General features: G+C 50.8%; 1 protein-coding gene and 1 long non-coding RNA gene across 3 annotated transcripts; one reads left to right on the top strand and one right to left on the bottom strand.

Moving 5' to 3' along the window:
• Positions 1 to 52,842: 52,842 nt before the first annotated feature.
• Positions 52,843 to 57,844, top strand: LOC132340002 (uncharacterized). Its single transcript, XR_009489786.1, has 3 exons — positions 52,843 to 53,455; positions 56,503 to 56,632; positions 57,027 to 57,844. It is a non-coding gene; the product is annotated as an uncharacterized LOC132340002 (long non-coding RNA).
• Positions 57,845 to 59,480: 1,636 nt separating this feature from the next.
• UNC5D (unc-5 netrin receptor D) lies at positions 59,481 to 122,509 on the bottom strand. Of its 2 annotated transcripts, none has more exons than XM_059870401.1 (14): positions 122,356 to 122,509; positions 121,066 to 121,169; positions 101,939 to 102,119; positions 101,166 to 101,333; positions 99,897 to 100,061; positions 86,068 to 86,253; positions 82,435 to 82,812; positions 79,286 to 79,370; positions 76,877 to 77,045; positions 75,783 to 76,010; positions 71,365 to 71,514; positions 68,405 to 68,569; positions 66,520 to 66,698; positions 59,481 to 64,500 (listed from the first exon to the last, which is right to left on the bottom strand). In XM_059870401.1, exons 1-14 carry the CDS (start codon positions 122,417 to 122,419, stop codon positions 64,299 to 64,301), a joined length of 2,424 nt encoding a protein of 807 aa, XP_059726384.1. In that variant the 5' UTR covers positions 122,420 to 122,509; the 3' UTR covers positions 59,481 to 64,298. The 2 variants fall into 2 exon arrangements, with proteins under 2 accessions (XP_059726384.1, XP_059726385.1); XM_059870402.1 differs by having other exon boundaries at positions 86,149 to 86,253.
• Positions 122,510 to 141,964: the final 19,455 nt, after the last annotated feature.

Below are 141,964 nucleotides of genomic sequence, written 5' to 3'. Positions count from 1 at the left end.
GGAGCTGTGATGCAGAAGGGGGAATTCATCAGTGCTGGGTTTGGGGCTTCACATGTGCAAACCTGTGTGGGGAATTGCTCCTGACATGAGCACAGATATTCCATGGACAAAGAGCAGGTGGAGAGCAAAGTCTGGTTCTCCAAAAAGCCTGTTCTGGTGTGTTGGGCTGAATTTGTAGAATCCCCCTTGAGCATTTCAGCTGCTCTAACAGCACTGATCGTGGTAAATTTATTGGGAACGGCTGAGCCTTGTGGAAGAGATGAAATGTGTGGAAATGCAGCTCAGCATTTCACACCCTGCCCTGGCCGGGGCAGGCCAGGGGAATCCTGGGCTCTTTACAGGGGTGTCTGGCCCTGGAACATCCACGTTGATGAGTTTCAGTGAGAATCCTGAGATTTCATTCTGCCTCCCCCATCTCCTTCCCAGTGGAAGCTAAGCATAGCTAATGCTGGAACATGGGGACATAATAAGAGGTTTTAATCCAATTTTCAACCACCCTGGGTGCAAAAGAAATTTGTGAAGCATATCTAAAGTAACAAATGCCTGAGCTGGAGACTGTTTGCTGTTTTGAAAGTGAAAATTTATTAGGAAGCCCCAAAGAGCCACTTTTCAGGACAAGGGGAGAGTGGGGAAGCCTGAGAATTCAGCCCTGCTTTATCCCCTGCTGGATCCCAGGGCAGATTCCCCTTCCAGGCCTGCTTTACTGCACAAACTGAGCCCTTCTCTCCTTTGGTTCTTCATCTCTCTGATCCATAATCAAAAATGAGATAATTAAACACAAAACCTCCAGTGACGAGTCAGTCCAACGTGGCAGGACACAGGGATGTCTCTGGAGCTCCAGCAAGGTCAGGAGGGCCCTTTGGGGCCCTCTTTGTGCACTCAGTCTAGCCCTGCCTTCTCCTTTTCCACCTCTGCCCCCCCTCCAGAGCAGGAGGAGTTTTGTTTCACCAGGCAGGTGATGACCCACTTTAAACTGCAGCATTGGAGGGGAGCTGGGCTTTAATTCCAGCCTCTCCAGGGTGGCTTCAGGGAGCTGAGCCGGCTCTGATGGGGCAGTGCCCCGCAGGTTTGGGTTTCTTTACTCATTTTGGAGGTCACAGGTCCGGGAGGCTCCGTTTGGAGCAGAGAAACTCCCTCCTGCCTCCCTCGGGAATGCACTGCCCCGTCCTGGCTGAGCAGCAATCCACATCACTTAATGGCTGACTGGTGCCTCTAATTAGCCCAGCTAATTGGGGGAGGCAGGGTTCAGTGATCCTCTGACAGATGATCCCATTCTCAGGTGTGACATTGCAGGTTCTGAGGTGTCACCGTCCCTGGCGGGGCCAGAAGTGAAGGAGCTCTTAGGAAAATCCCACAGCTGGGGATTTGCAGGACTTGGATTTCATTTCCCCACCCTTCAGCTTCATCATCTGCAGCGTGCCAACAATTCACTGCCCCTCAGGCTCCCCAAGACAAAGAGAATCCATTCCAGTGGATGGTGACTGAATGAGAAGGTGAAGAATGGATCTTGCATTCCCAGCTCTCCCAGCCCAGGTGTGACTTGATTTAGATGCAGGACAGGTGCCCCAGGGGCTGCAGGGGGGCTGAGAGCTCAGTTCCCAGCTCTGTGCCATCCCTGGCCCTCTGAGCCCTGGGACCCAGCTGTCCAGCAGGCTGAGGGACTGCCATGCATAGAATTGTCCCCAGCATTTCACAGAATTGTCCCCAGCATTTCACAGAATTGTCCCCAGCATTTCACTGGCCAGCCTTGCTTTGGCTTCCCTTTGTGCATTAACATTTTAAAGACTGAAAAATGAGCCCCCAAAAAACGTCCTCAGTCAGCAACTTGCAATCTATTACAGCAATTAATCAAGGACACACTTTGTCAGCTTCCCCTTGTTCTCTTCTGCTTTATGGCTGCGTTGTTATTTCATCCCTGCAGTAAAAAGGGATTTCTCTTCATTGCTGGGGAAATTCTGCTCAGGGCTGAGGGTGGCAGCCCTGGCTGTGCTCCTGATCCTGGGCCCTGGGAGCAGGACTCATTTCTGGGCATTCACTGAGCCCTCCTGTTGCAGTGCTGTTGTGAGGCTCAGCCTTCTGAGAGCTTGGAGCCAACTCTCATCTCTCACCTCCTCCTGGGGACCTCACAAACACCACCAGCTCCTGTTCTGCAAAACTGCCCAGCAGCCAGGGCTTTCAGCAGCTCACTGCTCACCGCCTGAGTGACAAACACCTGACCTGCAGGGCTGTGCAGGATGAGGCTTCCTCTGGATGCCTGCAGGAAGCAGCACAAGGGCACCACAGTTGCAGCTCTGGACACTCAGGGAGCTCCAAGGCTCAGGCTGCAGCCCCAGCCTTGTCCAGTATGGATCTGAGACACTGAAATTGGGAATTCCCTCAGCCCAACAGCTGTAATCACCTCCCACAACATCCAGCCCCTTCAGCCCTCAGAGTTTCTGTCAACTTTTCCAACAGCTCATGGATTAGAAAAGCCATGCCCTGAGCTATAACTCCTCTGTATTAAAGTGATCATAATAGATTAGTGATAAATACAAAGTAATTGATTTTTTTTTTCATCTCCTCCCTCCCCCAAACAAGCTTGAACTAATAACAATAATTACATGAAAGTGTTGCCATCGGGAAGTCTGTGAATTTCTGGCAGTGAAATCAATTGTTCCCAGGACGAATTTTATCTGAGGAATTAATCATTGCTGCCTCCAATGACTGCACCACCAACGTTCTCCAGGATGCAGAACATGCAGGGGAGCATCTTCATTAGGAAATGAGGCTGTTAGGAAAATTAATCCACAAACACCAGAGGTTTGTGTCCAAAAGGAGACAGAGGAGCCCTTTGGCTTTATTCCAGCCAAGGCAGAGGCCATGGGGCATCCCCTGGGGTCTCTCCAAGGTTTGGAGGATGCAGCCTCCCTTTTATCCCAATTTCCAGCCACATTTCCCTTCTCTCTTTCCCCATTTCTGAGGGACTTGAGAGGTTCAGACTCCCCAGAACACCTGATCCCAAAGATTCCCCTCTAATGTACAACCCTCCCTTTTCATTTTTAATTCTTATGGAATTTAAGGGGTTTTTCTTCCCCATTGTTTCTTTCATCTCTCAATGTCCAGTTTAATTGATCAGCAACCCTAAAGTTTATTTGTAAAAGCAAATCTCTTTTTCCATTCACCAATCAGTGGAATCCTTCCCATGGTTCCTTTTCTCTCCCAGTGCTGGTTTTATCTCCCAGCAGCCCCACAGCTGGGTTGGGAACACAAATCCACCATTCCTCTCAGTCTGGATTCCCACTGCTGCTTTTGGACACCCTGTGGCTTCAGCACAACAATTTCTCTTCTCTTCTCCTTCTCTCCTTCTCCTTCTCTCCTTCTCCTTCTCTCCTTCTCCTTCTCTCCTTCTCCTCTCCTTCTCCTTCTCTCCTTCTCCTTCTCTCCTTCTCCTCTCCTCTCCTCTCCTCTCCTCTCCTTCTCCTCTCCTCTCCTCTCCTCTCCTCTCCTTCTCCTCTCCTCTCCTTCTCCTCTCCTCTCCTTCTCCCTTCTCCTTCTCCCTTCTCCTTCTCCTTCTCCTTCTCCTTCTCCTTCTCCTTCTCCTTCTCCTTCTCCTTCTCCTTCTCCTCTCCTCCTCCTCTCCTCTCCCTCTCCCTCTCCCTCTCCCTCTCCCTCTCCCTCTCCCTCTCCCTCTCCCTCTCCCTCTCCCTCTCCCTCTCCCTCTCCCTCTCCTCTCCTCTCCTCTCCTCTCCTCTCTCTCCAGACTCCCCAGTGCCAGTCCCCAGTCCCTGCAATTCCTGGCGTGCTCCTGGAGAACATTGCAGGGCCCTCCATGGAAGGGCTCCCTGCAGAAGCTCACACAGCCAGTGACCAACTCTGTGCATAAAAGGCACCTGGAGCAGGCAGGAGCTGAAAATAGGAGAAGGAACAAACAGGATGTGGAGGAGCAGCAGGATGGTTGGCAGGTCAGGAACAGAGCCAGGCTGAATTCTCAGGGTAATTAATTAGTCTTCATTATCAAACTGCAGTAAATTGGGTTGTAGTGCAGGGTGTTTAACGTGCTGGATGGACACTTTGGGTTTGGGGTTTTTAAATGTGGTGCTGTCCAATTAGGAATTACACAAGTCTTGGGTTTGAGTGGGTCAGATCACGACCAACCCAGCTCACAAACCAGGGGAACGCCCCAGGACAAGGCAGGTAAATACTGGGGGAGCTGAAAGCCCTTGGGCACTGCACAAAGGATCTGCCACGAGCTGCAGCAAACCAGAAAAATCCAGGGAAATTCCATTTTCCAGACCCATGAACAGGTGAGAGGAACAGAGGACAAACTGCAGGGGTTCCTGCAGGTCTGCACCTTGCACACCTGGGTGCACAGTCTCAGCTGGAGCTTTGCACTCTCTGTTCTCTGCAGCACCCACTCCTCCCCTGCAATTCCTGCTGAAAAGCCTCTCTGCCTTCTCCCTCTTGCCTGGCACTGTGACAGGCCCAGAGCTGTGAAAGGGTTAATGAGCCCGGCAAAGTTAACAAGGGATGGGCAATAAATGGCTCCAGCTGTGTATAATTAACTGTAATACTGTGAAGTAAATGACTTTTATTGGCAAGCATGTCATAACTTCATTAAAAGTCATATTTACAGCCCTCTCACATGGAATGAGTACTTGTGTAGTCTGCAATTTAATGAGCACTCATTTTCACCTTGTTTCAATTATTTTCCACCCACCCTTTGTCTCAGTGTGGGGAGCAGGAAGATAAAATACAATGGGAGTGTAATTAAAGCTGGCACAGATTCTTTCAGGAAATGTTTTTCTATTCCAGAACAATCCCTTCTACTGCTTACTACTAATAATACTTTAATGTTTAAAATACATACTTTTCCTTGGTCCCTAAAGGATTCTTTAAATAAGGTTATTAAAGAATGGCTGTGGGAAGGCTTTTTGCCAGCCCAGCACCCCCAGTTGCACACAAAAGCAAATTTGTATCACTTAGAAGTGGAAACTTGCAATTTAGCTTGGGATAAGCTATATTAACAGCTGACAAATAAAGGATGTTGGCTCTGGAAGGAGGGGGCTGCAGGGATGCTCAGAGGGTCCCCTGGGACCTGCCCCAAGCTCCAGGGTGGCAGGAGGGCCACGGGACACGAGCTGTGGGAGGGACATGGCCAGAAGCACAGCACAAACATCATTTCTGTCATTTCTCTGTGGGCCCAAGAAACACTTCCAGCAGCTCCAGGGAGCCTTGGCCTGGCTGTGTTGGTGTCCCTGGGCTCCAGCAGGGAACTTTTCCCACCCATTTCCCCTCCTGAGGCTCTGTGGCTCTGCATAGACTGAGAGGAATGGTGGATTTGTGTTCCCAACCCAGCTGTGGGGCTGCTGGGAGATAAAATCAGCACTGGGAGAGAAAAGAAACCATGGGAAGGATTCCACTGATTGGTGAGTGGAAAAAGAGATTTGCTTTTACAAATAAACTTTAGGGTTGATGATAAATGAAATTAGACATTGAGAGATGAAAGAAGCAATGGGGAAACCCCCTAAATTCCATAAGAATTAAAAATGAAAAGGGAGGGTTGTGCATTAGAGGGGAATCTTTGGGATCAGGTGTTCTGGGAGGTCTGAACCTCTCAAGTGCCTCAGAAATGGGGAAAGAGAGAAGGGAAATGTGTCTGGAAATTGGAATAAAAAGGGAGGCTGCATCCTCCAAACCTTGGAGAGACCCCAGGGGATGCCCCATGGCCTCTGCCTTGGTTGGAATAAAGTCAAAGGGCTCCTCTGTCTCCTGTTTGGACACAAACCTCTGGTGTTTGGGGGTTAATTTTCTAAGAAGACCTTTGGGGTTCTGTGGTGGTGCTGTTCCTCCAGCTGGGACAAGGGAGGTGCAGGCTGGCAAGGGGGAGAGGGAAAGGGAGGGCACAGGGAACACACAGGGAGGAAGAAAGGAAGGAGAAAAGCATCAGATAAAACTTCCAGGGCTTGGGAAGAGCACCTGGTGAGATCAGTGACCTGAGCAGGCCATCGAGCCTTGCACAGCCCCAGTTTAGAGCAGAGAATGAATTACTTTTAATCCAAGGGAAGCAGGCAGATCCATGGGTTGTGTGGGAGCCAGGGAAGAACTGCCAGGGCATTGCCTTCCCCTTGGGGGAAGAATTTTCACAGAATCCCAGAATAATGAGGTGGGAAGAGACCTCTAAGATCAGGGAGTCCAAGCTGTTAATTCTGCTGTCAGAACCCTGTCCTGGCACCACCAAGGCTGTGCTGCAGTGCAGAAGGACAGGAAGGACAAAGGGAGCAAAGCCAGGCGTCCCTCCCCTCAGTTACCAGAGAAACCACCAGGCAGGAGCTGCAGTTGCAGCCCCTCTCCTGCTCCAGGCTGAGGAACCACTGGTGAAATATTAATTGGAGAAGGAGCTGAAACTTGTAAAGATAAAAACTGGAGGAATTGTGCTCTAATGGCTGGGGTAGTTAAAAAGCAGAATACAATATCCAGCAAGCAGTGCTTAATCTGTTGGATCTCTGTCCCACTGGAGATTTTTAAGGAGAGATTAGAGGAACACGAGAGGAGTGCCAAGTCTGGCTGATGCTGCCTTTGAACACACGACCTCCAGAGATTCCCTCCAGCTCTGTTTTTCTGTAATTGCATGTTGTGGAAGGCTCTGAAATTCAGCCTTTATTGGAAGACAAATGTAAAGCTTGAGAGAGTGCCTGAATACAAACCAGCATCTGGCTCCCCCCCGAACCTGGGGAAGTGATTAGGAGCTCTCAGGAGCACGGGCAGGCCTTGCTGGCTCCCCACAAACCCTCAGCACTGCTGAAATTCCTTCTTTTCAAGCAGACTGAAGCAGGGGCTCCTCAGGAAATGGCATTTTATGGAATGCTCAAGCAGGGAGCTGCCAGCAAAGGCTCTGCTCTCAGGCACTCGGAATATTCCTGGTGTGAAAAATGCCATCGCTGGTTTTTTTAAAACTTTAAAAATTTAATAGTAATGAAATGGTTATTAAAATAGTAATATAATTAGAGAAATAAAACTTTTGGACAATTTGTGTTAGGACAATATGAGACAATAAAAACAAAGAGTTACAGACAGTCCAGGTACCTTTTCTGGGCAAAATAAGCCCAAAAGGGAGCCATGTTAACAGAGGATTAACCCTTTACAGCAACAGCCTGTTGCACATTCATACACCTCATGCATGATGCATCAATTCCATTCCAGCACAGGATTCTGTCTGGGCAGGGTCAGCTTCTGCCTCTGGATCCTGACAGTGTCTGCAGGGCTGAGTGAGGCAGGAAGAAGTTCATTTCTTCTGATAATGGAGCAGTAAATTCCTTTTCTCTGAAAGATTCAGGTGTCCTGTGGCTGCTGTCTGGTGTGAGTACCTCAATCCTGTCTTCAAAAAAATATCTCACATACACAGTTTCTATTTTAACATTATGTTATAACCTAAACTCTATTTAACACACTACTTAAGAAAATTAATACAGCATCACTTTCTAACACAATACATCTAATATCCATTTGAATATTTGCAAAAAGCCAATCATAAAATAATCATTTTTCACACCTGGGCTGGACAGAGAGGGGAGAAGAAGCAGAGAGAAAATAACCCCCCTGAATTCCAGGGAAATCAAAGCTGGAGCTGGAGCAGAACCTGGAGATTTTAGCTCTGCTCTCCAGGACAAAGAGGGGTGGCAGATTGACAGCACCAAGGTGGCCGAGCATTTCTGCCTCTCTCTCATTGCAGTAGGGAACAGCAGGCTGTGCAGAACAAACCTTTTCCCAAGGAGTTCACTCTGAAATGCTCAGCCAGGGCCAGGGAGGGTCAGGGGAGAGCAGGGGCTGTGTCCAGGCTGGGACTGTGATTGCCTCAGTTAATGAAACAATTCCTTCACTAAATAAAGATTTGTGTTTTCACCTGTTTGTCTGGCAGGACTCGTGTTTGAGTGGCTCTGTTTCCAGTCCAGCACCTTCCCTCTCTGTGCAGGGTCCTGCTGGGAAGGTGACACAGCTCCTGCTCTCCTGGGCCTGGCCCTTGGCCACCTTTGGGATCTGTGGTGGCCATGGGAAGGTGACACAGCTCCTGCCCTCCTGGGCCTGGCCCTTGCCAGGGTTGGGGTTTGTGGTGGTCACGGGAAGGTGACACAGCTCCTGCTCTGCTGGGCCTGGCCCTTGGCCACTTTTGGGATCTGTGGTGGCCATGGGAAGGTGACACAGCTCCTGCTCTCCTGGACCTGGCCCTTGGCCACCTTTGGGATCTGTGGTGGCCATGGGAAGGTGACACAGCTCCTGCTCTCCTGGGCCTGGCCATTGCCAGGGTTGGGATCTGTGGTGGCCATGGGAAGGTGACACAGCTCCTGCTCTCCTGGACCTGGCCCTTGCCAGCTCTGGGATCTGTGGTGGCCATGGGAAGGTGACACAGCTCCTGCTCTCCTGGGCCTGGCCCTTGGCCACATTTGGGATCTGTGGTGGCCATGGGAAGGTGACACAGCTCCTGCTCTCCTGGGCCTGGCCCTTGGCCACCTTTGGGATCCATGGTGGTCATGGGAAGGTGACACAGCTCCTGCTCTCCTGGGCCTGGCCCTTGCCAGGGTTGGGATCTGTGGTGGCCATGGGAAGGTGACACAGCTCCTGCTCTGCTGGGCCTGGCCCTTGCTACCTTTGGGATCTGTGGTGTTCACGGGAAGGTGACACAGCTCCTGCTCTCCTGGGCCTGGCCCTTGCTACCTTTGGGATCCGTGGTGGTCACAGGAAGGTGACACAGCTCCTGCTCTCCTGGGCCTGGCCATTGCCAGCTCTGGGATCTGTGGTGGTCACGGGAAGGTGACACAGCTCCTGCTCTCCTGGGCCTGGCCCTTGCCACCTTTGGGATCTGTGGTGGCCATGGGAAGGTGACACAGCTCCTGCTCCCTGCTCTCCTGGGCCTGGCCCTTGGCCACCTTTGGGATCTGTGGTGGCCATGGGAAGGTGACACAGCTCCTGCTCTCCTGGGCCTGGCCCTTGGCCACTTTTGGGATCTGTGGTGGCCATGGGAAGGTGACACAGCTCCTGCTCTCCTGGGCCTGGCCCTTGCCAGGGTTGGGATCTGTGGTGGTCACGGGAAGGTGACACAGCTCCTGCTCCTGCTCTCCTGGGCCTGGCCCTTGGCCACCTTTGGGATCCATGGTGGTCACAGGAAGGTGACACAGCTCCTGCTCTCCTGGGCCTGGCCCTTGCCAGGTCTGGGATCTGTGGTGGCCATGGGAAGGTGACACAGCTCCTGCTCTGCTGGGCCTGGCCCTTGCCAGCTCTGGGATCCGTGGTGGCCATGGGAAGGTGACACAGCTCCTGCTCTGCTGGGCCTGGCCCTTGCCAGCTCTGGGATCTGTGGTGCTCACGGGAAGGTGACACAGCTCCTGCTCTGCTGGGCCTGGCCCTTGCCAGCTCTGGGATCTGTGGTGCTCACGGGTTTATTTTGCACTGAGTTCCCTCAGGCTGATGGATCCTGAGTGCTGGTGGCAGGGGCCAATCCTCCCATCCCCTCTGGCAGGCTGGAATGGGGGAAGCTGAGCAGAGAACAAAAGGAAAGGGAAAGATCTGCTTCTATTTTAGTGAGTTTGTGTGGGTGAGTGTGGGCAGAGAGGGTACTGGAGAACCACAAACTCTGTTAAAAGGAGATTTAATGAGTTTCCTCTTCCAACCAGGTGTGTCAGCATCACATCACCGATTCTCTGTGAAGAAAAGCTTCAGATACTCCCCAAAAAGGTACCTACAGTCCCTCTTTGCTTAAAAAATTTACTCTTCACCTATTCTGTGAGCTCTCACCCACTTTAATTTTCATTATTATGGTTGTAACCACAGGATTCTTTGGGGCCACACGAAGAAGGAAGGAGAAATAAGATTTTGTGGTTCCTGACACTGAATGTCTCTGACTCCTAAGCCCTGTGCAGATTGTGTTATTTCAGATGCTGGGTCTGATCTAATCCTCCTCCAGAGGAGCAGGGAGGGAATTCAAAGGGAGGAATAAGGGGGAAATATGGATTACCAGGAAAAGGCTGATCCAAATCCCAGCTCAGTGTGGGCATCCAGAGGAGCCAGGAGCAAACCAGACCCCAGAGACTGATTTGGGGGTGCTGGGTTTAGTTTGGCTGCCAGCAGGCCCAGCCTCAGAGCAGGGGCTGTGCAGGGAGGGCAGGACTCTGGGGAAAGGGAAGGTAGAGGGAGCAGCAGGAGAGCCTTAACTCAGATTACAGCTCACAGGGTTTCAGCCCCTTCCATTTCAGGATGGTTTTGGTTTTGGAGTGTGGACTCCCCACTCAGATGCACGGGGAAGGAACTGACACTCCTTGTTTGGACTAAAACATGAAACCTCTCCCCTCCTGCACCAGAAGGGAGTTCAGCCCAGCCTGCTCCTCCTCAGAGAGCAGCAGCCATTCTTTATTCTTTATTCTTTATTCTTCATTCTTCATTCTTCATTCTTCATTCTGCCTCACCTTTATCACTTCAGACAGAGCTGTGCAGTGAGTGATCAGAGGAATCCTGACTCAGAGGGCCCCAGAGTGAACCTGGAGCACGCCCCAGCTCTGCTGCTTTCCCAGGGATTGCTCAGCTGAGGCTGGCAGCAGCTGTGAGAAGAGATTCCTGTTTACAGCAGCAGCCCATCACCTGCTCTTCTTTAATGGCACCTGTTCCACCCCACTCTGGGAGCCTGGCACAGCCAGGGACTAGAAATTACTGCCACAGCAGCTCCTCAGCACCTGCAGCCTCTCTGTGACCCAGAAATCCCCCTGACATGGTTCTTTTAATCTCTTCCCTTTCTTCCCTCTCTCCCTCTCTGCCCCTCTTTGCTCTGAAGAGCCTGGCAGTTCCAGCAGGGGGGAAGGAGCAGCAGGAGGCAGAAATAATCAGGTTTTGTGGGGAAAGCTGGAGAGGAGGATTCAGACTCCAGAGCCAGAGTTCTGCTCCTCTCAGTGCTTGGCAGTGACAGGGAGCTCCTCCAGGAGAGCAGCAGGCTGGGCCTGGGATGGGCTGATCCCAGATTGCTCTGCAGACATCTCAGGGCTCTGAGTCACCTCCAGGAGCCACCTCAGCCTTTTGGATGTGAACATGGGCTGTGGCACCTTGTGAGGTCCCTGTGCAGGGTCCCAGGGATTCCCACAGGGACAGTGAGAACTCGCTCAGTGTTGTGTGTGTGGGGTGTCCCGTGGCAGGAGGAATGATGAATCTGACTCCATGCTCTCAGAAGGCTGATTTATTATTTTATGATCTATAATATAGTAAAGAATGTTGTATTAACTATACTAAAGAATACTGAAAGGATACAGACAGAAGGCTAAAAAGATAATAATGAAAAACTTGTCACTCTTTCCAGAGTCCTGATTTGCCAAAGAGTGAAAACAACTCACAGCAGAATGCAATGGAACAGTTGGATAAACAATCCCCAAACACGTTCCACATGTGAGCACAGCACAGGAGAAGCAAATGGGATAAGAATTTGTTTTCCTTTTTCTCTGAGGCTTCCCAGGAGAAGATCCTGGCTGAAGGGATTTTTCAGAGAATGTGAATGGCACAGCTCAGAGCCTTTGGATTTCACCAGCAGGCTGGGCCAGGGATGGGCTGATCCCAGATTGTTCTGCAGACATCTCAGGGCCCTGAGTCACCTCCAGGAGCCACCTCAGCCTTTTGGATGTGAGCATGGGCTGTGGCACCTTGTGAGGTCCCTGTGCAGGGTCCCAGGGACTGACACAGGGACAGTGAGAACTCACTCAGTGTTGTGTGTGTGGGGTGTCCCGTGGCAGGAGGAATGATGAATCTGACTCCATGCTCTCAGAAGGCTGATTTATTATTTTATGATCTATAATATAGTAAAGAATGCTGTACTAATTTATACTAAAAAATGGAGAAAGGATACAGACAGAAGACTAAAAAGATAATAATGAAAAACTTGTCACTCTTTCCAGAGTCCTGATTTGCCAAAGAGTGAAAACAACTCACAGCAGAATGCAATGGAACCGTTGGATAAACAATCCCCAAACACGTTCCACATGTGAGCACAGCACAGGAGAAGCAAATGGGATAAGAATTTGTTTTCATTTTTCTCTGAGGCTTCCCAGCTTCCCAGGAGAAGATCCTGGCTGAAGGGATTTTTCAGAGAATGTGAATGGCACAGCTCAGAGCCTTTGGATTTCACCAGCAGGCTGGGCCTGGGGTTCAGCTGATCCCAGATTGCTCTGCAGACATCTCAGGGCCCTGAGTCACCTCCAGGAGCCACCTCAGCCTTTTGGATGTGAGCATGGGCTGTGGCACCTTGTGAGGTCCCTGTGCAGGGTCCCAGGGATTCCCACAGGGACACAGGGACAGTGAGAACTCGCTCAGAGCCTTTGGATTTCACAGCCTCTCACCAAACTGCAAATTCTCCTGGCAGGGGAATCACTTAAGTGATTTCTGTGATAATAATTTCCCCTCACACCTCCTCATTGGCTCACTGGACACTGACCAGAGCACAGAGATCTGCTGCTGCTTTTCCTTATTTCATGACTCATTTTGCTTTTTGCTCAGTTACATTTATTTGATTGAGACAATAACATCTCTGTCGAGTGCAGTTTAATTGGTATCTAAGGCCTAGTCTGCATTTACATTTTACTGGAATAATAATGGTGCTAAGGGGGAGGATATTTTTTAGAAAAGACTTATGCTGCTCTGAACTCCTTGGTGGCTGCAATGAGGTTGGAATAAAAGTGATTTACTCTGGTTTGAATAAAAGTGATTTACTCGGGTTTGCTTCTTCCCCTACTCCGTGGTAATAGCAATCTAATTATAAAGTATGTTTATGCTGACACAATCGTATCCACAATCGGGGTTTATTCTTTCACTCTTCTTTTGTCTTCATGTAAATTCTGCCGGAGGAAAATGCCACATGCACGAACAGACAGCAGCAGCAGGATCATCGCAGTCCCCAGAACCCATTTGGGTGAATTCATCAGCAGATAATTCTGTCCCCGGGGCTTTAATCTCCGGGAGATCGTTTGTGGGGACCGTAACTGCTCCATTTGCATTACAGCAGTAATAAAAGACTCCCACAGTGCTGAAAAAACCGATTTACGGGACTCCCTTTTAGGAAATAGGATCAGCAGCAGTGAGGGGCTAAACTGCTTTTACTTACAGTGGGCACCAGATTCCTTTAACCCTTACAGCTCTGCACACAGCCCATCAATAAAACGAAATAAAATAAAATAATAAATATAATTATATCATATAAATATAATAAATGAAGTTTAAAATAGAAATAAATAAAACGAACTAAAAAAGAAGAGAATGCCAGAGTTTCTGCCACACAATTCCCCAGTGGAACAGGCAAACAGAGCAGCTGCAAACAGCACAGCAGGGGCTGGGCTGCTGGGACTGAGAGAAAGGTAAAATGTACTTAATTCCTGGGGGGAAAACACAAATGACTGCTGTTAAAAGGAGAAATGAAATGGCCCTTGTGGGAGGATCAGCTGGGGAATGCACAATTAGGGGCAAGAGGGAGCAATTGCTTTAATTGGTGCTCACTCTTGTCTCCTTGGAGAGCCAGGACTGCACTTTCCCACGGGTTGGCTTTGGCACTTTGTTTGTTTTTGGTGTTTGGTTTGTTTGTAGTGCTTTGTTTTTGGTGTTTGGTTTGGCTTTGGTACTTTGCATTTCCTGCTTTGTTTGTTTTGGGTGCTTTGTTTGGTTATAGTGCTTTATTTTTGGTGTTTGGTTTGTTTTTAGTGCTTTGTTTGGTTTTGTTGTTTGGTTTTTATAGTGCTTTGTTTGGCTTTGGTGTTTGGCTTGTTTTTGGTGTTTGGTTTGTTTGGTTTTGGTGTTTGGTTTGTTTTTAGTGCCTTGTTTTTGGTGTTTGGTTTGTTTTTAGTGCTTTGTTTGGTTGTTTGTTTTTTAGTTCTTTGTTTGGCTTTGGTGTTTAGTTTGGCTTTGGTGTTTGGTTTGTTTTTGGTGATTGGGTTTTTTAAGTGCTTTATTTGTTTTTTGTTTGTTTGGGTTTTTTTAGTGCTTTGTTTGGCTTTGGTGCTTTTTTTGGCTTTGCTTTGTTTTTGGTGTTTGGTTTGTTTTTAGTGCTTTGTTTGGTTGTTTGTTTTTTAGTTCTTTGTTTGGCTTTGGTGTTTAGTTTGGCTTTGGTGTTTGGTTTGTTTTTGGTGATTGGGTTTTTTAAGTGCTTTATTTGTTTTTTGTTTGTTTGGGTTTTTTTAGTGCTTTGTTTGGCTTTGGTTTTTTTTTTGGCTTTGCTTTGTTTTTGGTGTTCGGTTTGTTTTTAGTGCTTTGTTTGCTTTTGGTGATTGTTTCCGGGCTCTGTTTTAACTGCTCCTGCTGGCTGTGCCCATCTGTGAGGTTGGATGCGACCCTGAGCACTCAGATAATCCTATTTCTGTTTGCTTTAATCTGATTAAGTTCCTCAGTACGAGTAGAGATTAAAACCCATGACCAACAAATGCTTGAATAAAGAGAAAATGCAAATGCTGTTTTCTGCACATCACAATCAGAGGGTTTCTAACAATTCCCAATTAATTAATGTGCAGCCAGGTATTAGGGCTGAAGAAGGTGAGCTGCAGGCATGAAGAGCTGGGGTGACTTTTCATCCCCCAGAAAAAAGACAAAATGAAAGGATTCCAGCACGAGTTGCTCGAGGTGCCCTTAGGCCATCCAGCAGGAGGCAATTCTGGGATCACCACAGGAGCATCCTCCTGGAGGCAGCCCCGCAGGGCAGGAGGGGCCGGGGCTGGGCGATCCTCCTGCTCCAGCTGCTGAGGGTGGCAGAGATGAATCGAGAGGAGGCCAGGCTGTGACTTATGAGTAAAAAAAAGGGTTACCCACTTTTTTAAAAGGTTGCAGAGTTCTTTGTTAGCTTCAGATTGTAATCACCTGTTCAGAGTCGGTCGTGGCCTCTCAACTGTTGAGAATTTCCCTTTTTGTCAGCACCGCCCTGCCTGCTGCCGGGGGATGGCATCCCCCCCTGGGACGGTGAAAGGAGGGGACATCGGAGTTGCCATGCAAGTGACCTCGGAGCCAGCATGCCACGGGAAAGCCACCCCTTCAAACTTAGCAAAAAGACCCCTAAAACAACGAGCCAACACAGAATGAAGAGATCAAAGTGATGTCTGGACGTGAGGAACAAAATCCAGAGCCTGTGGAGACGCTGAGACCCTTTTTGCCCCTCGCCCTAGCCAGGAGGATGTTGGCTGGAGGCAGGACCCTGAAGGTCAATCCAAATAAGTAAACAAGGGGTATTTCTGATGCTCTCATGAGGATGGAGCCTCCACCTTTGCCTACTAGTGGACAAAACTGCATTTTTGTACTTCATGCCATTCCTGGGAGCAGCAGCAGCGTGACCACGGACCTGTTGGTTCCTCCCACCTGAGCTGATCACTTTTAACAAAGGCATTAAAAAGGAGAAAGATCTCCTGCCCTATTTATTTCAGTGACACATAATGACAGGAAATGACAAAAAATGGCATTTCCCTGGTAATGCTGCAGTCAGAACCCTCCCAGGGTGCCTCGGTGGTCTCTGGGCTGGACCTGCCCGGGCTGAGGGCTCTGGGCTGCAGAGCAGGGGCAGCTCTGGGAGGAGGGTGAAGCTTCCAAGCAGGATTTTAATTTGGTTTCAGAGTGAAGTTGCTTTGGCTGCTGTGCTTTTGTTAAATCCTTGTTGCTGATGACATTTGTGGGCTGTTTCCCCAGGACTGGGTGTGCAGGGCAGAAAATGAACTCTGTGTGCTGCGGGCTGTTTGAGATGCTGAAATGGTCACTGCTCTGTTCAGGGGGACACACAATGGCAAACTGCTCACAGCATTCAAATAATCCTGTGCATTTCTGGAATGTTCCCTTTTTCAATCACTCTAAATAGATTCTACAAGATCTGAAGGGGCCTCGCACTGCCAGGCCTGGCTCTGGGCACTGTGCAAACACGGAGAGCTGCAGCTCCCTTTGCAGTTTCAAACACCACACTCCCACTTTGATCTCTGAAAACACGCCCTGAACGAGCCAGCATGGGTTTCAGTGCAAAAGGAACAACCCAGCAGTGGGGGAAGTCCATCATTTGCAGGCTCCTGCTGCTCCCCTTGGCCTGTAATGACCCAGGGCTGTCAGAATGTCATAACTCCGACAGGGAGTGAAGTTACAGCCATAACACTGCGTGTGCAGGCATCAAACATTCATGACCATATCTGAGGCTTTCTAGTCCATAAACCTTCTCTGAACTCAAGTAATGGAGTTATCAAAAAGACAGAGCAGCTGTTCATGGGGCCTGTGTGACATTCACGGGCTCCACCAGAATGTTCTGGGCTCTGCGCTACCTTGGGATAATCAGGGCTGTTGTATAAAATATGAGCCAGACCTCAACTTCTGCCTTTTTCCAATTTTCCCCACAATTTCAAGCATAAGCACATTATTTGCTGCAAACTTTATTTTTTTTCCCCCTTATTTGTGATCCTTCTGGAATAGGTGGAAAGTTTTAGCCTCGTTTCTTTGCTGTTTTACTTGCAAACCAAACCAAGCCCGTTCCTGTGCTCCCTCTCATTTCCAGAGCCTTCTGAGCAACTCCTGTGCCTGAGCTAAGATTTAGTCAGTCCCTCGTGGGAGCTGCATGCAAAGGGAACTTTCCAAGGCCTGGAGCAGTGTGTGGGGATCTGAATAAAGTGTGGAGTGCCACCCCGGCCCCAGCTGAATGCTTTTCACAGGTAAATCTTTTCAGGGGTAAATTAACTCCCCATCCCAGGGCTTTTTCTGTCCCTTCAGAGGACAGTTTGTCACCCCTGGTAAGGACAGGGGACAGCGCTGGCTTTGGTGTGCTCAGCACCAGACCAGTGAAGGTGCTGGGACTGGTGACCCTGGCACTGTCCTGGTGCCCCTGGTCCTGTCCTAGTGACCCTGGCACTGTTCTGGTGACCCTGGCACTGTCCTGGTGTGGCACAGTCCTGGTGCCCCTGGTCCTGTCCTAGTGACCCTGGCACTGTTCTGGTGACCCTGGCACTGTCCTGGTGTGGCACTGTCCTGGTGCCCCTGGTCCTGTCCTAGTGACCCTGGCACTGTTCTGGTGACCCTGCTGGTGTCCCAGTGACCCCGGCCCTGTCCTGGTGACCTGGTCCTGTCCTGGTGCCCCTGGTGCTGTCCTGGTGCCCCTGGTCCTGTCCTGGTGCCCTGGTATTGTCCTGGTGCCCCTGGTCCTCTCCTAATATAATATAATATAATATAATATAATATAATATAATATAATATAATATAATATAATATAATATAATATAATATAATATAATATAATATAATATAATATAATATAATATAATATAATATAATATAATATAATATAATATAATATAATATCAGCCTTCTGAGGACTTGGAGTCAGATTCTCATCTCTCAAACCTCACAAACACCACACTTTGGCACTGCCTTCATCTGGGAATGCTGCTCCTGCTCCACAGGGCTGGGATAAATTAACTTCCCCTGAATTGGTTCTGGTGGATTTCAGGAGAAGGCAGAAGTAGCTGTTACTCATGGAAATATGCAAAACTTTGCTGGTAACAAACTGGGAGAAAAAAAAAAAGGCTAATTAGTGTAATTACTGTCATTATAATTCTAATTTAACGGCATAGACTTGTATTGCAGCAACATCAGAGCTGTCACATTTGCAAACTGCGTAATTACATGTATTAAGTGCTGTCTCTGTTGCACCCAATGTATGAAATGGGCTGTTACCTTGGAGTGCTCCAAAAAAGAAGTCAAGATGTCACTAAAGGGCTGACTTCCCCTTGATTTTTCTGATTACCAGTGAAGGGTGAAACAAAAAGCTTGTCTAAATAAACGTCTTTTCAAAGTTTCCTTGATAAAATTCATAAATAGATGGGGAGCTGGAAATGCTGAATGAAATCATTCCAGCTCGCCACAGAACTCCAAGACCTGGCAGAGCAGCCAGCAGCATGGAAATGTGGTTTGTTGTGAATTTCACCCTGGACCTGCTGGGTGCAGTTTGGGCCAGGTGAGAAGTTAGAAATGTCTGGAATTGGCTGCTCACTGGGAGTTTGTTCCTCCAGCAGCATTGAATTCTTTCCAGTCAGTGTTTGAAACTTGGGCTTGTGGCTGTCCCTGGCAGGGATGCTGACACTTCTCCTGCCCTGTGGGATTCCCTGCCCTGGCTGGGAGCTGCCACAACCTCAGAGCAAAACCTGAAAACCCCAGGCTTCAGCTGTCATGAGGAGGAGCAGGAAACCCAAACAGGAGCAGAGTTTTGACGTGACCCAGATGAAATTTCCAGCCTGACTCTTTGAACTGGGTTTTTTTCCCTCAGACCATGACATGTTGCACACCCTCCCGAGCCCCCAGCCCTCCTCCAGCAGGCTGGGGAAGAGCATCCTGTGAGATTTCCTTCGTTAGTATGGATTTATGCTTCTGGAGCACTCTTGATGGTTTGTTTTCTCCCCCTTTCTACATAAAAAATGAGTTGCTTTTGTAGCGCTCAGCATTGTGTTATGAATATTAATCCAGAGGGTTTATTTTTGTTATTCTAAATCTGCCTGTATCCTTTGTAAGGAGAAAAATGGGACATAATTAATCTCTCTGTTAATCTTGATATTTGCATGGAACAAGTGAAACAAGCTCTTCAAACCACTTGGTTGACTCTTAAGAAGTATTTACTCTGCAGTTCAGAGGGAAACTCGAGGGCTTCTTTATTTATTTATTTCCATCAACTTCGATTCAATACACACAGTGGGAGGCAAATCTTTCCAATTCCCAGTGAGTTTTATCTGGTTCAGTGCAGCAGGGGGAGGGTGAATCCAGGAGTTCCTAGACTGGGAAGGGCTCAGTCCAGAATCCAGGAGATTCTAGACTGGGAAGGGCTCAGTCCAGAATCCAGGAGTTCCTAGACTGGGAAGGGCTCAGTCCAGAATCCAGGAGTTCCTAGACTGGGAAGGGCTCAGTCCAGAATCCAGGAGTGCCCAAAGTTCCAGAATCCAGGAGTGCCCAAAGTTCCAGAATCCAGGAGTTCCCAAACTGGGAAGGGCTCAGTCCAGAATCCAGGAGTTCCCAGACTGGGAAGGGCTCAGTCCAGAATCCAGGAGTTCCTAAACTGGGAAGGGCTCAGTCCAGAATCCAGGAGTTCCCAGATGGGGAAGGGCTCAGTCCAGAATCCAGGAGTTCCCAAACTGGGAAGGGCTCAGTCCAGAATCCAGGAGTTCCCAGACTGGGAAGGGCTCAGTCCAGAATCCAGGAGTTCCTAAACTGGGAAGGGCTCAGTCCAGAATCCAGGAGTTCCCAGATGGGGAAGGGCTCAGTCCAGAATCCAGGAGTTCCCAAACTGGGAAGGGCTCAGTCCAGAATCCAGGAGTTCCCAGACTGGGAAGGGCTCAGTCCAGAATCCAGGAGTTCCCAGATGGGGAAGGGCTCAGTCCAGAATCCAGGGGTGCCCAAAGTTCCAGAATCCAGGAGTTCCAAACTGGGAAGGGCTCAGTCCAGAATCCAGGAGTTCCCAGATGGGGAAGGGCTCATTCCAGAATCCAGGAGTGCCCAAAGTTCCAGAATCCAGGAGTTCCAAACTGGGAAGGGCTCATTCCACAGCCCTGGGGCTCTCTCCAGGCTGACCTGGCTCTGGTGTTTGGGGAGCTGCTGCAGGATCAGACTCAGGGCTGCCCTGGGTGTCCCTGGGAATGCTGTTCCCTGTGCCTTTCCCTGCCTCAGGGAAGGGTGGGGTGCAGGGTAAATCCCATAAACCCCGAGCAGCAGGGCCTGGCAGCAGCAGGGCTGGGTCAGGGACAGTTGTTTCCAGGGCCAGCTCCTTGTGTGAAAGCTTCAGAACCCATCTCTGGTCCCTCCCTGTGATGGGGGTGTGAGGCAGAAGGAAAACAGAGTTTTATTCCCCCTCTCACCAGCCAGGTGTGAACGAACACCTTCAGCATCTCCCTTAAAATTCATTTCTCCACGGCATCTCTGCCAAATTGCTGAGGTGTTTCTTCTGCTTTTGCCAAATATCCCTTAAGTGGGCAGGGAATGGCAGCAGCCTGGATGGCTCTGGGGTTTATTTAGTGAGGAATTTGGGTTCCTCTGGTTGCCAAAATGACTTTTAGGGGTGTGTGAATGCAGAGGTTTGTGGAGGCCCCTCTCACTCCCTGTAAAACGCTTTTGGGGTGTTGCTCTGTGTAACTTCCCATCCCTCAGAGCGTTTTTAATGTGGTTTAAATCCTTTCAGAGACTTCTCTATAGACTGAAGAACATGGAAAATAATAACATATAGTGGACCCCTTGCCTGGGATTGCAGCTTCTCCCAGCTCTCTGAAGTGTAATTGAGTTAATAACTGGTTAACTGCTTGCTAATGTATAATTTTCTCATTTAGGCAAGTAAGTTGTAATTAACACACATGGCCTACGGATACATGCAGGGGTGGGAGGGGAGGGCAGGGAGGATGTGTCTCATTTTCCTCCCTCTTTTTCCAAGTATGGATAGATTAAAATGCCTTGTTCTGTGGGAATTACATTTTAATGAACTCTAATATGTACAGATCCCGTTAAGGAAGGGTTTTTATCAGTTCTTTTAATTACAAGGACCAGCTTGAAGCAAAAGGGCTTGAGAAGCTTTGTGTTTAGGAGGAAAGTGGAGTGGGGGGAATCTCCATGACAAAGGAGCTGTCCTTCCACTGTGATGTGGGATCCACTCTCAGAAATTCACTCTGGGGAGTCTTGAATTTGTGGGGTGCCCAGAGGAAGGGAGGAATGATGACTCTGACTCCATGTTCTCAGAAGGCTGATTTATTATTTTATGATCTATATTGTATTAAAGAATGCTTTACTATACTAAAGAATACAGAAAGGATACAGACAGAAGGCTAAAAGATAATAAAAACTTGTGACTCCTTCCAGAGTCTGACACTGCTTGGCCCTGACTGGCCAAAGAGTTAAAACAATTTACATGAAACCAATGAAACAACCACCTGTGGGTAAACAGTGTCCAAGCACATTCCACATGTGAGCACAACGCAGGAGAAGCAAATGGGATAAGAATTTGTTTTCCTTTTTCTCTGAGGCTTCTCAGCTTCCCAGGAGAAAATCCTGGGCAAAGAGATTTTTCAGAAAATGTGACGGTGACAGGGGAGCTCTCCAAATCCCCTGGTGCCCTTGGAGACCCCATTCTTTCCTTCTTTCCCCCCAGACCTCCCCAGGGCTGACTCTGATCTCTGCAGATCCTTTTCCTGCCGGCAGCTCCCGCTGTTTCCTGGCGGGCAGGATCCCCAATTCCCCAGGTGCTGCTGCTCCTGGCACTGTCACAGGTGTGCTGTGGTCACCAGTTGTGGTGCTGGTGAGGGTTCCCAGGACGAGGTGAGAGATGAGAATTGACTCCAAGTTCTCAGAAGGCTGATTTATTATTTTATGATATTATAGTATATTAAAAGAAAATGCTATACTAAAACTATACTAAAGAAAGAGAAAGGAGACATCAGAAAGACAAACAGGAATAAATAATAAAAACCTGTGACTGACCAGAGAGTCCAACACAGCTGGAGTGAGATTGATCATTAAGTTAAAACAATTCCCATGCTGGGTAAACAATTCTCCAAATCACATTCCAAAGGAGCAAAACATGGAGAAGCTGAAGCTTCCCAGCTTCCCAGGAGAAGAAATCCTGGTGAAGGGATTTTTCAGAAAATGTGACAGTGACCTTGTGGCATCCTGGGAGCCTCTCCGAGCAGCAGTCGGTGCTGTAATGTCACCCTCTGTCAGCAGGTGTCCCTTCAAGCTCGCCAATGCTCTGCATTTACAGTTACATTTTCTTATCTATGCGAGGGAGATCGCAGAGATGATCCTGAATGAATGCCCCAGATTTTATCTTCATTTTTTAATGCTGTAGTCTGAGGAGTTGACTGGGGGGTTTTGTTAATAATATTCTGTAAAAATATTAAAAAAAAAAACACCCAGAAAGAAGCTGTTGATGCCCCACGTCCCACAGATCTGAAATAATGACTGGTGTGTTTTTTGGGAGGGTGGATGAAGGGATTCCTGTTTGTTCTGGAGGAATGTCTGAGCAGAGTCAGGGTGTGAGGGCTTGGTTTAAAAATCCCTCGTGTGTGTCCTTGTTCCCAGAGCAAGGCTTCCAGGCCTCAGGGCTCAGATTTGTTCTCACCAGCACAAATTATTCTCATTTTGGAAAAATGGAAGTGCCTTTGGAAAGAGAACCTGGGTTTCTCTGTGTAAAATGTGGGCTGGGGATTTCTGGTGCCTCCAAACATCCCCGACTCTGGGTCAGGGGAGCTGCAGGTTTCCTTCAGCTCTCTCCTAGGCTGGATCTAGGGAGGTTAAAGTTTGGTGCCAAAGGAACAAAGGGATTGTCCTGGCCAGGTTCTGCAGAGCAGATCAGCCCTGCCCTGACCAGCTGGAGCCCTCCAGGGCAGCATCTGGGCTGAGTTTTCCTCCTCCAGCAGGGATCCCTGCAACGTTCCCCATCCTCACTTCAATGGTCACTGCAATGTTCTCCACCCTCACTGCAATGTTCTCCACCCCTCACTGCAATGTTCCACCCCTCACTGCAATGTTCCCATCCTCACTGCAGTGTTCTCCACCCCTCACTGCAATGTTCCCATCCTCACTGCAGTGTTCTCCACCCCTCACTGCAATGTTCCCATCCTCATGTCAATGTTCTCCACTCCTCACTGCAATGTTCCCTAACCTCACTGCAATGTTCCACCCCTCACTGCAATGTTCCCTACCCTCACTGCAATGTTCTCCACCCCTCACTGCAATGTTCCCCATCCTCACTGCAATGTTCTCCACCCCTCACTGCAATGTTCCACCCCTCACTGCAATGTTCCCATCCTCACTGCAGTGTTCTCCACCCCTCACTGCAATGTTCCCTACCCTCACTGCAATGTTCCACCCCTCACTGCAATGTTCCCTACCCTCACTTCAATGTTCCCTACCCTCACTGCAATGTTCCCATCCTCACTGCAATGTTCCACCCCTCACTGCAATGTTCCCATCCTCACTGCAATGTTCCCCATCCTCACTGCAATGTTCCCCACCCTCACTGCAATGTTCTCCACTCCTCATGTCAATGTTCCCCACCCTCACTGCAATGTTCCACCCCTCACTGCAATGTTCCCTACCCTCACTGCAATGTTCCCATCCTCACTGCAGTGTTCTCCACCCCTCACTGCAATGTTCCCTACCCTCACTGCAATGTTCCACCCCTCACTGCAATGTTCCCTACCCTCACTGCAATGTTCCCTACCCTCACTGCAATGTTCCCATCCTCATGTCAATGTTCTCCACCCCTCACTGCAATGTCCCCATCCTCATGTCAATGTTCCCCTCTCCTCACACCTGCTGGAGCCCGAGGAGCTCACTCCTAATTAACTGCGGATGGTTTCCAGCGCTCAGCAATATCGATAACAGCCACCCACGGTGGGTGGGGAGCGCTGATGAATCCTCAGACTCTCCTGGGTGATGCTCTGCCTTCCTGAGCTTCCCCTCCTGGAGCTCCTCCTGTGGGCAGCCATTTCCCAGAGCCTTCCTGTCCCTGGCAGCATCCCGGTGCCATCCTGAGCTCCCAGAGCTGTAAATCAGTGCCTGGTTGCCAGGGTGACGGGCATTTGATGATAGTCAGGCGAATAAATAAATAAATATTCTGGGAAATGAAACCCCCTGGGTTTGCCAGTCCCCACAGTCCCTGTGAGCACTGCTGCTCTGAGCTGCTGTGGGGGGAGGCTGGGACCCTCCTCTGGACAGATGGATCTCAAATTCCCTGGCTGCTTCTCTGGACAGACAGACACAGGAATCTCAAATCCCCTGGCTGCTTCTGTGGACAGACAGACACAGGAACCTCAAATTCCCTGGCTGCTTCTGTGGACAGACAGACACAGGAACCTCAAATTCCCTGGCTGCTTCTGTGGACAGACAGACACAGGAACCTCAAATCCCCTGGCTGCTTCTGTGGACAGACAGACACAGGAACCTCAAATCCCCTGGCTGCTTCTGTGGACAGACAGACACAGGAACCTCAAATCCCCTGGCTGCTTCTGTGGACAGACAGACACAGGAACCTCAAATCCCCTGGCTGCTTCTGTGGACAGACAGACACAGGAATCTCAAATCCCCTGGCTGCTTCTGTGGACAGACAGACACAGGAACCTCAGATCCTCCCTGGCTGCCCCTCTGCTCTGGACAGACAGACACAGAAACCTCAGACCCCCCTGGCTGCCCCTCTTCTCTGGACAGACAGACACAGAAACCTCAGACCCCCCTGGCTGCCCCTCTTCTCTGGACAGAGGGACACAGAAATCCAGCCCTGAGCAGAATTCCACCCTGGAGCTCCACACTTTGCCCCCGCAGAGCCCCTGAGCAGGCAGCAGCCAGGTCTGTGCCAGCCCCGAGGGCTTTGGGCAGAGAATGCAGAAATCCCTGTGGAAATGGGATCAAATTGTTCTGCATGGCTTTGTCAGAGGGCTCTGAGTGTCTGAACTGCCCAGGCCCTGCTGCCTGCCCATCCCTGGTCCTGCAGGTCAAATCCCACCTCTGGCACTCCGGCAGTTCCCAGCTGTTCTCCTTCCTGCAGTGCAGGGTCCTCCTGTTAATTTGTTCCTGCAACTGGGGATGAAAATCAACAGGATTTGAGCACAGAGTCAGCTCAGGAGCACCTCAGGGATGAGACTCCTTGGTGTTTGTTCTGTTGGGGCTCAAGGCTCACTGTGATATTTTGGTTGGTTTGCCTGGCTCGGGGTGCTCCATTTCTGCTCTGCAGTGTTTGTGCTCCCCGGAGTCCCACCCTGACCCTTCATCAGCAGACTTCTGATAATCCCTGCCCAGGCTCTGCTGCTTCCCTCGGAGCCAGGAGCTGCTGGAAACTTCCCCTGTGTTTGCAGCATCCTGCACAGAAAGCAAGCCCCAAAAACATATGAGGAGCTGCTGCCCTTGCAGACAGCCCGAGCCCGCTGCTGTCACCAGAGCAGTCTGGGCATCTCCTCATCTTGCATTAACAGTTGGTGTTTTCATTCCTAATTCCTTATTTTAGCTTCAATCTTGACTGCAGAAAACAGAGCAAGGGGTTATCTGAAATAATTTGTTAGGAGGTTGTTTTTTTTTTAAGGTTAATTAACTGCAAAGTTGATGTTTTAAAAAAATGACCCAATAAAAACCCAACCACAGAAAGGAAAAGTCATGTTAACTCACTGCTACTCAAACCCCAGATCTCCCACAGCATTCATGGCATGGAAAAAACACCCAGAACTTCAAATTGTGCTGCAAAAAACCCCAGGTTAGGTCTCTCCTCTGTCTTCTTGGGGGATGGAGAGGAAAAGACAAGGACAGGCTGCACAAACCCAAGTTTTTGTGGCAAGGGGGGAGTTTGCCAGGGGATGTGCAGAGTGCATGGTGTGAGGTGAGGTTGTGCAACTCACAAAGCACCTCTGTGGCAGCTGCTTTACACATCCCAGCCCCCTCCCACCTCCAGGTATTTCTCAGTTTGCTGCTTCCTTGCTGTGTCAAAAATAATTGGAATTTCCTGCTTGATTGTGTGAGCAAGTTCTTGAATGGTTTCTGTGAAAATTCAACAAGAAAACAGATTAGACTGAGGAGAGGGAAGAGCACAGGAGCTAAAAAACCCCAAATAAATTACCAGAATCATTGCCACAGGTGTTTGTATGGGAAAGAAAAACATCTGAGCAGAATTCCTTCTGAAATAACCAGGCAAGAGCAGCTCCTCTGGCTGTGCTGAGCGTTCAGCAGCTGCAGCTCAGGAGCTCTGGGATCTCTCAGTAGGCTCAGTCAGCAGGGCTGCAACCAGAGGGGCTCAGACTGCACAGCCAAGGGCCCCCAGATCCCAGAATTACCTGGGGCAAGGGAAAAGGAGCAAAAACAAAGGCAGAAGTGCTAAGGGGAGTGTCCATAGGCATTGCTGATGGCAGCATCAACACAAAGCCACCCCAGCTGCACTGAGAGCCCAGGACCCCCTCCAGAACCACATCAGCCCAGTGCCAGCAGCAGGCAGGGCCCTTCCACTCACCCTTCACTTGAAATGGCTCCCCCAGCCCTGGAAGTGTTCATGAATTCAGGTTTCCTCGCTGCCCAGTCCTGTTGTCAGCTCAGAATTGCCAATTAATTAACCCCTGACCCCAGGCAGGAATCAATAGCCCGGCTGCCCTGGCTGGAGGGGATCTGCAGCTGGGGGGGATGTGCAGCTGGGGGGGATGTGCAGCTGGGGGGGATGTGCAGACCATGGGGATGTGCAGGCCATGGGGATCTGCAGCTGGGGGGGATGTGCAGCTGGGGGGGATGTGCAGCTGGGGGGGATGTGCAGACCATGGGGATGTGCAGCTCATGGGGATCTGCAGCTGGGGGGGATGTGCAGGCCACGGGGATGTGCAGCTCATGGGGATGTGCAGCTGGTGGGGATGTGCAGCTGGGGGGCATGTGCAGCTCATGGGGATGTGCAGCTGAGGGGGATGTGCAGCTCATGGGGATGTGCAGCTCATGGGGATGTGCAGCTGGTGGGGATGTGCAGGCCATGGGGATGTGCAGGCCACGGGGATGTGCAGCTGATGGGGATCTGCAGCTGGAGGGGATCTGCACCTGGTGGGGATGTGCAGGTGGAGGAGATCTGCAGCCCATGGGGATATGCAGCTCATGGGATCTGCAGCTGGTGGGGATCTGCAGCTGGTGGGGATGTGCAGCTCATGGGGATGTGCAGGCCATGGGGATGTGCAGCTCATGAGAACTACAGCTGGTGGGGATGTGCAGCTCATGGGGTGTGCAGCTGGAGGGGACCTGCTGCTGGTGGGGATGCGCACCTGGTGGGGATGTGCAGGGAGAGGAGATCTGCAGCCCATGGGGATGTGCAGCTGCCCTGACTGATGGGGATTTGCATCTGGCAGGGATGTGCAGCTGGAGGGGATGTGCAGTTCATAGGGATCTGCAGCTGCCCTGGCTGGTGGGGATCTGCAGCTCATGGGGATGTGCACTGGTGGGGATCTGCAGCTCATGGGGATGTGCACTGGTGGGGATCTGCAGCCAGGCTCTCCTGCTGCAAACTGGGAGTGAAGGTGCCTGCAGGGGAGCAGCAAACTGCCTGTGAGCTGCAAGGATGGATTCCTCACATGGGAAATCCATTCCTTGGGGAGACAGGGAGAAGCAGCCTGAGGATCTTTGTGCTCCTGGAGCCCCAGAAACATCCTTGGAGCAGCCCTGCCAGATCAGAGCAAGCTGGAATTCTGTGCATTTGCAGGTGGGAATGGAGCCTTGTGTAATTTCTCCTTCCCTGCTGTCACCCCACAGGGCTGGGATGTGGTTTTGGTGCTCCTGGGTGTGCAAATCACAGTCTGCTCCTGCTAAAAGAGGCACCAGGGGCTCCTGGAGACTGCACAGCAAGAATTTATCTCTATTTTCCCTGGGGCTGGGCAGAAGTGCTGCTCCCTGACCTGACACCAGCAGAGCAGAGGTTGGCACTGCCACAGACAGAACCAATTTTTCACTTCTCGTTTTGTCAGTCTATTAATTCCTATTCAGAATTAATGACATGAAGAGCAAAAGAATGGGGTTCCTGTGTTTTTTAAGCTTCAAGAAGAATTTCCACATAGTTCTGAAACTCCCCCCCTCTTTGTTGATTTAGTGTCAGAGGTTTTGTTTTTTTCCCCAATTATTTTGCTGAAGACAAACTAAAAAAAATCCCAACACTGTGAGCATCAAATCCTCCTTGATCTGTTGTTAAAGCCTGAGTACCCCCTGAAATAATAATGGGTAATAATGGCATAAATAATTAATAATCACGAGCTTTAATGAGCTGATGAGGAGGTAGAATGAGGTTGTTTAGTGAGATGTGATTTTTGTGAGTACCTGCTCCAGTCAGGGCTCTGTGTGGGAAGAATCCCAACGTGTGAGTGCTCCTGCAGAGCCCTGGGGTGCCCAGCTTGGGCACAAAATCCTCAATTTTGAGCCCTTGGAGTGCTGGAACTGCAGCCCTCAGTTCACCCTGGGGTTGGGGTTCCTTCACCATGGGGTGAAGTCCTGCTCAGGGAGGTGCTGAACCCCGTGGGTGCAGCCCAGCACTTCTCAGATCTCCTGGGGCTTGAGGACCTTCAGGTGAATTTCCATCCTCAGTTCTGTGCCTGAAGGGGGACTGGGGGCTGGAACAAAAGGGGGGGCAGAAAGATTCCACCCTCCACAGGGTGCCCAGGTGGCTTTTCCTCAGAACTGGGCATCCTGAAGGCTCACAGCTGTCTCTGGTTACATCCAACCCAGAGGACTTCAGGAGGATTCCAGGGCCTGGAAGGCAGAGCTGAGTGTCTGTGACCAGGTAAATCAGGAATCAGAGGGAAACCCTCTCGAATGAATTCTCTGAGTTGAGGTTATTGGGAATCTGAGACAAACGTGGAACCTCCAGTGCCCCAGGAGCCTGCTCAGGAGCAGCAGCACCATGAACCTCCCATGCTGCCCTCGTTCCTCAGGGCAATCATGACAATAATGACAATAATGACAATAATGACAATAATTGCCCCGTGTCCTTTGGAGCCCCTCCCCACAGGCAGGGAGGTTCCTCCCTATCCCCCCTCTTTTCTGCAGCCAGCTCACGTTCAGCAGAATCCTGCCTGCAGTTCTGAGCATTCCTGAAGAGACTGGGCAGGATTTTCTCCTTTAAATCAAGGTTCTGCTGCTCTGCCCAGGCCAGGAGCTGCTCAATTTTCACTTCAAACCCTGCTAGAATCAATCTAGTACTGCTGGATTTGTCCTGCAGGAAGCAAATCTGCTTGGAAGCTCCTGGATCTTTTAATGAGCATCCCCTTCTCGGGGCCTGCAGGGTCCTGGCAGGGTCCTGGCAGGCTCAGCTCTCTGTGCTGCTGGTCCAGGGCTCCACAAGGAGCAGCAGCTGGGCTTTGCTTCCTCTGCCAGGGCTCCTGGTGTGGAATTGTCTCTTTTGGAAGCTGGGTGTGCTCAGGTGTTGGCTGTTTGCTGCTCACACCAGCAGGGTTTCTTTGTCCCTGCTGAGGATTTTGTTGTTTTTCTGATTTTCTGGCTGGAGTGTGGGAAAGCCTCCTGTTGTTTCCAGAGCAGCCCTAAAAGTCTCTGATTTCTTGATTTGTGCAAGGGGGGGGGGGGCATTTTGATTATCTTTGAAGATTAAAAAAAAATCTGATGGCAGGGAAAAGAAAACCCGGGGCTGACCAACTGAGTTGCACATTTTTATTTCGTACACAGACTACTCTAATCCCTTCAAATCCCAAAAGAAAGGAAAAGCAATGAAGATCTACTCAGGAAAAACTCTCAGAATGGGCTTGAATAGGAGGAGAGCTCTCTGTGCTTGTAAATGGAGCTTTATTTGGCAGGGTTTAGGTGTTTAGGCTTGCCCAGGTGTGGGCTCAGGACAGGTTTTTGGGGTCTCTCAGGGCTCCCTGGAGTGCAGCTGAGGAGCTGCACACACCGAGAGTCGCTGCAGGCTCCATTTCCCCCTGTCACATCCCATCTGCACACTGGGGCTGCGCTGGCATGGCAGCAGCCACCGAGCGGGGAAGGCCTCAGAAAATAAATAGAGATGAGGAAGTCAGAGATCATTAGAGCTGACACCACCTCACACGTTCATTAATTATGGATCCCCGTGGAAGAGGCTCGTTAGACTGCTGCAGCCTGTGGAGCACTGACGACTCCTGGAAGGTGGGAAGAGAGAAGCCAGGAAAGAGAGAAGCCAGCACTAAAGCCAAGCTCAGGCTCTGTAATTAAACCCAAGCCCAGCAGCTGGGCTTGCTCCAGGCTGCAATTGTGGCCAGGAGGGCTTTTTGTGTAGCCTGAGCTCTGAGGTGTTTTCCCCATGGCCAGGGGATTCTGTGGGGGGAAGAAGTTGTTTTCCCCTGTGGGCTGTTGTCCTGGTTTAGGGCAAATTTGGGAGAAAACCTCCAAAGGAGCCCCTCCAGAAAGCAAACCCACACGGCCCCTCCCCACAACCAGTTTGCTGAGAGAAGTGGAAAGAACCTGTTTATTTAACAGGCACAGCACCCCCCAGCACACAAAATGAACAATATTGGATGACAGCACTCTGTCACTGCTCTGAAAAAGATGACAAATTCAGAAAGTCTCTCTGGGAATGGTTGTTCTGTTGTCAGTCCCTCGGCTGCTGCCCAGAGCAGGCCCCGCTAGGCCGCAAAGGGGCCCAGGCCGGAGCAGGCTCCAGTGGTTCCAAGGAAGGGAAAGAAAAACAGTCCAGGGACAATTCAGGCTGCCTGGCTAAACTAACAAACGAGCAGGAGCAAAAGCAAGAGCAAAGCAGGAGCAAGAGCAAAGCAAAACCCAGAGCAAAGCAAAAGCTGCACTCTGCACTGCCCCGCCTGTGTCCCGCTGACTGAGGAGTGAGCACACTGATAACTGATAACAAAACAAAACTTTTCTCTTCACAGCCAGTCTTGAAGGCACAGAACATAATATCCAGCATAAACAGAACAACGACTGGGGATACAAGCATCCTAACGTCAGCCCAGGACAGCTGTGTCACCACAGACACACTGGGACGTCCCCAGGGAAAGCCCAGCTGTCCCCAGGGCTGCCCCAGGACACAAACCAGAGCTTTGGCTCTCACTTACAGGAATGATTGTGTTAAAATTGAGAGCAGGCTCCCGGTGCTAAAGTGATTCCAGCATTTATTCTAATAAAAGAAAGGCCCAAAGCAGGGCCCGGGCCGAGCAGGAGCGTTCCTGTCGAGGATGGAGCAGCGCCGGCGCTGGGGCTGCTCAGCAGCCATGGCCCCGATGGAGCAGCACCATTCAGTGGGTCAGGAGCCCCTTTTTATCCTGCTTTTTGTCCCTTTGGGTTGGTTTCTGTTTGGATCCTTCATTTGCATGAAGGTTTAAGGCCTTGATTGGCCATGACAGCTCTGTCCAGGCTGGCTCGTGGTGCACTTCACTGAGGTGTGTTATGGTACCTTGAGCTCCAGATTTCTTACAACCACCCTCCTAACCCCTTTTACAATAGAATAACCAAACTAACAGCACATGCTCAGCGATCTATCAACCATTTTACAACAGTTTCTAACCTATTTTTAACAACTGCACCTCATTTTCAGTTCCCAGGTAAATCCCTGTCTGAGGAGCACTTCCAGGTCATTAATGGAGGAGGAGAAGGAGCTGGAGGTGATCCCTGCCTGGGCTCCTGCAAACTGGAGCTGCTGGTGGGACTGGGGAGCCCCGGCGCTGTCCTGCCCCAATTAAAGCCCAGAACTAACCAAGTCTGGGTGTCCTGCCCCAATTAAAGCCCAGAACTAACCAAGTCTGCGTGTCCTGCCCCAATTAAAGCCCAGAACTAACCAAGTCTGGGTGTCCTGCCCCAATTAAAGCCCAGAACTAACCAAGTCTGCGTGTCCTGCCCCAATTAAAGCCCAGAACTAACCAAGTCTGGGTGTCCTGCCCCAATTAAAGCCCAGAACTAACCAAGTCTGGGTGTCCTGCCCCAATTAAAGCCCAGAACTAACCAAGTCTGCGTGTCCTGCCCCAATTAAAGCCCAGAACTAACCAAGTCTGCGTGTCCTGCCCCAATTAAAGCCCAGAACTAACCAAGTCTGGGTGTCCTGCCACAATTAAAGCCCAGAACTAACCAAGTCTGGGTGTCCTGCCCCAATTAAAGTCCAGAACTAACAACGTTTGGGTGTTCCAAAGGTGGCCCAGGGGCTGTGCTGGGGCTCTGAGCTGGCTTTGCCCTGGGCTGGCACCTGCAGTGACACTTTCAGCTCCTCAGTTTTTTGGGCAGCTCTGCAGCTCAGAAGGAGAAGCAGAGGAAGAAACCCAGAGGGTGTCACTGGAAATTCCTGCAGTCCTTTAATGATCCCACGAGGAGCTGTGGTGCCTGAACTGGAGGGCTCAGCTCACTGAATGAATCTGGATTTAGTTTAATTTATTCCCAACACTGTACTGCGTGTTTGTAAGTGTTACAAACCAAACTCAAACGGGAAATATTCCTCTGCTCAAACATTCTCACACGTAATTGCATTTTCCCTGTAATAACATTATCAGAGCATCTTTCAAGCTCCAATTAATGCAAACCTAATTCTCCTTTAATACCAGTACCAGGAGGATTTGAACTTAAGAGCACACAGATTTATCTTGGAGCTCCAGGATGATTTTGAAATGCCTTTTGTACAAGTTTTACCCTGTGTGGAGCTCATGGAGAGATCTGCCTCAATCTGAGCTCCTGCCTTTGGTGGTTCTGGTACTTGCACTGCAGTCTTTGTGCAGAACAGAATTGTGGCCTGCAGAGGCCATTCTGGTTATGCCAAATAAAAAAAGACAGACTCTGGGAATTAACCAAACTTCTATTCTTAGCTGTTTCTGTTATATCAATAAATATATAGAATTATTGCACTTCTGGTCTCAGAACGGGCAGCAATAACTTTTCATTTAGTTTTGATTGCAGTTAATGATGGAATGTTATTTGTATTTTTTTTGCAGCAGACTTTTACCCCTGAGCTATTTTAATCCACCTTTCCAGAGAATATCCAATGTAAATGTGCAGCACAGCACACCTCAGTCATGTCTGAAGTTGCATTAACATCACAGAAGGAGTTTGTTTTTTTTATGGGCACACATGAAATGAAAACAGGTGTAAAATTTGTGTCTGGCTTAAAAATTTATAAGTGAAGTCCCACCAAACGTTAAGTGGGTCGTTTGCTGATATATATTATACATATATTTCTATTATACATATAAATATGTTATGTTTAAAGCTCAGGCACAGGAGAGGGGAGGAGAGCAGAGCTCTGAGCTGCATGTGCAGAGCTGGGAGATCACTGGGGTCGGCTGAGGGAGCCCTGAGCACTCCTCACACTCTGGATTTGAGCCCAAGCTCACCCCCAGTCACACAAATTCCATATTTAGAGCCCCAGCTCGTTAATTCCAGCCGGGACCAAGCACAGGGGAGTGGGGACCAACAGGAAAACCCCAGGTCTGTGCTCTGGTGTGGGCCCTGATGGTTAAAATTAATGGGAAAATCAGGAGGCTCCTGTTTGTAAAACCCAGAGGAGGGATGGGGAGCTGTTCAAGGGTCTCAGATATGGAGCTGATGCTCCCAAAGCATTTCCAGGCTGCAATCTGTGCTCTGGGGGCTGAGGAGGGCTGCAGAGAACCCCTGGGCACCAGAAATCCTGCAAGGAGCCCTGCCCAGGGCATGTCCCAGCTGTGCCTCAGCACCCAAACCCAGGGAAGGGCCAGCAAAAGGGAAGCTGAAACCTAAAGCTGCTGAAAGCAAATTTATCTCATGAAAATCCTGCATTTGCTGCTTTCCAGGGGATCTGCAAAAGCCTGGAATAGGATTAAGGAGAGGGCAGGGGGATGAGCTGGATCAGGGCTCAGCCAGGGGCTGCAGATGGCATCGAGGGGCTGCAGATGGCATCGCTGCCTCCGGGGGATTTCCTGCTGGGAATGGGCTGTGGGCAGCTGGGGATGGGATCCTGCCCTCGGGGAGGGAAAGGGGAACGGGATGGGGATCCTGCACCCGGGAATGGGATGGGAGATGGGATGGCATGGGATATGGGATGGGATATGGGATGGGATGGGATGGGATGGGATATGGGATGGGATGGGATGGGATATGGGATGGGATATGGGATGGGATATGGGATGGGATATGGGATGGGATGGGATGGGATGGGATATGGGATGGGATGGGATATGGGATGGGATGGGATGGGATATGGGATGGGATGGGATATGGGATGGGATAGGATGGGATATGGGATGGGATGGGATATGGGATGGGATGGGATGGGATATGGGATGGGATATGGGATGGGATGGGATGGGATGGGATGGGATGGGATATGGGATGGGATATGGTATGGGATATGGTATGGGATATGGGATGGGATATGGGATGGGATGGGATGGGATAGGATATGGGATGGGATGGGATGGGATGGGATGGGATGGGATATGGGATGGGATGGGATATGGGATGGAATGGGATATGGGATGGGATGGGATGGGATGGGATGGGATGGGATGGGATGGGATGGGATGGGATATGGGATGGGATGGGATATGGGATGGGATGGGATGGGATGGGATGGGATGGGATGGGATGGGATGGGATGGGATGGGATGGGATGGGATGGGATGGGATGGGATGGGATGGGATGGGATGGGATGGGATGGGGATCCTGCCCTTGGGAATAGGATGGGATGGGGATCCTGCCCTTGGGGAGGGGAAGGGGAGCGGGATGGGAATCCTGCCCTTGGGGAGGGGAACGTGCAGGAGAGCAGCACTGGAGGCCCAGCTAAAGGCAGAGGGGGGATCCCTGGGGCTGGAAGGGTTTTGCAGCTCCCTGGCAGGGCAGCAGCCTCCTCCAGCAGCCCCGCTGGCACTTATGGGGCTGCCTCCTCTTCTTCTGGGCTCCCACCAGGGGTGATACTCCATGCAGAAAACCTCTGTCCTTGCAGCCTTCAAAGCAGAATTAAAGCGTTTCAGAGAGGAGGGACGGGTTGATTTCTTTGTTGAACACAAGAACAGCACCACTGCTGGACAGGGATCAGCCCAGCAGGTGAAAAAGGTTTCCTTCCTGTACTGGGAAACATTTAAACTGCAATAATTTCCTGTTCTGTCAGGAAATAAATGTGTTCAGAGCTTCAAAGAGCAAAACTGAAGAAAACTCTTGGGAGCTGTTGAAGGACCTGATTAGAGTTGCTGTTTGAATGTGTGTTCCTCTGGCAAATTATAAAAATAAACCCCTCCAAACACGTTTCTAGGTGGCACCAGGCAGAGCTTTGGTGTCAGATCAATATTTCCAGGGCCAGCAGCCCCCTGCCCCACAAGAGGAAGGTTCATTCCCCCTCCCCCTTTACTTCACCCACCAGGAGATCCTTAGTACAGCTCACAACCAAATGGTATTTCTGTTCCTCCTCCATCCAGACTCTGCTAATGAAGGCTTTTGTAGCAGGACTCTGAACTAATTAGGGTTAATTGAGCCTGCTTGTGTGTTAGCAACTGCAGCACTTGTCCTGATGATTGGAACATTTTTGTGATTAGCCAGCCTAAACTCGGGTTCTTTTTGTGGCTCTGTCCATCCCAGTCCTTGTTCATCCCAGCTCCTGTCCATCCTGGGCTCTGTCCATCCCAGTCCCTGTTCATCCCAGCTCCTGTCCATCCTGGGCTCTGTCCATCTCAGTCCCAGTCCATCACTGTCCCAGTCCACCCAGTCCCAGTCTATCTCAGTCCATCCCAGTTCCTGTTCATCCCAGTCCCAGTCCATCCCAGTCCATCCCAGTCCCAGTCCATCCCAGTCCATCCCAGTCCCAGTCCATCCCAGTCCATCCCAGTCTCTGTCCATCCCAGTCCCTGTCTATCCCAGTCCCTGTCCATCCCAGTCTCTGTCCATCCCAGTCCCTGTTCATCCCAGTCCCTGTCCATCCCAGTCCATCCCAGTCCCAGTCAATCCCAGTCCCTGTTTATCCCAGTCCCAGTCCATCCCAGTCCATCACTGTCCCAGTCCACCCAGTCCCAGTCTATCTCAGTCCATCCCAGTCCCTGTTCATCCCAGTCCCAGTCCATCTCAGTCCATCCCAGTCCATCCCAGTCCCAGTCCATCCCAGTCCATCCCAGTCCATCCCAGTCCCAGTCCATCCCAGTCCATCCCAGTCCATCCCAGTCCCTGTCCATCCCAGTCCATCCCAGTCCATCCCAGTCCCAGTCCATCCCAGTCCATCCCAATCCATCCCAGTCCCAGTCCATCCCAGACCCAGTCCATCCCAGTCCCAGTCCATCCTAGTCTATCCCAGTCCATCCCAGTCCCAGTCCATCCCAGTCCCTCCCAGTCCCTGTCCCCCCCTGCCCCTCTCGGATCCCTCGGAGCTGGCTCAGGGCGGAATTCCCGGAACAGAAGGCAGGAGCCCATTAAGCAGCACGTGGTACATGAATATTCATTTTCTTGCCTTTGTTATTTACATAAATTCAGCGCGAGGCAAGGCTTTTTACAGTCGCTTTAGCTTTTTTGGTTTTTTTTAATAGAAATGTTGATCCAGCTGCACACATTCCTTTGTATTACAGCAATACCTTTTCTTTTTCTCTGCCTTTTTTGCTGTTGGAAGTGAGAATAAATTTTCTTTTTGAATGCTCAGTCTGGCAATGGGTGGTGAGGTAAAAGGACTGCAGATGTGTCAGACTTTGTGGGACCTGGGGAAAGGCAGATCCTGATGTTCAGAAACAGGGAATGGCTCAAGAGGAGCGACTGCAGCAGTGGATTTGGAGCCAGGTCAATTAAAAGTCGTGCTTAATAAAATCTGATGGAACAACAGCAAAATATCCTGGTTACAAACTGAATCCAGGGACACAAAGCGAGGGGAGGGGACAGAGCTGGCGCTGGATGGGCTGTGGTGGTTCTTGGACCTGGGAATGCCAGGGCTGCCCTGGCTGAGCCTGGCACCAAAGGGGTGCAGCAAAGGTGTTTGCCATGGCCAGCAGCAGAGCCAGCACCTGGCCGTGCCCAGTGCTTGAGGGAAAAGTCCTCAAAAGTCCTCACTGCTTCCAAAATCCTCTCATTGCCTCCAAAATCCTCTGATTGCTTCCAAAATCCTCTGATTGCCTCCAAAATCTTCTGATTGCTTCCAAAAGCCTGTGAATGCGTTCAGAATCCTGTGATTGCTTCCAAAATCCTCTCATTGCCTTCAAAATCCTGTGATTCCTTCCAAAATCCTCTGATTGCTTCCAAAAGCCTCTGATTGCTTCCAAAATCCTCTGATTGCCTTCAAAATCCTGTGATTGCCTTTAAAATCCTGTGATTCCTTCCAAAATCCTCTGATTCCTTCCAAGATCCTGTGATTGCTTCCAAGATCCTGTGATTGCCTCCAAAATCCTGTGATTGCTTCCAAAATCCTCTGATTGCCTCCAAAATCCTCTGCCTGCCTTCAGAATCCTGTGACTGCTTCCTTGCCATTCTGGACCCACCCTGTAAACATTTTCATTTTCAGTTTGTGTGTCTTTACACTGGAAAACAGAAAATGGGGCCCAGAGCTCAGCGTGGTGCAGGTGGGTTTGTCTCCTCAGCCTGGCCTTGCTCCTTTGAAGGGAATTTTCTCCCTAAGCACCAGGAGAAGTATCAGAAGGAAGAGCTGTCTGGAAATGAGTAATTCTGAGCAGCCCTGAGAGGTGCTCCTGGTTTAATTGATGTGGGGAGTGGAGAGCCAGCCCCAGAGGAAGGAATCTGACCTGGCAGAGCAGCCCAGCTTTTCCCAGGATGGGATCTCTCCTCCTGAAACCAGAGCAGAAGGAGCAGAGCAGCAGCTCAAACCAGCCATTATTGCTCATTTTACACCCCTTTGCCTTACAAAACTGGTTTTGATCCATTCCCACCTGCCTGTTCTCATCAGAAACTTTCCTGGGCTAAACCTCTCTCCAGTTATGCTTTGCTGGTTGGCAACTATTCCCTTTTTTAATCCAGAAAAAAGGAAAATGTTGTCCCTAGGAGGTTTTAGACAGTGAAGGCAGCCAAAAGTGATTTCCACAGGGGACAGAAGCTGGGAGAGCTCTGCAATGACCAAGAGCCCTCCAAAAGCTGATTTGTCTGGAGGTGAAGGGGATGGAGAGGGAGCAGCCATCCCCCCTCATCTGCAACCTTCACTTGAGCTCTGAAGGTGTTGAGATAAACCACTCTGGGTTTGGCCTAAAATCCACTTCCATCCTGCCCCAGTGGGAGTGAAATCAAATCATTATCAGTTATCACACAGAGATTTAAATTAAGGGTTTGGATTTATTTTTTTTTTTCCCCTTCATGAAACAGAACTTCTGAAACAAAGTCTCAGAGAAGAGGAATTAATTGCTGGCTCTGCACTGAATCACCAAGAGACCTGGTTTTATTTCTGTGGTGCAGCAGAAAGTGCTTCATCAGGAGGAATTCACGTGGAGGAAAACCAGGCATGTCCCACTTATCGAACACAAGTATGTCCGGGATGTTTAATTATCTCCTGATTAATTAATTTAACATCAGGGCAGGCAAGGACTGCGGCGTGTTCGGTGCCTGCGTGCACCCCCAGCTCTGCTGAGTTAAAGGCACCTTGTGGCTGTCACCTGCAGCTGCTGTAAATGAATTATTTCTTTCCTGAGCTCCTCCATTACCCCGAGGAGATGCACAGAACACGCCCGAGCTCAGGTGATTTGCAGCATCTGTGCTGAGGATTTAATGCCGTGTTCTCCGTGTTTGCAGGGATGAAACACGGGGGCAAAACAAGTGTGAGGCATGAGCTGAAGTGCTTGGGAAGAGATGAAGTGCTTGGGAAGCTCTCAGTGCACTGAGGGTGAGCAGGGAGGATGTTTTCCTTGGGTTGAGAAAAACGCCAGTCACTTGTTTTTAAATTTTTTTAATTTTAATAGTAGTAAAATGGTTATAAAAATAGTAATATAATTGGAGTAATAGTAATTTGGACAATATGAGACAATAAAAACAAATAGTTACAGACAGTCCAGGTACTTTTTCTGGGTAAAATAAGCCCAAAAAGGAGCCACGTTAACAGAGGATTAACCCTTTACAGCAACAGCCTGTTGCACATTCATACACCTCATCCATGGGGCATCAATTCCATTCCAGCACAGGATTCTGTCTGGGCAGGGTCAGCTTCTGCCTCTGGATCCTGACGGTGTCTGCAGGGATGAGAGAGGCAGGAAGAAGTTTGTTTCTTCTGATAAGGGAGCAATAAATTCCTTTTCTCTGAAAGATTCAGGTGTCCTGTGACTGATATCTCAGAGTCCTTTCTTTAAAAAAAAGTATCTTAGCACAGTTTCTATTTTAACATTTTGTTATAACCTAAAACTCTATTTACCACATTACTTAAGAGAATTAACACAGCATCACTTTCTAACAGAACACATCTAATATTCATTTGAGTATTTGTGAAAGGCCAATCACAAAATACACATTTTTCACAGGGTGATCCTGGATGTCTGATGGAAATCTCATGGAGATGAAGAAGCAGAGCACAGACACTGCCTGGCAGAGGTCACCACACGTGTGGCTGTGTCCCCTTGCCTCAAGTGACAGCCTCTGGTCCCCCCAAAAGTTCCTCGGGGTTAGAAGAGGAAATGTGTCATGTGACCAGACAGATTGATTGCAGTGCCTAATTAGTCACTGGAGCCAAACTGCACTTGGCAAACGTGGCACCGTTGCATCACAGTGGGAACACAAAGGGGATTCTGCTGTGGTTACCCGTGGTGGGAGGGGGTCTTTGGGAATCCAGGGGGTTCCTTTGGGAATCAAGGGGGTTCCTTTGGGAATCACAAGGGGTTCTTTGGGATTGACAAGGGGTTCTTTGGGAATCACAAGTCTTCCTTTGGGAATCACAAGGGTTCCTTTGGTAATCACCAGGGTTTCTTTGGGAATCACAAGGATTTCTTTGGGAATGACAAGGGTTCCTTTGGGAATCACAAGGGTTCCTCTGGGAATGACAAGGGTTCCTTTGGGAATCACAAGGGTTCCTCTGGGAATGACAAGGGTTCCTTTGGGAATCACAAGGCTTCCTTTGGGAATCGCAAGGGTTCCTTTGGGAATCACAAGGGTTTCTTTTGGCAAGATGAAGGTTTCTTTGGGAATGACAAGAGTTTCTTTGGAAAGCATGTGTGTTCCTTTGGGAATCACAAGGGTTCCTTTGGGAATCATGAGGGTTTCTTTGGGAATCACAAGGGTTTCTCTGGGAAACACAAGGATTTCTTTGGGAAACACAAGGGTTTCTTTGGGAAACACGAGGGTTTCTTTGGGAATCACGAGGGTTTCTCTGGGAAACACAAGGATTTCTTTGGAAAACACAAAGATTTCTTTTGGAAACATGAGGGTTTCTTTGGGAAACATGAGGGTTCCTTTGGGAATCACGAGGGTTTCTTTGGAAAGCATGAGGATTTCTTTGGGAAACACAAGTGTTTCTTTGGAAAACAAGAGGGTTTTTTGGAAATCCTGAGGATTTCTTTGGGGATCACAAAGATTTCTCTGGGAAACACGAGGGTTTTTTTGGGAAATGTGAGGTGGGACCTCTCAGACCAGTCCTGGCCCTGGCTGCTCTAGTGAGCAGAAGTCTGGGGCTGTGAAGTTTGGTCTGCCTGGCTCTCCCCAGCTGTGATGGTGGATAATCAGCCAGTGATTAATGCTCCCTGTGTTAATTGATGTCCTGCTCAGCTGTCCCGGGCCTGGGGAACCCCTGAAGTACAAAGAGAGCTCCAGGAAGTTTTGCTTCAGGTGAGCACTGAGCCAGGGCAGGCTCTCTGCTGACTTCCCCAAACTCCTCCTGTGGGAATGGGAATTCTGAGGGCACTGCAGGGACACTGGAGGCTTTTCTTTCACTGTCTCCTTCCAAACGCTGCCACACAGGATCTGTAATTAAATTTACATCCTTTGGAGGTGGAAAGATGGATTTACTGGTGTGGGAGGTGCAGATATCAGAGGGACAAACCACTTCATTCATCATCTTCTTCTGTGGAAGTGGAGTTTGGTTTCTGTCTAAATGCAGCAGCCTGGTAATAAAACTTAATTCATAAATTATAGATGGGTTTGGGGTTTTGGCTGTAGGTTTTTCTGTTTTGTTTTGTTTTGTTTTGCTGCTCCTCCCTCCCTTGCTGCCCAGGTAAATGCTGAAGTATTTCAAACCCTCCCGGTGCAGGTTGGGCACTCAGAGAATGAATCAGCCTGTCAGGCTCAGACCAGAGGCTGCAGACAATGCACAGTGGTGTGTCACGGTTACTTAGCAACTCCAGCTGAAGAGGTTCAGGTAGAAATCGCTGTCATTTCCACGGGTGAGATCTCTCCCCCCTCCTCTGTATACACAGCGTTTTTTTCCCCCAACAGATAAAGTCTTTTGTAGGTTTTAATAATCTTTCAAATTGAGTTTTCAAAGAGCCTGCTATTTCTGCAGGGCAATCAGAATTAAATGATGAATTTGGAGGATCTGAGTGTGGCTCACAACGAGAGCAGGAGGCATTAACCAGGATGGATAAAAACATCCCTCTGCCCACATGGGGAGCTGGGCAACCCTGCTGGCATTTTCCTCCCTAGAAGTTGATATTGGCAGGTCTGTGCTGGTCAGCAGGGAGCCAAAACTCTGCTCTGGTGGCACTGGAGGTGGAACTGGTTTGCTCTTTCCTGGAACCAAAGCTGTGCCCTGGTGGCACTGGAGGTGGAACTGGTTTGCACTTTCCTGGAGCCAAAGCTGTGCCCTGGTGGCACTGGGATGAGGAACTGGTTTGCTCTTTCCTGGAGCCAAAGCTCTGCCCTGGTGACACTGGGAGGTGGAACTGGTTTGCACTTTAGTGTGCTGGTCACCACAGAGCAAAGCTGTGCCCTGGGAGGTGGAACTGGTTTGCACTTTCCTGTGCTGGTCACCACAGAGCCAAAGCTCTGCTCTGGTGGCACTGGGAGGTGGAACTGGTTTGCACTTTCCTGGAGCCAAATCTGTGCCCTGGTGGCACTGGGAGGTGGAACTGGTTTGCACTTTCCTGGAGCCAAAGTTCTGCCCTGGTGGCACTGGAGGTGGAATTGGTTTGCACTTTCCTGTCCTGGTCAGCACGGAGCCAAAGCTCTGGTCTGGTGGCACTTTCCTGGTGGAACTGGTTTGCTCTTTCCTGGAGCCAAATCTGTGCCCTGGTGGCACTGGGATGAGGAACTGGTTTGCTCTTTCCTGGAGCCAAAGCTCTGCCCTGGTGGCACTGGGATGAGGAACTGGTTTGCACTTTCCTGGAGCCAAAGCTCTGCTCTGGTGGCACTGGGAGGGGGGGGGGAACTGGTTTGCACTTTCCTGGAGCCAAAGCTCTGCCCTGGTGACACTGGAGGTGGAACTGGTTTGCTCTTTCCTGGAGCCAAAGCTCTGCCCTGGTGGCACTGGGATGAGGAACTGGTTTGCACTTTCCTGGCCCTGCTGAGGACACCAGCTCTGCTTGCCAGGAGGAACCTGGCAGCTCCCTGAGCTGCCTCCTCCTGGAAGATTTGCCTCTGGCAGCAGGTTAAAAATAATAGCAGCTCTGAAAGTTTTATGACAGCTTCGGGGTAAGTGTTACCTGAACATCAGCAGCTGCAACACAAACACGCCTTGGACCCTGCAGTTCATGAAAGGATAATGAGCACAGGCTCCAGGAGCTCTGAGGGATTCAGGGGGTGAGAGGGGCAGAGGAGCAGCCCCTGGCACTGAGCTTCAGCCCTTCAGCTTTGAACTGGGCTAAATATTTGCTGGTTCAGGCCTTGGGATTCTCCTGTGGGGACGGGGCCGTGCAGCCACTGCCACCTCGGTGTCACTGCAGGCTGGGGGGGCTGGAGCAGAACCATCAGCCCTCTCCTCCTTGGGCAACATCCCAGAGGCTTCTGGACCTGGAAAAGCTGTCTGTGGGACAGTAACAAGGGGCTGGTGTGGTTTTAATCTGAGCTGGGAATTCCTCAGGAACCCTGAACCTCCCACCAGCCATTCTCTGTGGGATGGGGAGAGGCTCTGAGCAGAACACCCCAAAATCCTCCCAGATCTCCTGCAGGAAGCTCATGGCCTCTTCAGGAGCCTGACAGGGACTGAGAGAAGTTGTCCCACCCCAATCAGTGGCACCACAGAGCTGCTCAGAAAGTTCTGGAGGAGGCTCCAAGTGATCAGTGAGGAGGAAATTGAGCCCCTTAAGGACATGGGGCTGATTTGAGTTTCCAGAAAGAGCAGGAATAAATAGTGCAATCAATGCCTGCTATAAATACACATTAATTTCCCAGCACTTCTCTTTCTCTTGCTTTGTGTCTCAGTTTGAAAGACAGGGATCTGCTAAGGAAGGCAGGGCCTCCCTTGGAGTGGAAATGTGAACCCCTTCCCTCTGATTTATTATTATAATCTGGAATTAAGGGGCTCTCAGGCAAAGATAGGAGAGGCAGCCCAGCTCTGAGGAGGGCAGGGAGAGGCCAGATCAGGATCCCAGCACCTGAGGTGGGTGATGATGAGGTCCCACTTCAGGCTGCTCTCACAAGCAGAGTCCCCCCCCCAGTTCTCAGGTATCTCTGTCCCTCCAAGAGAAACTCTGATGTGATGTTTTCAGGGTCCCCAGCAGGAAGGAGGAATTGAGACCCTGACTCCGTGTTCTTAGAAGGCTAATTTATTATTTTATGATATTATGTTATACTAAAGAATACTAAACTAGACTAAAGGATAGAGAAAGGATCCTTCCAGAAGGCTTAACAAGATACTAACTAAAAACTCGTGACTGACTCCTCAGAGTCCCAACACAGCCTGATGGTGATTGGTCATGAAGTAAAAACAATTCCCCCCACATTCCAAAGCAGCAAAACAGGGAGAAGCAAATGAGATAATTAATGTTTTCCTTTTTCTCTGAGGCTTCTCAGCTTCCCAGGAGAAGAAATCCTGGCAAAGGGATTTTTCAGAAAATGTGACAGTGACACTCCCAGAGAAGAGAAGCACAACCCAATGCCCTCCTCCCCTGAGCTTGAACACTTTTGTTTTTCATAGTACCCAGTTTGCCCTCCTCCCCTGAGCTGGGCCACTTCTTTCCTGTTTCTTAAGCACCCACTCATTAGTGTTTCCTGGCAACTTCTGGAAAAAACCCCTGTGAGTGGCTGGGGAACACTGACAGCTGGAACTGGGAGGCTCAAGGTGGGAAGGTGGAGAAGGAGCTGCTGGAGTGGGACCTCCAGGGGCTGCTGGGGTCTCTGGGAAGGAGGGGAAGAAAGTGTCACAAAATGGACAACGGGTCACGGGGTCTGTCACTTTGATCAGTTCTGCTCCATTTGCATATTGGAGTTAATTGTCCAATTACAGCTTTAGGTTTTCAAGTCCCATCCTTTTTGTTTTTCCCTCTTCAGCCCACGTTGTTTGTGCTCCTGGAGCTGAGATTTGGACGGTTTGTCCTCGGTGCCCAGCTGGAGCAGGAATTGTTTTGTCTCCCCCTCTGTGCACAGAGCTCACCATCCCCTGATGTGAACCCAGACCCACCCACCAAAGCAGCACAGAACCTGAAAAATAGAAAAGCTCAAACCTGAGGCATCAGAACCTCTGGTATGTGTGCCCAGGAAGGAAAGGACAGCCAGGGCTAGAGGGGCCCTGCCTCCAGCCAGGGAGAGGCACAGGAAAAATGGGATTTTTGGGCAGTGTGGATCCTGCACTGAGATTCCCTTCCCTAACTGGTGGATTTCCTCTTTAACTAAAAATCAAGCTTTAACTAAAGCTTGGATTTTCTAAAGATTTTTAACTAAAGCTTGGATTTTTTCTTTAACTAAAGACCAAGGTTAAACCACAGCACTTTGTCTTGAGAAGGAACTAGGAGCAAAGAAAAAGCAGGACTTCAAACGTGAACTCTGAGGTGTTGGAGGTGTCACACCTGAAGTGGGGGCAGCATTTGTGATGGGCTGTGAGGGCTCTGCACTCCCTGCAGCAGTGATCCCGAGGGAATTGGTTGTTACCCTGAGGAAGGGGAGCAAGGGGATGGTGCTGCAGCCAGGAACTCCGAGGTGTGTGAAGGAAACTGCTGTGAATGTGAGGATATTTAAGGGAAAATGGGGATGTGGGCAGCTGCACTGTGGGCTCTCATTTTTGGGTAGTGACGTGCTCAGCTGTGAGCAATGTGCCCCAGCCCTGCTCAGATAAATCACGAGGCAGTCCCTGAACGTGGCTCTGCTTTATTTATTGTTTGCAGGATTTTTATGTCCCGCTGTTACATCCTGTGCTGCCGTCGAGTTCCAGGGGCTGTGGGATTTAACTGTGCATTGATTCATTGGCTTCCCAGAGCCCTGCATCTGCTCCTGGAGTCACCTGGCTTTGGGTGGGATAACTCCAGGATCTGGGGCTGCTCTTGCCAGGTTTGTTCTTCCCTCCTCCCCCTCTCTGGTTTCTGCATTTGTTTTGTTTTTAATGATGATTCTTTATGTACCCTGGGAGTGACATCCCAGCTCGGGGTTCCCTCGGGGGCTGACACCTGTGTGACAGGTGATTAACGTGCTTTACAAAAGACTGACTCCAGGAAAAACTGAAAATATGCTTTGAACATTAAGAATGTGCTGGAAATGCTTTCTTCCCCCTGCCTAGGACAAGGCACATCATGGTTACATCATTTTATTACTGTGCTTCCACAGTTATTTCACTGTTATTTTATTACTGCACTTCCACAATGATTTGTCCGTCCAGGGGTGTAAATAATGCATCAGGATTTCACTGGAAACAATTAGATGGTATCACCTAAATACCAGCTTAGCATTACCTGTAGGAAATCTGGGGGCCTCTCAGAAGTTTGGAAAAAATTGTGATGTAAAGGTCATCAGCTGTCAGCTGCCATTAACTGGGAATTCACTCCTGTGGAGTAATTAAGTGGGGTAAAGTGTAAGCCTGAAGAATAAATTGCATCCCACTGTGGGCCTGTCTTTTTTTAATGATTTGTTGGGGGATTGTCATTTAAAAAATAAAAAAATAAAAAAGAAAGCATTGCTTGTACTCAATTTACAAAAGGAGCTCGTGGAATGTTTATTTCCTCTGAAGGGCTGCTGACAAGAGGAGGGGAGGGCAAACAAAAATCATTGATTAAGCTTTTCCCAACTGTTCAGTGGTTTGGAGTGGTTATTGTTGGTGGGATTTTTATTGGAGCTCTTCTCCCAAACAGGTTCTCAGTGGCTCTCAGGAGGAGAGCAGATAATTCATCAGAACAGGTGGAGTTTGGGTTAAATTCATTCAGAAGCTGGTGTGCAACAGGGTGAGCCCTCACAGGGGTTTTTGGCACTGGTCACAGGATCCTTCCCACCGCTGCTTTTGTTCCACCCGAGGGGAGACAATCTCTGCAGAGCTGTTCACTGCCTTTGCTGCAAATCCCTTCACAGAACCTCTTTAAACCCGCAGATGATGCTGTGCATATCATCCTGTACTAAATCAAAGTGTGGGATCAAGTGTGAGGTTCACAGCGAGGTTCAGATTCAAAGGCTGCTGCTCCAAGGGCGGTGCTGTTGATGTAGATCAGCATCTACCTCTCAGCACTGAGCTTTGAGTTTCCCCAGCCTTGGCTTTTCATAAAAAACCGGAGCTGAAATAGAGATGGAAGAGGGATAATCCTGACACTGCTTGTGATCTCAGCTGCCTCTGTGACCTTTTCCTGTGGCATTAGCTGGATACTCTGTGGCTTTGTACTTCCTTCTCCAAATTTCCTGCTGGAAGATGAAAGCTGCTCATGCTTCAGGGAGTAATTGTCCCAAAAATTGTGTGCAGGGAACGCCTCTGACCAGAGTGGCCGTGACCTGTGCTGGTGGCAGTGGCAGACCCCTGGTGTGGGTGGTCTGAGCCCTGCCCGGGCTGCTCAGGCTGTGAGGAGGAGCAGGTGGGCCCTGCGGCACGCCCCGTGCTGGCCTGGGGGGAACAAGGAGTTAATCGGGGCTTTGGGGAGGGTGGGAGGAGGAGCAAGGTGAGAGCTTAGCGCTGGTTCCTGCTCTGACCCCCTGTGAGGTGAGCCCGGGAGGAGATGGAGAGGGGGTGCAGAGCTGGGGGCTGCCGGGTGTGTCCCGTGCCAGGTGTGTCCCGTGCCGGGTGTGTCCCGATGGATCCCTGGTGCTGGGTGTGTCCTGTCCTGGACCTGTTCCACACTGGGTGTGTCCTGTGCCAGGCATGTCCCCTGCTGGGTGCATCCTGATGGATCCCTGGTGCTGGGTGTGTCCCATGCCAGGTGTGTCCCGTGCCAGGTGTGTCCTGATGGATCCCTGGTGCCGGGTGTGTCCCATGCCAGGTGTATCCCATGCCAGCCATGTCCCATGTTGGGCATGTCCCCTGCTGGGTGCATCCTGATGGATCCCTGGTGCTGGGTGTGTCCTGTCCTGGACCTGTTCCACACTGGGTGTGTCCTGTGCCAGGCATGTCCCCTGCTGGGTGCATCCTGATGGATCCCTGGTGCTGGGTGTGTCCCATGCCAGCCATGTCCCTGTTGGGCATGTCCCCTGCTGGGTGCATCCTGATGGATCCCTGGTGCCGGGTGTGTCCCATGCCAGGTGTATCCCATGCCAGCCATGTCCCATGTTGGGCATGTCCCCTGCTGGGTGCATCCTGATGGATCCCTGGTGCTGGGTGTGTCCCCTACTGGGCGAGTCCTGTTTCAGGTGTGTCCGATGCCAGGCATGTGCCCTGCTGGGTGTGTCCTGTTGGATCCCTGGTGCTGGGTGTGTCCCCTGCTGGGTGTGTCCTGTTGGATCCTTGGTGCCAGCATGTTCCACACTGGGTGTGTCCAGTGCTGGGCGTGTCCCCGTTGGGCATGTCCTGTTGGATCCTTGTCCTGGGCATGTCCCCTGCTGGGTGTGTGCTGTCCTGGGCATGTCCTGTTGGATCCCTGGTGCTGGGCGTGTCCCCTGCTGGGCGTGTCCCCTGCTGGGTGTGTCCTGTTGGATCCCTGGTGCTTGGCATGTCCTGTCCTGGGCGTGTCCTCTGCTGGGTGTGTGCTGTCCTGGGCGTGTCCCCTGCTAGGCGTGTCCTGTCCTGGGCGTGTCCTCTGCTGGGTGTGTCCTGTTGGATCCCTGGTGCTGGGCGTGTCCCCTGCTGGGCGTGTCCCCTGTTGGGTGTGTCCTGTTGGATCCCTGGTGCTGGGCGTGTCCTGTGCTGGGTGTGTCCTCTGCTGGGTGTGTGCTGTCCTGGGCGTGTCCTGTTGGATCCCTGGTGCTGGGCGTGTCCTGTGCTGGGTGTGTCCTCTGCTGGGTGTGTGCTGTCCTGGGCGTGTCCTGTTGGATCCCTGGTGCTGGGCGTGTCCCCTGCTTGGCGTGTCCTGTCCTGGGCGTGTCCTGTCCTGGGCGTGTCCTGTTGGATCCCTGGTGCTGGGCATGTCCCCTGCTGGGTGTGTGCTGTCCTGGGCATGTCCCCTGCTAGGCGTGTCCTCTGCTGGGCGTGTCCTGTGCTGGGCGTGTCCTGTGCTGGGCGTGTCCTGTGCTGGGCGTGTCCTGTGCTGGGTGTGTCCTCTGCTGGGCGTGTCCTGTCCTGGGCGTGTCCTGTTGGATCCCTGGTGCTGGGCATGTCCCCTGCTGGGTGTGTCCTGTCCTGGGCGTGTCCCCTGCTAGGCGTGTCCTGTCCTGGGCGTGTCCTCTGCTGGGTGTGTGCTGTCCTGGGCGTGTCCCCTGCTAGGCGTGTCCTGTTGGATCCCTGGTGCTGGGCGTGTCCCCTGCTTGGCGTGTCCTGTCCTGGGCGTGTCTCCTGCTGGGCGTGTCCTGTCCTGGGCGTGTCCCGTGTTGGATCCCTGCTGTTGGGTGGCTCTGCAGCAAACCCAACCAAACTCCCACCCCCAGAGGGCCCTGCACCCCTCATTCCAGGTCTGTCCAATCCCAGGGGTGCCCAGCTCTGGGCACAGCACGGGGATGGATGGGCGGGGCAGTCACCAGGGGTTTGTCCTCAGGTTTCTCCAGAGCCACCAGGAGTGTGACCACAGGAGCTGTGGCTGTGTGGAGCCGATCCCTGGTGGCCTGGGGTGGCCAAACCCAGTCAGCAGTGCTCTAATTTAACAACTCCCCAGCAGTGGCTCCCACTCACAGCGATGTTGCAAAGTGATTTTGTGCGCTGCTTAATTAAGAGCTGCTTGCAGGAGAAATCCTAATCCATTAGAGGTCGATTTATGCCTTGGAGCAAGGTCAATTTTTCTTTTCCTCTCTTAAATCCGTGCAAAGTTGGAACTTTTTCAGTGTGTGAGCTTGATTTTGCTTTTTTATCTGTTTAGAATTTTGCAGTCTGATTGCTGCTGCTGAGCAAATGGCACAGAGCATGTCCTGGGCTTTGTGAGTTTTGTTTCTGGTCCACTGCTCTGCCTCGCTCTTGAGTAATGAGAACTGGAGAGGGAAGTGTCTGATTTGCCACTTTTGCACCTGTTTTAACCCAGTGTCTCTTTGACACTTGCATTTACACATAGGAATAGCTATAAAACATACATGGAAACATCCTGCACCTTTTCACCGGCGATTCCAGTGCAGTCAAGTGGAGATAAGGAGGAATCTCATATAATTTAATGAAGAAATTGCAAAGCCTGAATTAGCAGAAACAACTGCACACCACGGTGCCCCCCCCCCCCAGCTTTGCTGTGCCTGTAACTGGTTAAACTGGGATGAAGAGCGCAGGCTGTGCTTTGCAGGAGGATGTTTTTGGAATTCCTCAGCACTGCTGCCTGGCCCTTGGAGATGTCCAGTCATGTCTGATGTGCTTGAGCAGAGCTTGCTGCTAAACCAACCTTGATAATCCCAGCCCCCAGAGGCTGCTGCTCTGCCAGGGATTCATTCCTGCCAGCCTCGGCCTCCACAAACCCTGCCAAGGCAAAAATCACATCCACTTACCACCACTTTGTCAGTACAGGGCTGAGGAGCAAGAAAAAAAAAATACTTTGAAAGATGGAGCCTCGATAGACTGCAGAAAATTCTGGATGTGTTCTACACCCAGCCTCAGTGTGGTACAGCCCACTCAGGACACCTGGAGCTGCTGGGCCAGTTTCTCCCTGGAAAAGCTGTTGTTCATGGTTCAGCTGGAGGAGTTTGGGGTTTCTGTCCTTGCAGGCTCTCGTCTGAGGGGGCCTTGCACAAATGGGGCAGTGGGCAGGATCCCCTCAGGGTGGGAGAGCATCAGCAGGGAGCCTGGGGAAAGCACATCCCTGAGCCTGGGCTGCAGTAAAGCCTTGAGTGGCACCTCTGCTCTTGGGTGACACCTCTGCTCTTGAGTGGCACCTCTGCTGTTGGGTGGCAGAAATTCCTGGGAATTTCTTGAGCTCGAATTTGCAGTAAACCCTGGGAATTTCTTGAGCTTGAATTTGCAGTAAACCCCAGGAATTTCTTGAGCTTGAATTTGCAGTAATCCCTGGGAATTTCTTGAGCTTTAATTTGCAGTAAACCCTGGGAATTTCTTGAGCTTGAATTTGCAGTAAACCCCAGGAATTTCTTGAGCTTGAATTTGCAGTAAACCCTGGGAATTTCTTGAGCTTGAATTTGCAGTAAACCCTGGGAATTTCTGCAGTTCTCTGTTGTAAACCCAGCAAGTTGGATGGGCACAGGAAAACAAACAGAGAATGAAAAGCACGGTAAAATCATTTCCTAAAGAGTGAGAGCCTTTGAACTGGGCTAATCCCAGCCCTGGGAGGACAAGAGGGGTGCAGAAATCCGGGCAGGAACTCGTGGTGGAAGGTTCCTGGTGAAGAGCAGAGCAGAATTCGTTCAGGCTTTGAGCGGGCACCATTCCCTGCCAGGCTGGAGATGCCAGCTCTGAAGAGTTAACTCTGCATCCTTTGGGGAGCTGGGGCACAGCTGGTGGGGGCTCTGCTGAAAGGAAAAGCCTCTGGCAAGTTCCTGCTCTGCAGGGAGAGGAGCAGGGCTCTGCACAGACAGATGAAGCTGTTGCTCAGGATGGAGCTGCTGTTTTCTGTCCAGCTGCTGCTCACAGAACAATTTGTATTCTCTGAGGGGGCTGCTTTTTCTCTGCCTTTGCTCTCCAAAGTTCAAGCTCCTCTTCTGGAAGTTGCATTTAACCTTTAAGAAACAAGCTGAAGTCGCTGTCCGTGACCTTGGAGGATGGGGGCAGAGAGGGGAAGAAATATCACAGTGTCTCACCAGAGACACCTTTAGAAGTACCTAACAAGGCATTTAATTTCAAACGGGAGAAAAGGACACTTAACTCGAGTGACAGGAGCTGGAGAGGGGCAGAGGAACATCCTGCCACAGCCACGCTCAGGACAGGGGATGACAGGCGCAGGAGCTGGAGTGGCAGTGTCCCTTTTGTCACACAGCCCTGGAAAAGGTGCCAGAGGAACGGAGATAAGAGCAGAGCAGGTGCGGGGAGAACGAGCCCGTCCACGCGGCAGGTGACTTTTCACAATGGATGGAAAGGTTATCACCGCGCAGATCGCAGGTGATAACGCTGCGAGGAAATGTCATTTCTCCCCTTTTTCCCTGCCTTTCCCGTGCTGTTGATCGCTCCGTGACACAAAGAGGGGTCACAGCCGCTGCTTTTGAGCTGTCTGGAGGCAAAGGCTGATTGTGATGCAGATGGCTTGTCTGATGTGGTGCAGGGAAGGAGCTCGGTCTTTGTGAGAATTGCAACTCCTGCGGTATCGATCTCTGATCTGACAGCAACTCCAGCCAGACCTTCCCCGTCGGGAGCTGGGGCAGCTGAGGGCAACTCTGGCGCCTGAGCTGGTCAGCAGTCAGGAGGGGTGTTGGCTGGGTTTTTAATATTATTTCCTGTGCTGTGCCATCCCTCGGGGGGAATCGGGATAGTTGGAGGTGCTGGGGGTCAGCTCCTGACAGAGAACCCCGGTGCTCTGCTTTCCTTGGGATCCACTCCCCTTTCTGTAGAACCTGCTCCCATTTCCACAGGATCCTCTCCCGTTTCTGTGGGATCTGCTCCCTTTTCCTTGGGATCCTCTCCTGTTTCTGCACAATCCACTCCCATTTCCATGGGATCCTTTCCCATTTCTGCAGGACCCATTCCCCTTTCCATGGGATCCGCTCCCCATTCCTTGGGACCCACTCCCATTTCCATGGGATCCTTTCCCGTTTCTGCAGGACCCACTCCCCTTTCCTTGGGACCCACTCCCATTTCCATGGGATCCTTTCCCGTTTCTGCAGGACCCACTCCCCTTTCCTTGGGACCCACTCCCATTTCCATGGGATCCACTCCCATTTCCATGGGATCCTTTCCCATTTCTGCAGGATCCACTCCCATTTCCATGGGATCCTTTCCCATTTCTGCAGGACCCATTCCCCTTTCCATGGGATCTGCTCCCATTTCCATGGGATCCTCTCCCCATTTCTTGGGACCCACTCCCCTTTCCATGGGATCCACTCCCCTTTCTGTAGAACCTGCTCCCATTTCCACAGGATCCTCTCCCGTTTCTGTGGGAGCTGCTCCCTTTTCCTTGGGATCCTTTCCCGTTTCTGCACAATCCACTCCCATTTCCATGGGATCCTTTCCCGTTTCTGCAGGATCCACTCCCCTTTCCACGGGATCTGCTCCCATTTCCATGGGATCCTTTCCCATTCCATGGGACCCACTCCCCTTTCCATGGGATCCTCTCCCCATTTCTTGGGACCCACTCCCCTTTCCATGGGATCCTTTCCCATTCCTTGGGACCCACTCCCCTTTCCATGGGATCCACTCCCCTTTCCTTGGGACCCACTCCCATTTCATTTCTGCAGGACCCACTCCCCTTTCCATGGGATCCTCTCCCCTTTCCACGGGATCTGCTCCCACTGCAGGCCCAGCACGAGGCACCTGCTCTGTCACGGGCACACTCACCTCTCTGCAGAGCTGTAATTGAGTTAGGGAGGTTACCATGGCAACCCCTGCAATTAATTAAAGTGCCTGGGCATGGGAAGTTTATAGATGCAGAAAACATTTTCATATATAAATAGTGCAATCTGTTTGTGCTCCGAGGATTTGCCCCTTCCCTGTTCTCCTCTAATCTCAGCTGAAGAATTGGGTTGTTTTGCTTTTTTGGTTTTTTTCCCTGTTTTTTTCCCCGCTCTGGGGATTGATAAATAACTGAGTTATTGCCCATAAAGTGGGTAAATAAAGTCCCTGCAGCCCGTGTCCACCTGCTGAATGCTGAGTGAAGGGATGAGCCTCCCCAGGGCAGCCCAGGCCACTGTCCCCAGGCTCTCCTGTCCCCAGGGGTGCCCTGCTGGCTGGAGCTCTGCTCTGCCAGCACAAGGCACTCCCAGCCCAGCCGTGCCACAGGTGAAGTGCCACCTGTGCCACCTGACGGTCTCAGCACTTCCCAGGTTTGGTTCTTCCCTTTTCGATGCCAACTTTGCTCCTCTTGTTTTTATTCTGGGCTGGGGAGCGCTCCCGGAGCTCGCTGGGGTCTCCGGGAGGCTGAGGCGGTCCCAGAGCTGGCTCTGCCTCCTGCAGGGAGGGTGGTGGCAGGACTTGGGTGTGCTCTGTCCCTGCAGCACCTCCCACCCTCCGAGGGGAGGGCAGGGAACATTTCCCTGCAGGACTTTAATGGAACCTGCGGGGTCACTGCAGCTGTGCCTCTGCCACCCGCGCGCAAATCAAAGGCACAAAATCAGGATTAGCGCTGGAAGGGCGAGATTTGAGCACTGAGCTGATCTTCAAAAGCCATCAGCGCCTGAGCTGGCTCATCAGAGCCCTTACCAAAGCACACACGAGCTCCTGCTGCTGGGACAAATGGCCCAGGATCGCCCCTGCAGATGGTCCCGGGCAGCCTCGGAGCTCCAGGAGGGGCTGCAGGTGTGGGGGGAGAGGTTGGGAATGGCCCTGCACACCTGAGCACTCCCACAGCAGCTTTTCCAAGGCTCTTCTGCTCAGGGCTGCCTTGTTGGGCTGCAGGAACTCCGTGTGGAGCCTCAGGATGGAGCAGCTGATCCCTGTGAAGTCCGGGGGCATTTGTGGGGTTCTGATGCACTGAAAGCCCCGGGCAGAGCTGAGGAGGGACAGCTCAGCTCCATCAGGGGCTCAGTGCCAGGTGGGACAGGCAGAAAAGAGGCAAAAATAATCCCCAAGAGGACAAGAACTCCAGATGCAAAAGGAGAAGAAAAGATGGATGGTGCTTTGTGGCAGAGGAAGGGATTCAGGCTGGCAAATACAGCCTGGGGGTGAGTCTGGGCCGAGGGAATTCAAACTCTGCCACCTGTTCTTTGTGCTGGCACCTTCAGGAAGGCTGGGTGAAGGGCTGGGGACAGCCCCAGCAGTGCCCTGAGAGAAGTCCCTGAATTAAAGCTGCTGCCACGAAAGGGACCCGTGCTCGGGGTGATCTCCTGCCCTTGCCTGCATTCCCACCCCGGGGAAGGTGCAGATTCCACTGCCCACGTTATTCCCTTCCTCCCCACGATTCCATCCTTTTATCCTCGTGCACTGGGGGTTTCTAAATGGTGTGTTAAATGAACATCTGCCACCGGCAGGGCTGGCACATCTGGAGCTTTAATTTTTCATTATTTCCCCGTGCTGGGGGTCAGATGTTCACGATGTGGAAACGCAAGAGATTCCACTGGTGGATTTCATGTCTCTGAAGCAGATAATTCTATTTACAGAAGTGGTTTAAACCCCCAAACTGTGAGAGCTAACTGCTAGAAAGGTTTCATTTTCTAATTATGTATTTTTTTAAATCAAGAATCCTGCAGAACTTACCCAAGCACCAACCCATTTATGACTTATAAAAGTTTGGAAGGTGGATTATTCTTCTCTCTGTTGTTTCCTGGATTTGCTCCATCACTTGTTCTTTTTACCTCTTTCCTGTTTCAAGCAGGAGGAATCACTTATTGGCATTAAGAATTTGGAAGCAAACAGAGGTTAAATATATTAAATATACAAAGCTCTAAGGTAATTTTTTTGGCCCATTGTCACTTTTCTTTGGTGCCACCAGGGAGGTGCCCTGATCCCAGGGGCTCTGGAGCTCTGCCAGGTGGGAACTGTGCTCATGTGGTCAAAAATGATCAGTGAAACCTGGAGCTGTGCCCTGGCTGTGATTTCAGTTTCCTCTCTTCAGCCCAGCCCAGCCCTTCCCTCCCTGCCCGGGGCTGGGCTCGTCCCTCCTGCTGCTCCCAGCAAAGCAAATGTCACCCAAAGGTCACCCAGCAGCACAGAGCTCCGCTCGAGTGGATGCTGAATTTCAATGGGGAGGGGAAAAAAAGGAAAAAATTAAGGAAGAAAGTTTTAATTTTCTTGGCATTTGCTGCGTGAGGAGCAGCATCGCCTCGGGCCGGGCTCGGGCTGGCTGGGAGCAGCTCTGCAAAGCTCAGCCTCTCTCAGGCTCCTCACTTCCACCTGCAAGGACAAGCTCAAGGGCAGGGAGGGGACAAGGATGGAAGGGACCCGGCTGAGCCTCTGCAGGGACACGCCTTCCCCTGAATTTCGGGAGCACCCCTGAATCCTTGCTCCCCTCCAGGACCTGTGACCTGCCCAGCCTGGCTGGGATATTGAAAATCATCTCCTGGTTATTCCCCAGCCCAACGGAGCTCTCCAGCCACCAACCCTTCTGTTCCCTGCTCTGCCCGGGCACCACCCCCTCCCTTTTTTTATTAATGCCAGAAGACGTTTCTAGCCCTGCAGGGCACAGGCAGCATTTCCCAGCTGGGCTCGTTATTAATTCAGCCCCAAAATTTCAATTCCAGCCAGCCCGAGGTGAAGCTCCTGCTCCAGCAGGGCCCCCAGTAACAACCTCTGCTGCCTCATTTCCTCTTTTTATCTGTAATAAACAGAATAAAATAATAAAAATTAAAATAATCCCAGGTACTGGCATTTTAAAAAGGGTGGAACAAACGGGCTCTGTTTGTCGGGGATATTTCCTAAAGGAGCTGAGAGCTGTTAGGAAAATGAGCCGGGGTGTAAATCATCCTTCAAGGAGAGTCGGGGGAAATGCACTTTATAAAGAGCAGCATCCTTTTCTGGGTGTGAAGCTTGTGCTGTAATCTCTGTAAACTCTGGAGCAGGGCTTTAATGAGCCCCGTGTTTGCAGAGAGCTCCCGGTGCCCTCCGCAGCAGGAGAAGGAAACAGAAATAACAGTGAAGGGCAGGGGGCGGGGAGGGGAATCACAGCACCTTTCCCTCAGCCAGGATGTTAACTGACTTTCTGCTGTCGGGAAATTAACCCCCAAACACCAGAGGTTTGTGTCCAAACAGGACACAGAGGAGCCCTTTGGCTTTATTCCAACCCAGGCAGAGGCCATGGGGCAATTTCTCTTTCCCCATTCCTGAGGTACTTGAGAGGTTCAGACTCCCCAGAACACCTGATCCCAAAGATTCCCCTCTAATGTACAACCCTCCCTTTGAATTTTTAATTCTGATTGAATTTAGGGGTTTTTCTTCCCCATTAATGTCTAATTTCATTTCTCAGCAAACCTAAAATTAGGAAAACTAACCCCCAAACAGCAGAGGTTTGTGCCCAAACAGGAGACAGAGGAGCCCTTTGGCTTTATTCCAACCAAGGCAGAGGCCATGGGGCATCCCCTGGGGTCTCTCCAAGGTTTGGAGGACACAGCCTCCCTTTTTATCCCAATTTCCAGCCACATTTCCCTTCTCCCTTTCCCCATTTCTGAGGTACTTGAGAGGTTCAGACTTCCCAGAACACCTGATCCCAAAGATTCCCCTCTAATGTACAACCATCCCTTTGAATTTTTAATTCTTATGGAATTTAGGGGTTTTTCTCCATTTCTGAGGGACTTGAGAGGTTCAGAGAACACCTGATCCCAGAGATTCTCCTCTAATGTAGAACCCTCCCTTTTCACTTTTAATTCTTATGGAATTTAGGGGTTTCCCCCATTGTTTCTTCCATCTTTCAATGTCTAATTTCATTTCTCAGCAACCCTAAAGTTTATTTATGAAAGCAAATCTGTTTTTCCATTCGCCAATCAGTGGAATCCTTCCCATGGTTTCTTTTCTCTCCCAGTGCTGGTTCTATCCCCCAGCAGCCCCACAGCTGGGTTGGGAACACCAATCCCCCGTTCCTCTCCCTGCCAGGCCAGCCGGTGAAGTTCTCTCGCCAGGCATGTGGAGTGCAGAGGTTTCAGCGCTGTCACTGTCCCTTAAATGGCTCTGATGGTGACAAATCCTTTCAGGAACGCTTGTCACTCCTCGGTTTGTAAATCGAGTCGGAGCTCCAGGTACTTTTTCTCGCCGTGCATTTTAATGTTGTTGGTGTTTCCAGGAGCCCGGATCTCCGTTCCTGGTTTCCTGCTCAGTCCCAGCTCCCTGAAGCTGACAGGAGCCCGTGATAATGAGCAGTAAATAATTGCTAGCCCTGGGCAAGAGTCTGAGCAGGATCCCGAACATTCCAGGTAATGAGGGGGAAAATTTATCTGCACATCCACCAAGTGGGGCTGGGGAGGTGCAGGGTCCTGCTCTGCCAGGTGTTTGTCACCCACAAACGGGTGACACTTCTCAGAAGGGCTCGGCTGCTAATTAGCTCCTTTAAAAATCGGGTTTTTTAGCCCCCCCAGCAGCCCTTGGGAGTGACAGCAGTGCTGGGTCTCGGGGGGAATTCTTGGATCTGGGTTTGGGAAGGGCTTTTAGGTCAGGTTGTGCTCCAGGTGAGGCTTCAGCACCTGCCCAGAGCTTGAGGACACGATGGGCTCAACCACAGGGGAGCTGTGGCTGCTCCGAGGGGAAAATGCTCACGTGGGGAAGGCACCATCTCTATTTTTCTTCTTTTAATTTATTTTTTTCCCCCAGATTTTACTTCACTGGTGTTGATTTCGGGCTCTGCACTGGAACTTGCAATCAGCACGGAGCTCTTTGCCACCAACGTGCACCAGGTTTGATGGGAATATTTGATTTTATTCCACTCAGAGCTAAATTAGCTGCAAAGCCTCTCCTCCCCCCACTCCAGAGCGTGGTCCTGGAGCTGAGCTCAGCTCGCTGAGCAGAGCAGAACAGAGGAATTCTTTTTGCTCTGGGAATTTTGTCCCGGCCCTGCCGCTCTCCCCACGTTCCTGGAAAGTCTTGAATAATCAAATGGGTCATTTCTGCTCAGCTGCTGTGATTTATTGTCCCACGGAACCCAGATCTTCTGAATGCTAATGAAAAAAATCCCCATCAGCCGGGCTGATGCCATTCTGCTTTATGACCTTATTAAATCTTACACTTTCCTATCATGTGGTGACAATTACGGGAGGACAGGCCAGGGCTCCTGCCACCACCACTCAGCGCTGTCAGCGCCGGGCCCGGGAGATTTACACCCCTGAGCAGTCCTGAGAGACATTTTTACACTGCTGACAGGATTATATAACACGAGAAAAGGCCATTAACAAATACAAAGGAACGGGCGGCAGCGAGAGGGCAGCTGGAGAATGGGGCAGTAAATCCCGGCTCTGGCAGCCGGCAATAAAATCACCTTGTGGGGAGAGGTGATGAGCTGAGAGGGGCAGAGCTGGCAGCCCGGGGCTCGGGGGGGGGGCACTGGGCACTGCCCGGCCCTGGCTGGGCGGGTCTGTGCCAGGGAATGTCCCTGGGATGGCCTGGAATATCCTGGGATGTCCCCAGGTGTGGGCACAGCCGGCTCTGGAATGTCCTGGGAATGTTCTGGAATGTCCTGGGATGTTCCTGGGATGTCCCCAAGTGTGGGCACAGCCAGCCCTGGGATGTCCTGGGATGTCCCTGGGATGTCCCTGGGATGTCCCAGGATGTCCCTGGGATGTCCTGGGATATCCCTGAGTGTGGGCACAGCCCAGCCCTATCTGGGGCTGTCTGTGCCCTGGGATGTCCCAGGATGTCCCTGGGATGTCCCTGAGTGTGGGCACAGCCCAGCCCTGGCTGGTGATGTCTGTGCCAAGGAATGTTCTGGGATGTTCCTGGAATGCCCTGGGATGTCCCTGGAATATCCTGGGATGCCCCCAAGTGTGGGCACAGCCCGGCCCTGGAATGTCCTGGGATGTTCCTGGGATGTCCCCAAGTGCAGGCACAGCTAGCCCTGGAATATCCTGGGATGTCCCCGAGTGTGGGCACAGCCAGCCCTGGAATGTCCTGGGATGTCCCTGCAATGTCCTGGGATGTCCCCAAGTGTGGGCACAGCCCGGCCCTGGCTGGGGCTGTCTGCGCCCTGGGATGTCCCAGGATGTCCCTGGAATGTCCTCAAAATGTCATCTCAGGGATGTCCTGAGATGTCCCCAAGCCCAGGCACAGCCCAGCTCTGGCTGGGCATGTCTGTGCCAGGGAATGTCCCTGGAATGTCGTGGGATGTCCCTGAGGGATGTCCCTGAGGGATGTCCCTGGGATGTCCCTGGGATGTCCCTGAGTGTGGGCACAGCCCAGCCCTGGCTGGGGCTGTCTGTACCAAGGAATGTTCTGGGATGTTCCTGGAATGCCCTGGAATGTCCTGGAATATCCTGGGATGTCCCCAAGTGTGGGCACAGCCGGCTCTGGAATGTCCTGGGATGTTCCTGGGATGTCCCCAAGTGCAGGCACAGCCCAGCCCTGGAATGTCCTGGGATGTCCCTGGAATATCCTGGGATGTCCCCAAGTGTGGGCACAGCCCAGCCCTGGAATGTCCTGGGATGTCCCTGGAATATCCTGGGATGTCCCCAAGTGTGGGCACAGCCCAGCCCTGGAATGTCCTGGGATGTCCCTGGAATATCCTGGGATGTCCCCAAATGTGGGCACAGCCAGCCCTGGGATGTCCCAGGATGTCCCTGGAATATCCTGGGATGTCCCTGAGTGTGGGCACAGCCCAGCCCTGGCTGGTGATGTCTGTGCCAAGGAATGTTCTGGGATGTTCCTGGAATGCCCTGGAATGTCCTGGAATATCCTGGGATGTCCCCAGGTGTGGGCACAGCCGGTTCTGGAATGTCCTGGGATGTCCCTGGAATAACCTGGGATGTCCCCAGGTGTGGGCACAGCCAGCCTGGAATGTCCTGGGATGTCCCTGGAATATCCTGGGATGTCCCCAGGTGTGGGCACAGCCAGCCTGGAATGTCCTGGGATGTCCCTGGAATATCCTGGGATGTCCCCAAGCTCAGGCACAGTCTGGCCCTGCCTGGTGATGTCTGTGCCAAGGAATGATTAAATGAATTAATTAATTAAATCCAAAAAATTAATGGAATGATTAAAACCAAGAAGCCACCCCCAAAGGTGCGTGGGAGCCACCCTTCCCAGGGCCTGGCCTGCCCCAGCAGTGAAAGGACAGCAGGGTCAGGATCAGTAAAAGCCTCTTTATTCATAAATAGCTGATATCCAGGATTCCCCCCTGTACACCTCTCTCCAAAGGCCGTGGCCACACAGCTCTGAAACTCCACAGAAAACACCCCAAGTGTCCACTTTGACTTCTCCAGGACAACAGAACGCAGCTGGTTGGCATTACCAAATATATATATATATGTATATATATTTATATATGTACATGTGCTGAAAAAAGAAGCCAGTGCAGCCTTTCCCAAGGAGTCTCTCCCAAGTATTTTCACTGTACAACATTCAGAATTTACATTGATAGAACAAGGCACAGAAAGTGTGGTATGAAGCCAAGGCCATGCTTTTGATTCCATCTTCTGTCTCCCTTCCCCACTCCTTCAGCTTCACCCTAGGAAGGGCTCAGAGCTCTGCCCTCCTTCACCCCCAACACGCCGGGGCAGGGAGGGATGCTCAGGCAGAGCAGCCAAGAACCTTTTCACAACCTCTTCACTGCAAAAATAAAGGAGCAGAAGAGAAAACAGATCTCTCTAGAGGAATACTTGTGGGTTGTTTTTTTTTTTTTTTCTCTGTTTAGGAATTATTTATATTTTGTGTTGGGCTGGGTCGAAGTTCCTCCTCCCGTTTTCACCTAAGAGCTGGCTTAAAGTTCTGGAAGTTGAGGATGCAATGGGAATTTTGTTATCTCTTGTCTGACACTGCCCAGAGTCTCACCAGACTGACCAGCACCACATTTTTTCTTATCCAGACCAGCAGAAGGAGCACATTTAACGTTTTTGTAACTGTTTATCAGCTGGGCAATCTGTGTTTTACAGGCAGAAACAGACTGAAAAAAGAAGATTCAGGTGGTGAGCAGAAGCCCAGCCCGGTCCCTCCCTTGTTTAGCTCACCATGGACCTGGGCTGTGTCTCCCTTTTGTGGAAGATTGGGATTGATCAGTTATTGAATGCTTTAAAACTCTCACAGCACTGCCTTGCAGGTGGAAAAGAAGGGACTTGCAGTGTGATGTGAATATCCTGGAGCCTGCAAGATCCCTTTCTGCTGATTTATGCTGAATAAGATTCTCTGAAAGGCAGCAGTGCCCAGGCCAGAGAGGGGGAGAGCAGCTGTGGCCAGAGATAAAAACAAGGACAAAAGCAGTTTGCAGGATTTTAAGAGAATTGTTTGCTATCTCTTCATCTATTACAAAAATCCCAATAAAATTTCTGTGGGAGTGCAGGGCGGTACGAAATGGAAATGAGCTTTATGGAGCTGGCGGAGCTGGGAGTCATTTTTAAAATGCAGCCATTAGTCTGCAATGAGTCATGGCACAGAAATACCTGGGCAAAGTGCTCAGGAAGATGAAATCTATTAAAGCAGAGTCTTTGGTGATGGAAAATCAGAATGGCTCTTTCCCCTGCACAGAGCCAGGGCAGCCACGTGGAATCTACAGGGGGGAAATTCACAGAAATTCACATTTCTCCTTCTTTCGCTTTCTCGTTCAGGAAAATTGTTTTTCAATTATCATAATTTATACAACAGAAGAAAGGAATGAATTTTTAATTTCTGGCCTCTAATCCTTTTCCAGGTGCTCCTCCACATCTGTGTTTTGGGTCAAATCGTATGAGTACGTGCACAGATTTCCAAAAGGTCTTTTTGAGAGAAAGGGAGAAAGGAAATAAATATTTGGGGCATTTCTGGTTCATTTGAAGAACACAAGAGCATCAAAGCAGTCAGGAATAGGAAGGAAAGCTTGAGAGTTGTTGATTCAGGTTCTCAAAGAGTGAGATCAGCTACAAAGAACTGCTTTAGTCAGAGAGAAGAAAAACCAGGGAACAAAACCTAAAGGGCAACATCCAACTGAGCCCTGGGCACGGGGGAACAGCTTCCCTCTGGAATTGTCCAGGTTGGACATTTATTCCCTTTCAGGACATGACCTCCGTGGGACTGGGGGTGGAACTGGGATTCTGGTGCAGGCTGGGTCCCTCTGAGAGGGGTGTCCTGCCCTGGGAGGGTCTGCAGAGCTCCAGGGCTGAGGAAAGGCAGCAGGGGCTGAGCCCACGCAGCTCCCGGGGTTCCCCTGGGCTGTGGGGGCAGCTCCCGTGGAGCACAGCAGGAGGATGCAGCTCCTTTTTATCCCAATTTCCCAAAGCCTCCCTTTTTATCCCAATTTCCCAAAGCCTCCCTTTTTTTCCCAATTTCCAGTCACATTTCCATTCTCTCTCTCCTGTTGGGAAGGATGAAAGTTTGACCAGAAAGTCTCACAGATGTTTGAGCTTGGCAGAAAGACTTTGGAAGGTAGAATCTGAAGAAGGAATAGAGATGGAAGCAAGTTTTGATAGAGAAGAAAAGAATTGCTGAGCGAGTCTGACTGGCTAACCAAGGAGGCAAAGGGTGTGTTAGTGAGAAGGGGTTTTATGGCTCAGAGCAAAGGATAAACCCACCTCAAACAAGAAAATGTTTGTACCAAGCACAAAGAGAGCACGGGCAAACAAGGCAGCAAATGTGGCAAGTAGAAAAAAGGTCTCAGAATTTTAACTGAAAAACAACTTCTGGCTTAAACTGTGATGTACTGACTTTAGTGATTGGGGAACAGTGACATGAATGTGGTAATTACAGGAGTTATGGTAGGCTAGAGATAATAGTTCAGGTATAGATTGGTTCTGCTGCATTAAGATGCTCAGCAAAGAAAAGTAAATAATGCACTGTAACCAAACCCAAAGGGTGTCCAGGCCTGCCTGCAGCTGGAGCTGACAGCTGTGGGCACAGCTCTGTCACCCACGGCCCTGGGCTGCTGTGACCCCTTGGATGGAATAAACTGCATTTTGTATACAATAAACTGCATTTTGGATACAACAAACTGCATTTTGGATACAACAAACTGCATTTTGGAGAGCCCCTGGAGTGCCCCATCTCTCATTCAGGCTCTTACGCTTTCCCCATTCCTGAGGCACTTGCCAGGTTCAGACTGCCCAGAACACCTGATCCCAAAGCTTTCCCCCTCGTGTCTAACCCAGGCTTGCCCTGCAGCACCTGGGGCACACAAATCCAGCCTGCCCCAGAGCAGAGCAGCTCTGGGCTCTGAGAACAAATCCCTGCTGCAGGCAGAGCGGGGCTGGTTTCCCCGACAACGGCAGCTCGCAGACTCTGCTTGTTCCCCGGGTGCCATCATCCCTTGTTTTGTTTTTTTCTAATGCCTGACATTTTGTCCAACCAAGAACAGGTTTCTGGAGGAGGACTGGCAGTCAGAGGAGATGGAACTGGAGGAGCATGTGCTGCTGAAAGCAGTGACAGCTTGCAGCCGGTATTTCTGTCTGCCCCGAAACCTGTGCCAGGAGCCTCCTGCCAGGCTGCAGGAGATGCTGAGCTGCAGGAAAGGTTTGCACTGGTCTCAGGATTTCCAAGTCTCAGGATTTCCAAGTCTCAGCCTATTCCTGAGCTGGGCAGGCAGTGACATTGGTGATTCCAGAGCAGCAGGAGCAAGGACAGAGCTGCTGCTGCTGTTGTTGATCTCATTGTTGTTGTTCAGATTTTCACACTGCAGTCCTGGGTGAAGGAACAGTTCCAGACCTGCCCTGCTCTCAGCCAAACACGAGGCTAAAACAGCCCCAAACCCTTGGTTTGGGTTTCCTGCATTTGCACAAAGCTCCCAAAGCCTCGTTTCTGTTCCTGTTTCTCCTGACCGTGCCCGGGCAGCCCCACGGGCTGAGGAGCACCTCGGCTGTGGTGAAGGATGGGAGTGAAAAGAATGGTCAGAAATAACAGTGACATTTGGCTCAGAACCAGCTCCACCAGGCCCTTGCTCACAGTGACAGCTCTTTTTGGTTTGGTTGAAGTCATAAATCATATTTGCATGGAATGGGTAAAAAACGAGGCGAATTCTCTGCTTAGATCCTGAATTTTGGGGCAAATGTAATTTGTAACTAAACCAAGGGAACACAGCCAGCTCTGGACCCTGTGAAATTCCCAAATTGTGCAACAAAATCCAGGGCAGAGTTGGCAGTGCTGTGTGGGTTTGTGGTTTCAGTCTGAAACCAGACCAAAATGAAGCTGTGCTGATTGCCTTCACCTTCAGCTCAGCCACAGAGAATGAAGTAACAAAAATAAATGTCTCAACTTGCTAAAATAGGGCTGGAAATTTCCCGTGTGTTATTTGGTTATTTAAATCCACCCCCAAAGACAGTTTTTTGACTAAGAAAGTTTGCAGACGTAGGAAATTAGAAAATTCCTCTGGTGTGTGCACACCCCCAAGTCTCAGAGAGAAGGGGTTTGTTCTGGAATTTTGGTCACAGAGCAGGCAGCAAAGCTCTGCAGCAAATGTACATTCATTAAGGGGCTGAATTTTTAAAACAAATTATTTGGAATACACACGATATGAAATAATGATGAGATCTTCTAATTCCTCAAACATCTGAACAGGATAAGGCCAAATTTTCAGTTTTCCTGTAGCAGACATAAAGTGACAACGTGATGAGATTTTAAACCACTCTCGAAGCGAGAAACCTTTTAACCAGGACCAACCTCCAGTGGCTCGAAATATCCAACGTTATTTGTTGATTTTCACCAGGCAGTACACGAACATGACTGTTCCTAAATACAGAATAACATTTCCCTCTTATGGCTCTGTGTCTCTCTCCCTCCTGCCCCGGCACTGACACAAGTGCAAGCTTGTTTGGGGCACCAAAAGGTGGATTTTAAGTGGAGGAGGACAGGGAGGAGCTCGTTTTCCTCATCACCAGAAGGTTTTTAGCTTCTGCTCCTCCCTCTGCCACCGATGTGGGGGCGAGTTCCATCCCCACAACCCCTGCTGGGCTCAGGGCCGTGTGTCCTGGCAGGACAGAGGGACTAAAGCCCCTTCCTGCTGCAGGGGAACTCGGGCTCCTCCAGCTCGGGCTCTGGCACCTCGGAGAGCTTGGAGTGTGTCCTGCCAATCTCCTCCAGGGCACAGGCCAGCGAGTCCAGGTCCCCGTCGTGCTGGTGCCGCGCCTCCCACAGGTCCAGGATGACGGCGGAGGGGCTGCTCTGGGTGGCAAAGAAGGAGAGATTCCTGCAGGGAAAAAGGGAAAAAGGGGTGAGGAATAAGGAGAGATTCCTGCAGGGAAAAAGGGAAATGGGTGAGGGAGAAGGAGAGATTCCTGCAGGGAAAAAGGGAAAAAGGGGTGAGGAATAAGGAGAGATTCCTGCAGGGAAAAAGGGGAAATGGGTGAGGGAGAAGGAGAGATTCCTGCAGGGAAAAAGGGAAAAAGGGGTGAGGGAGAAGGAGAAATTCCTGCAGGGAAAAAGGGGAAATGGGTGAGGGAGAAGGAGAAATTCCTGCAGGGAAAAAGAGAAAAAGGGGTGAGGGAGAAGGAGAGATTCCTGCAGGGAAAAAAGGGAAATGGGTGAGGAAGAAGGAGAGATTCCTGCAGGGAAAAAGGGAAAAAGGGGTGAGGGAGAAGGAGAAATTCCTGCAGGGAAAAAGGGGAAATGGGTGAGGAAGAAGGAGAGATTCCTGCAGGGAAAAAAGGGAAATGGGTGAGGGAGAAGGAGAGATTCCTGCAGGGAAGGGAGGGAAAAAGGGGTGAGGAGCAGCCTGGGCTGCAGCTGTGCCCTATGCCCAGCATGATACACCCCCCTCTCCTGGAGAGGTTTTATTTGGAAAATAGGAGGAGGAGGAGCCCCCGGGGATGGTGGTTCCTCACGTGGCACCTGCCCAGCCTGGCACAGGGACAGTGACCACGAGCCCAGGGTGTCCCCAGGCCCAGCCTGGCACAGGGACAGTGACCACGAGCCCAGGGTGTGGCACCTGCCCAGCCTGGCACAGGGACAGTGACCACGAGCCCAGGGTGTCCCCAGGCCCAGCCTGGCACGGGGACAGTGACCACGAGCCCGGGGTGTGGCACCTGCCCAGCCTGGCACAGGGACAGTGACCACGAGCTCAGGGTGTCCCCAGGCCCAGCCTGGCACGGGGACAGTGACCACGAGCCCGGGGTGTCCCCAGACCCAGCCTGGCACAGGGACAATGACCACAAGCCCAGGGTGTCCCCAGACCCAGCCTGGCACAGGGACAGTGACCACAAGCTCAGGGTGTCCCCAGGCCCAGCCTGGCACAGGGACAATGACCACGAGCCCAGGGTGTCCCCAGACCCAGCCTGGCATGGGGACAGTGACCACGAGCCCAGGGTGTCCCCAGGCCCAGCCTGGCACGGGGACAGTGACCACGAGCCCAGGGTGTCCCCAGGCCCAGCAGTGCTGCCCCTGGGATGGGCAAACAAATTCCTTCTGGGAAGCATCACTGGGAAATTCAGCAAGGATGTGACAGGGAGAGGAATTTACAGCAGCTGATGCTTGGGTTGTGCAAAGACACAACACCTTTTATCTGTGATTTTCTATTTTGCCAACGTGCTGTTTTTAGGACCCTGCAGGGGTGATTTGCACAGAATTTGGTAAAACAAAGTGTTTATCCAAAACTCTTTTTCCTTTGGCTCAGATGGGGTTTATTGAGGCTCCCACACAAAGCAGGAAGCCAATGGAAAGTTACTTTGCTTGATTTAAGTATTCCTCTGCTCTCCTGGGAACGCATTTATAGAGTTTGTGACAATCAGAAAATATTTTTGTGAGGAAGCTGCCTCCGCCAATTTAATTTAGCCAAGCAGAAAAAGCAAAGTAAGAGGTAAATTGGTTTTTACAGCATCTTTCAGTTTTAATAATCATAATATTATTACTCCTAACAGTAGAGCATGACTGTCTCTTTTAAAGATGTCTTTCCCTTAAAAAAAAGAATCTGCAGGATTCATTTTGGAATAGGAAAGAGAGAGAGAGAGAGTGAAGGGGATTTTTCTGGGGGAATGTGCAGCCTCCTAAGGGCTTTGAACAACTCTTCAGTGATGGACAAAATCCTTCTGCAGCCTCGGACTCCTGAGGGTGGACAGAAGGACGAGGAGCCTAAACCAGGGGCGAGCCCCACTCAGCCCCTCCTTCCCACCCACAGCGCTGACACCAGCAGCAAACCAACCAACCAACACCCCTGAAGGGCCCAAAACCCCCGCTCCAGGTGCCAACCACCATGCCAGGGTGCTGCCATCACCTGCTGATGCTGTTCTTCTGGGCCAGCAGCTGCCAGTCCTTGCCCTTGGCGCCGGGCGCGTCGAAGGTGGCGCAGATGCGCTGCCGGATGGAGCGCGGGATCTTGAAGGCCTTGGGGCCCAGCTGGGCGGGGAAGGCACTGTCCTCCTGGCCAAAGAAGGGGATGTTTTCTCTCTCAGCCTGCAGGGAAAGTAGAATCAACCCTCAGGTTGCTTGAATTGACAACAGAAAATGGCTGAGAGGTGATTTTGTGAGTTGTGAAAGAACACCCAGAAGGTGTTGCTGCACCATCACAAGGACTCGTGCACAAAAACCTTTAAAAGGGTGGGTTTTCCCTCCACGAGTTTTCTTTTTTGGTTATTTTTGTGTTGCAGAGCAGTGCTGGGTTTCTAAATCTTTAATTGCTTAAACCCAAAACGTGGGGCCACAAATTCGTGTTTGTTCGTTTCTTTCTTTGGGTTTTCTTAAACACCTGAATTCCTTTTCTTAAACACCTGAATTCCTTTTCTTAAACACCTGAATTCCACCTCAGCTCTCCCAGACTCTCTGGAATCCAGAGAGGATCTGGCCCCTCTTTTCCCGTGGAATCACACCAGCCTTGCATAACAGAGTCAAACTTCAGTGCATTACTCATCCGAGAGTGACACAGCATCAATATTAACCAGCAGCGGCGGTGCAGCCTCCATCCACCATTTGTGACAGGTCCCCAGGGCCAGCCAGGCTCAGCACCCGGTGCTGCAGCTCTGCCCTGGGCTCTGCTCAAGATGCAGAGCAGGAGAAGCTCCTGCCCTGCACGTGTGAGATAAGCACAGCGACCCGGGCGCTGCGGGGATTGTCGCGCACCGAGCGGCTCCGGGGGGGAGTTGTCGCTCACAGATTTATTTTGCAGTCAAATTATCCTCCCTCTTCAATCACTGCTGGAGAGAGGCATGAGAAAGCCTTCCACAGCAGTAAATCTGCTTGAAGCAGAACGGGAACATGCTCTGGGGACTTGTGTACAGACAGGGCCCTTAAAAACACAGCAGAGAGGGAGAGCAAGGCGGCAGCAGCACGGGCTGGAGGCACGGAGAGTGACAGAGGGGTTTTATGACATAACAATAAAGGAGCAGAAAACAGCCAGTTCTGAGGAGTTTTTACACAGGACGGTGTTTGTGTGCTCTTGCCCAGCTGCTGCACTCCCTGCTCAGAGCTTTTATGGGTGTAGGGTTTTAATCCAGGAGAATTAATCTGGATTAATCAACAAAGATGCTCAATAATCTAAAAAAATGCAGCTGCTGAAGTTCTCCTGCTATGGGACAGATCAGCATCTTGCTCAGCTGTAGGTCTGATTTCTCTTAGCCATGAGCAGAGCTCAGTCCCCACAAGGCACTGTTTGTACCCCTGTCCCCAGCCCTCAGTGCTCTGCAAGGGCTTCTCAATAGGAAATGCAACCACCAACCCAAACAAGAAATTATCAAATTATTGATAAATTATTGTTGGTGCTGCAGAGTCTCTGTGCCTTGATTTCTGCTGGAAGGCTGTAAAGACTGCTTCCAGCTTCGAGCAAAAACTCCAGGAAGAAAGGACAAAGCTGGGGAGGGAACCGGTGCGCAGAGAGGTGGTGCCCCCTCCCTGGAAGGGTCCAAGGGGTGGGATGGTGGAAGGTGGCTCTGCCCATGGCAGGGGTGGCACTGCATGGGCTTTAAGGCCCTTCCAACCCAACCCAACTCAACTCAACCCAACTCAACTCAACCCAACCCAACCCAACCCAACCCAACCCAACCCACCCCACCCCAACCCAACCCAACCCAACCCAACCCAACCCAACCCAACCCAACCCAGCCCGCCCCAGGATTCTGTTCCGTGCCCATCCCGCCCTACAGACCAGGGGCTGCTGGTGGCTGTACCTCGAGGACAGAGGTCTGGACGTGCAGCAGCTGCTCGTGGCCCTGCAGCTGCCTGACACAGACGGTGCAGCACAGGTGGGTGGTGGCGGGGCTGAAGCGCTCCAGGGAGAAGGCGCCGAGCAGGGGCCGGGGGCTGCCGCGCCACACGCGGGAGAACGGCACCTCCTGTGGGACAGGGACACGTCAGGGACGGGGGACACGGCTGGGGGGACACCCCAGTGCTGCTCTGCTGGGGTGGGCTCGGTGATGGCCCCTCCAGCTCCGAGCAAAAGCCAGAAAATGAGGATTGAGTTGATGGAACTGAGGTGTGGCAGTGACTGAGAGCTCAGAGGAACAAGTAACTGGAGACTCCTAAAAGAGGTGCTTAAAGAGACTTAAAAAAGATGCATTTCACTTCCTCCCTCTTGCCAGGATCAGGATTCCTCTCTGTGTCTCCTTGGAATCACTTTGTAACCAGAATGCAAGGACAGAAACTTCACACTGAGAACTGCCAGCCTTTCCTCCTCCACCCCGAAGGAGCTTCCCACCAGGATCTGCCCTGGCCCTGCCAGCCTTCCTTCCTCCACCCCAAAGGAACTTCCCACTGAGAGCTGCCCTGGCCCTGCCAGCCTTCCCTTCTCCATCCAAAAGGAACTTCCCACCAGGATCTGCCCTGGCCCTGCCAGCCTTCCCTTCTCCACCCCAAAGGAACTTCCCACCAGGATCTGCCCTGGCACTGCCAGCTTTCCCTTCTCCATCCCAAAGGAACTTCCCACCAGGATCTGTCCTGGCCCTGCCAGCCTTTCCTCCTCCACCCCAAAGGAACTTCCCACCAGGATCTGTCCTGGCCCTTCCCTCCTGCCCCCAGGTCCCTGCCTGTCCCCAGCCCCAGGCTGGATCCCCAGCTGGGAGCAGCAGCAGTGGTAAGATGCTCCCCATGATAAGGGAAACAGCAAAATGTTAGAAGTGGAGCAGCTGTAATTAGATTTTTTTCAGGGTGATGATCTCTGCTTTCACTCGGAGTGGAAGAATCACTCAGCTGAAAGGAGTTGTGTGAAACAAAGCAGAGCAGCAAGGAGTGCTGGAACAATGAGGGGTTGGAGTATTCCAGAGATGCTTTCAGCTCCACTCTGCGTTTATAATTAAGCTCCTCGCAGACAGAGGGGCTGTAAATCATCTCATGGCCCCAGGCAGAGCTGGATCCTCCAGGAGATGCAGGAAGGGAGGCAGATTTGAGCAGGCAGAGGTGCCTGCCCAGCTCCTGCCGTGCCCATCCCTGCTCTGCCTGCACCACCCACAGCTCGCAGGGATCCCCGGCGGGAAGGGAGCCAAGCCCCGGGCAGCTGCTCGTGCCAGGCCAGGACAAACCCAGGCTCTGAGCAGGATCTGCAGGAATCCTGGTGCCACCTGCCACCAGCTGCCTTCCAGCAGCTCCTCGCTGTGATTTATTCATCTGCTCGGCCTCTCTGAGACATCATTTCCATAAATCCTCCTCCCCCCACTGCCCGGGGAGGCTCTGCTGCTGGACCAGAGACATTCCTGGAACAGGCTGCCTTCAGTTGTTCCTGCCAGGCAGCACAAGCAGCTGCTCTCACAGGGTGGGACGTAGGAGAGGAGCCCAGGGAACACTGGAAGAAACTCCACGTGCAAAAATAGATCCTTTTCTCTATAAAGAGGCTGGAAGCAAACCAGAGCTGTCACCAGACTTTTCACTGCGAGGGAAGCACCGAGCCAGGGGAGGTTCTGCAGCTCCTCTGAGGAGCAGTGATTGTGTTTCTGAGCTGCCCAGGGCATCCCAGCTACACCAGTTATAAAATGTGAATTTTCCTCTGGGTCAGGGCAGCCCTGGGTCAGCCCCTTCTGGCAGCAGAGGTTTGGCACAGGCTTTCTTCCAGCCCTGAGCCCCTGCTCTGATCAGGCTCTAAGTGGCACTTGGAGGTTGAATTCCAGACATTTATTCTTCATGTTTGGAGAAGGGATTAGGAGACAATAAAATAATCAAAGTGTGCAGCTCTGTAATCTGCTGAGGGCAGAAGTGAATTTGCTGCATTAAGAGGAAACTCCTCTGATTTGATTTTCTTTTGGGCACACACTGGCAGGACTGGGACATCCTAACCTTCCTTGGTTTGGCTTTTAAAATACAGGTGAGTGGGAAGAACAATCAAAACACCAAAAAGCTCTTCTTCCTGAGAAGCTGAAAGGGATTAATTTATTTAATTTCTTCAGCTGTAGCCTGAATTATCCCCACGAGGGATAATTGGGGATTGCTCTGGCTCTGGGTCTGTGTTTATAACTTTCAGAGCCCATTACCCTCTTATGTTTTATGTTTTGGGGAATGTGGCAACACATTTAAAACAGGGTTTTTGCCAGAATTCTGGAGGATGCAAAACTGTGTCTCTGCTTCTGGGAGAAGGGAGATTGTACATTCTAATTGAGTGCTGTGTTTTAAAACCAGCCCACTCCATGTGCCAGCACATTCCTTAGGATTTCCAGTCATCAAAATCCTTGGAAATTCTTCTTTTGTTTTGATTTTTCCTTTTCAGTTTTCAACAGCCTCTCTAATTAATGGAGAAGAGAAAAACCAATTTGCTGCTCTTCAGTTCTAATGCTTGCTCTCTGCGTGCTGTGATTTGAACTCCTGGTTACATTTAAATGTCATTTTTAGCCATATTTCCATAGTTGTATCAAAACTGCAATGACAGATATTAGAAACATCTTGAGGGGTGGTTAAGTTTGAGCAGGAATATTTGCCTTCTGTTGGAGGCAACTGAAATGGGGGAAGGCACAAGCATTTCTGTAAAATGACAAATTTACAGCGTTCGGGTGTAAACGAAATCTGTGTTTGTCAGAACCAAAAGGCAACGTGTTTTTGTTAAATGCTCGTGGGGTTTAGAGCTTTTTAAACAAAAGGAGCCTTGGTTCATTTGGGTTTCATTTGGCTTCTCCCCCAGCGCAGAGGGGAGCGGTGGAATGCCAGGTACCTGACAGGCAGTGAAGGGTTTGATTCTCCACAGGAAGGGAGGCACGTCCAGCACTGAGATCTGGAGGCTGCAGGTGTTGCCTTTAAAATGCAGAAGTTTGGGTTCCTCCAGCAATTGTCCCCCTTGGAGCCTTTCATCCGAAACCACTTCCTGCAAGGGAGGAGGAGAGAATATTTCCAGCATCAAACCCCAAATCCAGTGAGAATCCGTCTCTGTGGGGGTCCCAGGTGCCCCCACAGTGTCGAATGCACGGAGGAGTCTCTCTCGTGGGCAGCTGGTGGTGTTTGTAATAGAAATATTTATATTTATACATATTTGATATTTCCCAGCAGGCTGGGTTTGGGCACTGCCAGCCCCATTTCTGGAAGGTAATGCTGGTTGGACGCTGAATTTTTGGCTGTCTGCACTCTCCAACACCCCCAGTGCAGCCCAGCACAGCTGGACTCCAGAGCAGCTTTGCTGGGGAACTTCTCTCAGGGCTTTTCAGAGCCCTCCAACGCTTCAGGTGAAATCATTCACTCCCATCTCCCACCTCTGGGGCACTTCCAGAATCACTGCACAAGACCCTGAGCACTGTGAAGGGCAGACTCTGGGCAGGGGTTTGCACTACAGCCCTCCAGAGCTCTGTTCCAAGAGAAATTTTTATGTAATTCGCTGAATTTAAAACATAATGGCAAAAAAAATAATCACCCCTGCTGGTACTTAAGCAATGTTTATTCCTGTGCTGCTGCAGTAAAAACACCAGTGAGGGAGGAAAGGTTGCAGAAGTCTTTAAAAATCAGCAGGCAAGCAGTGCTTCCAAATTACCTTTCTCAATCCACATAAATTATATCAAATGTGTGTCCAGCGAAGGGGTTTAGTGCTTGTCAGGACCCAAGTTGTGGTTAGAGGAGCTCCAGGAATCACTGTGACCTTCTGCAAATTCAATGCTCCAGCTCTCTGAAACTGCACTAATGGATTTCTATTATAAACCAATTTTTTCCAGGCATTTAGGTTGGTTTAACCCCTGATGGGCTGTCCCAGACTGCAAGGCAAGGTGTATTTGTTCTGTTCACCACCTGCATGGCAGTTGGCTTCTGTTCAGGGGGCAGTTTTCCTGATCTCTGCCACACCCACTCCTCCCTCCGGGGGACACCTGCTGATAAGAGGCCATTGGATGTCCCTGCATGGCTGATAAGAACTGCAGCATCCCATTGGGAGATGTGAGCCCAGGGGGAGGAGCCAAGCATTCCTACCCGGATATAATCTGGAGATTCTGGAACACCAGCACGGCTTCTCCACCGGATTTCCCAGAGGAGCAGCAGCTGCCTCTTCCCCTGGATCTCCAGAGGCAGACTGCACCCTTCTCCAGGATCCCTGCTCCAGCAGAACCAGCCCTGGCACTGCAGGAGGGCTGAGCCACAATTCCAGTGGGACTGCTGCCAGCCCCCTGACCCACAGGGTGTCAGGCTGTGCTCTGGCTCTGCCAGGGTTGGTTTGGTTCACTGCAGTGTTTATTTTATCCTTTTATTTTCTTCCCTAATAAGGAACTGTTATTTCCTGCTCCCATATTTGTTGCCTCAGAGCCCTTAATTTAAAATTTATAACAATTCAGAGGGGGTGTGTCCACATTCTCCATTTCAGGGGAGGCTCCTGCCTTCCTTAGCAGACACCTGGCTTTCCAAACCAAGACAGGTGGTTGGGTTCATCTGAAGGAAAAAATTGGGAGACTTCAGTTTTTTGGTTTCCAGCCACAGAAGGAGCAGATTATTTCTTAACCATTCTCAAAATTCCTGGAGAATGCTGGATGTTGTGAGTGCTGTGTGAGTGCTGCTCTGCCTGCAGTGACACATGTGGGGCTCCCCCACAGCAGCAGCATTTGGGGCAAAACACAAAGGATCTGGGTGTCTCCAGTTCTGAGAGCCAGGAGTTTCCCAGAACTTCCCAAAGGCCCAAGGCAGCTGCTGCAGGAGCAAGGAGAGTTTTCAGCCAGGGAAAAAGTCAAAACCAAGAGAATTGTGTCTCTTACTTAAACCTGCACTGTGCAGGATTGACTGCCAAACACCACTTGGCAACCCCAGTTCCGATATTTTATCCAAAAAACCTCTGAATTTCCCCATATTTCATCCAAAACCAAAATTTTATCCAAAAATCTCTGAAATTCCCCATATTTTATCCAAAACTCTCCAAAATTCCCCATATTTTATCCAAGACTGAAATTCCCCATATTTTTATCCAAAAACCTCTGAAATTCCCCATATTTTATCCAAAACCAAAATTCCCCATATTTTATCCAAAAATCTTTGAATTTCCCCATATTTTATGCAAAAATCTTTGAAATTCCCTATATTTTATCCAAAAACCCCTGTAATTTTCTATATTTTATCCAAAAACCTCTGCAATTCCCCATATTTTGTCCAAAAACCTCTGAAATTCCCCACATTTCATCCCAAACCAAAATTCCCCATATTTTATCCAAAAATCTCTGAAATTCCCCATATTTTATCCAAAAATCTTTGAATTTCCCCATATTTTATGCAAAAATCTTTGACATTCCCTATATTTTATCCAAAAACCTCTATAATTTTCTGTATCTTATCCAAAAACCTCTGAAATTCCCCATATTTCATCCCAAACCGAAATTCCCCATATTTCATCCAAAAATCTCTGTAATTTTCTATATTTTATCCCAAAACCTCTGAAAATCCCCATATTTTATCCCCAAAAACCCCTGAAATTCCCCGTGCTCCTCATGTCGCCGTGCTTTCAGGGCTGCATCCCTCCACGAATGCAGGATTGCCTCACTCTCCACACACCCCCTGCTCACTCCTGGCAAGGCAGAGAACTGGTAATTATTCTTCTGATCACTTCCTCCAGACTCATCAGGAAGACACCAGTACCCACTAATTGTCTAAGTGTAATAAAGAGGATAATTAGGCAGCCATTGTGAGCCTCTAACAATCCTGTTGGTGCCTTGGCTGTTATGAGCAGCATGGAGGCAGCAGCTCCACTCCGAGCCCTGCTCCCATTCCTGTGCCACAGCCAGGGGAAGGAAAACATTCCAGCTCACAACTGTTTGCATTGCAGTTCCCCAAAGAACAGCATTTCATCCAAAAACCTCTGAAACTTCCCATATTTTATCCAAAAACCTCTGAAATTTGCCATATTTTATCCAAAAACCTCTGAAACTTCCCATATTTTATCCAAAATTGCCATATTTTATCCAAAAACCTCTGAAATTCCCCATATTTTTTCCAAAAACCTCTGAAATTCCCCATATTTTTTCCAAAAACCTCTGAAATTCCCCATATTTTGTCCAAAAACCTCTGAATTTCCCCGTATTTTATCCAAAACCTAACTTCCCTATATTTTATCCAAAAATCTTCTGAAATTCTCCTTATTTTATCCAAAAACCTCTGAAATTCACCATATTTTATTCAAAAGTGAAATTCCCCATATTTTGTCCAAAAACCTCTGAAATTCCCCATATTTTATCCAAAACCGAACTTCCCTATATTTTATCCAAAAATCTTCTGAAATTCTCCTTATTTTATCCAAAAACCTCTGCAATTCCCCATATTTCATCCAAAACTGAAATTCCCCATATTTTATCCAAAAATCTCTGCAATTTGCCATATTCTATCCAAAAGCCTCTGTAATTTGCCCTATTTTATCCAGAAACCTCTGTAATTCACCATATTTTATCCCAAAACCTCTGAAATTCCCCATATTTTGTCCAAAAAACTCTGAAATTCTCCATATTTCATCCAAAACTGAACTTCCCTATGTTTTATCCAAAAACCCTCTGAAATTCTCCTTATTTTATTCAAAAACCTCTGAAATTCCCCATATTTTATCCAAAAATCTCTGCAATTTGCCATATTCTATCCAAAAACCTCTGTAATTTGCCCTATTTTATCCCAAAACCTCTGAAATTCCCCATATTTTATCCAAAAACCTCTGTAATTTGCCCTATTTTATCCAGAAACCCCTGTAATTCGCCATATTTCATCCCAAAACCTCTGAAATTCCCCATATTTTGAGCTCCTGAGCTTACCAAAAGCCAGAGAATGTCATTGTTGTGTCCTGGTGCAGGAAAATCATTCTGATCCCGAGTGCCACGTGGAGATTTGGCTTTTTTTTTCTTTTTTTTAAGAGGAAATGCAGGATAATTGAATTTTTGTGAACCAGGGCTGGGTGAGTTTGGCTAGCTGAGAATGTGGCAGAAAAAGGAGAGAGCAAACAAGAGAGTTTGGCTGCCCTGGAGCTCTCAGTGTAAATCCACAACTGCAGGGAATTGAAGGGATTTATTCAAACGCTGCAGCGAGTGCTTAAAAAAAATCCAATATTCCCATTGGGTTAAGGCTGGGGATACAAGGAGCAAAAGGGTTTAATGGGGAAATCAAGGAAGCCCAGAGGAGCAAAGGGAAGGCATTTACCTGGAATGCACAAGGGGTGTTATCCACACAATAAACCCTCAGATTGTAATCCAGAGAATTGCAAGACAGGCAGCCAAAAACGGCGACTTTCAGCTGTCGAACGGCGCAGTCTGAGATGGGTTCCCCAATTAGGGCATAAGTTCCAAAGCTGTTTAAGAGAATGTGACAGGCATAAGGATCCAACAGGCAGTAGCAAGAAGTAGTTTCCTCTTCCACAGACATCACTTCCTGCAAAATGAAATTCAGGTTTAAAGAGAATAAAGCCAAGCGGGATCAATAGGCCTCGACAATAGGAGTCATGGCATGAATTCTTTGTTTTTATTCAACTGGAATGCAGAGGGTTGCTGGGAGCCACTCGGGGGGAAGGGGAGAAGGGGGACTGCTTCCCTGAGTAAATATTCCCAGTTTAGCCCTGAGTCAGCAGGAGGATTTATGGCCATGCCCTGCACAGAGCTCGCTGTGTACATACAATAACAATGATGATGCCTAAGCAATTTTAGCAGCTCTTTTCAAGTGCTCTTGACTTTCTGGCTAATTTTTCCCCCCAGTGTCAAGTTAAAAAATTACCTTGAAGGTTAAAGTCAATACGCAAACCTTGAACAATGGCTGGGCTTTGACTTCCCTCCAGAACACCCATTACAGCCACGTTTCCCTTCCTCAAAAACTCCCTCTGCTCTGCCTCTGCTGCTCAGTCCTGCCCTGTGTCCCTCTGTCCATCTGTCCCTCTGTCCCTGTCCTCAGTGACCCAGGCTGTCTGAGGCCAGCCCTGCTGGAGCCGCCCAAGGCCTGAGTCAATCTGAATCAGGAAAACGGGGCTGGGAATGGTTGGAAGCACAGCAAAACCCAGGCAGGGGCTCAGAGAGGGACAGGACAGAAGGACAGGCAGCAGCCAGGGCATCATGGCTGGGCCTTTTAGCCATAAAATTCTGCACATCTTTGGGTGAAACGCCCAAAACAAATCCTGCTGCTTCTCCACAAAACACAAAATCCTTTTTGCTGTGATTGTTTCTCCCGGGTGCCTCTCTGTGTCTATCCCTGCACAACCAAGGCTTGACTCCATTCCCACCGTGGGCACGGGCTGGGGCTGGGCTTACCTCCCACTTGCCCTGCTGGGTTCTCCTTTTGAGGTGGATGCTCCAGTGCTGGGGGTCGGCGTGGGCGCAGTGCGGGATGCTCAGGGCGCAGGGGGTGCTCACGGCCAGCTCGGGGGGCCCGCAGCTCACCTCGGGCCCCAGCAGCACCTCGGGGCCCTCCGGCTCCAGGCTTGGGGCAGCAAAGACAAGAGTGGCTGTCAGGAGTGAGAATCCACTGGAAATATTTCAGTTCAAATCCAAGCACCTCCCTCATCTGTCTCTGAGTGTCTCTGTGCTCAGGATGACCCCGAGATGTGTCAGAGTCTCTTTTCTCAGCCCAGCAGCCAAAGAAGGAGTCAGGATTCCTTGGCTTTCATTCTCAAGGTTGTTTAATATTTCTTATCCATTCCATTCTCTCTCTGCCCTTCTGAGCTCTGCCCAGCAGGTCGGGTTGGGGCACAGGCCCTGCCCTTGGGCTGCTGTTGGCTTTTTATACCAAGAACTACCTGTGTTTATTTACAATAATTTCCCAATCCCTGTCACCTGTGTTAGACAGTCTGTCTGTGCTCTAAACCAATCCAGAAGGGTCACCATCCCAGCAGGAGATGGAGGAGAAGGAGAAGGAGAAGGAGAAGGAGAAGGAGAAGGAGAAGGAGAAGGAGAAGGAGAAGGAGAAGGAGAAGGAGAAGGAGAAGGAGAAGGAGAAGGAGAAGGAGAAGGAGAAGGAGAAGGAGAAGGAGGACAGGACATGCCCAGATTCCTCCATCTTGCCTCTTGAACCCCCATTCTAAACCCCCAAATTCTACTTTTTCACCCTGTGACAAATTCACTGTCATCCTGCTCAAACTCTTGTGGCTTGTAACTCCTCACACAAAGCTGGGAATTGTTTCCATGGCTAAAATCAAAGGCACAGGTGTGTTTGACCCCATGCCAAGGTCTCTGAGCCCCTGCCAGGGTCTGGAGTCCTCTGGGGCAGCCAGAGGAATGTCCTGGGTTTGTTTCTGCACATTTCTGCTCATTTCACGTGGAAGCAGCAGCTGGAGATGAACCAAACCCATTAGACCCCATCTAACTGCAATCAGAGGCCGGTCAGTTTAGGACTCTGGTATTTAAAATACATTTCAATTTGTTTAACCCAAATCCAGCCCTGAAATTGCTCTGTGCCAGCCAGGCAGCTCCGAGCACCAGCTGGTCCCGTCCCCACCGTGCTCTGCCTTCAAACGCTGCCATCAACAATATTTTCACAGGAGTGAAGATAAAACAAATTATGGCTTAAAAAACACAGGCTCATAAATTCTTCCAGATTGAGTGTGATCTCCCTGCTTTGAAAACCCATTTGTATTCTGCAGGAGGAGGGAGCTCAGTGACTTCTACAGACTCAGGGACAGGGCTGAGCTTGGAATTGGGGCTGGGCCAGGTGGAGCTGTGGCTGTGGCTCTGGGACAGGCAGGGGAGATCCCACCTGAGCTCCAGGGATTCACCTGGGCTCAGTTAAGGGCTGCATCCTCTGCCTGCTGCCTTCCAGAGATGTGTCATCATCTTCTCTTCTCTCCCTCTCCTACAAACTGGAGCCACCCCCACGCCCACGTGTTTTCTGCATCTCTTGGAATAAATCCCCGGGCAGGAGCGGTGCCAGAGTGGAGGAGAATCCCTTGGACACTGAACCAGCAATTGAAACCTCTTGCCCTGCTGGTTTTGCTGCTGTTTGGTTGTGCTTTAATCCGTTTGGGTGGTGTGATCCCCATGATTGGCTTCTAAATCACTGGGCGTGCAGTTCCCTCTTCAAATGAAAGCAAGTGGTGTTTCCAAGATAAAAAATGAGAGGAGGAACCTCAACCAAGGTAAAAAAATAGGGAAAGGACCTCTACCAAAATAAAAAATAGAAGATACAAGAATAAAACCAGGATATGGAAAAGGGAAAAGCCCAGGGTGACGTGGGTACCCCACCCAGTGCCTGTGCTGACACCCTGACATGGAGCTGTAGCTGTGGGTGCCCAAAATGCCCTTTCCAACCAGCATTCCTGCTAAAGAGGGGCTGGAATGTTCCAGCCTCCCCTTGGTCTGTGTGTGCAAGTGTTGGTGAGAGGGAGACTGCAGGGGAGGGAAAAAAAGCCACAACAGGGTAACAAAGAAAGGCCAATTCATTTTTTCCCCTTTCTCAAGCGCCACGATAATAAATTCTGCTGAAGCCTCGGTGCTTCCAAGTGTCTGTAGGATTCTCAGGCTAAAAAAACAAAATCAAAGCACCCCCAGAGCCCGAGGTGCTGAGCTCCTCCTGAGCAGGGAGCAGGAGCACAAGAATTCCAAGGGTTCCAGGGGAGCAGCACTCCCAGGGCGTTTTGTGTCCCTCTCGGGGTCACAGCAGGGTGGGGACCCCAGCAGTGGGGACCAGGGGTGGCTCCTGCAGAGCCATGATCCCCAGTCTCTCACCTGGACTCCTTCTGGGTGATGGCCAGGTAGATTTCCCAGGAGCTCTCCTCTGGAATAGCCCCGTGTGGAATCAACAGGCTGACCCCTGGAAAAGAGCAAGGGCAGGGCTGGGAGGGACAGGGAGCACCACCTGAGGGATGCTCCTCTGCATTCCTGCTTCTTGTGGCAGCCTCACCAGATGAAAGGAACACAAACTATCCAAGGAAAGAAAGCTGTTGCTTTCCCATCAAAGGAAAAGACATTTCCCAAAAAGCCTCCTGGAGGCTCTTTCCTTTTTGAAATCACACCTGATCCCAGGGAATCTCCCCATGGAGAGGGGGATCATCCCTTTGTCCCACACATCCCAGTGATCCCATCCTCCTTCCATGCCACCAGAGTGGATCAGAAGTCACCAGGGCAGATTTCCACGGGGTACCACTGCAGTTAAACTGCTTTTTCTTGCTCTCAGGAGAGGGGGGATGTGTTTGGCATCTGCCACACGCTGCAGAGCCTTGGTGAGGCACCGACTCCATCACACTGGAATTTACAACTGCTTGGCACAGCTGATCTTACATAAAGGCAGCAGGAATTACATAAATTGCAAGTGGACCAAATACATATTTTAATAATCTAATTGATGGGACTATCATTACATAAAGTAGCTAAATATACAGGATGAGGGAATTCTTAATTCATGCCTGAACTTCGTGCCTCTGCAGTGTTCCTTCCTCAGCACAAAACCAGTCTGGGGAGAAATGAAAACATTCCCCACGTTGTGCATGCCTGGGCTGTCACTGTTATCAATCCTCTCTAAACACAAACCACGTTTTTTATGGTAACCTTTAAAGCACCCGTTTTGTGGGACATGAAGGATAAAGCTCTAAATCATCCAGTTCAACCAGAGAGCAGCAGATAATCCTGGAGCCACTGCTCAAACGAAAACAGAGCTGAATTTAAAGTGAATAAATATCACTGGAGTTGAAGGATGATAACACCTGGCTGGCAGTATCTGGCTTTTTGTGCTGCCTTTTGGGGAGAGAAAATGCCCAGGGTAAGGGCTGGGGTTTGGGGGGATGCAAGCACAACCCTGGGGTGCAACTCAGGGCTGTGACCCTGCCAGGCTCTGACCTGCTGCTCCACAAACAGCCTGCAGGTCTGAAACACGTCCCACAAAGGTCACAAAACTCAAAAAGCACACAAGGCAGAGGGAGCATCCCAGCCCCCAGCCTGGGACAGGGAATCTGGGGAGCTTTTTGCTCCAAGAAAGGGGAAGATGGACAGGCAGGAGGGGCAGGAGCCTGGTGGGCAGTGGGGCTGTCCCCAGGCCTGGCTGCTGTCCCTGTGTCCCCCCGTGGGGCTGGAGCTGCTGCTGGAATGTGAGCCCCTTCCCCAAGATCCAGCACCGACCCTTCCCGGGGAGCCTCTCCTCTGGAGCAGCATCCAAGCAAGGCACAGCTTTGATTAATGTGACTTTCATGCTGAAGACATCAAGAGAGGCAGTAATTTAAAACAGTTCAAACAGGCATAATGCCTCTTCAGTCCTCAGCCCAGGCTTCCCTCTGATCACTCGTGTCCTGTGTGGGCAACGTGCCCTACTTCCAAAATTTGCATTAACGGGGCCCCTACTTCTTCTATCCTGGAGAAAAAATTTAAATTTTAATTCTTTTTTTTTAAATTTAGTTATAAAACACTACATCAGGCAGCCTAAGCTCAAATTCCTCTGCATGGTTTGATGAGCAAGGAGCCACCTGCATGATGTGATTTCAGGGTTTGCCTCAGATACCTTGGGTCCCTCCCTGATAATTCCCTCCCAGGTGTGTCAGTCACCTCTCCTTTCCCCTCCCAGCACTGTCTGTCAGTCCTGGCATTCCAGAAGGGCATCCAGTGATTGGCAGATTCAAAGGATGCCCTCTACCCCCGGGGGGCACTGGGCCATCCAGGTGTCCTTTGTCCCTTGAGACCTCCCCTCCTGTACCTGGCTGGTGGCTCCCTGTCCCTTCCCTGCCCTCTCCCCGGGGTTAAAAGGAGCAGCACCCACGGGGTCAGGAGTTCTGGTGGGGCTGGGGCTGGGTTCAGAGGCTGTGGGCCAGAACAAAGCTCTGGATCCAAACCCTCCATCAGAACCGACTCCTCTCCTTCCCCATGGCCCTAAAGCTTCTCCACAGAGGGAAACCTGAGGAGCGGCCCCTGCACGGGAGGAAGCTCCATCCCAGCCCCACCAGAGCTCCTGCACGCCTGGACTTGTCCCCACGTGCCCAGCTGCAGCCCCCAGCCAGCCCAAAGTGTCTGTGGGGTGAAACACCACACAGCCATAGCCAAAAGTGTCCCTGGGGTGAAACACCACACAGCCATGGCCAAAAGTGTCTGTGGGGTGAAACACCACCCAGCCATGGCCAAAAGTGTCCCTGGGGTGAAACACCACACAGCCATGGCCAAAAGTGTCTGTGGGGTGAAACACCACACAGCCATGGCCAAAAGTGTCCCTGGGTGAAACACCACCCAGCCATGGCCAAAAGTGTCCCTGGGGTGAAACACCACCCAGCCATGGCCAAAAGTGTCTGTGGGGTGAAACACCACCCAGCCACGGCCAAAAGTGTCTGTGGGGTGAAACACCACCCAGCCATGGCCAAAAGTGTCCCTGGGGTGAAACACCACACAGCCATGGCCAAAAGTGTCTGTGGGGTGAAACACCACCCAGCCATGGCCAAAAGTGTCTGTGGGGTGAAACACCACCCAGCCATGGCCAAAAGTGTCTGTGGGGTGAAACACCACCCAGCCATGGCCAAAAGTGTCTGTGGGGTGAAACACCACCCAGCCATGGCCAAAAGTGTCTGTGGGGTGAAACACCACACAGCCATGGCCAAAAGTGTCTGTGGGGTGAAACACCACCCAGCCATGGCCAAAAGTGTCTGTGGGGTGAAACACCACCCAGCCATGGCCAAAAGTGTCTGTGGGGTGAAACACCACCCAGCCATGGCCAAAAGTGTCTGTGGGTGAAACACCACACAGCCATGGCCAAAAGTGTCTGTGGGTGAAACACCACCCAGCCATGGCCAAAAGTGTCCCTGGGATGAAACACCACGGTGCTGCTCTTTGGTTCAGCACCAAGGCCAGAGAAGCCCAGGCTCCTCCTGCCCACAATATTGGTGATTATTCCAACAGCCACCCACCTGTGTTGGGGACCACCAAGCGACCGCCCAGGTGTCCGAACAGGGCTGTGCTCCTCAGCTCGCTGCTGCTGGAGATGGAGGCCAGGTTCTGGATGAACATGGCCTTGTTCCTGGCCTGGAGGGTCCCAAAGGGCCTGGGGCTGCCGTGGGGGAAGGTGCCGGGGTGCGCCTTGCCGTGGTACTCGGCCCTCTCGGTGACACCCAGGGACACCATGAAGGAGCTCTGCACCTTGACCTTGATGTCGGCCAGGGGGTTGAACAGGGAGGACTCGGTCATCAGCTCCTTGTCCAGGGGGTCCTGCAGGCAGATGGGGCCGCTGTAGGTCCTGCTGACCGTCAGCTCGGGCTGCAGGGACGAGTTCAGGAGCAGGGAGTTACCTGTGGGGACAGCAGCAGGGATGGAGGGTGAGAGGAACGGGGGATTGGTGTTTCCAACCCAGCTGTGGGGCTGCTGGGGGATAAAACCAGCACTGGGAGAGAAAAGAAACCATGGGAAGGATTCCACTGATTGGTGAATGGAAAAAGAGATTTGCTTTTACAAATAAACTTTAGGGTTACTGAGAAAATTAAATGGGACATTGAAAGAAAAAAACCAGTGGGGAAACCCCCTAAATTCTGTAAGAATTAAAAATGAAAAGGGAGGGTTATGCATTAGAGGGGAATCTTTGGGATCAGGTGTTCTGGGAAGTCTGAATCTCTCAAGTGCCTCAGAAATGGGGAAAGAGAGAAGGGAAATGTGGCTGGAAATTGGGATAAAAAGGGAGGCTGCATCCTCCAAACCTTGGAGAGACCCCAGGGGATGCCCCATGGCCTCTGCCTTGGTTGGAATAAAGCCAAAGGACTCCTCTGTCTCCTTTTGGACATAAACCTCACATTTTCCTAACAGGGGGACACCTCAGCAACCCTCCCCCGTCCCCTCTGCGACCCTCCCCGAGCTCTCAGAGCCCAAAATCCCCGTTTGATTTGGCAAACATGAAGTGTCAGACCTTGGCCCAGTTCCTCCCAAAGCACCAGGCCACATCAGAGAGCAGAGGAGCTGCTGCCAAGATCTGACACTCGGTGTTTGCCACGCCTCAGGCAGCTCCAGAGTGCAGGAATAATCCAAGGAGGAGAGGAGGAGCCTCCTTTGGTTTGGATTCAGTCCTTGTGTTTGCCCTTTGCCTCTCTGGTTGTTTTCTTTCCCTACATTAAACCCCACTGGGTGACAACATCTTCCTGCAGACCTTTTACACAAACCCACAGCTTCAAGCCTGAGGGAAGCTGGGCTGAAAGGGAGGTGGGACAAGAGTGATGCAAGGAAAGGCACCACAGTTATTAATTTTGAGGTATTTTACCTCAGAAAACGCTCTGGAAAATGAGGATTGCATGGATTTAGGGTGACAATATCTTCCTGCAGACCTTTTACACAAACCCACAGCTTCAAGCCTGAGGGAAACTGGGCTGAAAGGGAGGTGGGACAAGAGTGATGCAGGGAAAGGCACCACAGTTATTAATTTTTAGGTGTTTTACCTCAGAAAATGCTCTGGAAAATGAGGATTGCATGGATTTAGGGGCCTGGGTCCTCTGGCTGCTTGGTTTTGTGGTGGGGTCTTTTTCTTTGGTTGTTTAGTTGGGTATTTTCAGGGCCTCCAGAAGGAAAGGTTTTAAGCTTTAAGCCAAGCAAACAATTCCCCAGACTCAAAACAAGATTCAGACTGAACCACAAAGGAAAACGTTCTTGTTTGAGACAGTCATTGAGATTTACACAGCCCTAATTAAAGGTTTGGATTTAGAAATGGATGAATGAACTTCCTTCAAACGTCCTTGTCTGCCAAGCCCTTTTGCCAATTTCTTGCAAGTCATGCTTGGTGAGGAACGTCTCCAGGAAATAAAGAAACTGTAAAAACAACCCCACAAAACCCCCCCAAACAAACTCTGCAACATATTTCCCTTTTCTGAAGAGAGAACAGAGACATGGGGACACTTTCACACCCTGCCCACGCTCCCACCCACCCACAATCAGGCAGGTCTGAGGTAGAACGGCAGCACAGAATCAATAAACATCCTGCTTCCATCCCCCTTCCTCTCCCTCCCCACCTTCCTGCTCAGAGGGAATAACATTCCTGGAAACCCGAGCTCTGCTTTTAGCAAAGGTTTTGTCCACATTTTATGGCACTGGTGGTGTTCTCTGGAGCTTTAGGGGTCCAGTTTTACACACATTGATTTCCCTCAGTGCCTGTGTTGCAGCAGGTTACAAAACACTTCCAGCTGGGGGTCTGGGATTATCAGGAAAGGAATAATTCCTTTTATTGGAGTGAAGGAAAGCTCTGTAACTGAGAACAGGAGGAGCTCCAGCTGTGCTGCCCCAGCTTGCTCTGATTTGCTTGCTTGGCTTTAATTTGAGCTTTTCCTCAATCAGTGCTGGAGCTGGGGATTTTGGGAGGGACATGGGGATTTTGGCACTCCTAAAGCACCTGGAGCATGGCCAAGGAGGATCCTGGGTGTGTGGGACAGAGCAGAGCCAATTCCAGGTCCCTGTCCCTGTCCCTGGCTGCCCCAAACCCCCTCCCCAAACACAGGAGAGCCTGAGCAGTGGGAGCTGCTCTGATTTGCTTGCTTGGCTTTAATTTGAGCTTTTCCTCAATCAGTGCTGGAGCTGGGGATTTTGGGAGGGACATGGGGATTTTGGCACTCCTAAAGCACCTGGAGCGTGGCCAAGGAGGATCCTGGGTTTGTGGGACAGAGCAGAGCCAATTCCAGGTCCCTGTCCCTGGCTGCCCCAAACCCTGTCTCCAAACACAGGCGAGCCTGAGCAGTGGGAGCTTGGCTTTAATTTGAGCTTTTCCTCAATCAGTGTTGGAGCTGGGGATTTTGGGAGGGACATGGGGATTTTGGCACTCCTAAATCATCTGGAGCATGGCCAAGGAGGATCCTGGGTGTGTGGGACAAAGCAGAGCCAATTCCAGATCCCTGTCCCTGTCCCTGGCTCCCCCAAACCCTGTCCCCAAACACAGGCGAGACCGAGCAGCGGGAGCTTGGCTTTAATTTGATCTTTTCCTCAGTGCTGGAGCTGGGGATTTTGGGAGGGACATGGGGATTTTGGCACTTCTAAATCATCTGGAGCGTGGCCAAGGAGGATCCTGGGTTTGTGGGACAAAGCAGAGCCAATTCCAGGTCCCTGTCCCTGGCTGCCCCAAACCCTGTCTCCAAACACAGGAGAGCCTGAGCAGCGGGAGCTTGGCTTTAATTTGAGCTTTTCCTCAGTGATGGAGCTGGGGATTTTGGAAAGGACATGGGGATTTTGGCACTCCTAAATCATCTGGAGCGTGGCCAAGGAGGATCCTGGGTTTGTGGGACAGAGCAGAGCCAATTCCAGGTCCCTGTCCCCACTCATCCCAGCTCCTGCTCCCCAGTGATCCCATCCTCCTTCCACGCCACCAGAGTGGATCAGAAGTCACCAGGGCAGTTTTCCACGGGGTACCACCGCAGTTAAACTGCTTTATCTCGCTCTCAGGAGAGGGGGGATGTGTTTGGCACCTGCCACACGCTGCAGAGCCTTGGCGAGGCACCGACTCGACCAAACCCCCTCCCCAAACGCAGGCGAGCCTGAGCCGCGGGAGCTCTGCAGAGAAGAAAGGAAATCGCCGCACTAACCTTGTCTGACTGTTTTAAAATTAAAAGTCTGGAAGCCTCCCGTGAGTGCAGAGGAATCAATGACATCCACGCCGTACTCACTCTGACTGCGCCGGTACAGGGTCACCCCCAGCGCCAGCACGGCCACCGCCAGCACCGCCGCCGCCAGCCCCGAGTACAGCGCCACGTCCGCGCCGCGCTCCACGTCTGCGGAGAGAGCCGTGTCAGGGACGGGGACACGGGGGACACGGGGGGTGTGGGGGGACACGGGGGGACACGGGGGACAAGAGCCGTGTCAGGGACGGGGACACGGGACGGGGGACACGGGGGGTGTGGGGGGATGTGGGGGACAAGAGCCGTGTCAGGGACGGGGACACGGGACATGGGGACACGGGGGACACGGGGGGTGTGGGGGACAAGAGCCGTGTCAGGGACGGGGACACGGGACATGGGGACACGGGGGGTGTGGGGGACAAGAGCCGTGTCAGGGACGGGGACACGGGGGACACGGGGGGTGTGGGGGGACACGGGGGGACACGGGGGACAAGAGCCGTGTCAGGGACGGGGACACGGGACGGGGGACACGGGGGGTGTGGGGGGATGTGGGGGACAAGAGCCGTGTCAGGGACAGGGACACGGGACGTGGGGACACGGCGGGTATGGGGGGACATGGGGGACAAAAGCCGTGTCAGGGACGGGGACACGGGACGGGGGACACGGGGGGTGTGGGGGACAAGAGCCGTGTCAGGGACGGGGACACGGGACATGGGGACACGGGGGACACGGGGGGTGTGGGGGACAAGAGCCGTGTCAGGGACGGGGACACGGGACATGGGGACACGGGGGGTGTGGGGGACAAGAGCCGTGTCAGGGACGGGGACACGGGGGACACGGGGGGTGTGGGGGGACACGGGGGGACACGGGGGACAAGAGCCGTGTCAGGGACGGGGACACGGGACGGGGGACACGGGGGGTGTGGGGGGATGTGGGGGACAAGAGCCGTGTCAGGGACAGGGACACGGGACGTGGGGACACGGCGGGTATGGGGGGACATGGGGGACAAAAGCCGTGTCAGGGACGGGGACACGGGACGGGGGACACGGGGGGTGTGGGGGACAAGAGCCGTGTCAGGGACGGGGACACGGGACGGGGGACACGGGGGGACATGGGGGGTGTGGGGGGACACGGGGGGACACGGGGGACAAGAGCCGTGTCAGGGACGGGGACACGGGACGGGGGACACGGGGAACACGGGGGGTGTGGGGGACAAGAGCCGTGTCAGGGAAGGGGACACGGGACGGGGGACACGGGGGGTGTGGGGGACAAGAGCCGTGTCAGGGACGGGGACACGGGACGTGGGGACACGGTGGGTGTGGGACGACGTGGGGGACAAGAGCCATGTCAGGGACAGGGACACGGGGGGACATGGGGAATGTGGGGGACAAGAGCCGTGTCAGGGACAGGGACACGGGGGGACATGGGCAATGTGGGGGGACGTGGGGGACACGGGGGACAAGAACCATATCAGGGACGGGGACACGGGACGGGGGACACGGGGGACGTGGGGGGTATGTGGGGGACAAGAGCCGTGTCAGGGACAGGGACACGGGGGGTGTGGGGGGACACGGGGGACAAGAGCCGTGTCAGGGACAGGGACACGGGACAGGGGGACACGGGGGCTGTGGGGGGTGTGGGGGACATTGGGGGTATGTGGGGGACAAGAGCCGTGTCAGGGACAGGGACACGGGGGGTGTGGGGGGACACGGGGGACAAGAGCCGTGTCAGGGACGGGGACACGGGACGGGGGGACACGGGGGGTGTGGGGGACATTGGGGGTATGTGGGGGACAAGAGCTGTGTCAGGGACAGGGGACATGGGGACACGGGGACATGGGGAACCAAGGTGGAGCTGGGCACAGGAGCAGGGGCAGCGCTGGACAAGGGCTGAGAGGGTGAGCAGAATTCCCGATGGAGCACCCCAAAGTGGAGAGCCTGTTTGGGTTTGGGATTGGGGCACCCCAAAGTGGAGAGCCTGTCTGGGTTTGGGATTGGGGCACCCCAAAGTGGAGAGCCTGTTTGGGTTTGGGGCACCCCAAAGTGGAGAGCCTGTTTGGGTTTGGGGCACCCCAAAGTGGAGAGCCTGTTTGGGATTGGGGCACCCCAAAGTGGAGAGCCTGTTTGGGTTTGGGATTGGGGCACCCCAAAGTGGAGAGCCTGTCTGGGTTTGGGATTGGGGCACCCCAAAGTGGAGAGCCTGTTTGGGTTTGGGATTGGGGCACCCCAAACTCAAGATCCTGTTTGGGTTTGGGATGGGGCACCCCAAACTCGAGCCTGTCTGGGTTTGGGGAGGAGGAGTTGCCTGTGGCTGTGACCCCAAATGAACCCTGCAATATTCCATGAAAGTCCCGTCCCGCTCTCCTCCATCTGTGGGATTTGTGCACCGTGGAATCAAATCCCTTGCCACGTCCCCTTGGACGGTCCTTGGGGGGGTTCCTGAATTCCCAGCCCCAGGGTGGGGGGAGGGAGCTCAGAGCCCACCCTGGGCAGGGTCTGGGTCCTGCTGGGGGCTTCTCCTGCACGGCAGAGCCCCAGCAACAGAAACTGGATTTGTTCATGGCCAACGAGAGCAACAAAAACCAACTGGGAATTCCAGAGTGCTCCGTGTCAGCGACTGAACTGCACCGCACAGAAAAGGGTGGAAAGTTAAAATCAGCGTTTAATAAACAGCCAATTACAGGAATTACTTAATTACTGCTTGGGAGGAGGCTTCTGTTGTGCTTTTCTGCTGAAAGTCAGATAATTTCATTTTAGCTGAGTTTTGAAAACGAACATGAAACTTCAGAGTGTCGAGATGAAAGGAAGGAGCACCTCTGGGCAGCATTTCCTTGGCTCAACACTTCCTTATGAAAATGAAGTGTTTGAAAAGTGCCCCCAGCCCCAGCTGGATGTGCTGGGAAGGGGCTGGGCACCCACAGCCCCCTCCCAGCAGGGAAATGGCAGCACCAGCACCCCCAGTCCCCAAACCCTGCTCCAGGTGCTGGGACTGAATTTCAGCCGGGCACTCCAACCAAAAGTAAAATCCAAGGTTTGGTTCAAACATCCTTGACAGAAAACATCCCTCTCGTCCCCACTCTCCACCTGCTCCCAGTCAGCCCCAACCACGAGATTCCAGCACCCACTCAACCCAAAAGAAATTCTGGATATCAGTTTTACCAGAACCACCTAACCAAGAAAATACTCCTGCAACAATTTCTGCTCTATTTTCAAGTAATCTGCTGAAATGAAAAATGGTTCTGCTTTTAACATCCACAACTCGCTGGGAAGGAAAAAGAAAAATCACAATATTTGCATGGAAACATCAGCTTTGGGGAGGAATCCACCTTCTGTGGCAGGCCAGGAAACCACCCTGAGCAAACTTGTAAGGTTACAAAACTCAACTTCCTCGAGCAATTCCACTGCCACACAGTTCCACCAGATCAATCACTAAAAGAGAAACTTTTGGGTTTTTTTTCCCTTTTTTCCCTTTTTTTTTCCCCCATGAGATCCTCCTTAAAAAACGCTGTAAAGAGAATTTTAGGCTCAGTTAGGGATTGCAGAGGGTGAGGTACTGGCTGGCCATGTGACAAGGGGACAGGCCAGACAGAAAAAGAGAATTTTAGGCTCAGTTAGGGATTGCAGAGGGTGAGGTACTGGCTGACCATGTGACAAGGGGACAGGCCAGACAGAAAATGAGAATTTTAGGCTCAGTTAGGGATTGCAGAGGGTGAGGTACTGGCTGACCATGTGACAAGGGGACAGGCCAGACAGAAAAAGCAAAGAAAAAGGGGTCACAAAGGCAGACTGGAAACGTCTCAGATGGAACCAGAAGCACACAAAGCCCAGTCCAAGGCCCCACTCCCCCAGCCCTGTTTGGTTCCCCAGCCCCAGGTGCAGAAAGGGAAATACAGACAATAATTACATTTCTGTTTCTTCCAATTTCCTATTCCCAAGCTGCTTTGTTGTTACAGGGAATTAATTACGAATTGCTATTGTTGAGTTAATTTCTGTGGGTAATTAGAGCAATGAATGAGGCAGGAGGAGGGAGGGGATGGATCTCCAGGAAGCCAGGAACAATCGGGGTGTTTCCCTTCCCAGGCAGAGCTGGTGGGGTTTGCACCACGAAGCATCTGCAGCTCTTCCCTTTGGATCTTTGCTTTAAAAAAGGGAAGTGCTGAAAACGGGAATTATCCCTCCTGCCCTGCTGGGATGATAAATGGTCGAGTCTGAGAGATGCAGAAATATCCTGGCAGGAAAAGCTCCAGCCCCAGGAGAGCCAAGGGGAGGATCCCAGAGCTGATCTCCTGCCCCCCTCCTCAGGTGCTCTGGCCCTAAACCCCCTCAGGTGCTTCAGCATCTCCTTTCCCATCGATTCCCACATCAGGCAATTCCCCTTTCCCACTTTCTCACGGTTGTACATGGCTTAAAGATGAGGGGGAGGGCACGAAACCCAAAAAATGGGAGCATTTGGACCCCAGCAAAATCATTCTGAGGAGAAGAATTCTCTTTTCATTGACTCTGAAGTATCTCCAGGGCTTGAATTGGAGCCTGGTCCATAAATTTGATGATTAAAACCCCCTGAGGGTCCTTCCCTGGAATGAGCTGGTGGTTGCTGTGTTCCCAGAGCTGCCCCAGCGCCAGGAAAACCCTCACAAACCTCAGGGGAGCAGAGCTCAGAGGATCCTGCTCAGGGTTTAGCGGGGTTTTAAACGGCTTTGTGCTGAAAGGGCAAACCCAGAGTGGCTCAGTGTTCCTTGAATTATTCCCATGGAACACAACTCCATGAGAGAGGAGCCTTTCTTTTGGGATTTTGGTGTTTCTTTAGAAACAACACCTGGTTTTGTTTGTTTGTTTGTTTTTAAAGTCATTTTTACCTCTTCTGATCTTTTCTTTTGGAGAATTCCTTCTACAGGAGATTAGAATAAGGGAAGGAGGAAGGTGTGGGAAATCTGGGGGAGCAGGGTGAGGTTCTGCTTTTCTTTTTTCCCCAGAAGGGAACGAAGTGCAAAGCAACCAAACAAACTAGAAAAGCAAACATTTATAGTCCACCAATTACTCCTTAATGAGCTGTGTCCTCCCAGCCCGGGGTGGGGGAGGGACCCTGGCAGGCCCCACAAATTTTATCCCTTTCTGCTCCAGGATCCGTGTTTGTGGTAATTGCAGCCCATTTTTCACTCCACCTCCTGCCACTGTTACACAACATTCATTGAAAGCACATTTGATGGTAATGAAGTTTCTATTAACTATGATTAAGTTTCATAAAGCACCTGAAGATAATTTAAGACGTGCAGGAGCAGAAAGTGAAACATTTGGTTGCGTGCATTAGGAGAGGTAATTGATTAAATTATCTCATTTCCAAGGAGAGCTTGGCAGGAGCTGTGCAGGGCCCACCTCCCCAGCTCCTGCAGGGAGGGCAGAGCTGGGCAGGAGATCCCAGAGCTTCTTCCCAGCTTCTTCCCATCCCTCCCACAGCCCCAAGTCCTTCTCCTCCCTCTTGGAGCACAGGGACCACAAGTCAGGGGCTCGGGGAAGAGATCCTTCAGTGGAGCAGGCTGTCCCTCCATGATCTTCATCCCTGGCTCTGGTTTTGCATCCTGGAGCAGCTCCTGCTCCATGAGCTGTGTCCCTGCCCTCCTGGGGCCTCTGCTGCTCACAGTGACCCCCAGGTGTGTCACAAAGTCTCTTTTCCCAGCCTGGTGGTGGAAGAAGGAGTCAGAGCTCTTCAGTTCTCGTTCTCAAGGTTATTTATTGTTCCTTATCTATAAAATTCTTTCTCTGAGGTCCATTCAGCAGGACAGACAGAAGCAAGGGTAAATTCCTGCTGATGTCCCACCCTGGCAATGCCCTACAGCCCTTTCCAGGGGTAAATTCCTGCTGATGTCCCATCCTGACAATGCCCTACAGCTCTTTCCATGAGGAATCTCCTGCTGATATCCAACCCTGGCAATGCCCTACAGCCCTTTCCAGGGTAAATTCCTGCTGATGTCCAACCCTGGCACAGCTCAAGGCCCTTTCCATGAGGAAATTCCTGCTGATGTCCAACCCTGGCACAGCTCGAGGCCCTTTCCAAGAGGAATTTCCTGCTGATGTCCCCCCCTGGCACAGCTCAAGGCCCTTTCCATGGAGAAATTCCTGCTGATGTCCCCCCTGGCACAGCTCAAGGCCCTTTCCATGAGGAATTTCCTGCTGATGTCCCCCCCTGGCACAGCTCGAGGCTGTCCCCTCTCCTCCTGGCCCTGGTCCCCCTGCTCTCCTGCCCTGCTGGGGCTGGCAGAGCTGCAGGTGCAGGGCAGAGCAGCCCTGAGATGATGCCAGGCACAGAGACACCCTCCAGGTGAGACAGGAGGGAGCCCAGCAGGGCCAGAGCCAGCAGCAGGAACCCCAAACTCCTGCAGAAATTCCTTTTTTGCTGATTCCAGAGGTTGATCCTGAGCTGGGCAAGCCCTGAGCCAGGGCTGCTGTCAGGAATTGCTGAGGGTGAGCTCTGCCCTGGCTCACTGAACCTGGGGTCAGAGCTGCTTCCAGCAGATGCTAAAGCCTCTCATAAATCCTCAGCTCCTCCTTAGCTCCTAAACCAACAACCCAAACAGCAGAGGAGATGAGGAAAATCATATTTACAAGAGAAAAAACCAAAAAAAAAAAGAACTTTGGGATTTTATTTCACGAGGAGGTTTTTTATCTGACAGGGAGAGAGAGAGAAAGTTGCACTTAATAAATTTACATGGAGCATATCTATCTCCTATATTGCTTCTGTCTCACTCTATAAATGAAACATTTTCTCCTCGTTTGCTGACAATATGAATATTTTATGTTGCCCGTGTTTTTCTCTTCATCTTCTCTTTTTTTCTTCCTTTTTTTTTTTCTCCCCCTAAATCCCTATCAGGAAGTTCCTTTGCAGCAATTTCTCACTTGGTTAATTCAGGTTATTTGTTGGCTCTATTGGAAGCTGTTGTTTATTTACACCTCAGCAAGAAGGAAGTTCAATACCTTGCAGTGGATCATTGGCAAAGAGACTCAGGTCAGAATTAATGATTCCTTTGTGTGCCTGATGTATGGAAAGGCTGGTGATGGGCACTTGAATTAGTTACAAGCTATAAAAACGCCCAGTTTATTCACATTTTGGTACCAAACAGCCCCATTAATGGCACTTCTCTGTGTGTACATGAGCACACACACCCGTGTGCCCCCAGCAGATGGAAATGTGGGATTAAAGGGGTTTTCTATGGGACTGCAGCTCTCAAAAGTGAGCCTGCTCTGCCTCCCTCGTGCCAAGCACTTGAGTCACCATTTATAACCTAAAACCTGCCAAAGAAATCCCCAAAATTGGGAGACTCAGGTGGATTGCCAGGCTCCTTCTCTTTTAATGTTTGTGAATATGCTCAGTTTAGAAATACTTAACCCAGAAGATCACTGGATTTTTGGCTCCTCACCAAAAACCTGGTGGGATGAGGTTTTTTATTTGCTTTTGCAGGAAAATGAGGCACAAAAAGACCCAGAGAGGAGGGTGAGACTGGAGCCTGCAGTGGAGCAAACCCTTCCCTGCTGCTGGCAGGGGCTGCCCACACCAAACTGCAAAGGGAAAAGCATTTCCCATGGAAATGGAGATTCCTGCATCCAGGAGCCTCCTGGCAACAGCAGCAGCGCTGCTGGGAAAACGGAAAACAAAATGATTTGTGATTGTGCTGTGATTATTCGGGGTGCATTAGTAAAACCATGTTTGCAGGTCAGCCCTTGTGGCTCTGCTTGTTTGTTTTGGTTTTGGGCACTGGGAGAAGAAATCAATAGGTTTTGAAGTCGGGAGAAATAGCTTTAAAGCAAACAGATAAAAGTAAAACAAAAAGCTCTCAAAAAAAAGAAAAAAAAAACCCAAAAAACCTCTTTTTTATTAAGCAAAGAGAAAGCTTTCACCTCTGCAGGAAGGAGAGAAATCCAGGCTGGCAAAGCATCCAGCTGGGAATGCTGGCAGGGAATAAACACGGGGAGAACAAACACGCAGGGCAGCAGGGAGGTGCAGGGAGTGTCTGGGGCCAAGGCGACCTCTGCATCCCAGGAAATCCATCTGGAAACCTTTCATCCCTGCCCAACCCCACCTGAGTCTTCCTCCTGCATCCACACAAGAGCTGCAAGTTCCAGGAGGAATTCCCTGGAGGAGGGGCTGGCCCATGGGGATCCTCCTGGGGATCCGAGGCCAAAGGGAGCTCTGGGATGTTCCCCTCTGGTGCCTTGGGGTCATTCCCCAACTCCCCAGCCAGGGATTGAATAAGGAGCCCCAGAGCTGATCCATTTCATCCCTGTTCCCTTCCCTGCCTGCAGATCTGAGCTGATCCCAAGGATTGGGATGTTCCCAGCCAGCTCCAGGCTGGCTCTTCCCTGGCACCCTCCATTCCCCTCCTCCCTTCAGCTCAGCCCTCATTTGTTACCCAGAGGAATGTTGGTGCTATTTGTGCCTCCCAGAAGGAGCAAAGTTAACGAGTTGTGCCTGATAAAAACCCTCCAAGAGATTGGTTTGCTGTGGCTCAGGGCTGCATTTCCTCCACAATTCCCCACGGGATGAGAGGAGGAGCAGGAAAGGCACACACTGGGAGAGGAGCAGGGGAGAAGAGATTTTTTTTTTAAATAGGCTAATTGCATCAATTCCTGTTAGCTGAGAAAGCAATTCCAGCCCTAAAAACAACGAGGACATTGGGACAGCCATGAAGGAGGGACAGGGTCACACCTGGAGGGATGGGGTCACACCTGGAGGGACAGGGTCACACCTGGAGGGATGGGATCACACCTGGAGGGATAGGGTCACACCTGGAGGGATGGGATCACACCTGGAGGGACAGGGTCACACCTGGAGGGACAGGGTCACACCTGGAGGGAAGGGATCACACCTGGAGGGAAGGGATCATACCTGGAGGGACAGGGTCACACCTGGAGGGAAGGGATCACACCTGGAGGGAAGGGATCACACCTGGGGGGACAGGGTCACACCTGGAGGGATGGGATCACACCTGGGGGGACAGGGTCACACCTGGAGGGAAGGGATCACACCTGGAGGGACAGGGTCACACCTGGAGGGACAGGGTCACACCTGGAGGGATGGGATCGCACCTGGAGGGACAGGGTCACACCTGGAGGGATGGGATCACACCTGGAGGGACAGGGTCACACCTGGAGGGACAGGGTCACACCTGGAGGGACAGGGTCACACCTGGAGGGATAGGGTCACACCTGGAGGGATAGGGTCTCACCTGGAGGGACAGGGTCACACCTGGAGGGACAGGGTCACACCTGGAGGGACAGGAACACACCTGGAGGGACAGGATCACACCTGGAGGGACAGGGTCACACCTGGAGGGACAGGGTCACACCTGAAGGGATGGGATCACACCTGGAGGGACAGGGTCTCACCTGGAGGGAAGGGATCACACCTGGAGGGAAGGGATCACACCTGGAGGGACAGGGTCACACCTGGAGGGACAGGGTCACACCTGGAGGGATAGGGTCACACCTGGAGGGACAGGGTCACACCTGGAGGGACAGGATCACACCTGGAGGGATAGGGTCACACCTGGAGGGAAGGGATCACACCTGGAGGGACAGGGTCACACCTGGAGGGACAGGGTCACACCTGGAGGGACAGGATCACACCTGGAGGGACAGGGTCACACCTGGAGGGACAGGATCACACCTGGAGGGACAGGGTCACACCTGGAGGGATGGGATCACACCTGGAGGGACAGGGTCACACCTGGAGGGACGGGGTCACACCTGGAGGGACAGGATCACACCTGGAGGGATGGGATCACACCTGGAGGGACAGGGTCACACCTGAAGGGACAGGGTCACACCTGGAGGGACAGGGTCACACCTGAAGGGATGGGATCACACCTGAAGGGATGGGATCACACCTGGAGGGACAGGGTCACACCTGGAGGGACAGGATCACACCTGAAGGGATGGGATCACACCTGGAGGGAAGGGATCACACCTGGAGGGACAGGACAACACCTGGAGGGACAGGGTCACACCTGAAGGGATGGGATCACACCTGGAGGGACAGGGTCACACCTGGAGGGACAGGGTCACACCTGGAGGGATGGGATCACACCTGGAGGGACAGGACCACACCTGGAGGGATGGGATCACACCTGGAGGGACAGGGTCACACCTGGAGGGATGGGATCACACCTGGAGGGATGGGATCACACCTGGAGGGACAGGGTCACACCTGAAGGGACAGGACCACACCTGGAGGGAAGGGATCACACCTGGAGGGACAGGGTCACACCTGGAGGGACAGGGTCACACCTGGAGGGACAGGGTCACACCTGGAGGGATGGGATCACACCTGGAGGGATGGGATCACACCTGGAGGGATAGAGTCACACCTGGAGGGACAGGGTCACACCTGAAGGGATGGGATCACACTTGGAGGGACAGGGTCACACCTGGAGGGACAGGACCACACCTGGAGGGATGGGATCACACCTGGAGGGATGGGATCACACCTGGAGGGACAGGGTCACACCTGGAGGGATAGGGTCACACCTGGAGAGAAGGGATCACACCTGGAGGTACAGGACCACACCTGGAGGGATAGGGTCACACCTGGAGGGATGGGATCACACCTGGAGGGACAGGGTCACACCTGGAGGGATGGGATCACACCTGGAGGGATGGGATCACACCTGGAGGGACAGGGTCACACCTGGGGTGGAAGGAGCAGGAGACACAGACACTCCAGCCCAGCTGGCCCCACAGGTAAATGCAGCACCTGGAGCAGAGCCTGGGGCTGCTGGGCGGGGCTTGGAGCCACCTGGGACAGGGGGAGGTGTCCATGGAAGGTGTCTCCATGGAGCAGAGTGGGACTGCAGGCCTTTAGAACCACTCCAGGATCCTGGGGCTGCAGGGAAAGGAGGGAAGGCATTTGTGTGAGCCCCAAGGGCCCGGCAGGGCTGAGCTGAGCTGAGCCAGCTCCCTCCGGGCCAGAGGCTCCCTGGCACAGCCCTGCCCCTGTCCTGTGCCCCAGGTGTGGGACACAGCCCTGTCCCTGTCCTGTGCCCCAGGTGTGGGGCTGGGACACAGCCCATCCCTGTCCCTGTGCCCCAGGTGTGGGGCAGGGACACAGCCTGTCCCTGTCCTGTGTCCCAGGTGTGGGGCTGGGACACAGCCTGTCCCTGTCCCTGTGCCCCAGGTGTGGGACACAGCCTGTCCCTGTCCTGTGCCCCAGGCGTGGGGCAGGGACACAGCCTGTCCCTGTCCTGTGCCCCAGGTGTGGGGCAGGGACACAGCCTGTCCCTGTCCTGTGCCCCAGGCGTGGGGCAGGGACACAGCCCTGTCCCTGTCCTGTGTCCCAGGTGTGGGGCAGGGACACAGCCTGTCCCTGTCCTGTGCCCCCCGGGCTGCCACAGGACCCCACAGGATGGGGGGAAAGGAGGGAATTTGGGGCAGGACAGGAGCATTTCCCACTGGCAGTGTTCCTGCAGGCAGGGACCTGAGTGAGGCCACCTTGAACTGGCCCTGGGGACACCACAGACGGAGCCAGGAGGGTGGCAGGTCCCCTCTGCTGTCACACCCTCCCCATGCAGCCTCAGCTGCTGCTCCTCACGCCCTTCCCACATGTCCTCCTGCCAGCCCCTCCACGGATAGACAGCAGGATGGATTTGGGATTGAGCCAGCCACCAGCAGGGACAGGAATTCATCATTGTCAGGGAGGAGAGACACCCCAGGAAACATCCCAGGATCAGCACAGTCCCCAAGAGCTGAGTGAATGCTCCCAGACCCTCTCTGGTTCTTCTTTCTTAAAACACAAGGAAGGAAAAAAAATTTAAACTACATTTCTGTCCTTGGATACCTTGGAGCTGTTCTGTAGCCCTGGGAATTTTAAGTGCTGGGATCCACAGCCAGAGTGCTGAGTGTTCCCTTCCTCCAGACCCCAGCAAAATCTGATTGGAGCTCTCAGCTCAGGTATCTCTGAAGCCTGAACAAATACACAGGATGCTCTCTGCCACTGGGAAAGTATTAAAATCCCAGGGCAAAAAAAAAAAAAAAAAGAGAGTTCATTTTGTTTATAAGAGAAAAGGCAACGCAGAACCATAGAAACAAGGACAGAGGGCTGGTTGAACACAGCATTACAGAGAGCAGACACATCCTTGTTTACATCTCCCAGCCCTGGCACTCCTGATGGCTCCCAGGGCTGCTGTTCCACCTGACAAGGTGACAGCCCCTCCACAGGGACAGGAGGGGGCTCAGGGCAGGGATAACTCACCAATTCCTCCTGTGTGCGGAGCCTGCGCAGCTGCAGGGCTGCTCTGCCCAGCTCCCCGTGCAGGGGAGGGACAGCAGCAGCCTCCCAGTGCCAGCTGCTTCCCAGACACTGGTGAAGGGCAAAGCCTTTCCCAGGGAGCTGCGGATCTGCCTGGGTTTGGCTCCTGCTGAAGGCAGCAAAAGGAACAAACTCCGACCTTGACCGGCTCCTGCACCCGCAGCTCTCCCGGGGGCTTTGCCCGTTTGCTTGCAAGGAAAGGCTGAGGAGCACATTTGGTTATGGAGTTTGGAGCTGCACCCTGCACACCCCCTGGATTTGGGATTTTAGCATCACCTGATCATTCACAGGCAGAGAACGAACAACGCAAATCCTGGAAAATTTCAAACTCGGCACGGAAAACCGGAAAACCACGTCTGTTGTGTTGTGATTTCAGAGTTTACTTCAGAACCCCAGGTCCCTTCCTGATAATTCCCTCCCAGGTGTGTCAGTCACCTCTCCTTTCCTCTCCCTGACCCCTCCCAGCACTCTCTGTCAGTCCCGGCATTCCAGAAGGGCATGGAGTAGACAGATTCAAGGCAGATTTAAAGGATGCCCTCTACCCCCGGGGGCACTGGGCCATCCAGGTGTCCTTTGTCCCTTGAGACCTCCCCTCCTGTACCTGGCTGGTGGCTCCCTACCCCTTCCCTGCCCTCTCCCCGGGGTTAAAAGGAGCAGCACCCACGGGGTCAGGAGTTCTGGTGGGGCTGGGGCTGGGTTCAGAGGCTGTGGGCCAGAACAAAGCTCTGGATCCAAACCCTCCATCAGAACCGACTCCTTTCCTTCCCCATGGCCCTAAAGCTTCTCCACAGAGGGAAACCTGAGGAGCAGCCCCTGCACGGGAGGAAGCTCCATCCCAGCCCCACCAGAGCTCCTGCACGCCTGCACTTGTCCCCACGTGCCCAGCTGCAGCCCCCAGCCAGCCCAAAGTGTCTGTGGGGTGAAACACCACCCAGCCATGGCCAAAAGTGTCTGTGGGGTGAAACACCACACAGCCATGGCCAAAAGTGTCCGTGGGGTGAAACACCACACAGCCATGGCCAAAAGTGTCCGTGGGGTGAAACACCACACAGCCATGGCCAAAAGTGTCCCTGGGTGAAACACCACCCAGCCATGGCCAAAAGTGTCTGTGGGTGAAACACCACACAGCCATGGCCAAAAGTGTCCCTGGGTGAAACACCACACAGCCATGGCCAAAAGTGTCTGTGGGGTGGAACACCACCCAGCCATGGCCAAAAGTGTCTGTGGGGTGAAACACCACCCAGCCATGGCCAAAAGTGTCCCTGGGGTGAAACACCACCCACCCATGGCCAAAAGTGTCTGTGGGTGAAACACCACAGTGCTGTTCTTTGGTTCAGCACCAAGGCCAGACAAGTTCAGGCACCTCCCGTCCGCAATATTGGTAAATATTCTAACACACGTCCATTTTCACGGGAGTAGCTCAGGCACAGCAGCCCCACCCACACAGGTTCCCTGGCCTTCAGCCCACCCCTCAGGCCATCCCAAAGCCCCTGGCAGCTCACCTTGGATGCAGAGCCCCTCGGTGCAGTTCTCAGACTCCTGGCTCAGCCCCTCGCAGTGCTTGCCGCCGTTGCGGGGCGCGGGTGCGGCGCACTCCCGCACGCGCAGGTGCTCGCACTCGGGGCTGCACACCGACCACTCGCTCCACACCTCCCAGCTGCCGTCCACTGCCCGGGGGAAACACAGTCAGCAGAAACACAGTCAGCAGCTCCTGCAGCAGCGCTTGTTTCGTCTCTCCCCTCCATAACTCCACGTCTAATACATCCTAAGCAAACTTTCGCAGGATAAATAAAGATCTTAACGAAGTTCTCAGCTCAGGTTTCTGTGTTTCTCTTTCTGGTGGTGTTAACATCAGCTCCCGCTCTCTGCACTAAGCCCAGACCCCCACCCAAGTCCCTGATTTCTCCTCCTGAGCCCTGAGCTGTCCTGGCACAGTTTTGGGGGTGCCAAAGGTGAGAGGAACGGGGGATTTGTCTTTCCAAACCATCTGTGGGGCTGCTGGGATATAAAACCAGCACTGGGAGAGAAAAGAAACAATGGGAAGGATTCCACTGATTGGTGAATGGAAAAAGAAATTTGCTTTTACAAATAAACTTTAGGGTTACTGAGAAATGAAATTAGACATTAATGAGGAAGAAAAACCCCTGAATTCAGTAAGAATTAAAAATTCAAAGGGAGGGTTGTGCATTAGAGGGGAATCTTTGGGATCAGGTGTTCTGGGAGATCTGAACCTCTCAAGTACCTCAGAAATGGGGAAAGAGAGAAGGGAAATGTTGCTGGAAATTGGGATAAAAAGGGAGGCTTTGGGAAATTGGGATAAAAAGGGAGGCTGCATCCTCCAAAAATCTGAGAGGCCCCAGGGGATGCCCCACGGCCTCTGCCTTGGTTGGAATAAAGCCAAAGGGCTCCTCTGTCTCCTGTTTGGACACAAACCTCTGCTGTTTGGGGGTTAATTTTCCAAACACAGGGTAAGATCCAGCCTGCCCACAGGTGCCTGGCACTGCACCCACACCCACACCACCCCCACATCCACAACACACCACACCCACACCACACCCACACCCACACCACACCACACCCACACCACCCCCACATCCACAACACACCACACCCACACCACACCCACACCCACACCACTCCCACACCACACCCACACCACACCCACACCACACCCACAAGACAGCCGCATTTCCCGCTCCCTTCCCAACTCCCTGCTGCTGCTTCCCACCGAAAGCTGAGGTCCCCGAAGCCCTCCCTGGGCAGGGACTCACCGGGGCAGAGGGAGGTGCAGGTGATTTTCTGCACGGACATGCCCTCGCAGAAGGCTCCCCCGTTGAGGGGCGCGGGGTTGGTGCAGGTGCGCGAGCGTTTCTGCCAGCCCCGCCCGCAGCGCGCGTTGCAGCTGGACCACTCCGTCCACGAGGACCAGCCCCCGTTCACTGCAAAACACCAACATGGGGGGGCTGAGGGGCTGGGGGGCTGTGCCAGAGCCCCCCAGAACCAAACCCAAACCCATCCCATGGGAAGGGCTTGGCTGGGTGTAGCAGTTGGTTTGGGGGTTCCCCGGGGACGTCCCCTAAGCTGGATGTTCACCGGTAGCAGCAGACAGGCAAGAAGACTCCACACGGATTCTGAGGGTGCTAATTAGATGAGGGTGCTAATTATTGGGGGTCCCACCCCCAGGAGCAGCATGGTTTGTGAGGGAGAAGGGGGGAAGGGGAGAGAGGGAGAGCCTCGGGAGTAAAGGGCCAAGAGAGCGAAGAGCCAAGAGAGATTCTGATCTCCCTGGCACAGCTTGACAGGGAGATTTGAAGTAGTGCAGAATAAACCTTGGGCCAACAGGATTACAGATCCATGATACTGCAGGGGAGGATCACAGGCTTGGGACAAACCCTACATTCTTGAGGCGTGAGACAGAGCAAACCACTGAACTGCCATGTAACACCACGGCTGGGTGATCCCGCGTGCGCCTGGTTGGAATCAGCGCAGCAACACAAACCAAAGCAGGGCACAGCCACCTCTGCCCCCCAGCCCTGTCACTGACCATAGACCACCACGGTGGCTGACAGGCTCCTCCTCTTGGCCACGATGTTGGCAGCCATGCAGGTGTAGTTGCCCGAGTCAGACAGGCGCGCCTGGCGGATGATGAGGTTGTGGTCGGCCCTGGTGTCGATGTTCTCATCCAGGTTGGAATCAATGGGCTCCTCGTTCTTCAGCCACTCCACCTGGCGGGGAGGAGCACAGGAAAACGTGGAGCAGGCCAAAGGCCCCTCATGACCTCGTTAATTGGATGGGGAAATGCTTCCTTTGGCCGGTAACTTAGAAAAGCTGATTTTTCCTCAAGGAACGTGGAATAAAATCTCAGCTGAGAGAGAACAGGAAATTCTCCCAACAATATTTTTACATCTTGCTCCCGCAGCACCATGCACTGGATGTTCAAACACTTGGACGACTACCAGTTCTATAAAACAGATAATAAGCATTATCAATCCCACTTCTTTTGTGAAGAAACAGGAAGATGAAATTGCCTGACACGGCACACAGAGGAAGAGCCGAGTCATCATCACAGATTCCCAGCTGACACAAACACCCTGAGAACAGAGGCCATTAGTGTTTGCTGCCACGGTCCATAAACCCCCTGAAATGCTGTGTACGATGTGTTCCAATCCATCTTCTCCAGTTCACCACCCAACATCTCTGAGCACGCCCAGGAATCGCCCGCAAGGCGCCTTTCCTCTCGAAACATTAACAGAAAGTAGTTAAGGCATGGCAAGCTGCTGTCACAGGAGAGCAAAATTAAAAATAGAAATAAAATCAACGGATTCTATTAAAAGACCAAAGAGCAGGGGGCTGTTTTAACAGCTTTTCTAGATCTGGAGGAGCTCTGGCTGTGCCCTGCAGTCAAACTCCCTTCTCCACTCCGTTCAGATGGATAACCTTGTTTAGCAACTTGTGGAAGGACTTGGAACTTTGTGGTAATGAGCTTATGGCTGTGGTAGCTGCAGGCATTCATTAGCACTCAGCTCTGCGCAGATGGGCTGCAATTTGTACATTTTCCAGTTCCTAAACAAATCTGCAAACGCTGACCATCAAAGCCAATTACGTTTGGTGCCAGGCAGCAGATTCCCCTCCACAGCAGCACTCCCGGCTTTGCTGGGATGGATCCAGCCCTGCACATCCCAGCCAAGGGCTGCAAACTCACCTGGAGGAGGCTCCAGGTCTGGGGCACCTCATCCCACACGGTGGCTGTGGAATTACATCATGATTTGACACATCTGTGCGAATGTGAGTTACCCGAGGGCGAGGCTCAGCACCACACGTTTCACACTGAAAATGGGGGAGATTCCAGCTCTGTGATCCCTTGGCCATCTCTCTGTCCTCCTGTATCCAACCCTCCCTCCCAGCCAAGGAACACTTCCCCTGTGCCTGCAGGAGCCTGGGCACAGCTTGGGAGCAGGGACCAAGCAGCTGTGCTAAATCCAGCCATGCCAAACCTTTCCCTGGACAAAATCCCTGGGAGTTCCAGCCATGCCAGACCTTTTCCACCCATGCCAAACCTCTCCCTGGACAAAATCTCTGGGAGTGAGTTCTAGCCATGCCAAACCTCTCCCTGGACAATATCCCTGGGAATGAGTTCCAGACATGCCAGACCTTTTCCACCCGTGCCAAACCCTTCCCTGGACAGTATCCCTGGGAGTTCCAGCCATGCCAGACCTTTCCTTGGACAATATCCCTGGGAATGAGTTCCACCCATGCCAAACCCTTCCCTGGACAGTATCCCTGGGAGTTCTAGCCATGCCAGACCTTTCCCTGGACAATATCCCTGGGAGTGAGTTCCACCCATGCCAAACCTTCCCTGGACAATATCCCTGGGAGTGAGTTCCAGCCATGCCAGACCTTTTCCACCCATGCCAAACCCTTCCCTGGACAATATCCCTGGGAGTGAGTTCCACCCATGCCAAACCCTTCCCTGGACAATATCCCTGGGAGTTCCAGCCATGCCAGACCTTTCTTTGGGCAATATCCCTGGGAGTGAGTTGTAGCCATGCCAAAACTTTCCCTGGACAAAATCCCCTGGATTTTGTCCCCTTTCCCTGTGGTCTGAAGACACAGAACCACCAACTAATCCACTGACTGTTCAGTTCCCCTTCTGCAGTTAACCTTAACAGTAATTATCCGAGGGGGTTTCAGCAAAGAAATTAGGAATCCAATTTAAATTATGGAGCAGCCACAGGGGCATAAATCAAGTGACAGGAGTTCGATGCTGAACACACTTTATGTGCAGTGAAATGGGCAGAGAAATGACAAACACAGCCAGCATTCCCCGAGTTCATTATTTCACAAGTGTGTTTGTAAATGTTGACTCTCCTCAGGCCAGGGGATTTCTGGGTGGGGAGAGGGGTTCAAGGGCCTCGTTCCTGTCAGCCTCACCCTTGGAGGGAGCACACGCCGAGCCTGGGAATGTGGGGTTTGATGAGCAGGAAACATTTAAACATTTACACTAAACTATGCATTTCAAAGAATGATGATGCCAGCAAAGGGAGAACATTAAGCAGACAGAACATAAACACCAAAGTGTTGGGACGTGAGATCAAACCCTGATTTGTCAGGGAGGATTGCACTGCCAATACTCCCCTCATCCCAGCCCCCCTTCCCTGAGAAAACCAGGTTTATCCAAGGCCATCCCCTGCTCTGCCTCAGCAGATGGAGGCTTTCAAAGATGGAGAACCAAGGGATGGATTTATGGGATAAAAATACATTTAAAGGAGTCGTGATGACAAAAGATGTTTGTCACTGGCAGGGATGTAACCTTTGGGAAACTTCAGCCCCCGCACAAACACTCACAAAGCAACCAGGGAAAATAAAAGCAGCCAAGAACCTAAAACATCTCCCCGCTGGGATGAGTGATGGGGTCTGGAGTGCAGTGTCTGAAGAGCAACTCCAAACTCCTCAGAGCTTCGCTTCCCCCACCATGGAGGTCACAAAGTTGCTTATACCAGAATTAAAATCCTTTTCTGTTTAAGAATTAGTCTGATGATCTGGAATCAGACCTTAAACCTGCTATAAAGTGCTGTAAGTTTGTAGAAAAAGATCTGTTGGTTTGTTTTTTTTCCTCTGAAATTCAATCTGCCCAGAATTAACCCCCCTCCCCGGTTTCCAAGGAGGGCTGATCACATCAGGACCTGCAGCTCCAGGGCACCAGGGATTAACTGGGCCCCTCCCTGGGTGGCAGCAGCCCAATTAGCATCATCATAAATTTGTCCCAGTTACAGAAAGCAATTACCACAGACCAGCTTATGGCATTATCAGAGTAAAATCAGCTCACCACCCCAGAGCCTGGGCAGATTGTGGGAGTTAAAGAACTCCCTGAAAAACAAAGCTTATCCCAACCCATCCACTAAGAGCTCCTCACCAGTCACTCTGATGGACATTCAAACATCCAAGACCTGGGACTGAATTTTTGGCTCTTTTTGGTGACCTTGTTTGTGATTCCAGCCAGATTTAACACAAGAGGCAGCTCCCAGCCCTTGTGGGCACGGTGATAATTCGGGAGATCAGCAGACTGCTTAGCCTGGAGAAGAGGAGGCTCAGAGGGGGCCTTATTGCTCTCTACAACTTCCTGAGGGGAGCTTGGAGACAGGTGGGGTTGATCTCTGACAGAACCAGAGGACACAGTCTCCAGCCACGTCAGGGAAGGTATCACAGAATCCCAGAATGATGAGGTTGGAAGAGACCTCTGAGATCACCAAGTCCAACCTGTGCCCCAACACCTCACCCAGCCCACAGCACCCAGTGCCATGTCCAGTCTTTTTTAAACACACCCAGAGATGGTGATTCTGCACCTCCCTGGGGAGAGAATTCCAGTGCTTTGTTATTCTTCTGGTGAAAAACTTTTTCCTAATATCCAACCTGTACCTTCCCTGTTGTACCTTGAGACTGTGTCCTCTGGTTCTGTCAGTGCTGCCAGTGGGAGACCAAGAATTTGGATATTAGGAAGAAATTTTTCACCCAGAGAATAACAAAGCACTGGAATGCTCTTCCCAGGGAGGTGCAGAATCACCATCTCTGGGTGTGTTTAAAAAAGACTGGACATGGCACTGGGTGCTATGGTCTGGGTGAGGTGTTGGGGCACAGGTTGGACTCAGTGATCTCAGAGGTCTCTTCCAACCTCATCATTCTGGGATTCTGGGATTCTGGGGATCTGGGACAAAGGGCCTCCTGTCCCTGCTTTGGGATTATCCTCTGCTGCCCTTTAAACATGGCCTGTGTCTCCCATGCCCAGTCTCAGACACACCCACACCCCAGAGAAGGCAGTGACAGTGCCAGCTCCTCCTCAGGGGACAACCAATGACTTCCTGACCCCGGGTAAGAGCTCAGGGAGAGATGGGGAAGGTGACTCAGGACAGCACAAAGGGCTCTTGTTCCACTCCATGGTGATATTTTCCTCTCTCTCTCAGGTGGAAAAGCAGCAAAAACCTCCTCACCCTCCTCTAACATGGAATTTCTGCTCCTAAAATTTCAGGCTGGAGGAAAGTTCCTCGCTGTTGCAGCTGGAATTAGGATGGGGATGGGCAGGGCAGGTCCCCCCTTGTCACACTTTCATCCTCCTCTCCACCCTGAGACTCAAACCAGGAGGGGAAGCCTCCACCAGCACGAGTCTCTGAGGGGTTTAACACAAACCCAAGGGCTGCACGCTCTCCTCCCTGCCTTTATTACTGTGATTTTATCAACACCATCACAAGCCATTAATCCTGCACCAGAACCCCTCACAACAGCCTGAGCAGGTCAGCTGCACCTGCTGCATTCTTTTTAAATTAATCCACCGAGGGAACTCTGCTCTTGAATCATTTAATCGCAGCTCTGTCACACCAGGCTGGTAAGCATATTTTTCCTTCATTAGATTGAATATATAATCTCATTACAGGGATCTGACACGCTGACTAACCCATAAATCAGGTGGAGGAGGCTCTGCTCCGAGGGGATGCACTTGGTGGTGGCCACAGGGATCAGCTGAGACCTCCAGTGCTGCCCATGCCCATTTCTGGGGGTTATTCCCACTGCAGGGCAGGCAGGGAGGGTTTGCTGCCCAAACCTCCCCCAGCAAGAGGAGAAATCCTCGTTTGTGGCCACAGCTCCTCCTCGGAGCTCTGGAAATTTGCCTCTTGTTTTGATAATGCCTGTCTCTGTTGGTTTATATATTTTTTTTATGTTGTTCTCAATTTCTTATGAAAATAGCAACTCTGCTTTTATTTTAAGATCTGGTTCTGTAAGGTGAGGAGCTGACCCTGAGCTGTGCAGGCTGCTCCAGACTTGCACTGAGGCTTTTGGCACTCCTCAAGTCTGAAGCCTTCGAGCCTTACATGAAAAGCTTAAAATGTTAGCAGGTGCTTGTTAGGAAAATTAACCCCCAAACAGCAGAGGTTTGTGCCCAAACAGGAGACAGAGGAGCCCTTTGGCTTTATTCCAACCAAGGCAGAGGCCATGGGGCATCCCCTGGGGTCTCTCCAAGGTTTGGAGGATGCAGCCTCCCTTTTTATCCCAATTTCCAGACACATTTCCCTTCTCTCTTTCCCCATTCCTGAGGGACTTGAGAGGTTCAGACCTCCCAGAACACCTGATCCCAAAGATTCCCCTCTAATGCATAACCCTCCCTTTGAATTTTTAATTCTTACTGAATTTAGGGTATTTCCCCCATTGTTTTTTCACCTTTCAATGTCTAATTTCATTTACCAGCAAACCTGAAGTTTATTTGTAAAAGCAAATCTCTTTTTCCATTCACCAATCAGTGGAATCCTTCCCCATGTTTCTTTTCTCTCCCAGTGCTGGTTTTATCTCCCAGCAGCCCCACAGCTGGGTTGGAAAGACAAATCCACCATTCCTCTCGTGCTGAAACCTGCACTGAGTCAGGGTTCATTGTCTGAAATCCCAAAGACCCAGAGGGAGGGAAGCAGGCCAGCATGGGAGGGGGTGAGTCAAAACTCAATTAAAATCAGGTTTGGGATGGGTATGAAGGGAGAGGTGACAGCCTGGACGTGTGCATCAATTTATAGTGGGAGAGGTGGGCAAGGAGCTGACTCAGCCAGGCTATTTTGGATCCCTGGGATGAGGAGCCACTGCTAAAAATGCCACTGCTAATGGTACCTTGTCTGCTTGGTGAAGACATCATCAGATCCCAGATAAGTTTATTTTATTCCTATTTTTGGCACATCTGCCATTAACTGGAGCACTGTTTTTTATCTCCATGCACAAATGATGGACAAATCAGCATTAATCACCCCAAAGGTCATCAGGGGTGGGAGTTCCCCAGTGGGACAGGGCACACACATGGCCTGACTTTGGTTATGGGAGGGTGAGCAGAGATAAAGGATCCTGTGCAGCTCAAACCCCTGTCCCTGTGTTAGTGTTCAGGAACACAGAATCACAGCAGGATTACATGCAGGTGCTTTTGTTGGAGAGCTCTGGGTGTCAGGGGACCAGACCCAAATCTGACTCTGACATGGTTTTGAGCCAAACATGTTTTATATTCCATCGTCATATAATTTACATATCAATTATTAAACTTATATTGTTCTGTTGTAGACATTGATTTTATCCAAGCCTGGATTTCTCATGATCCCCCTCAAACCCCTACCATAGTTTCTCCTGATTCTTATGTCTAAACATTGATTTACATCTGAGAGGAATGGCGGATTTGTGTTTACAAATCACTGCAAGAAAACTGAAAAACATCTTCAAGTTTAAACTGCAATGTACTGACTTTTAGTGATTGGAGAATGGTAACATGAATATGGTAATTAGAGTAGTTGTGATAGGCTAGAGATAATAGTTCAGGCATAGATTGGCTCTACTGCATTAAGATGCTCAACAAAGAAAAGTATAGAATGCAATGGAACGAAACCCAAAGGGTGTCCAGGCCTGCCTGCAGCTGGAGCTGACAGCTGTGGGCACAGCTCTGTCACCCCATTCCTGGACTGCTGTGACCTCTTGGATGGAATAAACTGCATTTTGTACACAATAAACTGCATTTTGTATACAACAAACTGCATTTTGTACACAACAAACTGCATTTTGCACACAACAAACTGCACTGTGAAGAGCCCCTGGAGTCCCACATCTCTCATTCAGGCTCTTACAGTGGCGCCCAACGTGGGGTGCCATTGGTGAGAGCTGGAATGAGGGATGCAGGACTCCAGGCCTGCCTGCAGCTGGAGCTGACAGCTGTGGGCACAGCTCTGTCACCCACACCCCTGGACTGCTGGAACCTCTTGGATGGAATAAACTGCATTTTGTACACAATAAACTGCATTTTGTACACAATAAACTGCATTTTGTATACAACAAACTGCATTCTATATACAATAAACTGCATTCTGTATACAACAAACTGCATTTTGTACACAATACACTGCATTTTGGAGGGCTCCTGGAGTCCCACATCTGTCCTTCAGGCTCTAACAGTGGCACCCAACGTGGGGTGCCATTGGTGAGAGCCAGAATGAGGGATGCAGGACTCCAGGCCTGCCTGCAGCTGGAGCTGACAGCTGTGGGCACAGCTCTGTCACCCCATTCCTGGACTGCTGGGGTCTCTTGGATGGAATAAACTGCATTTTTTTACACAATAAACTGCATTTTGTATACAACAAACTGCATTTTGGAGACCCACCTGGAGTCCCCCATCTCTCATTTCAGCTCTTACCAGGGTTTACCAAGCCTAACTTTCTTTTCAACTCCCTGAATTTTCTATGATTTTAAAATCTTTTCCTGTCACCTACAGAGCTCAGCAGTGCAGCTGAGCCCCAACCTTTGTTTTGCTAAATGTCTCGGAACTGAAGGAGACAGAGAAACCCAGGGATCTCCTTTGAAACTGGTTCTCAGTGATATTTGGGCAGTAATTAAAGTGCTGCTGACACTGAAAAGCCCTCTTCAGATAAGGCTGTCGGTGATGATGTTTGCAGGTTCTGCCTGTCCTGATAGGCAGGATCACATTTACACAGGAATGCTTGGAGATAAGGAGAACATCACAGGAAGCTTGCAGTAATTGAAACCAAAGCCTTCCAAGGCTGTAATTTCACCGTTCCCTGGTGTTCTGGGGGATCAGCAATACCTGACAATGGTCCTTTTTGTTAGCAGCCTTCAGATGGGATAAATTCAGGAACATAACTGAGATCTTGTGGGAACCCAGGGAATCCCTCTGGCTGCCCTGGAGGACTTGAGCCCCTGCCTGGGGGGCTCAGAGACCCTGGCACAGAGCCCCAGACCCCTGGGCCTTTGATCAACCCTTGGAAAAAACAATTACCAACCTTTCTATGAAGGATTACAAGCCATGAAAGTTTGAGTAGAATGACAGTGAATTTATCACAGGGTGAAAAATAGATTTTTGGGGTTTTAGAATGGGGGTTCAGGGGGCAAGGTGGAGGAATCTGGGCATGTCCAGCCTTTCTCCTTCTTCTTGGCCACCATCTTCTGCTGGGATGGTGGCACTTTTGGGTTGGTTTAGAGTAGAGGCTCACTGTCTAACACAGGTGATAGGGATTATGGTTAGGAAGTTATGGTAAATATAGTTTTTAGTATAAAAAGATAACACTGCTCTGAGGGTGTCAGTGTGCCTCTGACTGACCTGCTTGGCTGGACAGGAGAAAGAATTTTACAGATAAAATACAGTAAACAACCTTGAGAACAAGAATTGAAGAGCCCTGACTCCTTCTTCAACTGCTGGGCTGGGAAAAGAGACTTTGTGACACATCTGGGGGTCACTGTGAGCAGCAGAGATCCTGAGAAGATCTTACAGGAGTCACAGAACAACCTGGGTAGGGAGGGACCTGAGAGGTCACTGAGCACCTTTAGATTCGTTAAAGAATCACATTTTTGCACACAGTGTTTAGCCCCACACCTACAGAAATACAATTGTTAGCTAACAAATGTGTGACACTTTCCTGTCACTCAGTACTAAACGCAGCAGGCACCAGATTCCCGCCTTCCTGCTTTCTCCTTTAATGCTGTTTACAATTAAAAGAGGTGTTGATCTCTGTGCCCCGAGGCAGAACATTCCCCCAGCCATGAAAGCATTTCAGTGTCACCACTGGTGGGGCCTCCAGCTGCTTCAGTCCCCTCCTCCATGGCTGTGAACTTCCCAAATCCCTGCAGGACTCGCTCACACAATCTTCCCCGTGATTACAAACACCATGATAAAGTCTCACAACTTCTCCTTTCATGTTCAAGCATTCAAAATTAAAACCATTTCTGGCAACAGGGCCAGAGAAAACAGCCAGGGCTGCAAAGCAGCACATCAAACCCAGCGAGGCCCCAGAGCACATGTCTGTATAAAAAGGAATTATCTATTCAGGGGAACTACAAAGTTATCTCCCTTCTTTTTTCTTTTCAGTTTAGCAATCTAATTCAGAAGTGCTTTGCTCCAGCATTTCTATTTCATGACCTCGCTACCTCCTGGCTGTATTGATTTATTCACAAATCTCAGAAGGAAAACAAACATTTCTTTTCTGCTGGAAGAAAACCCCGTGCACAGCTCCCCTGCCTGCCTGCCCCTCATCCGAGGGCTGTGTCCAATAAAGGGGAGATGGGCAGGGACTGAAGAGCCCCCAGGGGCTGCAAAATGCACAAAATCAGCAGGAGAGGCACCTGGAGATGCTGCTGAGGGGTGGGAGCAGGGCTGGGAGTGCCACTGACTGGGGACACTGGGGCAGGGACGGAGGGGACAAACGGGGGGACAGATTTACCCCGTTCAGGAGGACAAGGAGGAGCCCAGAGTGTCCAGCAGGGCCTTGGGGTGGCAGTGGAGCAACCCAGGGCTGGGAGCAGCTCCAGGCTGGAGGAGCAGCTCTGCCCTCAGCCCTGGGGAGCCCTGACCCCTCCTGGAGCTCGAACCACCCCAAATCCCCCTGTTGCCAGAAGAAATCCTGTCACCGTCACATTTTCTGGAAAAATCCTCTTTGCCCAGGATTCTTCTCCTGGGGAGCTGAGAAGCCTCTGAGAGAAAGTGGAACAATAATTATCTGATTGCTTCTCCTGTTTTGCTCCTTTGGAATGTGTTTGGACATTGTTTACCCACAGGTGATTGTTTCATTGGTTTCTGTGAATTTTTTTGACTCTTTGGCCAATTATGGCCAAAGAGACTCTGGAAAGAGTCAGGAGTTTTTCATTATTATCTTTTTAGCCTTCTGTCTGTATCCTTTCTGTATTCTTTAGTATAGTATTCTGTAATATAATATAGATCATAAAATAACAAATCAGCCTTCTGAGAACATGGAGTGAGATTTATCATTCCTTCTGCCACGGGGGTGTCAGAAAATCCCACAAAATCCCACAACAGGAACACCTGGAGCAGCGGCTGAGAAAGGGCAAAGTGGGGCTGAAGGTGCAGCAGCACACAAAATAAATGGAATTTGGAAATGGAGCTTTTTTTTTTTAAACTGAGGCCAAGTTTTATAGAATAAAGAGGCTGACACATCATTAGACACCCTGGGTATAGAATCAGTCCAGACCAGAATGTCCTGTACATTGAGAGAGCCATGATAGCCATGACAGCTCTCAGTCTTTGCTGAATGGGAAACTATAAAAGTTATGAATTTGCTCTTAAAAGCAGCTAAAAATTTACAAATTTGCTCTTAAAAGCTCAATCTAAATATCAGATCAATCACAAATGAGACGCTGCAGATACCCAGGCTGGCTCCTGAGAGTGAAACATCTCCGGTGAGAAATGAATCACATTTCTTGTACTTGTAACCAAGATCCCTGAAAAGCAAAGCAAATAGCAAATATTGCTGCTGCAGCCCCATAAGCACCTGGCCAAATGGAGCTGTTTGCACTGAGCAATCCCAGCCCCCTCAGTGACTGCAGCAGGATTCACCGAGGCTGGGACTCTCAGCCTGCTTTGCTGGGCTGTTTTACTGTCACCAACACGTTTTAGAAAAATCCTTTCCTTGGGATTTTCCCTCCTGAGGAGCTGAGAGGCCTCAGGAACAAACTGCAAACAAAGATTCTCTGCTGCTGTGGGATGCAGCAGGTGGGTCTGGGATTGGTCTCTGTGGTTGTTTCTCATTCATGGCCAATCCCAGCCCAGCTGTCCAGGCTGTCTGGGTCACAGACAAACCTTTGTCATTCATTCCTTTTCTATCCTTAGCCAGCCTTCTGATGGAATCCTTCCTTCTGTTCTTTTAATGTAGTTTTAATATAATCTATATCATAAAATAATAAATCAGCCTTCTGAACATGGACTCAAGATTCTCATCTCTTCCCTCATCCTGGGACCCCTGCAATCACTGTCACATTTTACTGCAGCCCCATTATCCTGCCCGTGTGTGTGAAAAATGTGAATTTTATGATTGGCTTTTCACAAATATTCAAATGAGTATTGTATGTGTTGTGTTAGAAAGTTATGCTGTGTTAATTCTTTTAAGTAGTGTCTTAAATAGAGTTTTAGGTAATAAGATAATGTTAGAATAGAAACTGTGGTAGGTAAGATTGTTTTTTTAAGAGAAGACTGAGATAGCAGCCACAGGAGACCTAAAGCTTTCAGAGAAGGAGAATTTATTGCTCTCTTATCATAAAAAACAAACTTCTTCCCACCTCACTCAGGCTTAGGATTAGGAGGAAGAAGCTGACCCTGCCCAGACAGAATCCTGTGTTTGAATGGAATTGATGCACCATGGATGAGGTGTAGGAATATGCAACAGGCTGTTGCTTTTAAGGGTTAATCCTCTGTTAATGTGGGTCCTTTTTGGGCTTATTTTGCCCAGAAAGAGGAACACAGACTGTCTGTAACTCTTTGTTTTTATTGTCTCATATTGTCCTAATCCAATTATTATTACTCTAATTCTATTACTATTTTTATAACCATTTTATTATTATTAAACTTTTAACATTTTAAAACCAAGTGACTGGCGTTTTTCACATTGTGCCAGCCCCATAAATACACAAACCTGTGTAAAACAGGCCCTCACTGCTTGTGGAGTCCTCACAGCTTTTGAATTTTATGTGGGTTTCGTGTTGTGCTGATGTGCTGGCAGTGGAATGCGTGCTGCCCAGAAGAGAAATGATTTTACATTTCCATTAAAAGCCCTGGCTGTAAATAAACCCGTGGAGCTCAGGCAGACATTCCTGGGAACATCTACAGCACTCCATTAAAACGTCAGAATCTGTGTTAAACATTTGAAAAAGCAGCGCTGGATACAACACATTTAAATCTTAAATATATGCATATATTATGTGATAAAGATATTTTAGAGTATTTCACAAACCTCTGCAGAGCACTCAACAGTAATAGTGCAGTAACAGTAAACTATCAGCAATCGTTTAGCACAACAGCTGCCCTTTTATTACCAAAGAAACCCAAACCCAAAACAAAAGCAAGGCAAACAAAAAGATCCCGAAACTCCTGAGAGCTGCACACCAAGCAGAGCAGAGGGGAGGTGCAGGGAGAGCTGCGAGTTCCTGCTAATGCTCAAATATCAGCTTTGCTCTGACTTCATGCATAAGAAAGGGATTCGGGGTGAATTTTACGGCTCAGGTTTGCACCTCGTGCCTCATCATGGGCTTGGCTGCTGCTCCATCCCAACTTTCCAGGTGGGAATTGGCTCCAGCTCCTGCTCCCCTCTCCATCCCCAGTTTTCCAGTTGGGAATGGGCTCCCCCAGCTCCTGCTCCCCTCTGCATTCCAAGATTTCCAGGTGGGAATGGGCTCCTCCAGCTCCTGCTGGTTCTCCCCTCTCCATCCCCAGGTTTCCAGGTGGGAATTGCCTCTCCCAGCTCCTGCTGCTGCTTCCATCTCCATCCCAAGATTTCCAGGTGGGAATGGGCTCCTCCAGCTCCTGCTCCCCTCTCCATCCAAGATCTCCAGGTGGGAAGTGGCTCCTGCTGCTGCTTCCATCTCCATCCCAAGATTTCCAGTTGGAAATTGCCTCCCCCAGCTTCTGCTGCTTCTCCCCTCTCCATCCCCAGGTTTCCAGGTGGGAATGGCCTCCCCCAGCTCCTGCTCCTGCATCCATCTCCATCCCAAGATTTCCTGTTGGAAATTGCCTCCCCCAGCTCCTGCTGCTTCTCCCCTCTCCATTCCAAGATTTCCAGGTGGGAATGGGCTCCTCCAGCTCCTGCTCCTCTCTCCATCCCCAGGTTTCCAGGTGGGAATGGGCTCCCCCAGCTCCTCCCTGCAGGTCCAAAGGCCCTCAGCATCATTCAGTGGAGATAAGCAGAGTCCAGCAAGCTGAAGGTTGGGTTTGGGTTTATTAATTTGAAATCCTGAGTTTTATAATAATTTATCTCTATTATCAGGGTTATTTGGCAGTTTAATACCAGGGCAGGGACATTTCTGAGGGACAGGGCAGAGCAGGGGTGACACAATGAACCCCCTGGGGCAGCTTTAGCCCCATTGGACAGCACCCTCAGTCTCACACCTGCACATTTCAGGTGTCCCCTTTCCACATTCACCCCTGCACATTTCAGATGTCGCTTTCCATATTCACCCCTGCAGATTTCAGATTTCCCCTTTCTGCATTCAGGTGTCCCATTTCCCCATCACAACTGAGGTTTCAGATGTCCACTTTCCCCATCACCCCTGCAGATTTGAGATGTCCCCTTTCCCCATCACACCTGCACATTTCCCCTTTCCCCATCACCCCTGCACATTTCAGATGTCCCCTTTCCACATTCACACCTGCAGATTTCAGATTTCCCCTTTCCCCATCACCCCTGCAGATTTCAGGTGTCCCCTTTCCCCATCACATCTGAGGTTTCAGATGTCCCCTTTCCCCATTACACCTGCACATTTCAGATGTCCCCTTTCCCCACCACCCCTGCAGATTTTGGATGTACCCTTTCCCCATCACACCTGCACATTTCCCCTTTCCCCATCACCCCTGCAGATTTTGGATGTCCCCTTTCCCCATCACACCTGAGGCCTCAAGGAGGTGACATCCCCTCCTGGAGCCTCACTCCAGTGCAGGGAATGGCAGCTCCCTGTCCACTCGAGGGAACATTTTAAAAACCCCATTTTCAAGCCCACTGAATGAAACAGGAACAAGCCCTGACAGCTGAGAAATCTGAATCCCATTTGTCACCGACGGAGGCGGCGGCAGTGACACTCCCCAGCTCCCCTCCACACCTGCCTGGAGGATTACCAGCTACCTAAACACTTCTTTTTTTTGCTGCTGTGCCCGACAGAATTAATATTTTACACTCTGAGGCACCAATAAGGCCGAACCCACAGCTCAGAGATTATCCCCAACTTCATTAAATGGGTGTTGACCAAGGATTTTCCAGGTTACAGCTCAGCCCTGCTGTGACAGCAGCCCCAGGGCCGGGGGAAGCAGGAGCTGGAAGGAATTACCAGCCAGGAGGGTGGAATTCATTGTGTTTGCCACTGCTGCAGGACCTGCCAGTCACCCTGATGCCTCCTGAGCTGCTCAGGGTGACAGAGCAGGGCTGTCCCTGCTGCTCATTGCAGGAGAAATGCTCCTGTCGCCACTGCAGCTGAGCCCAGGGAGAGGAAACCCCTCTGGCAGCATGGAATGTCCTGGGTCTTTAGGACAAAGGAGGAAATGATGGACCTGACTTGTGGTTTCAGAAGGTTATATCTCTCTCCCTGATATTATTATTATTATTATTATTATTATTATTATTGTTATTGTTGTTGTTGTTGTTGTTGTTGTTGTTGTTGTTGTTGTTGTTGTTGTTGTTGTTGTTGTTGTTATCCTAAATATCTCCCTGAAGGCCCCTCAGGAGCACACCCTCAGCCAAAGGACACAATTCCTGCTCACAATTCCTGCACACAATTCCCGCTCACAATTCCTCAGTATCTCCCCATGGGTGCTGCTGAGGGACTGGAGGTGCACACCCCAAGCCAAGAACACAATTCCTACACACAATTCCTCAATATCTCCCTGAGATTATATTATTATTATTATTATTATTATTATTATTATTATTATTATTATTATTATTATCATCATCATCATCATCATCATCATCGTCATCGTCATCGTCATCGTTGTCATCATCATCATCCTAAATATCTCCCTGAGGGTCCCTCAGGAGCATATCCCAAGCCAAGGACACAATTCCTGCACACAATTCCTCAATATCTCCCTGAGATTTTATTATTATTATTATTATTATTATTATTATTATTATTATTATTATTATTATTACTATCCTCCTAAATATCTTCCTGAGGCCCCTCAGGAGCACAGCCCGAGCCAAAGGACACAATTCCTGCACAAAATTCCTGCTCACAATTCCAGCTCACAATTCCTGCTCACAATTCCTGGTCACAATTCCAGCTCACAATTCCAGCTCACAATTCCTGCTCACAATTCCTGCACACAAATCCCTGCTCACAATCCCTGCTCACAATCCCTGCTCACAATCCCTGCTCACAATTCCTGCACACAATTCCTGCACACAATTCCTGCTCACAATTCCTGCTCACAATTCCTGCTCACAATTCCTGCACACAATTCCTGCTCACAATTCCAGCTCACAATTCCTGCACACAATTCCTGCACAAAATTCCTGCACACAATCCCAGCTCACAATTCCTGCACACAATCCCTGCTCACAATTCCTGCACACAATTCCAGCTCACAATTCCTGGTCACAATTCCTGCACACAATTCCTGCTCACAATTCCTGCTCAAAATTCCTGCACACAATTCCTGCACACAATTCCAGCTCACAATTCCTGCTCACAATTCCTGCACACAAATCCTGCACACAATTCCTGCTCACAATTCCAGCTCACAATTCCTGCTCACAATTCCTGCTCACAATTCCTGCTCACAATTCCTGCACACAATTCCTGCTCACAATTCCTGCACACAATTCCTGCACACAATTCCTGCTCACAGTTCCCCAGGCTCTCCCTGCAGAGGCTGCTGAGGGCCTGGGGCCCAGAGGTGACTCCTGCCCAGGCCAGCTCCCCTCAATGGTGAATAAAAGGCTCTGGTGCCAGCAGAGACTCTCCAGAGCTGAATCAACATTTGCCTCAGCGGGGGATTTTCAGCTGCTCTATTTAAATGCTGAGTTTTCTTTTTCATTTCCATGCTTAACTCATAAAAACTGAATTTATTTGGGTTGGGTGCCGATGGCTGCAAGCACAGCTGCTCACCAGCTCTCTCTGCTTGCTATGTAAATGCATGAGGAGAGGGTTTAAAAGCCTTTTCCAGCCTGCCCAGCGCTGGGATTTGGGGTTCCTTCCTCTCTTCCTGCTGTGCTGATGCACCCAGGGTGCCCCAAAGCCCAGAGCCTTCCCAATGGAAAAGGTCTCATTCTCTGGTTTGTAGAGAGCTCTGCACCTGGAATAACCAGACTCCAACAGCGTTCCTGAAGTTCTGCAATGGGAATAACCAAACTCTGACAGCATTCCTCAAGTTCTGCAATGGGAATAGCCGAACTCTGACAGCATTCCTCAAGTTCTGCACCTGGAATAACCAAACTCTGACAGCATTCCTCAAGTTCTGCACCTGGATAACCAAACTCTGACAGAGTTCCTGAAGTTCTGCCCTTGGAATAACCAAACTCTGACAGAGTTCCTGAAGTTCTGCCCTTGGAATAACCAAACTCTGACAGAGTTCCTCAAGTTCTGCACTTGGAATAACCAAACTCCGACGAAGTTGCTGAAGTTCTGGACCTGGAATAACCAAACTCTGACAGCATTCCTGAAGATCTGGACCTGGAATAACCAAACTCCAGCAGCATTCCAGAAGTTCTACCCTTGGAATAACCAAACTCTGACAGTGTTCCTGAACCTCTGCACTTGGAATAACCAAACTCTGACAGTGTTCCTCAAGTTCTGCACTTGCAATAACCAAACTCCAATGAAGTTCCTGAAGTTCTGCACTTGGAATAACCAAACTCCAATGAAGTTCCTGAAGTTCTGCACTTGGAATAACCAAACTGACAGTGTTCCTGAAGTTCTGCCCTTGGAATAACCAAACTGACAGTGTTCCTGAAGTTCTGCCCTTGGAATAACCAAACTCTGACAGTGTTCCTGAACCTCTGCACTTGGAATAACCAAACTCTGACAGTGTTCCTCAAGTTCTGCACTTGCAATAACCAAACTCCAATGAAGTTCCTGAAGTTCTGCACTTGGAATAACCAAACTCCAATGAAGTTCCTGAAGTTCTGCCCTTGGAATAACCAAACTGACAGTGTTCCTGAACCTCTGCACTTGGAATAACCAAACTGACAGTGTTCCTCAAGTTCTGCACTTGCAATAACCAAACTCCAATGAAGTTCCTGAAGTTCTGCACCTGGAATAACCAAACTGACAGTGTTCCTGAAGTTCTGCCCTTGGAATAACCAAACTAACAGCATTTTTGAAGCTCTGCAATTAGAATAACCAAACTCCAACAGCATTACTGAAGCTCTGGACCTGGAATAACCAAACTCTGCCCAGGGAGGGGCTCTGGCAGGAGCAGGGTGGGCTGAGCCTCCTTCCCCCTTGTTTCCAGTTCTCTTGGGTTTCACAGACACCAACAATGCCCCAAACACCCGCTCTGCATCTCATGAAACACCACAGAGCTCCTTTGTCCCAGTTCTTTCCAGCCTTATGTTCCCACCCAGGGCTGCATCCAGACTCTGATGGAATCAATTCTTGGATCAGAACCAGGATTCGCTGCCAGCACGGGGGTTTGAAACCCTCAGCACCCACGGAACAAATAAAATCAATCCAGAGATTTTTGAGGGAGCCTTTGTGGCCCAGTTATTGCCCAGTCTGTGTTAATCTGTGCTTTAACTCTGAAATAAAGCTGAGTTTATCCCCCCAGCCCAGAGCCAGTCCTGCTCTAACGGGTTTAACCCACTTTCTAAAGACACTGAATTATTTCCAGCAGACTCTTTACCTCGATGAGCCCAGAATTAGCCCGAGCCTTTATGGGACATTTTATTGGCCTAAGCAAATCTGACCTGGTGAGATTTACCAGCTTTATTAGCAGCAATAACAATTTTACTGTCAACAGCAGTAAATCAGGGCTCGTTGGGAACTCCACCACTTTTATCTGGAGCAAGCAATTAAAATGTCAGGTTTTCATTGGACATAATTCCTGCCTTCCACAGAAGACAGACTCCCTGTTTGAGTGGGGAATGTAAAGCTGCCAGGTCAAAGAAATCTAAAATTCTCAGTAAAATTCAGTCAGACCGAGGGTGTTTGGGGAGCCACACCTGTGGAGGTTTATTTTGTCTACAAAGCAGATCCATTCTCCAGAGCACACATTCAGCAATCCTGGCGATTCCCTGCAACGCAACATCCATTTTCCTGAAGGAGTGAAAATACCAGAGAGCTGAGGAGCAGGTGGGAGCAGAGATTGCCCTGACAGAGTAAAACCTGGACACAAACCCAGCCACTCACTGAGCCCATCTCTGCTTCATTTTCCTCTCCTTGAGCACTTCTGCCTTGCTGCTGGTGTCTCTGCATTTCTCCTCTTTATTTCCAGGGACATCTGCTCCAATCCCTTCTCATTAACTAAAAGCACACATTTCTCTGGGGTTTATTTTCCTTTTCTTCCTTCAGTTATTCCCAAGCCCAGCCATGCTGGGGATAAGGGGCAAAACCAACTCCTGGGTGATCCAGCTGCTCTCACTCCCCAGAAGGTGCTGCAGAGAACTGCAGGGTGCAATTAAAAATTCAACATTTCCTTGGGTTTTAAAGCCCCTGCAGCAGATTTTTAAACACGACCCACTCTGAACCTCTCCCTCCAAGAGCAGCCTGGTTATTGCCATTTTAAGGATCCCCGTGGTTTTCCTGTTAAGATCCAGCTCTCATCACAAAAAGCCTGTTCAAAGCGAAGCCAAACCCCACCAAATTATTACTTGCAGCAGATTTTCTCTCCCCGGCAACCATTTATCATAATATTTTTAGGTTTGCCTTTTACTTTGCCTTGTTTTTTGAGGAGGAAAGTAATTCCTGGGAAAATGTGCAACAATCTGCTTTCAGTTTGAAAGCACAGGACTTGAAAATTGCCTGAAAAATCAGGATTTCTCAGCAAAACAGTCCAGAGTTTGGATAAAAAGCCACACTTCTGTATAGCTAATTAATCAAAAAAGGACACTTGAAGCGTTCTGGGGGAGAAAAGCACCGGGAGCAGCACACAGAGGAGCTGAGCCCTGTGCTTCCCCCATCCCAAAGGTTTTCCTTGTGCCCCTGTGCCCACCCAAAGCTCACCTCGGCCGCGGGGACGCCCTCGGGGGGCCGGCAGTGCAGGACAATCATCCCCTCAATGGGAACCTCCTTGCCCTGGGGGTCTTGCTCGAAGTTCTTCCGTAGATCTGTGGGGGTTGGAGGAAAGAATTCATCAGGATTGGCAATCCTTGGGTGCAGGAATTCATCAGGATTGGCAATCCTTGGGTGCAGGAATTCATCAGGATTGGCAATCCTTGAATGGAGGAATCCATCAGGATTGGCAATCCTTGAATGGAGGAATCCATCAGGATTGGCAATCCCTGGATGCAAGAATTCATCAGGATTGGCAATCCTTGGATTCAAGAGTTCACCAGGAGGGAGGAATCCACCAGGACTGGCATTCCTTGGATTCAAGAGTTCACCAGGACTGGCAATCCTTGGATGGAGGAATCCACCAGGACTGGCAATCCTTGGATGGAGGAATCCACCAGGACTGGCAATCCTTGGATGGAGGAATCCACCAGGACTCCCAGTGAGACAGCAGCCACAGGACACCTCAATCTTTCAGAGACAAAGAATTTATTGCTCTTTTATCAGAAGAAACAAACTTCTTCCTGCCTCAGAGGCAGAAGCTGACCCTGCCCAGACAGAATGCTGTGTGTGAATGGAATTGATGCATCATGCATGAGGTGTATGAATATGCAACAGGCTGTTGTTTTTAAGGGTTAATCCTCTGTTAACGTGGGGCCTTTTTGGGCTTATTTTGCCCAGAAGAGGTACCCAGACTGTCTGTAACTCTTAGTTTTTATTGTCTCATATTGTCCTAATCCAAATTGCCCAAATTATTATTACTCTAATTACATTACTATTTCTATAACCATTTTATTACTGTTAAACTTTTAAAATTTACAAAAACCAAGTGACTGGCGTTTTTCTCACTGCTGGAGGGTGTTCCTTCAGGAGCTCTCCTTGTGTTCCCAGTGCCTCGGGCTCCACGGTGGGGATTTACTGACTCCATCCCCTGCCTTGCTCACAGCTGATGAAATACAGCCCTGGCACTGCATTTTCCAAAGTGCATTCAGAATTATCTGAGCAAGCTGCTGCCTGCACAAAGATGCTCGCAGTGCCTGCACGCTCCTTTCCATGATTCTTTGTTAATGTTGATTTTTTTTTTCCCCCCTCAGACAACCAATTTTTTTTCCAGTGCTCCCTTTAAGAAGGCAATCATTAACAGCTGGGCTGTGCTTGTGCCTACAAATGCCTTTATTAGGGTGAAAAATGGAGCAGGATCCCTCTGCTCTGCCTTCCCCACTAGCACAAAGAAATACTCACCTGCTTCTTCGGAGAAATATAAAGTGCTGCAACACTGTGGGCTTGACTCACAATTCAGAAACATCGGGATTTCAGTGCAAAATCAAAAAAAAAATAAGGGATGAAATGAAGCTGCCAGTTCCTCAGTGAGAGAACGTTCTGGGTTCTGCCACATTGGACCTGCAGGGTCTCATCCCTGATCCTCCCAAGCCCTAAATCCCAGCCCAGCGTGTTCCTGCTGTGCCTGAGGAGCCCCTTCAGCTCTGCCCTCTGGAATTGCTGCTCTTCCATCAAACCACTCGGCTTTGAGCAGAGGCAGCCCAGGAAGGGGCAGAGAGGAGCTCAGCTCCCACACAAAGCCTCCAGGCACCCCCAGAGCCCTCCAGGCCGAGCTGGAGAGCCTCTCCAGAGCTCTCTGGGGTTAATGGGGGCACTGGGAAGAAGAATTGCTCCCACAGGGAGGGGTTGGAGCCCCAGCAGGCTCCTCCTGCTCCTGCTCACGCTGAGCCTGGCTCAAATTGCCATTTTGTGGGGCTGGGAAATCACAGCGCGGAGAAAAGTCAATAAAAATTCAATTCAGATAAAGGTCCTTTCAGCTCGGCAGTGCAGGGGAATTATTGGCTCAGTGTTATGACAGTTAATGCAGTGGAATAAAAAATTGAATTTACACCTATTTAGACATTCAGACTGAATCAGCCAACAAAAAAAAAATCGGCCGTTAATGAAATGAAGGTTTTCTTACACTGTCCTTTTACTTCTGACAAATGTTTGTTTTATCCTGTTAAATGTTTACCCTGGTAAAAGACACCTTTTTATATTGTCAGGAGCTGCTGGAGCACTCCCTGGAAAATCTCCCTCCGGGTTCTCCCTTTGCTCCTGCCCTCCTCTCCCAGGAAATGTTTCTCCCAGCTTTTAGCAGGCTGCACCTCCTTTCCCAGGAGAGGAAAGGGCAGCTCTGACCTGAGGGCTGGAAGGAAAAGGGCTCACCACAGACTGGGGGAGCAATCCCTGAATTCTCCTCTGGCAGGGGCAGTGCCAGGCTCTGGTTCTGCCAGGAAAACATCCCAGGTCTGCTTCCAGGAATGGGATGAGGCTTGGAGCAGCTCCTGGTCACAGCTGTGTCTGGGGTTGTGTCCCTGCTGTCCCTCTGGCTGTAGGGCATTTGGAATATTTCCATTTCTGCAGCTCCCAGGACAGTTCTGTGTTTGAAGTTCTGTCCCTCTGACCATGGGGCATTTGGAGTATTTCCATTTCTGCAGCTCCCAGGGACAGTTTTGGAACAGTTCCCTTTTTGCAGCTCCCAGGGACTGTTCTGTGTTTGGGGTTGTGTCCCTGCTGTCCCTCTGGCCGTGGGGCATTTGGAGCATTTCCCTTTTTGCAGCTCCCAGTGACAGCCTTGTGTTTGGGGTCATGTCCCTGTTGTCCCTCTGGCTGTGGGGCATTTGGAGCATTTCCCTTTTTGCAGCTTCCAGTGACAGTTCTGTGTCTGGGGTTGTGTCCCTGCTGACCCTCTGGCTGTTGGGCATTTGGAGTATTTCCCCTTTTGCAGCTCCCAGGGACAGTTTTGGAGCATTTCCCTTTTTGCAGCTTCCAGTGACAGTTCTGTGTTTGGGGTTGTGTCCCTGCTGACCCTCTGGCCGTGGGGCATTTGGGACATTTCCCTTTTAGCAGCTCCCAGGGACAGTTCTGTGTCTGGGGTTGTGTCCCTGCTGTCCCTCTGGCTGTTGGGCATTTGGAGTATTTCCATTTCTGCAGCTCCCAGGGACAGTTTTGGAACAGTTCCCTTTTTGCAGCTCCCAGGGACAGTTCTGTGTTTGGGGTTGTGTCCCTGCTGTCCCTCTGGCCGTGGGGCATTTGGAACATTTCCCTTTTTGCAGCTCCCAGTGACAGCCTTGTGTTTGGGGTCATGTCCCTGTTGTCCCTCTGGCTGTGGGGCATTTGGAGCATTTCCATTTTTGCAGCTTCTAGTGACAGTTCTGTGTCTGGGGTTGTGTCCCTGTTGTCCCTCTGGCTGTTGGGCATTTGGAGTATTTCCCCTTTTGCAGCTCCCAGGGACGGTTCTGGAACAGTTCCCTGTTTGCAGCTTCCAGGGTCAGTTCTGTGTTTAGGGTTGTGTCCCAGCAGTCCCTCTGGCTGTGGGGCATTTGGAGCATTTCCATTTCTGCAGCTCCCAGGGACAGTTTTGGAGCATTTCCCTTTTTGCAGCTTCCAGTGACAGTTCTGTGTCTGGGGTTGTGTCCCTACTGTCCCTCTGGCTGTGGGGCATTTGGGACATTTCCCTTTTTGCAGCTTCCAGTGACAGTTTTGTGTTTGGGGTTGTGTCCCTACTGTCCCTCTGGCCGTGGGGCATTTGGAATATTTCCATTTCTGCAGCTCCCAGGGACAGTTTTGGAGCATTTCCCTTTTTGCAGCTCCCAGTGACAGTTCTGTGTTTGGGGTTCTGTCCCTCTGGCTGTGGGGCATTTGGGACATTTCCCTTTTTGCAGCTCCCAGGGACAGTTTTGTGTTTGGGGTCATGTCCCTGCTGTCCCTCTGGCTGTTGGGCATTTGGAGCATTTCCCCTTTTTGCAGCTGCAGCAGGGTCTGTGGGTGCTGAGTGATGACCCTACAGCACACCAAGGACATGAGGAGAGGAAGATCATCCCCTCCTTCCCCAAAAGTCTCCACAGACAGCACCCCCACCGTTTGTTCCCTGCCAGGCCCTGCAGGATTCCCGTGGCAGCCTGGCTCTCTTTGGGATGCCTTTATCCCAAGAAAGGAGGGAAGGTGTTTTTCCTCTGCTGACACCTGTGGTTCCTGCAGGGACAGAGGTGCCTGACCACATCCACTGGTGTTTCACCCCAAAAGCAGCGTTCCCACCCCTCAGAGCCCCAGAGGAGCAGGGTTTAGGCAGGGTTTATTTAACCCCAAAAGCAGCATTCCCATCCCTGAAGGCCCCAGAAGAGCAGGGTTTAGTCACTCTATTTCACCCCAAAGGCAGTGTTCCCACCCCTCAGAGCCCCAGAGCAGCAGGGTGTACTCTGTATTTCACCCCAAGGCAGTGTTGCCACCCCTGAAGGCCCCAAAGCAGCAGGGTTTGGGGTGTACTCTGTATTTAACCCCCAAGGCAGCATTCCTACCCCTCAGAGCTCCAGAGCAGCAGGGTTTAGGAAGGATTTGGTCACTCTATTTCACCCCAAAAGCAGCATTCCCACCCCTGAAGGCCCCAGAGCAGCAGGGTTTCAGGTGTACTCTGTATTTCACCCCAAGGCAGTGTTCCCACCCCTCAGAACCCCAGAGCAACAGGATTTTGGGTGTACTCACTCTATTTCACCCCCAAGGCAGTGTTCCCAACCCCCAGGGCCCCAGGGTTTGGGGTGTACTCTGTATTTCACCCCAAAAGCAGCATTCCCACCCCCAGGGCCCCAGGGTTTGGGGTGTACTCTGTATTTCACCCCAAAAGCAGCACTCCCACCCTCCAGAGCAGCAGGGTTTGGGGTGTACTCTGTATTTCACCCCAAAAGCAGCATCCCCACCCCTCAGGGCCCCAGGGTTTGGGGTGTACTCTGTATTTCACCCCAAAAGCAGCATCCCCACCCCTCAGGGCCCCAGGGTTTGGGGTGTATGCTGTGTTTCACCCCAAAAGCAGCATCCCCACCCCTCCAGGGCCCCAGGGTTTGGGGTGTATGCTGTATTTCACCCCAAAAGCAGCATCCCCACCCCTCAGGGCCCCAGGGTTTGGGGTGTACTCTGTATTTCACCCCAAAAGCAGCATCCCCACCCCCCAGGGCCCCAGGGTTTGGGGTGTACTCACAAGCAATGCGCACCGACGCCTTCCTGCTCTTGGAGGTGCCCAGGTGGCTCCAGGCCACGCACTGGCACCAGTAATCCTCAGGGCCGTGGAAATCCTCCACCTGCTGCCTCGTCACGTTGATGGAGACCTCCCTCACCTTCAGCCCTGAGCGGGGAGAGGAAGAGAGCCACATCAGCAGGGACACAAACTGTCCTTTAATCAACAATGCCACCATCACGTTGTCTGAAAAATCCTCTCTGCCCCAGGATTTTCTCCTGGGAAGCTGAGAAACCTCAGAGAAAAATGAAAATAATAATTATCTGATTGCTTCTTCTGTGTTTTGCTGCTTTGGAATGTGGTTGGAGATTGTTTATCCAACAGGTGAATTGTTTTAATTTAATGACCAATCACAGGTTGTGTTGGGACTCTGGAAGGAGTCAGGAGATTTCATTTTCACTCTTTTTAGCCTTCTGTCTGTATCTTTCCTCTATTCTTTAGTATAATTTTAGTATAGCATTCTTTAATACAATACAGTATCAGAAAATAATAAATTAGCCTTCTGAGAACATGGAGTCATCATTTCCTCCTTTGTCCTGGGCACCCAGCAAATACCACACTTTTCAATCAGGGCAAAGCCTTAATTACTTGCATGGTGATGTAGTGCCACTAATTAAATTCTCTAAGATGAGCTGGTCATAATGCCCTGGGTTCCAGGAATTGCCCCTGTCACCGGGATATTTTATGAAAAATTCCTTCACCAGGATTTCTTCTGCTGGCAAGATGAGAAGCTTCAGCTTCTCCATGTTTTGTTCTTCTGGAATGTGATTTGGAGAATTGTTCACCCACCATGTGAATTGTTTTAATTTAATGACCAGTTCCAGTCCAGCTGTGTCAGGACTCTGGTCAGTCACAAGTTTTTATTATTAAGTCTTTTCTAGCTTTCTGATGTCTCCTTTCTCTTTCTTTAGTATAGTTTTAGTATGTAATTTTCTTTTCATATAATATCATATCATAAAATAATAAATCAGCCTTCTGAGAACTTGGAGTCAACTCTCATCTCTCACCTCGTCCTGGGGACCCCCACAACACCACCACATGCCCCCACCATGATCTTTGCAACTCAGAATCCTCGTCCCTGGTGCCTCCTGCACCCAGGATGTTTGTCTGCAATCAATCATGGACAATAAAAATGTCTTTGAAGGACATCTCCATGCCCTTGCAGACCTGTGGCCCCCCAGAGCAGGAGCATTTCCCCCAGACAGAGCCCAAAGGTCAATCCCAGACTCCAGGATCCTCCCACACCTTTCCTGTGGCACCCCTGGGATGTTCCCCAGACCTGCAGCCACCTCGGCATGGCAGCCTTGGGAGAGCAAATCCAATCCAAGCCTGGCTCTGGGAACCATTTGAAAGAGTCAGAAAAACATTAAATGAAAATAGAAAACACTCAGGCCTTGTTCTTCCTCCTCTCTCCTGCAGCACAGTCCCCAGGCAGTTATTTCCCCTCCACTGGAAACGGAGGCAAACCCAATCTCACCGTATTTCATGCCTGTGGAGTTTATAAAGCAGCAAGAATTCTAAACCTGAACTCCATAAAAATTGGCTTCCACTTAATCTCAGGCATCATTAACAGCTGGGCAGCCACTCCTCAAAGGCACTGGGAAGTCACTGAGCTCCTCTGGCAGGAGGAGGGACAGGGTTCACTGGGGTGCTCCAAGAGGGGCAGCTCAGACAAGCTCTAAATCCTGCACAAAAATACAGAATGTTTGATACTTTTCCAGCAACAGGAAAAGGGGATTTTTACTTCTTTTCGTTAAGCCTGGCTTACAATGAAACCCAAAGACAGGGACAAACCCTTGACAGCTCCCCAAGTTGTCTCCAGAATCCCTTCAGTGCCTCAAATATTTATTCCCATGCAACAAACAAACACAGGTTTTCTGGCTGCTTTTTGTTTTCCCCCTGGTGTTGATGCCGTTTTGAACAAAACTGTTTACAAAGCCTCCCTTTATTTCCTGACACGGTGACAACAAACCCTGAGGAACAAAGGCTCTGCCAGAGACCCTGCCAGGAAAATGCACCCCCCCAAACGAAACCATCCCTGCTCTGCCAGCCAAAAATCCTTGGATTCTGGCGTGGAAATGTTTTGCAGAGTGATCTGTCCAGGTTTAAGGTAAGAGAAGCTCCGGGGAGCTCCCTCCGAGGGGACTGGAGTGCTGGGGACTGAGCAGGGCTGCCCTGGCTGAGGGTTTGGGATCTCATTCCCACCAGGAGCAGCTTGCTGGGGGAAAACCCTCCCTGGATTATGCAGAGCTGTGCTGACCCTACTCACACCCTCCTGCTCCCTTCCCTCCTGGGGATTTTGGGAAGCAGCAGAGAGAGGTGTGGGAGCTGCCCCTGCTCACAACGACAGGATTTTGATACCAAACAAGAAAGAGTCATCACTTGATGATGAATTTTGGAGAAGCTGAAGCCATTTCTTGGCTCGGGGGTGCTGCAAATTTCTGAGCAGGCGTCAGTGAATTCAGGCATTTACAGCTCCAGATTTATTAAGGTGGAATATTCTCCAGCCCAGCTCTTCCTTTCATTGACACGGCGTTTAATTAATCTATAAATCAGGCTGTATTTAATGTGGCAAACAAAGAGCACACACGGCTTGGGGAAGCTGGTGGTTCAGCGTTTTGAGAATGGGCCAGGCAGGAATTCAGGTCCTCTTAAAGGTCTCCCAGTTCACCCATTGACAAAATAAATGCATCCAAAACTGCAGAATCTCAGAATTGTTGGGGCTGGACGGGACCTCTGGAGAACAGGGGCTCTTTGGGGGAAGTTGTGCTTTGTTTATGGAGAAAGTGCAGCTACTTCCATTTGTTTTAGGAACAACAACACAGAGCAAACCTGCTGGGAGGAGAGGAATATTCTCCATTTATCACCCCTGTGTTTCACCAGTGTTAGGAAAATTAACCCCCAAACACCAGAGGTTTGTGTCCAAACAGGAGACAGAGGAGCCCTTTGGCTTTATTCCAACCAAGGCAGAGGCCATGGGGCATCCCCTGGGGTCTCTCCAAGGTTTGGAGGACACAGCCTCCCTTTTTATCCCAATTTCCAGCCACATTTCCCTTCTCTCTTTCCCCATTCCTGAGAGGTTCAGACTTCCCAGAACACCTGATCCCAAAGATTCTCCTCTAATGTAGAACCCTCCCTTTTCATTTTTAATTCTTACAGAGTTTAGGGGTTTTCCCCCCATTGTTTCTTTCATCTTTCAATGTCCGATTTAATTGCTCAGCAACCCTAAAGTTTATTTGTAAAAGCAAATCTCTTTTTCCATTCACCAATCAGTGGAATCCTTCCCATGGTTTCTTTTCTCTCCCAGTGCTGGTTTTATCTCCCAGCAGCCCCACAGCTGGGTTGGGAACACAAATCCCCCGTTCCTCTCAACCAGCAAACACATCACCTCCCCTCTGCACCTCGGGAACCACCGGGAAAATCCTTCATGGGCAGTGACAGGGGTGAAAAATCCCTGCAAATCAAAGCAGGCACCTCGTAAAGCACCGTGACGTTTTACCTGCACCTCCAATAACTCCAATAAACACCGCCAGCCCAACCCTTTAAATTATTGTGCAAATTAGAACCATCATCTTTTGTTTTACAGTAGAGCCGTGCAGAATATCAAGTGCTGGCTGTGGCACCGAAATGCTAATGGGCTCTGCTGGATGCTTGCTGCACAGGCCGGGGCTGGCAGCAGATGAATAATTGCTCTCCGTGTACTAAACACAACGGAGCTGCAGAGAACTTCGGCATTTGTCAGCTTTATTTGTTTAAATGAGAAAAACACTGACAGCAGTTATTGCTGTAATCCTTCCAGTTATCAGACAAGGAAACGGCGAGCGGGGCTGAGCCTCTGCTGAACCCAGCCTGGAAGAGCTGGGCAGGTTCTGGAGCGTGCAGGAAATGCAGCAGAGGGAAATTAATCAGCCCCTAATTACCAGACTTTCATCGCAGAGCTCGGCTCTCCCTTGATGAGGCAGAGCACAGAGGGAACACAGTCCCTGCTCTGCCACGCTGGGGAATAAACAGGAAAAGCAGAGGCAGAGCAGCAAAGCCACCACGGGGACACTGCAGGCAAAGCCTTCCAGACATCCCCAGAGTCCTGCAGAACCCTCCCTGTCCTGCTGCTCCTGCTCACAGACACCCCTGGGCTGCTCTGAGCCCTTCATTCCTCTCCTGTAAAACCTTCCAGTCCTGCAGAACCCTCCCTGCCCTGCTGCTCCTGCTCACAGACAACCCTGGGCCGCTCTGAGCCCTTCATTCCTCTCCTGTAAAACCTTCCAGACATCCCCAGAGTCCTGCAGAACCCTCCCTGTCCTGCTGCTCCTGCTCACAGACACCCCTGGGCCTCTCTAAGCCCTTTATTCCTCTCCTGTAAAACCTTCCAGTCCTGCAGAACCCTCCCTGCCCTGCTGCTCCTGCTTACATGCCAGGACTCAGGATATCCCTCTGGCTGTGCTGGACTGCCCAAACCCCTACCAGGGGGCTCAGAGACCCTGGCACAGAGCCCAGGATCCCTCTGGTTTTCATTATGACCCATGGATAGTGTTACCAACCTTAGAAGAGGATCTGCAAGCCAGGACAGTTTAAGTAGAATGACAGTGAATTATTCACGGGGTGAAAAAGTGGATTTTGGGTTTTTAGAATGGGGCTTCATGGGGCAAGATGGAGGAATCTGGGCATGTCCAGCCTTGCTCCTTCTTCTTCTTGGCCTCCACCTTCTGCTGTGGTGGTGGCACTTTTGGATGGGTTTAGAGCAGAAGCTCACTGTCTAACAGAGGTGATGGGGATTGGGAAGTTATGGTAAACATAGTTTTTAGTATAAAAAGATAACACCGCCCTGAGGGTGTCAGTGTGCCTCTGTCTGTCCTGCTGAGCAGACCTCAGCAGGCCAGGAGAAAGAATTTTTTAGATAAGGAACAATAAACAACCTTGAGACTGAGAAATGAGGAGCTCTGACTCCTTCAACCTTTTCTCAGGGTCACTGTGAGCAGCAGAGACCCCCAGACTCACAGACACCCCTGGGCTGCTCTGAGCCCTTTATTCCTCTCCTGTAAACCCAAACCCAGGAAATCTGGGCTCTGTGCCCATCACGGTGACAAAGCCACCCGTGGGGGGTCCCTGCCTGGGGCCACCCCTGGTGCCACTGTGGCCCCTGTGCCAGGAGCTCCCACAGGAGCTGGGACAGGTCCCCTCCATCCTGCACCAAGCCTCCCCCAGCCTGGGGCTCTGGCTGCTGTTTTCCACCACTCCTCCCCAGCCTCTGGGGATTTTGATGCCTCACAAGCAGTGGAAGGACACAAGGGTCAGACCCTGTCATGCAGTGAGGGCCCAGATCCCCTTTAACCAAAATCCCCACTTTTGGCACCAATCCCAGAGCAGCTTTCCCAGCTGGAGCAGATCCAGGCTGGGCCTGGGGACAGACTCAGCTGTGCCCCAGACTGGACTCCAGACACTGCACAGGAATGGCAAAAACCCCGACAGCTGCTGCTCCCCGAGGCTGAGGGAGAGTTCCCAAGGAACTCCTGGCCATGGATGGGATCCTGGCACAGAATTCCCCTCAGAGCTGCCTCTCTCTGCATTTCTGTGCCCTGAGGGCCCTGCTGGGAACACCTGGACACTGCCCTGGGTGGGTTTGGGCTCCAGAGCTTTGGGGCATCTCCAGCCCTGGGCTAAGTCCAGCCCTGCAGCGTTTCTGTGCTCAGGGGATGTGAAAAATGCAGATTTTATGATTGACTTTTGGCAAATATTCAAATGAATATTAGATGTGTTGTGTTAGAAAGTGATGCTGTGTTAATTCTCTTCAGTAGTGTGGTAAATAGAGTTTAGGTTATAACAGAATGTTAAAATAGAAACTGTGCTGTGTAAGATACTTTTTATAAAGAAAGGACTTGCAGTGAGATAGCAGCCACAGGACACCTGAATCTTTCAGAGAAAAGGAATTTATTGCCCCCTTATCAGAAGAAATGAACTTCTTCCTGCCTCACTCCCATCAGGATCCAGAGGCAGAAGCTGACCCTGCCCAGACAGAATCCTGTGTTGGAATGGAATTGATGCACCATGCATGAGGTGTATGAATGTGCAACAGGCTGTTGCTGTAAAGGGTTAATCCTCTGTTAACGTGGCTCCTTTTTGGGCTGATTTTGCCCAGAAAAAGAGGGCAAAAGGGGAAGACCTGGACATCCATAACTCTTTGTTTTTATTGTCACATATTGTCCTAATCCAAAGTGTCCAAAATTTTCATTACTCTACTTACATTACTATTTTTAGAACCATTTTATTCCCATTAAACTTTTAAAATTTAAAAGAACCCAAGTGATTGGCCTTTTTCACAGGGGGCTAGAACCAGAGGAATTTTCTCCCAACCCAAACCACTCCAGGGTCCCAGCCCTGCTGCTCCCTGTCTCAAACCCAACATCCCTGATGCCATTTAAACCCCGCCTCGTGTTACCAATCTTGGTTTGTTCTGTTATTAACCCAAAGCTTAGAAAACATAATTGCAGCACTCACAGAGAGATTTTCTGTAACCATATGGAAGGAAAGCTTTTAGGGACGACATTTCTCCCATATTGATTCAGCAGTGCCTTTAGAAGTAAAGGTTATGCCTATTAAATTATTTCTGAAAAGGTAACTGCAAAAATTAAAATTCATTCAGATTAGCATTTGCAAAAAAAAGAAAAAACCCTTTAATACGAAACTTCTTCAGAATGTGTCACTTCAAAAGAATGCCAAGCACTACTTTAAGAGGTGTAACTTCTTTTTAAATGGCATTTTTGCCTCTAAAAAAGGAATTTCTTGTGTTGCTGGAGAAGGTGTTGTACACAGAGCGCTGCTGCCAAGGCTGGGGGTTGCCTAGCAATGCTGGGAGGGGAGAGGGGAGGAAGCAAGAGCAGCCAGAGCTGTGGAGCCACAGCACCAAACTGGTCTGCAGTGCTCAGCAGCTCGGTGAGAGCAGCTACAGGCTCTGCTGGGGCTGGTAAAACCTCCTGATCGCTCCCAAATCTCTCCCTTCTCCTTCTCCTCACTTCCACACGCTCTGGGCGCTGTGGATTTCTCCTGCTCGGGTTATTCCCACCCCCATTCCTGCAAAAAGGGGCTGGAGGCAAACCCCAGGGTCCAACACAACAAAAATCCCATTAAAACTGGGGCTGGGGGCAAACCCCAGGGTCCAACACAACAAAAATCCCACAAAAACTGGGGCTGGGGATAAACCCAGCAGGAATCCCACAAAAACTGGGGTGGAGGGAACCCCAGGATCCAACCCAGCAGGAATCCCACAAAAACTGGGGGTGGAGGGAACCCCAGGATCCAACACAGCAGGAATCCCACAAAAACTGGGGCTGGGGGCAAACCCCAGGGTCCAACCCAGCAGGAAGCCCACAGAAATGAGTTTCCCTATTCCCAGCTCCTGCTCACCTGGGGCAGCTCCTGCACACCTGAGAGCAGCTCCTGCTCACCTGAGAGCAGCTCCTGCTCACCTGAGGGTAACTCCTGCTCACCTGAGGGTAACTCCTGCTCACCTGAGGGTAACTCCTGCTCACCTGAGAGCAGCTCCTGCTCACCTGGGAGCAGCTCCTCTGTCCCAGAAGCAGCTCCTGCTCACCTGGGGCAACACCTGCTCCCCTGAGGGCAGCTCCTGCTCACCTAAGGGTAACTCCTGCACACCTGGGGCAGCTCCTGCTCACCTAAGGGTAACTCCTGCTCACCTGGGGCAACACCTGCTCCCCTGAGGACAGCTCCTGCTCACCTGAGGGTAACTCCTGCTCACCTGAGAGCAGCTCCTGCTCACCTGGGGCAGCTCCTGCTCACCTGTGGCCTCGTCCAGGCTCTCGTGGGACACGTGCTCGTTCTGGTGCACCCACTCTCCGTTGCACTTGAAGAAGATCTGCATGGCGGGCGCGGCCCTGCAGCGCAGCACGATGGGGTTGCTCTTGATGATGTAGGAGTCGTCGGGCTCCTGCAGGAAGTGCGGCAGCGTCCCCGGGGCCGAGGGCAGCGACTCGGGCAGGGCCTCGCCGGTCTCATGGCCTGCAAGGCAACCAGAGCACAGCCCCATTTCTCACCGTCCTTCCAGCACCGCCTTTTGCTGCTGGAGGCAAAAACCAACCCAGGCGTTCATTTCCCATCGGTTTTACTCCGGGTTTCGTTTAGGATAGGTTTTACTCCAGGTTTTATTTAGGATCGGTTTTACTCCAGGTTTTATTTAGGATTGGTTTTCCTCAGGATCAGTTTTACTCTGAGTTTTGTTTCGGATCAGTTTTCCTCTGGGTTTTATTTAGGATTGGTTTTACTCCGGGTTTATTTAGGATCAGTTTTACTCCAGGTTTCATTTAGGATTGGTTTTCCTCAGGATCAGTTTTCCTCTGGGTTTTGTTTTGGATCAGTTTTCCTCTGGGTTTTATTTAGGATCAGTTTTCCTCCAGGTTTTATTTAGGATCAATTTTACTCCAGGTTTTGTTTCGGATCAGTTTTCCTCTGGGTTTTATTTAGGATAGGTTTTACTCCGGGTTTATTTAGGATCGGTTTTACTCTGGGTTTATTTAGGATTGGTTTTCCTCAGGATCGGTTTTCCTCTGGGTTTTATTTAGGATCAGTTTTACTCCAGGTTTATTTAGGATTCGTTTTACTCCAGGTTTCATTTAGGATTGGTTTTCCTCAGGATCAGTTTTCCTCTGGGTTTTATTTAGGATTGGTTTTACTCCAGGTTTCATTTAGGATTGGTTTTCCTCAGGATTGGTTTTCCTCTGGGTTTTATTTAAGATCGGTTTTACTCCGGGTTTTATTTAGGATCGGTTTTACTCTGGGTTTAATTTAGGATTGGTTTTCCTCAGGATCAGTTTTCCTCCAGGTTTTATTTAGGATCAATTTTACTCCGGGTTTATTTAGGATCAGTTTTACTCCAGGTTTCATTTAGGATTGGTTTTCCTCAGGATCTATTTTACTTCGGGTTTTATTTAGGATCAGGGTTTATTTAGGATCAGTTTTCCTCTGGGTTTTATTTCGGATCAGTTTTACTCCGGGTTTTATTTAGGATCAGTTTTACTCCAGGTTTCATTTAGGATTGGTTTTCCTCAGGATCAGTTTTCCTCTGGGTTTTATTTAGGATCAGTTTTACTCCAGGTTTTATTTAGGATCGGTTTTCCTCAGGATCTATTTTACTTCGGGTTTTATTTAGGATCAGGGTTTATTTAGGATCAGTTTTCCTCTGGGTTTTATTTCGGATCAGTTTTACTCCAGGTTTTATTTAGGATCAGTTTTCCTCAGGATTGGTTTTACTCCAGGTTTTCTTTAGGATCAGTTTTCCTCTGGTTTTTATTTAGGATTGGTTTTACCCCAGGTTTTATTTAGGATCAGTTTTACTCTGGCTTTATTTAGGATTGGGTTCTACTTAGGATTGATTTTACTCCAGGTTTTCTTTAGGATCAGTTTTCATCTGGGTTTTATTTAGGATCAGGTTTTATTTAGGATCGGTTTTACTCTGGATTTTTTTTAGGATTGGTTTTACTCCAGGTTTTGTTTGGGATTGGTTTTACTCCAGGTTTTATTTAGGATCAGCTTTCCTCAGGATCAGTTTTCCTTTGGGTTTTATTTAGGATCGATTTTACTCCAGGTTTATTTAGGATTGGTTTTCCTCCAGGTTTATTTAGGATTGGTTTTGCTCTGGTGAGGGTATTATTTATTCCTGGATAAATAACATTTCCCCCTTTACCTGCAGCAGCCTCTCCCAAAGCTCCCTTAATTCCCAAGATTTTGCCTCAGTGCCTCCTCCTCTTGTCATCCCCTCGACTGTGCCCTAACTCCAACTCAGAATTCCCATTCCCCCAGAGCTGATTGCAACTCCCTGAGATTTTTGGGATTCTGGCCCTTCAGTGCTATCCACAAAAAAAATAAAAATCCGTTTTTTAGCAGCAGCAAATGGCAGAAGAGCAAAGCCTGACACACAGTTCTTGTGGGTTTCACTCCTGGAGAATTACCTTTCAGGAAGGGTTTTGTGTTTTAGGCCAAAAGGGACTTTAAATCTTTTTATGACAATAATAGAAATGAAAAAGAAAGGAGGGGGAAAAAAAAAAGTTGGGAGCAAACATTAAATTCCTCTCTGAGATAAACACACTGCTGCTGTCAGAGCACATTAGGAGATCTGGACAGCAGCAGTGAGGGATGAGTCAGGATTTCAAAACTGATTAGGATAATTTAGATGTTAAAATGAGATCTCAAACCCGTGAAAAGCTGTGAGTTCTGAAATATCTCTATTTTTTTCAAATTAAGAATTATTAAAAGAGAGAGGCATTATTCTTTTTGAAATTAAAAAAAGAACCAACCCAAAAGTTAAAGTGTCCCCAACAAGCCAAGCAACTCAGGATAAAAGCAAATAAATCTGGCAATAAATTGTGCAGAGACTTTTCCCAGGAGCCCAAACACAACTTCTCTCAACTTTGTGGTACCAGAAAAACAAAGCTCTGAAAGTCCCAAACGGGGCTGAATTCTCCTCTCGGGTCCAGCAGCTGGATCAGAGGGAGCTCTTTTCCCTCTCTGCCTGGGGTCTGGGATTTGGGATTTGGGATTTGGGATTTGCCTCTGTCTGGGGCTTGGGATTCTCTGTCTCTGCCCAGGATTTGGGATTAGCCTCTGTCTGGGATTTGGGATTTCTCTCTTTGCCCGGGATTTGGGATTTCCCTCCCTGCCTAGGATTTGGGATTTCCCTCTCTGGCCAGGATTTGGGATTTGGGATTTCCCTCTGTCTGGGGTTTGGGATTTCTCTCTCTGCCCAGGATTTGGGATTCCCTCCCTGCCTAGGAATTGGGATTTTTCTCTTTGCCCAGGATTTTGGATTTGGGATTTCTCTCTGTCTGGGGTTTGGGATCTTCTCCTCTCTGCCCAGGATTTGGGATTTCTCTCTGTCTGGGATTTGGGATTTCCCTCCCTGCCTAGGATTTGGGATTTGGGATTTCTCTCTGTCTGGGGTTTGGGATTTTCTCCTCTCTGCCCGGGATTTGGGATTTCTCTCTTTGCCCAGGATTTGGGATTTCCCTCCCTGCCTAGGAATTGGGATTTCTCTCTTTGCCCAGGATTTTGGATTTGGGATTTCTCTCTGCCTGGGGTTTGGGATTTCCCTCCCTGGCCAGGATTTGGGATTTCCCTCTCTCTGGGGTTTGGGATTTTCCCTCTGTCCAGGATTTGGGATTTCCCTCTCTCTACCCATGTTTGGGATTTCCCTGATTTATGGGACTGCCCTGAAGCAATTCCTCCTGCCGGGACACAGGAGCCACTCCCACATAAAAACATTCCCAGTTCCCTCCAACCTCCTTGTGCCACTCGGGAATTCCTCCCCCTTTGCCTCCTTTTCCCTGAATTTATCAATCCTGGCAGCAGCACTGGGTTATTCCACTGCTTTGGATGATTTTTGGGTGGTTTTTGGATGTTTTTTGGATGCTTTTTGGATGCTTTTTGGGTGGTTTTTGGGTGGTTTTTGGATGCTTTTTGTGTGGTTTTTGGATGGTTTTTTTGAGGGTTTTGGGTGGTTTTTGGATGGTTTTTGGGTGGTTTTTGGATGGTTTTTGAGTGGTTTTTGGATATTTTTTGATGCTTTTTGGATGCTTTTTGGGTGGTTTTTGAATGGTTTTTGGATGTTTTCTGCCCCAATCCAGAAGGAAAAATCCTTTTCCCAGCTGGACCCATCCCAGCCCCTCCTTTGGACAGATCCATCCAGGAGCAGAAACACAACAGGAGATGACCAATATTCCAAATATTCCCATTCCTCCCTTTCCATATGCCCAACCCCCCTGGCCCGGATTTCCAAACAAATCCTAGTGTCAGCTTTGCCAGGGAAGGCAGGGGATGGAAAAATTGAAAAGCCTGTTCCAGAACAGAGCATTTCCTCCTGCCTGGAACAGTTTCCATGATGAAATTGGAGTCACTGTTCAGTCGGGGAAGCAGCTCACTGAGATTTGCCTACATTTGCCTCATCAGATGACCCCGGCCCCCACGCACAGTGGGTTTGTTGGAAGGAGCTCAGAACTGGGTGGAAATGGCAGATTTTGTGGTTCACCAAGGACTGTGAAATCTTTGATTGCCTCTCTTGTTTGCCCTGGTTTGCTGAGGCCCCGGGACAGGGAATTTAGCAAAGCCTAAATGGGAGAGCCAGGAACAAATCCCTTCCTCCTCCAAAGGGACCTCCCAGCTCATCCCATCCCACCCCTTCCACCACACCAGCTTGCTCATGTCCATCCATTCCTATTTTTCAATGCTTTTTGAAGAATTCCTGATTTTTTTTCCTGGCTGCTGTACAGCCCAAAGCCAGATTTAGCTTCATTAATGAACTTTAAATGCCTTTGCTCAACAATACAGTGGATTTTTTACTGGATATTGACATTTTCTCTATGGGGAAGAAGCCTCAATAAGCTGGGGAATCCTCAATAAATGAACGAACCCTCAATTAATCAGTGAACACTCAATTAATCAGTGAAACCCTCAATTAATCAGTGAACCCCTCAATTAATCAGTGAACACTCAATTAATCAGTGAACCTTTCAATAAATCAATGAACTCACAGTAAATCAGTGAACCTTCAATAAACCAATGAGCCCTCAATAAATTTACGAATCCTCCATCAATCAGTGAACCCTCAATAAATCCATGAATTCTCAATAAATCTATGAACTCTCAATCAATGAATTCTCAATAAATCAATGAACTCTCAATAAATCTATGAACTCTCAATAAATCAATGAACCCTCAATAAATCCATGAACCCTTCACAGATCAATGGAACCCTCAGCAAACCCAGCACTTCCAGGAGTAGGTGCTCCTCAGGGAGCTCTGGTGGGGACCCAAGGATCTGCTACTTCCCAGCCCAGCTCATCCCTGGGTTCCCAAATCCCCAGCCCAGCTCATCCCTGTGTTCCCATCACTCTGGAATTCCCAGCCCAGCTCATTCTTGGGTTCCCAAAACTCCCAAATTCCCAGCCCAGCTCGTCCCTGTGTTCTCAAAATTCCAGAATTCCCAGCCCCGCTCATCCCTGTGTTCCGACCACTCCCAAATTCCCAGCCCAGCTCATCCCTGGGTTCCCAAAACTCCCAAATCCCCAACCCTGCTCATTCCTGTGTTCCCATCTCTTCCCAGCCCAGCTCATCTCCATGTTCCACTCATTCCCAAATTCCCAGCCCAGCTCATCCCTGGGTTCCCAGAGCTCCAGAATTCCCATCCCCCGTGTTCCCATTTCTCCCGAATTCCCAGCTCAGCTCATCCCTGGGTTCTCAAAATTCCAGAATCCCCAGCCCTGCTCATCCCTGTGTTCCCACCACTCCCAAATTCCCAGCCCAGCTCATCCCTGTGTTCCTGGATCCCCAGCCCAGCTCATTCCCGTGTTCCCATCACTCTCAAATCCCCAGCCCAGCTCATCCATGGGTTCCTGTCACTCCAGAATTCCCAGCCCAGCTCATCCCTGTGTTCCTGTCACTCCAGAATTCCCAGCCCAGCTCATCCCTGTGTTCCCACCACTCCCAAATTCCCAGCTCACGCCGAGCTCCACAAGGGCTGCAGCTCCCTCTCACCCCTGATATCCCACATTAACTTCTCCCGACCTTCCTGCTTCCCAGGGATGTAAAGGATAAACTCCCCGTGGCTCTGCCCTAATCCTTCCCATCAAATATTCAGGCGACAGGTGGAAAATTGTTCTGCCAGCTGAGGAAGACAAAATCCATCCCTCCCGGCAATTTTCCGCAGTGGAAACTCCAAAAAACGAGCGTGCAGTAAATTGTGGAAATCAATCTGGACTTTAAAAAGGAAAAGTAAATCCCCCAGCAGCGAGTGGGGATCTTCAGGTGCAGACGAACCCCCGGATCTGGGAGTTAAAAATCTCATTTCTGCTGCTGAGTGCCAGGCTGAGTGCCAGGCTGAGTGCCAGGCTGAGTGCCAGGCTGTCACCTCTGCTGCTGGGCTGGGCTGGACAGGGGCTGCTGGCATCATCCCCTGGTTTTGGGGACACTGAGCACAGCTGGGGACACTGAGCACAGCTGGGGACACGGAGCACAGCTGGGGACACTGAGCACACCTGGGGACACAGCACAGCTGGGGACACTGAGCACACCTGGGGACACTGAGCACACCTGGGCTGGGGACACTGAGCACAGCTGGGGACACGGAGCACAGCTGGGCTGGGGACACTGAGCACACCTGGGGACACTGAGCATGCCTAGGGACACAGAGCACAGCTGGGCTGGGGACACTGAGCACAGCTGGGGACACAGCACAGCTGGGGACACTGAGCACAGCTGGGAACATGGAGCACAGCTGGGGACACAGCACAGCTGGGGACACTGAGCACAGCTGGGGACACTGAGCACACCTGGGGACACTGAGCACGCCTGGGGACACTGAGCACACCTGGGGACACAGAGCACGCCTGGGGACACTGAGCACAGCTGGGGACACTGAGCACAGCTGGGGACACTGAGCACAGCTGGGCTGGGGACACTGAGCACACCTGGGGACACTGAGCACAGCTGGGGACATGGAGCACCCCTGGGGACACTGAGCACGCCTGGGGACACTGAGCACACCTGGGGACACAGAGCACGCCTGGGGACACTGAGCACAGCTGGGGACACTGAGCACACCTGGGGACACTGAGCACACCTGGGGACACTGAGCACAGCTGGGCTGGGGACACTGAGCACACCTGGGGACACTGAGCACAGCTGGGGACATGGAGCACAGCTGGAGACACTGAGCACAGCTGGGGACACTGAGCACAGCTGGGGACACAGAGCACAGCTGGGGACACTGAGCACACCTGGGGACACTGAGCACAGCTGGGGACATGGAGCACAGCTGGAGACACTGAGCACAGCTAGGGACACTGAGCACGCCTGGGGACACTGAGCACAGCTGGGGACACAGAGCACAGCTGGGGACACTGAGCACAGCTAGGGACACTGAGCACACCTGGGGACACAGCACACCTGGGGACACTGAGCACGCCTGGGGACACTGAGCACAGCTGGGGACACTGAGCACACCTGGGGACACTGAGCACAGCTGGGGACATGGAGCACAGCTGGAGACACTGAGCACAGCTGGGGACACTGAGCACAGCTGGAGACACTGAGCACAGCTGGGGACACTGAGCACAGCTGGGGACACTGAGCACAGCTGGGGACATGGAGCACAGCTGGGGACACTGAGCACAGCTGGAGACATGGAGCACAGCTGAGGACACTGAGCACAGCTGGGGACGCAGAGCACACCTGGGGACACAGAGCACAGCTGGGGACGCAGAGCACACCTGGGGACACAGCACAGCTGGGGACACTGAGCACACCTGGGGACATTCCCTGTGGCTCCGGAGCCAGCCTGGAGGTGGCTGTGGGGAAAGGGAAAGGGACAAGGACCTGCCTGGATCAGGGTGGGACCCTGTGAGGGACAGGAGGAGCTGGCCCAGCCTTGGCTTTGCTGCCAGGCACAGAGGAGAGTCCAGGGGCTGCCCCAGCTCTTCCTGTCCCTGCCAGGAGCACTCCCGGGGTCCCTGATGGAGCAGGAACATTCTCTGTCCCCCAGACATTCCCAGTCCTGCCGTTTTCCCCACACAGCTCCTTCCCCCAGCCCGATGGCTCCCCAATCCCTGCTCACACAGGATGGGGCTGTGGCTGCCCTGCACACACAGAACTGCTCCTCTGCAGGCAGGGCTCCTCTGGAAGGGCTTTCCTGCCTTTCCCCAATCCTCATCTTCTCCTCCTCTGGCATCTCCCCACTCCTCATCTCCTCCTTTCCCCAATCCTCACCTTCTCCTTTCTCCAATCCTTTTTTCCTCCTTTCTCCAA

Source organism: Haemorhous mexicanus, chromosome 30 (assembly GCF_027477595.1).
Source record: "Haemorhous mexicanus isolate bHaeMex1 chromosome 30, bHaeMex1.pri, whole genome shotgun sequence".
NCBI lineage: Eukaryota > Metazoa > Chordata > Aves > Passeriformes > Fringillidae > Haemorhous > Haemorhous mexicanus.
The sequence above is the reverse complement of the archived record's forward strand: the minus strand, read 5'-3'. Positions and strand labels throughout refer to the sequence as shown.

Coding starts and splice junctions, on each gene's coding strand:
- UNC5D (XM_059870401.1), bottom strand. CDS start 122,419: ATGTTTCTGAATTGTGAGTCAAGCCCACAGTGTTGCAGCACTTTATAT. Junction 102,120..121,065: donor AGGGCGTCCCCGCGGCCGAG/GTGAGCTTTGGG, acceptor CCTCCCCGCCAG/GTGGAGTGGCTGAAGAACGA. Junction 77,046..79,285: donor ATCACCCAGAAGGAGTCCAG/GTGAGAGACTGG, acceptor TGCTGCCCCAAG/CCTGGAGCCGGAGGGCCCCG.